We start from the raw sequence: 127,620 nt of genomic DNA on the forward strand, positions 1-127,620 counted from the left end.
TTGCCATGCCCTCCAGATCTTCCCAACCCAGGAATCAAACCAGGGTCTCCTGCATTGCAGGCGGACTCTTTACCAGCTGATCTACTAGGGAAGCTCGAACAGATATGTGACACTGTACAGAAGTAGCTAAATAAGTGGCAGAGACATTAAGTGCCAGGAGTTCCAAGGACAAATGTGGACCAGATCTCCTTACACTCAATAGGCACTTCAATGCAGGAGCATGGGAACGTGACTTAAGTGGACATGTACATGCGGACAAGGAACCAGAGGTTAGGAAAGGGGGAGACACAAGGGCCCAAAAGGCCTTTCGTGAAGCAGAGTGGGGACCAGTGATGCAGACCAGACACTGCCCATCAGGTTCTCTGAAGCGATAAAATTAACAACTGAAAAGTCCCCCAGGAGCTTCAGTTCCTTTTTATAAATTAGGGATGCCGTTATGGGGCCAATCAATAAAGATGAGAGAATAAGTTGCTGGATCAAAGATGCAAAATAAGAACTGATTTGACAGAAATACAAGTAGAAGAAAGACATAAATGTAATCAAAGATAAAGCAGTGTAAAAATACTTAAAAGGTTGGCATTTACAGTTAACTTATATATGGCTATTTTTAGATATTCTGTCTTTATTGTGTTTATTAACTTACTTTTGGGCAATTTCTTTTGCCAGATGGTGTGGAACCCTGTACCAATGTCACAGGATAAAAATCTCTGGAATTGACCAACCTCCATAGCATAGCAACTTTTGCCATGTGCCTCTGGGATCTAAACCAGCCAGTTCCCTGATCCCATATTAGGCAAACTATCCACCCTACTATCCACCCTATAGCATCCTCACCAATCACCTAATGCCACCATTTCAGTAGGAATTTTCTGTCTTGAGGCTATAAAAACTGGATGCAAGGCTGTGAAAGGGCTCCGTTCTCCCCTGAGTTAGCCAACTATTCTAAGAGCATCTCCCACTCTAATAAACTTTATTCTCCTCTTGTTCTGCCTCACATCTGGAAATTCATTTCCAATCTGTAAGGACCACAACAGATCATTCTTTGTTGGGAACTCTAGTAAGACAACTCTGTAAATGCAAAATATATACTAGTTCAAACACTTAGTACAAAAAATAGTAAAATTTCTTAATAACATTTAAAATAACTACACATTTAAAGGCCCTGGTTGCCTTACAAGGACCAGGTGGCTTGGGTCTGCAGGGCCAGCACCCCTGAGGACATAACTCTCCCACTGGGTCTGCCTGCTCTTGAGTCCTGTGTTAAGAGAAAAAGCACACAGAGTCAACAGTGGGTTTTCGTTTCTGAAATCACAAACAGAGCTTAAAAGTTGGAAGAGTCTGTGCTCTGCCTCTTAAATAGTTCGAGGAGACTCACTGATCTCATGGCAGGTCCCTCGCCCACAAGCCGACAGGGTAAGAGCAGAAGTAAGGGCAGAACACCTCCTTGGTTGAGCATGTTCACATGGACAGAGGAGGGTAATGTGGCTGGAGCTCATCATCAGATGTTGCGTGGTGCTGTCCTGGGATGAGGACGCAGCATGGAACTAAGTAGTGTCCTGTAACGGGGAAGGACAAAATCTGACTCTGTGCTGGGTCTGCTTCTTTTACTTTAGCCTTTGCTTTCCATTGCTTTTGTCACCATAATCACTGGAAGAATGCTGTGTATTCTCTATGTATGCTATAAGCATACATAGTGGCCTGCCTTGTGGAATCCTATCCCTCTGCCTGAATGTTGAAGTACCTTTGTTCAGCTCACAGGGAAACACGCTGACCCTGCCCACCTGTGAATGGCTGCAGAAAAGAAGAAACTAACAAGCCCTCTCCACAGGCTGACCAAACCAGGAGATATTTTGCAAGACTTTCGGTGGTTTTATTTTACTTCCTCCTCTCCTTCCCTCTCTCTCTTCTATAAAAGAAACTGGTATCCAGATCATGATAAAATGCTACTCTAAGACTCTAGTCTGTCACCTTCTCTGACACCTGGCTTTCTGAATAAAGTCATTATTCCCTGCCTCAATACTGTGTCTCTCAATTATTGGTCTGTGGTGCAGAGAGCAGACTGACTATGGATTTGGTAACAATCCCTGTCCTTGTGTGGTGACATCTAATAGGGTATAGTAGACTATAAACAAATACAGAATGGAAAAAATAAAGTGGGTAAATGAGAGAGAAGGTAACAGTTTGGGGATCTATTTTAGGTGGGGAAGTGAGGAAAATCCCTCTGAAGAGTTGATGTTGACAGTGACCTAAGTCAAGAGTACGAGCAGACCTTGTGGAGAAAGGGGAAGAAGACAATTCAGGCAGAGAGGACAAGCACAGCAGGGTGCCTGTGTGTTCAAGAAACAGTCCTGGTGAGGCGTGCACTCAATTTACTCTCAATAATTTTTTTAATGACAGATAGGGTGGTTAGCAGAGTCTATGGCTACTGAGCCCTTAACATGACTGAATTGAGATATGTTGTAAACGCAGAATGTATACTAGATTTCAAACACTATTTAAAAAAAGAGTAAAGTGTCTTAATAACTCTTAAAATAACTGCACATTTAAATGAAAATGTATTAAATATATTGGTTAAGTAGAATATGTTGTTAAACTAATCTCACCTATTTTCTGTACTTTTAAAACACTTTTTATTGAAGTATACTTGATTTGCAATGTTGTGTTTAACTTCTGCTGCACAGCAAAGTCACTCAGCTATGCATATATATGTATATATTCTTTTTAATATTCTCTTCCATTATGCTTTATCTCAGAATATTGAGTATAGTTCCCTGTGTCTTTGTACTTTTTTAATGTGGCTACTTAGAAAATTTACAATTACATATGTGGTTCACATTTTATTTCTATCAGACACCATTGATCTAGAGATCTGGGCTCTGTCAACAACTCTTCTTAAGCAGTGTGTCTGGACTTCTGGTTTCTACTCTGTGAGTAGTGTTTGGAAGTCATCTTTCCTATCCTCACAACAAGAAGAAACTGAATGAACTAAAAGTCAACAGAGAATTGAGAAGACAAACTGCCAACCCCAAAACTGGAGAGATGGGTAAACACAGAATAAAGATCATCCTACCTGAAGGAGAAGCTGCTGGAACTAAGTGATAGGAGCACTGAGCAGGTAATTTGGGCAAATTTCCAGAGGCTGAGTCTACACTAGTTTGAGAGAGAGATACCCCTGAGGGCCCAGAGTAAGGTGAGATGGTTCCTACAGTTTTGTGGGGTCTGTCTCCAGGAGCCTTCTCAGATACATAGTGAGTACCTTAGAAAAATCCGTTCATGTTTGGCCTGGTGGAAGGGAAATGCAATGATTTTGAAACAAGTCCAGAGAATTCTCCAGAACAAGGCCTTACCCAGTGAGGAGAAAGCCATTACCACAGCTTTCTGACCAGGAGGGAAGGAAATCCCTGAAGTCCAGCCCCCTCTGGATATCCTGTCTCATACAATGTGAAAAGCGCTTGTGGAGGTCACAGCCCTGGGAGACAGGCCTACAGAAACTAAGAGCTAGTCATAGAATTGCCCAGTTTTCCCTCCCATCAACCTTACCACCGCGTCAACAGGACTCTTGTAATAATGTGGGGTACAGCTGAAAGGACCAACAATGCCCAGGCTTTACTTAAGAAGTTGTTTCTAGGGAAACCCAAATATAAGAAAGGAAACAAAAACAAGAGGACAACAGAGGAATTTAGGTCTCTGATATAGACAGCTTCAGGAGCAGTAAACACAGCTTAACTCCTAGACAGAAAAATATAAAGGCTCATACCAAGGTCTATTTACCTCAATTCCTCTTACCTAGTACATCATGTCTGGGTTTCAAGCAAAAATTACAGGCATCCTTAAAGTCAACAAAAAATATAGCCTGACAAGATAAAGCATCAGATCAGGCTCTGATATGGAGAGATTTTGGAATTATCAGACTAGAATTTGAGTAGCTTTGTGTAACACGCTAAAGGCTTAAGTGAAAAATGTGGGCAACATGCAAGAATTTCTCTTTGTGTCCTCAGATGACAAAAAGGCAAGGGAGCCTCTGAAGTCTTTTTTATAAGGGAACTAACCCCATACATGAGGGTTCCATCCTCATGATCTAGCCCCTTCCAAAGACCCTGTCTACAAATATTACCACGTAAGGTTTCAACATATGAATTTAGGTGGTGGTGGTGGTTTGGTCGCTAAGTCATGTCTGGCTCTTGTGACCCCATAAACTGTAGCTTGCCAGGTTCCATAGGATTTTCCAGGCAACGATACTGGAGTGGGTTGCCAGTTCTTTCTCCAGGGGATCTTCCCAACCCAGGAATCGAACCCGAATCTCCTGCATTGCAGGCAGATTCTTTACGAACTGAGCTACGAGAATTTAGGAGTGTGACACAAACACTCGGTTATAGTTCAGTTCAGTCGCTCAGTCATGTCTGACTCTTTGTGACCCCAGGGACTGCAGCATGCCAAGACTCCGTGTCCATCACCAACTCCCAGAGTTTACTCAAACTCATGTCCATTGAGTTGGTGATGCCATCCAATCATCTCATTTTCTGTCATCCCCTTCTGCTCCTGCCTTCAGTCTTTTGCTGCATCAGTCTTTTCAAATAAGTCAGTTCATCCCATCAGGTGGCAAAAGTATTGGAGTTTCAGCTTCAGCATCAGTTCTTCCAATGAATATTCAGTACTGATTTCTTTTAGGATAGACTGGTTGGATCTCCTTGCAGTCCAAGGGACTCTCAAGAGTCTTCTCCAATACCACAGTTCAAAAGTATCAATACTTCAGCACTCAGCTTTCTTTACAGTCCGACTCTCACATCCATACATGACTACTGGAAAAACCATAGCCTTAACTAGGCGGACTTCTTTTGGCAAATTAATGTCTCTGCTTTTTAATAAGCTGTCTAGGTTGGTCATAACTTTTCTTCCAAGGAGCAAGCATCTTTTAATTTCATGGCTGCAGTCACCATCTGCAGTGATTTGGGAGCCCTCCAAAATAAAGTCTGTCATTGTTTCCAATGTTTCCCCATCTATTTGCCATGAAGTGATGGGACCAGATGCCATGATCTTAGTTTTCTGAATGTTGAGCTTTAAGCCAACTTTTTCACTCTCCTCTTTCACTTTCATCAAGAGGCTCTTTAGTTCTTTGCTTTCTGCCATAAGGGTGGTGTCATCTGCATATCTGAGGTTATTGTTATTTCTCCTGGCAATCTTGATTCCAGCTTGTGCTTCACCCAGTCCTGCATTCCTCATTATGTACACTGCATATAAGTTAAATCAGTAGGGTGACAATATACAGCCTTGACACACTCCATCCCGATTTAGAACCAGTCTGTTGTTCCATGTCCAGTTCTAACTGTTGCTTCTTGACTGGCATACAGATTTCTCAGGAGGCAGGTCAGGTGGTCTGGTATTCCCATCTCTTGAAGAATTTTCCACAGTTTACTGTGATCCACACAGTGGATCAAAGGCTTTGGTGTAATCGATGAAGCAGAAGTAGATGCTTTTCTGGAACTCTTTTGCTTTCTCCATGATCCAACGGATGTTGGCAATTTGATCGCTGGTTCTTTTGCCTTTCCTGAATCCAGCTTGAACATCTGGAAGTTCACAGTTCACATACTGTTAAAGCCTGGCTTGGAGAATCTTGAGTATTGCTTTACTAGCGTGTGAGATGAGTGCAACTGTGTGGTAGTTTGAACATTCTTCATTGCCTTTCTTTGGGATTGGAATAAAAATTGACCTTTTCCAGTCCTGTGGCCACTGCTGAGTTTTCCAAATTTGCTGGCATATTGAGTGCAGCACTTTCACAGCATCATCTTTTATGATTTGAAAGAGCTCAACTGGAATTTCATCACCTCCCCTAGCTTTGTTCGTTGTGATGCTTCCTAAGGCCCGCTTGACTTTGCATTCCAGGATGTCTGGCTCTAGGTGAGTGATCACACCATTGTGATTATCTGGGTCGTGAAGATCTTTTTTGTATAATTCTTCTGTGTATTCCCATCACCTCTTCTTAATCTCGTCTGCTTCTGTTAGGTCCATACTATTTCTGTCCTTTATTGTGCCCATCTTTGCATGAAATGTTCCCTTGGTCTCTCTAATTTTCTTGAAGAGATCTCTAGTCTTCCTTGTTCTATTGTTTTCCTCTATTTCTTTGCATTGGTCACTGAGAAAGGCTTTGTTTTCTCATCTTGCTATTCTTTGGAACTCTGCATTCAAATGGGTATCTCTTTCCTCTTCTCCTTTGCTTTTCACTTCTCTTCTTTTCTCAGCTATTTTTTAGGACTTCTCAGACAATTATTTTGTCTTTTTGCATTTCTTTTTCTTGAGGTTGGTCTTGATCACTGATTCCTGTACAATGTCACAAACCTCCATCCACAGTTCTTCAGGCACTCTGTTTTTCAGATCTAATCCCTTGGATCTATTTGTCACTTCCACTTTATAGTCTTAAGGGATTTGAGTTAGGTCATACCTAAATGGTCTAGCGATTTTCCCTACTTTCTTCAATGTAAGTCTGAATTTGGCAATAGGAGTTCATGATTTGAGCCACAATCAGCTCCCGGTCTTGTTTTTGCTGACTGTATAGAGCTTCTCCATCTTTGGTTACAAAGAATATAAATAATCTGATTTTGGTATTGACTATCTGGTGATGTCCATGTGTAGGGTATTCTCTTGTGTTGTTGAAAGAGGGTGTTCACTATAACCAGTGCATTCTCTTGGCAAAACTCTGTTAGCCTTTGCCCTGCTTCATTCTTTACTCCAAGGCCAAATTTGCCTGTTACTCCAGGTATGTCTTGACTTCCTACTTTTGTATTCCAGTCCCCTATAATGAAAAGGACATCTTTTTTTGGTTTAAGTTCTAGAAGGTATCGTAGGTGCTCATAGAACCGTTTTACTTCAGCTTCTTCAGCATTATTGATCAGGGCATAGACTTGGATTACTGTGATATTGAATGGTTTGCGTTGGAAACAAACAGAGGTCATTCTGTCGTTTTTGAGACTGCATCCATGTACTGCATTTTGGACTCTTTTGTTGACTATGATGGCTCCTCCATTTCTTCTAAGGGATTCTTGCCCACAGTAGTAGGTATAATGGTCATCTAAGTTAAATTCACCCATTCCAGTTCATTTTAGTTTCTGACCCCTAAAATGTTGATGTTCACTTTTGCCATCTCCTGTTTGACCACTACCACTTTGGCTTGATTCATGGACCTAACATTCCAGGTTCCTATGCAATATTGCTCTTTACAGCATCATATTTTACCTCCATCAGCAGTCACATCCACAACTGGGTGTTATTTTTGCTTTGGCTCCATTTCCTCATTCTTTCTGGAGTTAGTTTTTCACTGATCTCCAGTAGCATATAGGCCACCTACTGACTTGGGGAATTCATCTTTCAGTGTCCTATCTTTTTGCCTTTTCATACTGTTCAGTTATAGTAGATGCTGATAAGACCCGTGGTTGCCAGGATTTCAGGGGAGAGGTGAAGCACAGGGGATTATTAGAGGGATGAAACTATTCTGCATGAAACTGCAATGATGATTATGTGTGCATCTGTGAAAACGTGTAAGTACAACATCAAGAGTGAACTGTGATGTAAACTATGTAGTTAGTAATAATGTATTCGTATTATTTCCACAAATAATACTAACATTATTATGGTGTTAGTACAGCATACAACAGTTAGTATAGCATACAACAGTTAGCTGTATGCTATAACTAAGTAAGTATTGGTGTTCAGTTCAGTTCAGTGTTATTCTTGCATCTGTTACTTGCATCAATAGCAGACAACCAAGTTAAAACAGAGTGAAAAACTAACTCTGTATTGTGGTTAAACAATTCATTTTTAATGAAATTATCACTTGAAGTGACTTTAAAAGGCATACAAAATACACAATGGAAAACTGCTAACACAAAGTCTCTCTGAAGAAATAAATCTTGAAACAATCATTTCCATTCCTTAATTTTTTTTGAACTTCTTTTAGTCTAGGAAGGAACAGAAATCCCAACAGTCAGCTACAGTTCTTAAGTACAGTACAGACATACAGGTATCAGATTAAGGCAAGTGTTTTTTACTACTTGTTCTGCCACTCTCAAGGGAAGGACCGTTTGTGCCATATAACCACAAGTCAGTTAATATTTTACACTTTTTATTTAGGTACTTACAAAAATATGTTTGGCTTTTTAGCTCACTTTATTAAAGTTAAAATATATCCCCCAAAGACTTACTTATTTCTGGGTGGCTAAAATGACCTGCCCAGTGTCATAATTCTAAAAGTATTTTACACAGTAATTTATATTAGCCAAAAAGTAATTCAAAGGACAAAGTAACCCTTGCAGATTAAGCTGCCACTGCCCATACAAAATAAGCAAAAACGTCTCATGAAATTAAAAAAAACAAAACAAAACTATTTTCTCTGCTCCCTGGAACGGAAGCTATCCAAGATAGTCTGAGATAAAGTCTAAGAAACTCAGAAACATTAAGTCGTTTGGTCCTTTACGGTGCAACAGTGCTTTTAACGGACGAGTTTAAGGAAGTAGGTTCTATCCAGTCTCTTCATGTCGTAAAGCTTTTGTATCTCAGTTGTCCCCTTACATGTTCACAAACCTCAAAGAACAACGCCTCCCCAACCAAACTGAACCTCCGGTAGCAAGGAGATAGGCGGAACCTCTTCGGAAGATGGCAGTAGCGTGGCGCTCTGGGCGGCCGCGGCCACGACTCTGTAGCCGGAAGTCCTCCGGCGCTAGCCAGTAGGAAGCGGAAGTAAAGGGCGGTCGGCAGCTGGTCTCTCCTTTGCGAGGCCGGCTTGTGAGCAGAGCCGCGGGAAAGGCGCGTGTCGGCCGCTCACTGGCGCAGCTGCTGCCGCCTGCGCCGCTGCCCTGCCCCGCCCCGGCGTTGTCGCAGGTGCCGTGGCGGACAGAGCGCGGCCCCTGGCATGGGCTGGAAAGGGGATGAGAGCGGCGCGTGTGCTGCAGCTGCAAGACCAGTGACAGGTACCCCTGGGGTTGGAGTGGGGAGGTCTCGCCGGCGGAGAGAGGGTCTGGGGAGCGAGGCCACCGTGTGTCTCGGTCACCTTGATCTTCCGATTCTTTTCTGACTCAGTTTTCCCTCCTGTGTCTCAGCCCTTCCTCTCTGTTCGAGTCCCTCTAGAAGTCCTTCAGTGTTTTCTGGGCAAATCCGGTTTCTGCGAGGGTGGCCGCGGACTCTCTTCATCGGTTTTGCGCCCTCATTGGAGAGCTTTGAAACCCGTGTGCCCAAGTGCAGACAGAGGTGGGGGACGTGTCCTAACACGAATTCAGACCAAGCTAGACCCCAAGAAGGTTGAGAGCCAGCGGTTTGCAGGACTCCGGTGGGAAAAGGATGGATCTTTGTATAGATTTATGTTTTCCCTACAGTGAATTCGGGTGGTGAATTTTGTTTACCGTTTTCGTTTGTTTCAAGGATCTGTTGACTGGAAATTGGATGATCCGGTTTCACTTTTAGTGTGGGACCTGCCAGAAGAATAAGATCGCGTACATCGCCACTGAGTTACGGGCGCGAGCTCTTCAGCGTTCCTTGGCCAGAATCTCTAGATTGTTTAGCATTTTTTGCCAGATTTGAAAACTAGCATAGTTTGTTCATTTGAAGTCTTGGGGTCTTATGCCTTACTGTGTGCTAACTATTTTGAAAATATTCATCATGCACTTGGCCAGCCAATTTTAGTGTGATATTTGAAGACGTTTTAAATAGCTATATGATAGCAACATAAAAGTTGGGTTGATTGTAGCCTTTCCGTTTGACTTGCTTTTGATAAACTTAGCTGAAACTCATTTTTAATAAGGGAAATAAACATTGCTTTCTACAGTAGTATAACTCCTTCACAGTGTGTGTTTAACTTGAGGGGACTAGATTGAACTATGGAGAAAATTCTAGGTATAAATGTATATTAATTTAATTATTTCAGAAGTAAATTTATTTCTCAAGAAGGGTACTTCCTAATATTTTTCCTTGCTATTGTCATATATGTTGAAACTCATCTATTAACCTGAACCCTTCAAGTGTTTTTTTGAGTTCAGCAGCTATTTTCTTCAGTTTAAAAATGGAAAAAGTTGGTGATGACTTAGAACTTTATGCCTCTTCTATTTTTCAAAAGTGATAAACACTTGCATAATATAACTTTGATGAATATTTTAAATAAATGAGCAAGAGTGTCTTTAATTTACACTAAAGAAACCAGGCCACACGCTAGATCTTATAGATGAATCATTTGGGCCTGGAACTTACTAAAGACTTTTTAATTTATGCATCATGCCTTAAGCATGATGCCTATAATCACGCAGTGCCACACTGAAGATTCTGCCAACTGTTAGTTTGCAGACTATTCCTCTTAATAAGCAACCTTGAAGGACTACTAGCGTCAGAGTGATATGGGATCTCGGCGAATGAAGGTATCCTCAAACAAAAGACCACTCAGAAAGGTTCTTATTTTGACTTCTGTGAACAGTCTTTTCCTCTGGTGTTACCTGTGGTATCAAGGATGTGGGGTTTGGGTGTGGGAAAGCTGTTGATTAATGTATGGCTTTCCTCCCTTTCCCGTCTCTAATGATGCTCTGCTGCACCCCAAGAACTCTCTCTATGTCTTTAAAACAGGTCTCGGGGATCTCTGGGTGAGTCATGATGCGTAGTTTTCATTTTCACCCTTCTTAAGTCCTAGGCTTTCTGAGCGCCTTTGCTTTTGGCGCCACATCCCTTTTTTTCCCAGTTCTTTTCATTCACCTGTTAATGAACAGAGTCTGTGTTTGTTTATGTTGAGGGCCTCCTGTGTCCCAGGCATTATGCTAGGCATGTGACTGTGACATAACTCCCTGCTCTTGAGGTGCTCACATTCTATCCCCAAAGTCAGCCCCAGTATGGATCTGTCAGGCTGGTTGCTTGATTGCACCCTTGGTTCCTTGGTTTCAAGGTGAAACCATACCTCTTGGCCATTTGGGACCCAAAGCCTCTGCCCCTAGAAATCCTTGAACTTGCCTTGGGTCTCATACTAAACCCGTATGGTCAGTCTAGGTCTGGACATTAAGAACCCCTTCTTGAAGCCAGGGCAGAGAGCATGGTATTGTAGAACTTTTAAAAACAGGCAGGTGTAGGTTCCAAGAATTGCTGTTTATTAGGCAAGTTACTTAGCCTCTCTGAATTCCCATTTTCTTAAAGTGGGGGTAATGGTGTTTCACCCGTCATGCAGGTATTTATGGACTGTCTGCCGTTTGCCAGCACTGCTGTTTACTGAGGTGAGCAGAGTGGAGCAGGCCTTGTGTGGACAGGCTGGGGAGCGTGCTCTTTGCAGAGCTCTTGGCAGTGGCGCGGTCCAGAGTGATTCTGCCTCTAGTAATTGCTCAGTAAATGTGAGTGTCTGCTCGGGTAGAGTGGAGAGGAGCCTCCTCCTCACGCTATGCATGCAGTCTATCTGGGAGTACTGTTCAGTGGCATCCAGTTTCTCATCTGGAATCATCACTGTTGGGGGTAACATATCTAGGTCCCTGCAGGAAAAATTGTGAACACAGCTGTAGCATTATTATTGCTTGAACACAGTTCGTGTGCGCTGCCTCTGGTTTAGAAACTTACTGATTTTGGGGTAGGATTTAAAAAAAAACTTTTGTTGGCGCAGTGGTAAAGAATCTGCTTGCCAATGCAAGAGACGCGAGTTCAGTCCCCGGGTTGGGAAGATCCCCTTGAGGAGGAAGTGGCAACCTGCTCCAGTGTTCTTGCCTGGAAAATTCCATGGACAGAGGAGCCTGGCGGGCTACAGTCCATGGGGTCACAGAGCTGGAAACAACTGAGCAGGCAGGCACTATAGCTGATTTACAATGTTGTGTTAGTCTTTGCTGTACAGCAAAGTGTTTTTTTCCCCCTCTAGCCACAGAGGATACATTTCCAAGGAATGTTTTTGGGGCCTTGTAATAGTGATGAGCTGTTATTCTATAGTTTAGAAGATAGTTTCTAGCTTCTTTTCCTTATGACATATTTTGCTAGAGAGTTTTTGTGTAGTACTTGGCACATTGCAAAGTGACTTTCGCTACAAAGTGACTTTTGTTACAAAGTGATTTCATGTTGCCTTCTCATCCTGGCAGATACTGTTATTCTTACTTTAGAGAGTGGGAGACTAACATTAAGGGCAGAGGAGTTATTAGGTAACGTGCTTGGGGTTAAACTGTTGGTAACTAGCAAACTCAGGAGTTGATCATAGGTCTCTATTACTAACCCATGTTTATTCTATCAGGAGGAGCAGGTTTCTGAGGCTGCAGTCCATGAACCTCGCGGGGAGGGTGTCTGAGAGAGTTCTTGAGTGGTCTGAAATTGTATGTAACAGTTTGGGTCCTTGCTTGCCCCTCTGCAGGAAATGTCAGTAACTTCTGCTACTGCGGGAGAAGAGCCTACATCATTTCCAGTTTCCTCTCCGTGCCCCCCACCTCCCCAACCCCGGCACCCTCCCAAGTCAGGACTTACCTGCTAGCAGGTTTCATTGTCAGAGGTCTGGTTTGGTTAGTCCTAGTCTTTATTAATGTTGATTTTTAAAAAAATATCTGTTTATAAATGGGGCTTCCCTGGTGGCTGAGGGTAAAGAATCCACCTACGATGCAGAAGACAGGGGTTCGATCCCTGAGTCAGGAAGATTATCTGGAGAAGGAAATAGCAACCCACTTCAGTATTCTTGCTGGGAAATACTATGGATGGAGAGCCTGGCAGACTCCGCAGGGTCGCAAGAGACAGACACAACTTAGCACCTGAACAACTACACGTTTATAAATGGGACGTTCCTATTAATTTTTTTGTTTCCCAAGAAGCCAACAGTGCCTGAACTTCAGACTCTTTTAAAAGCAGCTTTTTGGGCTTTCCTCGTTGCTCAGTGGTGAAGAATTCGCCTGCCAGTGTAGGAGACATGGGTTTGATCCCTGGTCTGGAGGATCCCACATGCCATGCGGCAACTTAGCTGGTGCACCACAGCTGTTGAGTCTGTGCTCTAGAGCCCGGGAACCACAACCACCGGCCCCGACGCTGCAGCTGCTGAAGCCCACACGCCCTCGAGCCCTTGCTCCACAGCAAGAGAAGCCTGCTAAACGAGAGGCTAACATCTCTGATTGGTATAGGCACCCGGGCATGAAGTGCAGCCTTTGTCGCGAAGGGTGTAATGAACTACACACCTTTAGTTGTGTGTCAGTAATCAGCTAACATCTATTGACTATAGATAGTGTGTGCTGTTACATTTTGGAAACATTTTTATTTCTGTCACAACCACGTTATTTTGTGTCTCTAAGTATTAAGATTCAGGTTGAAACATTGCCTTGTAGAAAAACCTTTTTTTTTCCCTTTCTAGGACTTTGCTGTAAAATGGGCCTTCTGACTATGCTTATTGGACTATGGCTGTTTTCCTCAGTTAAGGCAGATTCAAAAGCCATTACGACCTCTCTTACAACAAAATGGTTTTCCACTCCATTGTTATTAGAAGCCAGGTAAGAAGACATGTTTTTTCCTTTCACATGTTTAAGTGAAAATGTGGGCTCTGCCAGTGAATATTTGGGAGCTTTTAGGGAGTGGGATTCTCATTATGCACTTAGTAAGAGCCCCATTCAGCGTGCACCGTGCTGTGTACCCGCCACAGGCTGAGAGAACACAGAATCTGCCGGCAGGCTAGGACTGCACTGATGACAGAGATCCTTAGGGACTTCTTTAGACAGATATACTGAATTGGTTAAGTTATTATGGTGTCTTCCAGGAAGAGTGTAAATATGCTAATAAGGGAAGAGAGTGTCGTACTTAAAGGAAAATTTTTGTTTATTTGAACAGGGTGCTAAGGGGTGTTTAATACAAGAAAGAGAAGAAAGCTTGTTCAGGTGCAGGTGGAGGATATACCCCTCCTGAGAACTTGGAAGGAGACAGACCCCAGAGTGCAGGAGGGAGCTGAGAAAGTGGCCACATCTAATCTGATGTTAGCTTCTCCAAAATTAGGATGCAGTTAATCAAGTTGTTATGTTATAATTAAAATTGGTAGCATCTTTCACTCTTAGCATTTTCTAAAACAATGATATGTCTTAAAATTGACAGTTGTCTTTGGGCAGCATTTCCTGAAACATGCTGGACCCTAGTCTCCTACCCCATCTACCTCAGTACCATCTGGGGCTTCAAGAAACTCTGGAAGACTGGTTCTTGCCTGTTTGCCTTCTGCCGCATGCAGCCATTTCTACTTCTGCTGTGTTCCAGGGTCTTGGTGCAGAAAATGAGTTTCAAAGACCTAGGCTTTGAAGGGATTTGGAGTGTAGGGAATATGCAGTAAGTCACACCAAGTTTCCCACCATTTCTTCTCAAACTAGAAGAGATTCTCTGGTCTGGGGAGTATGGAAAAAAATGAAAGTTGAAGGAAACTTGACAACCCTTCAGTGAACCACAAGAAGGAGTTAGTAGACAGATTGTAGAAACCATACGTATGATTTTAGGGGAAAAAAGAAAACATGCATCTCAATTTCTCAGTAAAGAAGATTGCCCAAACTTTGGGGGGGGTGGGGAAGAAAATGTCTTCAAATTGATAAAGTAAAATATAGTCAATAATTTCTTGGAAGGTTTTATAAACCAAATATACTTTTTAGTAAATGGTTGTTATATAAGTATAATCAGATACCTGTCTTTTAGTCAGTTTTTTTGTTTATAGAGGGAAGCTTATTTTTATTGTATCTCAAATAACATATAGCTAGGACCTATAGAGAATCTTTCTAAAGCATACATTTAGGTAGGTGAAAGATAAACATTTAGTAATTTCAGAATTTGATAGAGCTGGAAATTTAAACTGTTCATCAGTTAACTTTGTGGTCTATCTTTGTGACCTTCAACTTAGAATTTTATCTTTTCACGTCTTTCCTTCGTCCCTAGAAAGGTGTGAACGAAGTGTTTGTTGTATTGATAGTGTACCTCCTAAGGAAGAGCCTCCTTTGTATTGAGGAGAGGCCGGTAGGAACATGGGACGGGCAGGAGCTGGTCTTGACTTGCTGAGGAGCCTTCCAACTTTCTGCTGAGCAGACTTTCTGCCTTCACTTCTCCATGCCTCCCTCTCCTCAGCAATTAAAGGGCAGCAGAAACAAACCCCAGGCCCTAACAACCCCCATGCCCACTCCACCCCACTGCTTATATGTCATATTGATGTTACAATAACTAGATAGATAAATAGGCCGAGCCCCTTGTTAGATCTTGGATGTTTGTAGCAGTGAAGTGTGAAGGCGTGTGAGGTCCGCGACTGCCTGGACTAGGACTCTTATAACTAACTGAATTTTTTTCTCCCTTTCTGCTCATCTTATTTTCGATGATTTGTCTGGTGTCAGTCTAAGTCACTGAGATTTACTACTACTTTACAAATAAGTTTGTGTAGCTATCTGTAATAGATGTTTTAAGATATTCTGCTTAATATTCATAACTGGGTTACGTCCCATTGCTCTCACTTATACTAACAAACTTACTGGTGTTTGTATATTTTCTTAAAAGAGTCTTATGGCATATACTTATGGACTTTTGAGAAAGTATTCTTAAGTTGTCAGCCTTAATTGATCAGTTCTTTTCAGTTCTTTGATCTCAGTGAAGTGAGTATTATAAACTATTTCCTTCACCCCAGTTTACCCATAACAAACAGAGCCCCTTTTCATGATATCCTGGCCATTTGCCATTTGGGTTCACTATTTTAATTTTCCTTTGTGGCTATTTACAGTTAGTTTGCTAGGGTAATGGGATGAGTAGACAACTCAAAACCATGCCGTGCTTGTTTGGAACCACTCCATATTCACCTCCAGAGCTGGCTGAGGCCACCATCCTTCCCTCCCACATCCCACATCTACCATCCTTCCCTCCCAGACATTGATGGTGGGTCACAGCACGTCCATGGTGGGAGGCTGAAGGGTCAGATATTTCTCCATACATCGAGGCATACAGTTAACACAGACATTTTGCTTTCCTTGCTTCTGGCCCTTAGGGACTGAAAATATTCTCGTGTGTATTTTTAGATTGGACCTGATGCTGATGAAGGGTTTGTAGCTTCTGACTGTCCATCAATATCTAATTGAAGTAGAGCCCTGAATATGTTTTGGGCAGCTATAGTTACTAACAGAAACATTGTATAAATAAAGTTCTGTTATTAAAATTGAAGCAATCATTTATTGAATGCATAAATATTATAATGGCCTGAGAATGCAGCTTGAAAGATTTGAGTGATTGAGACTGGAATGTAAATTCCAGATTTTCTTTTACTACCTCTATGCCCTTAAGAAAGTTAATATATTTATAAATGGAGAAAATGTTATATATGATGTGTTCTCTCTCTACCTGTCACCTAGTTTTAGCGATTGTCAACTCAAGTCCAATAACCATCACTATCACCACCCTCCCACCTGCTCCCACTAAGACATTATAAAGCAAATCCCAGACATCGTAGAATTTCATCTGTAAAACTTGATTTTTTACTCAGTGGAATAGATATCAGAAGCTAAAAAACAGTTTAGAGCAAAAAGCAAACAAATTGAAGCATACTGTAAGCAAATGGCAGCATTCCTTTTAATAGTATCTTATACTGTTCTTATTTTCCATGGGTTAGTTCAGTGGATCTGGTAATTAATTTTCTTAAGACTGTTTGACACTTAGACATTGTAAGACTTATTTATGCATTGGGGTGAGAAAGAATGGATGTTTATGTTTTCCTGTAATTATATGAAAGTATAATTTATACTTTATGTGCATATGGCCTTTGTAGGAGGGTCTTAGCTTAAGTGAACCCTTGTCTCACAGCTAATGAGTATATTACTTCTCCTCCTTCTGCTCACTTATCTTGTGAATGCTGCTTTAATTCATGAATTTAGCATTTAATTATACATCATAATCTGTCGCAAAGAGTCGGACACGACTGAGCGACTGAACTGAACTGAACTGAACCTGTCTTAATACCTGTAAGACTTTAATAGACTGTAAGCTATTATAAGATGTGTGTGATGTCTGTGTCAGTTACTCGAAAGCCTAGAAAAATGCCACATTCAAGGAGGCACTAATTTAATACATTATTATAATGGGTATTTTCGGAAACCTATTTTTAGAGAAGCTGTGCATTACCAGGAAATGTTTCTTATTTTTCCCATATTTCTGTGTCTAGCTGTGGAGTAGAGTGAGAGTTGTACATCCCAGTGTTGACAAGTAATGGGAAAGTCTTCCTTTGGCTAGGTAAGCTGAGATCCAGATCTGTAGTTTGCTCTAAGACAGGGAAAGACCACCACTACATTGGTGTGGTTTGGAGGAGAAGATAACCGATTTACATGAATCATTCAATGAGTACCTGCTTTTTCTTCTCGGGATTTTAAAGGCCCTGAATGAAGGGAAGTGTAGAATAGCCATTATTTTATTTTAGGTCGGTACACTAAAGTCAAGGAAAAAATTAAGATGGCATTAAGTTCTGAGACCTGATTTTATTAAATCAGTGCTAACTTTAAAATTTGATGGCCTTTAAAGTTTAGATTTATGGATGTAAAAAGATTGCAGCATGCTGCCTTCAGTCTCCTAGAGGTGTTTCTAGGATTCATGTTTTCCTCAGGAGAACCTTAGGCGAAACATATTGTTTTGTTCTTTGTAAGTCTTTCAGAAAATGAGTGAGCAGAACTAGTACTAGAATTATAAATTCCTAATTCTGCTTCCACTACTGACAGCATTTTCACAAATGAGATTTCATAACCTTTCTTTATATTGGGACTTCCCTGTTGTTACAACATTTCTATTATTCTAGGATTCTTAAGGAATACTTATGAAGCCATTAAGTGAATAAACTATGAAGCTAATTATTAATAGCTAATAAGCTAGTAAGATTTGCCTAAAATTAGAAAATATTTTATTGAAATATATTACATATATTCATATATAATATATATTATCAAAACCAAGCTTTGGACATTTGGAAACTTAAAAGCTTATTTTTACTCTCCTTAGTAATATAACTTATATTGGAAGATTTTTATTAAGTTGTTTTATTTCTGATATTTCCCCCTTTTCTCTCAGTGAGTTTTTAGCAGAAGACAGTCAAGAGAAATTTTGGGATTTTGTAGAAGCCAGTCAAAATATCGGATCATCAGATCATCACGGTAAAATAGAAGCAGATGCTTCTTTGACTTTGGTGTCTGGGAATATATTAAAAATTTGGTCTCTTTCAGAGTATGGTGGCATGGCAATTAATGAAAAACATTTTTATCTTTAGTGAGTAGAATTGTCATGGCAGCCAGCAGAGCCAACACAAACTAGTAATTGTTTTTGAAAAAGTTTACAACTTTGGCAATAAGAATTGCCTTTGATTCCCCCCCACCTTGTGTTTTGTTCTTTTGTGTTCTTTTATTGAAAGTGCTATGTGAATATTTTGCAGAAGTCAAATTTATTTAGAATCATCTAGCATCTACATAATAACCATCAGATTTGATTCACTTTCTTTTGTTCTGAACTAATTACTCAACTGATCTGTTACCTGTTAAGTTTCTTCTCATTGAGTGCCATCCAAAATGTTTTCCATTACGCATGCCAGCCACTCACAACTAGAGTGTCAAGGTGTCAAATGAATGTAAACTGTATACTTGTTTAGTTTTTGATGAGCTTTCACAAATGTTTTCTAATTCAATGTTAACTATGTAGAATATGGACATTAATACTCAAAGATGCTGGTACAGGAGTAGTTAAAACCTTGAATATTGCATTGACAGGCATAAGTCCTTGCTGAAGTGAAAGTGTGTAAAAATTATAAATTTGTGACTGCTGTTAATGTTTGAATTGATTTTTAACTTTGTGATTTAAAAAATTAGAGCATGTTTAAAAAGTGAAGTCTAAATCTTTTTTGCAGTTTAAATATGTAAAAGTTTTGCACAAGCATCTGTAAGCTTTAGTTAAATAATTTAGAGTCAACTGAAATTGTTCAAGTAACCAAAAAAAATTTTTTTAGTTTATAATTTTGTAAAACAAATTTATGAAAGTGGGTTTTATAGTGAAATTTGAACTGTGACATTTAAAATGAAAGTTCTTCAGTATAAATGCTAGTGTGTTTTTGGTTGAAGTTAGGAGAGTATGAATTCTTGGAAGTGACCATAAAAGTATATTAAACAGTTTATTTGAAATATTATTCATAGTCCTACCACCCAAAGATAGTCACTTTTAACACTCTGGCAACATTCCCTTGTGGCTCAGAAGATAAAGCATCTGCCTACAATGCAGAAGACCTGGGTTCAGTCCCTGGGTTGGGAAGATCTCCTGGAGAGGGAAATGGCAATCCACTCCAGTATTCTTGCTTGGAAAATCCCACGGACGGAGGAGCCTGGTAGGCTACAGTCCATGGGGTCGCAAAGAGTTGGACACAACTGAGTGACTTCACAAAACATTTTAAGACATTTTTTTCTGATCTCTTTTTCTACTTTGAAGGTGCTAATGTCACAGAGAACCTTTTACATTTTGCTTTTTAAAATGTTAAATATTTCTCTTAACATTTTCAAAAATATATAATAGTAGTTTAAAAGTCAAAGCTTCACATACCTGAAACTATCATAATATTGTTAATCAACTACACTTCATTATAAAGTAAAATTTTAGAAGAAAACCCAAAGCTATATAAAAGGCTATACACAGAAAAATCTTGTTCCTTCTGTTTCTCTTGGCTTTTTATAACCACTTAAAATTAATTTGTTTAGCCTTCAGTATTTTTTCGTTCCTCTTTTTTTTTTTTTTACAACTATTGAGTTGACCGAAAATTTCTTCAGGTTTTTGCATATTATTTTACAGGAAAACCTGAATAACCTTTTTGGCCAATCCAATACATAAGTATGTATTCTTATTTCTTATTCTTTCTAACAGTAAGAAAAAATAGTGTACTAAATATATTGTTTTGTACCTTATGATTTTCATTTAATATATCCTGGGGATTTTTTTTTTATACTGCTACATGTATTTTTCCCCCAGACAATTTGTTTCAATTGTTTGTTTTAATGCCTCTCCCCAAACCATAGTTTCATTAGCATCCTTTAATATCTTGTACTTCCTCATTACATTGCTCAGTCTTGTCAGGTTGTTTGAATAGATAACATGTGCCAGGAGACACAAAGACACATCATAGTTTCTGTGTGCAGGGGCTCACAGACTATCGCGGGGGTAGTTAGTGATTAAGTGAACGAGTGAACAGTATGCTAAGTGAGAGAGGTAAGCAAAGAAATATGGGAGCAAAGAAGAGATGAACATGATTGATTGAAGTCGGGGGGTAGGGGCTGGGAATGCCTCTGTGGGATAGGTGCTCTCATAAACTGAGTTCTTCCTGAGGAAGAAGGTGGAGTTAGTCATCCAGGTAAGTGGGAAAATCTCAGTCCAGGGAGAGGGAATAGGGAAAAAAGGGTTGAAGAGAGGAAGAGTCCAATTGCACAGTATACTCTTAAGTAATTCTAAGCATTTGACAACAGCTCAAGACAGTATGCTTTGCTTCTCTGGTGGCTCAGGAGGTTCAAGAGTTCTCCTGCAATGTAGTAGAGCTGAGTTTGATCCCTGGGTCGGAAAGATTCCCTGGAGAAGGGAATGGTTACCCACTCCAGTATTCCTGCCGGGAGAATTCCATGGATAGAGGAATCTCAAGGACTGTGGTCCATGGGGTTGCAAAAGAGTCAGACAGGACTGAGCAACTAACACTTTCACTTTACAAGACAGTATAGTGGTAACATTTTGCAATCATATGCTTTTGTAACACATAGCTTTATACTTTATTACCTTACTTGGATACCTATAGTCATATAGAACTATTTTGGTTGGTATTCTTCCTGACAGGTACTGATTACTCCTATTATCATGCAATATTGGAAGCTGCATTTCAGTTTCTGTCACCACTACAGCAGAATTTGTTGAAATTCTGTCTGTCTCTCCGCTCCTACTCAGCTACAATACAAGCCTTCCAGCAGGTGAGTTCAGTGCTTCCATGTGACAGTATTTTTGGGGGGTTGTATCACATGATTGGACATATTGCAGTTGTCCTGTCATTGTGTTACAGCACTGTACCTTTTCTACCTGAAATGTTCTAGGATTTATGATTTGTTTGTAAATAATGAGCAAAACTGATGATGTGAAATCTTCAAATAACATATAAAAAGGGTCCGTCTAGTCAAGGCTATGGTTTTTCCAGTGGTCATGTATGGATGTGAGAGTTGGACTATAAAGAAAGCTGAGTGCTGAGGAATTGATGCTTTTGAACTGTGGTGTTGGAGAAGACTCTTGAGAGTTCCTTGGACAGCACGGAGATCCAACCAGTCCATCATAAAGGAGATCAGTCCTGGGTGTTCATTGGAAGGACTGATGCTGAAGCTGAAACTCCAATACTTTGGACACCTGATGTAAAGAGTTGACTCATTGGAAAAGACCCTGATGCTGGGAAAGATTGAGGGCAGGAGGAGAAGGGGACCACAGAGGATGAGATGGCTGGATGGCGTCACCGACTCGATGGACATGAGTTTGGGTGGATTCCGGGAGTTGTTGATGGACAGGGAGGCCTGGTGTGCTGCGGTTCATGGGTTCGCAAAGAGTTGGACACAGCTGAGTGACTGAACTGAACTGATTTTGCACTTATTGTTATTTAAGGAAAAAAATGCCTATGCAAAAACCTGAAACTACAGACTTCATTTATATAGCACAGCCGAAGAGAGAGATGCAGTTTTGCTAAAGAAATTAACCCTGAGGGTGATCACAGTCTGTAGATCACAGGAGAACAGCAGATAGGAAATGTGAAGAAATATTACAGGGTTATAGTCCGGAAAAGCTAGAATGTGAAAGACTTTATGGCAAAATGATCTGATTTTATCAACAAATACATTAAAAAGAGAAGAAAAGAGGGAAGGAGGAACTTCAAGAGAAACTTAAAAATGTGTCACCTTAATGTAATGTGTGGATCTTACTGGATTTTGAGTTGAACAAACTTGTAAAAAAAATAGAGAGCAAGAGAATCGAAGCTGTTTGTACACTGGTTGTATGTTTGATATAAAAGAAATGCTAATTTTAAAACCATTTTTAAATTCTGAAATGAAACTGGTATAGACAGCAACTCATAAGAAATGTATAGTGTGATGCATTATGATGAAGGGAACACGATTGTGATTTTCACCCAGGTCAAGAAATTGAACTTGGCTCGGCACCATGGAAGCCCTGCACGTGCTGTGTCCCCACCACAGCTGACTTTTGCCCTGCAAAAGGAGTCACTTTCTTCTTTTGGAATCATCTGCTGTTTTCTTTTAAACAATCATTTCATTGCCCAAGAGTGCCTCTTCATACAGTAGAGTTTAGTTTTCTCAGTTTTTTAAAATAAATTTATTAATTTTGGGGGGGAGTGTGTTCTCTTAATTTATAGGTTCTCCCGCTGTCCCTCTTTTCTGCTGAGTAACCTACCTGGTTTGCCCTATACATTTTCTTTTGGCCACACCAGGTGGCTTACAGGGGATCTTTGTTCCCCAGGATTGTACCTGGGCCCTAGCAGTGAAAGTGTTGACTCCTAACCACTGGACTCCCGTGGAATTCCCAGTATATCGCTCTCACTGCAGAATTTTTCTTGTAAGGCTAAGAGTGTTATTCTGTTCTTTCCCCTCCTCTTTTCTTACAGTATGGCATTTGACACTGAGACTTTCTCTGCTCAGTTTGATGTGAAATTTGTTTTCTTTAACTTCCCTGGTTCCCTATCCTGTTGATTCTATGTTTTGTTAAAATATGGTGACTTTAAAAAAAGGTAGCTTGCGTTTTGAAATTTCCTGACTCTGTTCCCTTCTTCAGCTTTTATTTGGACTTTTTCTTTTATTGTCTCTTACTTCTGTCCTACTCAAGTATTATTCTACCCTCAAAAGTTTCTCCTTTGGTGGGGCCCTTCCCTGGAAGGGAGTCCTAGCTTGTGAGTTCCACGTTCACAGAGCTCAGACTGCCATGTGCTTACCTAATGTTAGGCCGAACAAAACCAGTTGGTCCATCATTCTTGGCCAGTGAAAACCTGTTAGCTGTTTCAGGGTTTTCTTATTCTCAGAATCATTAGAATCTCTGCAGTTTCCCTCTGCTTCCATGACCTCTGATAACTGCAGGTCTTTTTGCATTTTACATCATGGAGGTTTCTTTCCCCCTGGTTTTGTCATAGATGTGGTGCGTTGGTTTCTGTTTTCATTTTTGCTCTAATGAGGGCACTTGGGAAGACTGAAAACCTATGCTGCCAATGGCCATCAGTATGGAACTGTATGACTTTTTTTTTTTTAGTTGTTTATTTTAAAGCTTGAGATTTTGTTTATTTATTTTTATTTTTTGGCTGTGGTGGGTCTTCCTTGCTGCATGAGGGCTTTCTTTCTTTTTTTTTTTTTTTTTTTGAGGGCTTTCTCTAGTTGTGGTGAGCAGGGGCTGCTGTTAGTTGCGGTGCAAGGGCTTCTCACTACAGTGGCCTCTTTTGTGGAGCATGGCCTCTAGGGTGCGTGGGCTAAGGTAGTTGCGGCTCACGGGCTCTAGAACGGTGGGTGAGTAGTTGTGGTGCCTGGGCTTAGTTGCTCCGTGGCATGTGGGATTGTCCTGGACCAGGGATTGAACTGGTGTCCTTTGCATTGCAAAGCAGATTCTTAACCACTGGACCACCAGAGAAATTACTTGTTAAAAGTGATAATGGTGGTATGTTTTTAAAAGAAATCTCTGTTTTGGGAGTTCCTTGATGGTCTAGAGGTTATGTCTTTGGGCTTTCACTGCCATGGCCCAGGTTTAATATGTGTTAAGTGAACTGAGATTCTGCAAGCCACGTGGTGTGGCCAAGAAAACTAAATGAATAATTTTTGTGTTTTATTGAGAGATACTGAAACATGCATGAAATGTTATTTGGAGTGCATATCAAAATGATCCAATAAAGTGTGGTAGGAAAGTGGAGGAAATAAGATTTGGCCATAAGTTGATAATTACTGAAATACTCATTGTGGGTACATGGGAGTTTATTATACTATTCTTTCTTTTTACAAATAGAAGTTTGGAAGTTTTGTAATAACTTAAAAAAAAGACAAAGAATGTAATGAAAAGTTTTAATGTTAGTTTTTCATAGCAAGCTTTCCATTTCTTCCCCTGTTTTCTTAACTATATGTATTCCAGCCATAGAAAAGAACATTCACTAAGAATCTGTTACATAAATGGCATCAGTGCAAACAGCAGTGCTTGTCATCACGTCCTCTCTTTCTCCCGTTTCTCTACACTCGTGCATTTCAGGGTGCCTCTTCCTCTTATTAAGGTTGTGGGTGGACTTGCGTTGTTGTGCCTGGGCGTTAGTACATTTTCCTCTGAACATACCCCATAACTCATTCAACCTTTCTTTTAACTATCTTACTGTGCTCCTTGGGGGATTTTTGCCTTTCCATATATACTCTTCTTTTCGGTCTTGTTGGTTTCTTAGATGCGGTGTCTTTCTTCCTGTTTCAGGGAGGGGCTTTGCATTAATCTGCATATTAGACTGAAGACTGCACTGTTACACTTTGACACCTACAGCTGACATTTGTAAGCTTAGTTTTCTGCAAGGTACATATTCTATTCCCTGGATAGCTTTTGATGTCTTCTAAGATAGATTTTTAAAGTTCTGTGTTCAGAATAACAATAACACCTACTTCGTGGAGTGATATTGGGAGGAGCTAGGTGAACTAGTATAATAAGGAAAGTAGTGAAGCATAGAGCTCTTACTCCTGTCACATAATAAATGTTCAATAGATGTTGCCTTTGTTTCCACTGATGTCTTATTATCATTTTATTACCTATTTAGAGTATTTATTTTTTATCTTGTCTTTGGTTAGAAATTATTTTTAAAAATGTCTTGTATCTTAAATGACAGATAGCAGCTGATGAACCGCCACCAGAAGGATGTAATTCATTTTTTTCAGTGCATGGAAAGAAGACTTGTGATTTTGATACCCTTGAGACTCTTCTCCTAACAGCTTCTGAAAGGTACATTTGTGTTTATTTAAGTGTCATGCATTCATCGTGCTTTCTTCTGATTTTTCTTCTGGGTTTTGTAGTTCGTAAATATAGTGGTTTAGAATATGGATTCGGGAACCAGACTGACTAGATTGAAATCCCAACTCTGGCACTTAAAATAGTTTTGCCTTCTTAAGCAAATTATATAACCTTTTTTTCCTCATCTTGTTTCAAAATAGAGATAATAAGAGTACTTACTGATGTTTGCTGCTGCTGCTAAGTCATTTCAGTCGTGTCCGACTCTGTGCGACCCCATAGACGGCAGCCCACCGGGCTTCCCCGTCCCTGGGATTCTGCAGGCAAGAATACTGGAGTGGGTTGCCATTTCCTTCTCCAATGCATGAAAGTGAAAAGTGAAAGTGAAGTCGCTCAGTCGTGTCTGACTCTTAGCGACCCCATGGACTGCAGCCCACCAGGCTCCTCCATCCATGGGACTCTTCAGGCAAGAGTACTGGAGTGGGGTGCCATTGTAATGACTATATCAGAGAGGTTACATAGGCTGTTTCATCAGCTTAGTAAAGAATATTCTGTGTATTAAAAGCAGTGCCTGGAGTAATGATAATGGTAATGAACTTTAAGGATAGTATTACTTTCAGACAAAGGAGATTATTTAAGATAATTGCAAGCTTAATTTGAATATTAAGTTGGTAATGGCTGACTTTTTTACTTGAAGGTAGGTTTCCTGTGATGGACAAATAAAAGGTCCTTCTTGCTCTCTGGCTAGGGCAGTAACCCCTCTGTATATCCTCTCATACTTTTGTAAATAGGATAATAGCAACCTCTCTCTTTGAGGTTGCTCTGTGCCAGAAGTGCCAAGGGTGTTTTAGGTGAGGAAATACTTCTTTAGTGAGATTACCTACTCAGCATATGTCCTGTACCCACCAAATGATAGGAGTGCTTTTTCCTCAGGGTGATAACCAGAAATGCGGTGAGGAGCATTCAGCCATGTCAGTGGGTAGGTGTGGACTTTTGAAATTGGCTGCATGGCAAAGTGCTGTTCACTGGGGAAAACAAGTTGACTGACTTGAAAAATTCTTTGTTTCATTTGTTACAATGATGCAGACCTTTATAAAGAAAAGAGTGATAATGTTTCCTCTTCTGAGGTGTGGTAACTTTTTAATGCATTGGCATATATCCTCTTATACTTTTTCTGTGCTTATATATTTATGCAGGTAGGTGGGTTTATTTTTATAAGAGGCATCTTCCACTTAGTACATGTAGGTATACTTCCTTGAGAGGGGTTGGTAGGTCATAACATCTGTACATTATGATCTGTTAATACCTGATGCCATTCTTAAAGGAGTTTTCTTGAGGGGGAGAGTTTCAAAATTTATGACGAAAACCTAAATAAATATCAGATCCAGTAGTAGGATGATCATAATGGTAAAAACAATAGAGAAGGGAGATGCTGTGATTGGGCCATTATATGCTTAAAATCATTCCCACTGTTTTGTATTACTCACACTTAGGTTTTCAGATAAAAAGATAATTATATTCTATTTATATAGTAGAATAATTTACTAAAGTTTTAGTACTATGAGGTCTGGATATGTATTTGTTTCCAGGCTCCCCCACTTCTTTAGGAATTGATAACAATTTCTAGTCAAAGTCTACATTTTATAATTTATATAATTTACATTTGTTATTTTTAATTATGGACCAATAAGACTTATATCTGACAGTATTCTTACTAACTAAAAGCTATTTAAGATTGTGATACTCAATTTTCTATTAAGATGCTTATAATCTGAAATTATCATTGCTGTAGCTTCATTTTGTACTGTTTTTCACATTTAAAACTTTTTTAAAGTTAACAGTCTTAAGCTTTTAATATTTATTTTCAGACCAAAACCTTTACTGTTCAAAGGAGATCACAGATACCCCTCATCTAATCCTGAAAGCTCAGTGGTTATTTTCTACTCTGAGATTGGCTCCGAGGAGTTTTATAATTTCCACCGACAACTTATTTCAAAAAGCAATGCAGGCAAAATAAATTACATATTCAGACATTATGTATCAGTAAGTATTGACTTGTTTTATACTGTTTTAAATGTTAATTTGCCCATGATAACCTTAGCCCTTAAGCTAATAATTTCCCCCTTTATAAAATGACTTGAACTACTTCTTTGGAAACCGTGGTACTTTCATCAAATCTGTTATTTACACTTTGCTTGCCTTAGTGAAGAAATGTAAATAATTATGCTTTAAAAATGACTATATAAAGTTATGCTTTAAAATTTTTAAATAAAATTATGCTTTAAAAATAGCTTCCCAGGTGGCTCAGTGGTGAAGAATCTGTTTGCCAAGTTGGAGATGCAGGTTTGATCCCTGGATCAGGAAGATCCCCTGGAGAAGGAAATGGCAACCCACTCCAGTATTCTTGCCTGGGAAATCCTATGGGCAGAGAAGCCTGGTGGGCTACAGTCCACGGAGTCACAAAGAGTCAGACACAGTTTAGCAATTAACACCAGTATAAAAGTTACCTTCTATTTCAAAATGGACCATGTAAATTATATTTAATTTCATCCACGTTTAATATGGGCATCATACTATGAAACTGATTCTTGAATTCAGTACCTTTCTAAACCCTTTTTTCCCCTTCCTTTTTGGAATTTTTCATTTGATAGAAGGAGGAGAATGTCTAAAGAGATAAAATCTAGCAGAATTGGTTTGAAATTAAGGTTTTCAAACTTTGTGTAGCATTTAAAATATTTATATGTAAGGATCGTTAGCCTTTAAAGTCTCTTTGTCATATTGAGCTCAGTAAATACTGTTAAGTCCATGCGGAATAAAAAAATTAAAGCTTACATGAGCGAAGCCGATTTGTCAGTATCCAGTTTTTGACCCTGTCCCACTATGCTCTGTTGCTGGCCATCCTCATTCAGGATGATGGTAAGCCTGTGACATTTGGTCAGCCCAAACCCTACCTGAAGACATGTAAATTCAGTAAAAAAATGTACACACACAAACACACATGGTCTCAACAAAGCACTTCAAGGTTTGAAACCTTACCAGTTTTCAACCCTGTGTAGGTCCAGAACTTCTTTTTATTTTCTCCATTTCTTCATATGGGTTTGGTGACCATTACGCTTTCCACTATGCCTTCATCCAGTTTAGTTTCTTCCTTGGAGTTTCGGTTCTCACACTTGTGGCAGGATCCACAATCTAAGGATTTCCACAGAAGTTCAAGCGTATCATGAGTGCCTAATCCTAGGAGATGACTGCATGACATTACTGTGGTTGTGCTCTGTATGCCATGGTGCATTAAGGCCTAGGTGGTCATGATGGCGTGGGAGCTCGGTGGTGATGGGACGCCTGCTCTGTCTGCAGAACCCCAGGAAGGAGCCTGTGTACCTCTCTGGCTATGGTGTGGAGTTGGCCATTAAGAGCACCGAGTACAAGGCCAAGGATGATACTCAGGTGAAAGGTGAATTTGTAAATTAAGACCAACGCGTTTTCTTTAGATATGACAAGTTAAAGGGGAATTTTTTTCTTTAATGAAAAAGAATAGATTTAGGAGAATGATGAAGCTGTGTTTAAATCTTGGTTCCGTTACATTTGAGTTGGGTGACAAATTCTGTAGGTCCTAATTTTTTACTCTGTAGAACGTGGTTAATGATATATGCCTCTTAAAGTATTTGTGAGGAGAAAATAAGATGTGTAGGTAAAAAAATTTTACAAAGGTTTTTGTACAATGAAGTTCAGTAAGTAGTAGATACTGTTATTGATAATAAGTAGCTCACAAATAGTAATTAACTTGTGATCCAGTATGAAATCTTAAACTATTATGTAATTAACAAAGAGTTTAATTTTTTTGTTGTTGTTGTCATTTTCTGACTTGGAACAGTTTATTATGGATACTTGTTGTAACATGCTAGGGTTTTGAATTTCAACAAGGTTTATTTATGTGTACTCTTTTTATGTCTTTTGCTTTATTTTAAAGGTAAAAATGATTGATTTTGGTATGTGGAAGGTAGCCTAGTACTTCATCATTTTGTTTTCAATAATTATATCTAGGATTAAGTTGCCTAGTTACAAATTCCTCAGAATTTTGATATTGAAATACCTGTTATTCTTAATTTTGAAGTATTTAAATGTAAAAATTTCCAAAGTTCAAGAAAAAATACATTCTTACTTTATCCAGGAACACAGGATATGTCAAAAACACATTTATAAATGCTATTATAGTTTCAGGTATTTTAAAATGTTTCCTTATATTTTTCGAATTTTATGAAGTTAATATTTTTATATTCTGAATGATTAGACATGTAATTGCTGTGCTTTTGTAGGAACTGAAGTTAACACCACAGTGATTGGTGAAAGTGATCCTATTGATGAAGTTCAAGGATTTCTCTTTGGAAAGTTAAGGTATGTATATTCTTTTGGGAGAGGGTTTTACTCTCTTTAACTGTTTAGGCTTCTTAGCATTGTAAGGATCTCTTTCTCATTACTATATCTCCTATTTCTCAAGAGTACTTTACATATGTAATTGATATGAGAAGATGACCATTTAGTTTCTAGTATGTTTATGATTTTTAGTAATTCTGAAGCACATTATTCTTACATGACACTATGACTGCCTGCTTATGGCTTAAGTTGATTTCCCTTTTTGGACCTTGTAGTTGATGGCATTAAAGTTACATTCCACTTTTTGATTCACATAGTAGGAGAAATTTAATAATTTTATGTAATCTTTTCCTGAGAAAATCAAGTGTATTTTAACTTAAAAAGGTTTTAGCTATTTTTTTTTTGCTTGTTTTTTGTCTCTTTAAAAAAAAGTATAGTTGATTTACAATGTTTTTTATAGCTATTTACTTATGCTCACATAGCTTGAAAAATTGCAAAAGAGTTATAATAGGTATGGAGGATTTTATATGCTCAGTTGAAATACATTTTATTGCAATTTGCTTTATATGAAATAAGATAGAAAATGGCTTTTTGAAGAAAATTTCATTAACTGTTTTATGAAAGCATCTTGGAATTTTTTACCTGAAAAATCTTCTTAGCTCTTATTTTAAATGTTGCAGCTATTTCTGATATGTCTTCTCATTGTTCTGAGCCCTGAGTTCTGCTCAGGGCTCAGGGAAATCTTAATTAGGACATCTATGGTGTGCTTTTTAAAAAAATAGAAATAGTATTTGTAGGTGTAGTTTCATATACTTTAGCTTTAACATTTGGTGTAGCTAAAGTTTAGCAGAGATGATTTTGTGTTGAGTGACTGCACATACTGAGTTCATCCTGTGCATATGTACGTTTCTTTGTGTTGAACACCAATTACGGCCTCATTAGTATGCAGTCAGGTTCCATTCTTATTGCATCTAGATTTCCATAATTCCTTTTCATATTCTCGTTTTATGTTTGTTTTTTGGATAGCATTATGATTTCATGTATTTACAGCACAAAAGTATTGTGTAGAATATTGAAGACATTTTCCTTTATGGACATTCAGAATAGTCATTTAGCTATTTAAAGTAATTGACCCATTTTAAGACACTTTTGGAGAAGGAAATGGCAACCCACTCCAGTGTTCTTGCCTGGAGAATCCCAGAGACGGGGGAGCCTGGTGGGCTGCCGTCTCTGGGGTCGCACAGAATCAGACACGACTGAAGTGACTTAGCAGCAGCAGCAGCAAGACACTTTTATCATGAAGAAAGGTTTGTAATAACTCGAATGTATTGGTTGGATGGTGAGTGATCTGAGTAAATGTTTTACTTTTGGCATGTTGTATTTAAGAAATTTTGAGTTATAATATTTTAAAACAGTCTATTGCATCTGTGTTTCTGATCTAAATGATGTATCTCTGCCTCTAAAAATTTGTTTTACTAACTTTAAATAGAATGCACTATATTTTGAGATAAAACTAAGCAAAATCCAGTTATTTTGGATAGCTTGAATTATATTCATGTGAGTAAAGGATTTATGGGCAGGTATTGAAAGAAATTCATTTTGGGACTGGCAGCAAGATATTTCCAATTTTATTTTGAGAAATTAAAAAGATTCAGGAAAAGAGAATAATATACCCACATACCACTCAAAATTGATTGTTGCTAGCATACTTGCTTTTCTGTATGAAAAAACTGTGAATTGAGTTTTTTCCCCTTCAACCCAATGCCTTCTTTTCCTTAAAGAAAGAAAAGAAGAAATGAGTAAAACACAGTGAATAGAGTTGAGGTCCTCTCTGTTCCATACTCTCAGTCCCACTCCTCTCCATCCCCTCAAAGAGAGAATCACTATGTAGTGATGCATTTTTACAATCTGTGTTAGTTTTTAAATGAACTTATTAATTTTTTTTAAAGAAAAGTAGTTATACTTTAATATTTTTCCTGTATTGTAGGATTTTTTCTATTATGTAGAGGGAAAAGTCCTGAAGATAAATTTGAGGTCAACTTTTAAATGCTTTGGGAAAGAAAAGACACATGAAAGGAATTGATTTTGTGTTTCTTTCAGAGACCTGCACCCTGACCTGAAGGGACAGTTGAAGGAACTCAGAAAGCATCTCGTTGAGAGCACCAATGAAATGGCACCTTTAAAAGTCTGGCAGTTGCAAGGTAATAAAAATGTAGAAGAATCGTTCTAAATTTTACGGTGTTAAAAAAGTTAGAATTTGTATTTGTTTGTATTTATTCACAGATTTGAAGGGTCATGTGATTTATTGTGATTTATCAGAAATGGAAGGAAGTCCTTTTGTAGACAGGTAACACTTAGTAGAATAGTATATATTTATAGAAGAGTACTAGATCTTTCTCTCTTTGACCAGATGTGTTAATTTGTAAAACTAGAAACAAGCTTGTCAGAATCTTTGTGTTTCTATATGTACACATTTATTAAACAGTTGGATGCTAAAGGCATCTCAGTATGGCAGGATGTGCTCTTCTGGTCCAAAGAACTATATATCAAAGTTTTTTTCCCAAGATAATTTACTAAAATCTTTTGCTATACTTTGTGATATATTGTAAATTCAGAAGAAGGAAAGGATTTGGGATGGATTAATCCTGTGCTAAATGTGTTGGTATGTACCCTAGTGTTTATGCAGGCAGATTGAGAAACAGCTACAGTAAGCACTTTAGGGGCCTACGAATTGAGTAAAACCTGGACATGCTCTGAAATGGTTGCATCCTAAGGTATTCTTAATTACCAAGAAAATAATGGGAAATAAATGTTTTTTCTTATTTCTCATTTCTCATTGTGTTGGATTAATACACTTCAACTTCTGTTTGACGTTGTTGCAGATCTAAGTTTTCAGACTGCTGCACGGATCTTGGCTGCACCTATTGAGTTAGCTCTCGTGATTATGAAGGATCTCAGTCAAAACTTTCCCACCAAAGCCAGGTAACACCGAGTAATACAGTTTTGAGACAGTCTTCTTTTTAACATGTGTCTAATTATGTCCATGCTTACGCCATGTTGAAGCCACTAAAATATGAAAATGCTTAGAAAGTTAAAGTTCTATTGCTGTCAGTGCTGTACTACTAATGGTACCATCTTTTCAAGAAGGCACCCTTGCATTGTGTGGTTGAAGAGAGTAACTTTGCAAATAATCACATTTCTCAGCAATAAAACAGAAATAACAGTACCTGCCTTTCAGGATTAGATGAGTTAACAAAATATAATGTATGCAGACATAACTAATCTAGGGTCTAGGTGTGGACTCTAGTGCTTTTCTTCCTAAACAATTTCATATATATCGTCTTAATCAATCTTGATGAAGGAAATGAATTATAGAGGCTGACTTGTTCATAGTGACTGATTAAGGTTTTGAATGCAGCTTTTCTGCATTGCTTTCAGTTGTATAACGGTCCTCTACTTCTCATAAATATGAGGCAAACTTGTTTTAAAAGCCACATTTTCAAAAACTTAAATGATTGTCAGTCCTTTACTTGAGTAATTGAATGAGGTGTTGTAACTGAGATGCTTTTGTAAATAAATTTGTTTACTTGGTTAGTCTTGGAAAACACTTAGACAGGACTTAAAAATCATGTAGTACATCCTTATTTAGTCATATTGTTGATATGTGTGTGCGAAGTCGCTTCAGTTGTGTCTGATTCTTTGTGACCTGTGGACTATAGCCCACCAGGCTTCTCTGTCCATGGGGATTCTCCAGGCAAGAATACTGGAGTGGGTTGCCATGCCCTCCTCCAAGGGATCAAACGCTATCTCTTATGTATCCTGTATTAGCAGGTGGTTCTTTACTACTAGCAGCATCTGGGAAGCCCTGTTGAAGACATAGATATGCTTAAAAAGGTTGAGCAGTCTATAGCCTTAACTTATTTAACATTATCCTTTTATTCTATGAGCTGTGGAGATGATGTATAGGAATAGAGTTGCATATATTTAACTAAGTTCCTGGAAATAACTGCACTTCCATTAAAATCAGCTGTTACTTTTATTTTTCCTTGGTTTTATATCTTATGATAATGAACAAATATACACATCTGAGAGGAGAAATTTATTTTATCAATTGTAAAAGTTTAGAGTTTTTTCCATTTAGTTTTTTTTTTTGTAATTTATTGAACAGTGTGTTGTTTCATATAGGGAAATTGAAGTCATGTATATCAAATACTAAACCAATCACTGATAATATTTTTCTTTCCTTAGGGCAATAACAAAAACAGCTGTGAGTTCAGAACTTAGAGCTGAAGTGGAAGAGAATCAGAAGGTACTAACGAATGGAAAATAGTAGCCTTTCTATTTTGTATTGTATCTTTAAAGATGCACAAATGTGAGTTAAATCAGTGACATTGAATGGTTTTACTCTTCTTTTATTAAAGATGATGGCATTTTAATTCATTTCTGAAATCTTTTTTATACTTTCCATTTTTAATCACAGTTGAATATGAATATAACTCAGTGTCATCAGTTTCTTTAGAAAAATAACATCCCCTATCATGTCCCACTCTCTGTGTATCCCCCTTCCCAGAAGCATCTGGTTTCAGCTCCTGATTTCTTTTGATATTTATCTCTGGATTCTAGCAAGCTTAAATTGGTACTTTCTCATTTTCCAGTCTCATATATTGGCTTCTGTTACAACGGTGAGGTTTAACTTTCTTTCACTGTGCTCCCTCTCCTCCCACTGTCTACCAATACTTCAGATTGGCACTGTCCCTGTCTCTCTACTATCCCTTTAGTTTTGTCATGATTATATCAATTTTGATCTGCTTTACTGTGGACTGGTTGTTCTCTGTGTCTAGTGTTGTGCTATGCTTAGTCGCTCAGTAATGCTTGACTCTTTGCGACCCCATTGATTCTAGCCCACCAGGCTCCTCTCTCCATGGGGATTCTTCAAGCAAGAATACTGGAGTGGGTTGCCATGCTCTCCTCTCTTTATGTCTAGTACATATCAGTTATTCTGGGACCTTCCTTTAACCTCTTTCGTTGAATCTCCTATCTCTTGGATTCCATGTCTTCTTTGATTTTGGTTTACTCCCTTATTTTGGTGCAGCAAATCATTCTTCATGAGAAGGGCTGTGTGTGAGGTAAATTCTAGGAAATCAGTTTTCCTTTTTTTTTTTTTTTGACCGTGCTGTGTTGCATGGATCTCAGTACCCTGACAAGGAATCAAACTCGCACCTCCTGCAATGAAAAGGCAGAGTCTTAACCACTGGACTGTCAGGGAAGTCCCTTCTGTTTCTGTTTTTATCAGTAGCTTGGCTGGGTATAGAATTCTAGGTTGGAAGTTATTTAGAAGTTTGAAGGCGTTGCTCTTTGGAATTTTGGTTTCCATTATGGCTTTTGAGAAGTCTGAAGCCTTTATATGCTGTTGGTTTTTTTTTTTTTTAAACATAGGATCTTCTCTTTGACCCTAGTAATCTGAAATTTCACAGTGATAATGCCAAGAAGGGCAATGCCAAAGAATGTTTAAACTATTGTCAAATTGCACTCATTTCACATTCTAGCAAGGTTATGATCAAAATCCTTCAAGCTAGGCTTCAGCAGTACGTGAATTGATAACTTTCAGATGTACACACTGGGTTTAGAAAAGGCAGAGGAACAAGAGATCAATTTGCTAACATTGTTTGATCATGGAGAAAGCAGGGGAATTCCAGAAAAACATCTGCTTCACTGGCTGCATTAAAGCCTTTGAATGTGTAGGTCACAAAAAAACTGTGGAAAGTTCTTAGAGGGATGAGAATACCAGATCACCTTACCTGTCTCCTGAGAAACCTGTATGCAGGTCAAGAAGCAACAGAACCAGATGTGCAACAACTGACTGGTTCAAAATTGGGAAAGGAGTACATATTGTCACCCTGTTTATTTAAGTTGTATGCAGAGTACATCATGGGAAATGCTGGGCTGGATGAATCCCAAGCTGGGAATTAAGATTACTGGGAGAAATATCAACATCCTCAGATAGGCAGATGGTGTCAGTCTGATGGAAGAAAGTGAAGAGAAACTAAAGAGCCCATGAAAAGGGTGAAAGAGGAGAGTGAAAAAGCTGGCTTGAAACTCAACATTCAAAAATCTAAGGTCATGGCATCAAGTCCCATCACTTCATGGCAAATAGAAGGGGGAAAACTGGAACAGTGACAGATTTTATTTTCTTGGACTCCAAAGTCACTGCAGATGGTGATTGCAGGCATGAAATTAAAAGATGCTTATTCCTTGGAAGGAAAGCTATAAAAAACATAGAAAGCGTATTAAAAAGCAGAGACATCACTTTGCCAACAAGGATCCGTATAGTTCGTATGGTTTTTCCAGTAGTCCAGATGTGAGAGTTGGACCATAAAGAAGGCTGAGTGCTGAAAAATTGATGCTTTGGAACTGTGGTGCTGGAGAAGCCTCTTGAGAGTCCCTTGGACAGAAAGGAGATCAAACCAGTCCATCCTAAAGGAAATTAACCTTGAATATTCATTGGAAGGACTGATGGTAAAGTCGAAGCTCCAGTACTTTGGCCCCCTAATGTGAAGAACATTGGAAAAGACCCTGATGCTGGGAAAGATTGAAGGCTAAAGGAGAAGAGGGTGGCAGAAGATGAGATGGTTAGATGACATCACTGACTCAATGAACATTATTCTGAGCAAACTCTGTGAAGTAGTAGAGGATGGAGGAGCCTAATGTGCTGCAGTCCATGGAGGTGCAGAGTTGGACACAGATTAGCAACTGAACGACAACAACAATGCCTTTTAAAAAAGTCTTTGTACTTTTTAGTGGTTGGTGGACCCTTTACATCTGGAAAATCATTTCCTTTAGTTTTGGGAAATTTTCTGGACTTATTTCTTTGCATTTGGTCTTTTTGGTTTCTCTTTTCTGTTTTTCTAGAACTCCTCTTTACTCTTTAAGAAGTTATACCTTCTTGATTTGTTTGACCTAATTAAAAATCTTTTATTTCTTGTTTTCTAGTTCTTTTGTCTTTTATTTTTAAACTTTCTGGGATGGATTTTCAGACCGTTCGTTGAGATTCTTTTCTTTAGTCGTCAAATTTTTAATTTATAAGGGTTATTGTTACTGGGTCCTTCTTTTTATGGTGTTTTCTGAAGATGTCAGTGGTTTATGTGTGTGTTTTCTTCTCTTTTCATAGTCTGTTTGCTTTTAAGTTGCCTTTCTTTTTGTCTTGGCCTCTTGTCTTAAATGTTGGAGGCTTTCCTGAGATACCTGGTGATCTCTCACTAAATACTTGTATTGGAGAGCAAGACAATAAAAAACTGATTGAAAGCCCTAAGGATGCCCCTCTGTGACTGTAGGCTAAGGTGATATGGCCATTTCTTAGGGCACTCCAATGACAGATCTTTAAACTTTTCGTCTTAAGCTGTGTAGTCTCCAGAAAAGGATCTTCTCATCTTCTGCCTGGCAGGGTTGTTGAAGCCCAGTAGAACAGAGCATTTGATAACTTCCACTCCGTCACCTGTTTTCCGCATGGGATCCCCGCCTTCAGTTGTGTTTCATTTCTCATAGATCCCAGTCAGTAGGGTGCTGTGTTCACAGCCTTGGAGTGAGCAGATGTGGAGTTTTTCTTTCCCATGTAAAAATTTCTGATTCTCATTAATACAGTTTTCTATTATCTACCCTTCTCTTGCTTATCATTTATCTTCTCAGGGCAAAGAAGCAAAAGCTGTGGCTTTGGCATTGTTTTGTTTTATGTTTTTCCCACACAGTGCTAGATAGATCTTAGAGTTCATTTCTCTTGGTCCACTGACTGGGGTCATGAAGGGAACTCAGCGGTCCCTGCTGCTCACTCCCAGCCCTGGGAGAGCTTAGGGATCTAAGTTCTGTCCCTAGCATCTGATTTGTTTCTTTCCTTCTCTATTGTGTGGTGTCTAATATATGATTAACAGTGCCGGTTTCCTTGGAGAGGAAGAATTGAGTGGAAAGGATAGAAGTCAATAGAAGCTATGATATGGCATCAAAGCAGTGTTTCCCGGGGGTTAGGCAGTTCTGAAGGCTGCAAGGGCTGTGCAGTCGTGTGTGTTCCACCATGACTGTGAGCATCAGTTGGAGGGCCCCCTAAAGGCCAGGCCTTAGAGAGCTTGGGTGCATATAGGTGCCGCCCTTAGCTCAGCGACTCAGTTTCTTGGTATGCCTTAGTTTGGAGGTTTAAGGGAGGTATAGGGTTTTGAAACCCTTTTGGATCAGATCCCTGAACTTCATCCAGAAGGCCAGCTGTTAGTGACTGCTGGCTCAACCTTGACTAGCATCACAGACAGGCAAGGGTAGCAGAAAAGTAAATCTCAGCACTTGGCTTATTGAATACCCTCCCTACCCCAACATTGTAGGAAACAGTGTAATGATCGTTGTCAATATTTGTACATAAAGCCAGAAACGTGAATTTTTTTGTTAAACATTCTCTTCCTACTCCTTAATCAATTTTTAATATTTCAGTATTTCAAGGGAACTTTAGGGTTACAGCCTGGAGATTCAGCACTATTCATCAATGGACTTCATATTGATTTAGAGACACAAGATATATTCAGGTATGGATAAATATTTTTTACTCTGAAAAGTTTTAATAATGTATGGCTCCTTGGGATATGTCCAGACTGTTGTTCCTCCTTGATGTGACATGCTGCAAAACCTGATGACTTACCAGCCCAGTGAGTGCATTTAGGTAGTCCATATTATACTGGCTGGGATGGGCAGAATGATACTTCACCATTTTTTATCATAACATACATCTGATACCTTGGACATTTAAGGTCCAAGGGTCCATCATTTGAATAGCTATCTTTTTGTTAAAATGTGGTTTAGGATTAAATTTCTCTAAATTGTCCCCATGAATTTTGGGGTGGGTGGGTATGGAAGACAAGTGGAATTCTGATTTTATCTTTGAAATTAAAAGTGACATAGTTGACACTAAGGCTTTATAATAGTGAAAACAAAAGCTGTGGTTGGTTAATGCTTCAGAAGAAGCAGCTTCCACAGTAAGATACTTTTCACATTAATTTAATTAAGCTTTTATGTCCACATACTGCTTTCAGACCTAGTAAAAAAATTGGTAAAGAACACATTAAAAGACTGCTCTTGTTTTTATTTTATATTAAAAAAACCTTTAATTTCCCATACTATTACAAACTGTGTACTAGCTTTTTGTAAACACTTTTCAATAATGCAGAGATAAAGGAACTAAACAGTAAAGTCTTCATTTCGTTTCATCTTATTTAATCTTCCTTACCCTGCATACCTTTTAAGTTGGGTGTGAATTCCTCCAGACCTTTTTCTGTGATCATATGTATGTGGGCCTTGTGGGAATTGATACTGATATTGAAACACATATTATTTAGTGTATTTTTTGGTGTTACTAAATTATTTTTAGATAGTTGTAGATTCATGTGCAGTTATAAGAAATATCACAGGGAGATTACTTTAGTGTTTTTAAAAACATACGGTGTAAAATCCAGATTTAGGATTATTTCATCCTCAAATTGTGTGTGTGTGTAGTTAATCTCTACACAATGTATACATTGGTAAGTATAAATAAATATCAACCAAGAAGCAAGTCTTACCCACTCTGTTCTGCATATGTGGACAAAATGAAGCAAGGGAAGAACCTCCTCTTTTGACTTCTCATCTACTGTGATGGGGCATTGAGTTTGAACTGATGAATTTTTTCATGGTGAGAAATTTTTTTTAGGGCTCTTTTTCGTAAATACTGTTTTCTTCCCCCAGTCTGTTTGATATATTGAGGAATGAAGCTCGGGTGATGGAGGGTCTACATAGACTGGGAATAGAAGGCGTTTCTCTGCATAATGTCTTGAAGCTGAATATACAGCCCTCTGAGGCCGACTATGCTGTAGACATCAGGAGCCCTGCTATTTCGGTAGGTATTCCGTGAGTGTCCAGGGGGTGATCTGGCCAGTTATTTTATTATGGATTTCACATTTGTCTTCTATGAAAGATAAGTTATCCCTTCATCTCTTTCATTGGCATCGAAGATTTGCAACAACTGCTTATATGGCATATGTGTATATAATAAAGTAGGCTCTTAAATGCTCCAGAAAGTTGAGTCATTTGGTTTAATGTGGTGAAGACAGTGATTTTTCGAATTTTATATCTCCTTAGGAATCAGCTGAGCACCTCTTGGGAAAGTGTTGTTTTTTTAGTGGCATGCTAGTCTTGTGTGATTTTGTTTAAAAATGTTATTTTAGCTACCAAGCCTCTTTAAGAAAAGACTTTGACATTTTATACTGAATGATTTATAAAGATTAATATCTGCTGTGTGATGTCTCTGGGCCTTTGTCTCGTCAGATATGAGACTAGAGGGATTAGAGCTGCCTGGGGTAGTTGTGGTGAAAGTGATACAAGCGGTAGAGATGTACCCGCGCCTTTAGCTCTCCAGGCCCTTTTTCTTGCTGTCTGTCCTGCACTTATTTTAGGGAAGTTTTTTGGAAAGGGGAGTAATACAGAATGTAGGTGTTTCCTACTTGAATTCTCACTTGGTGTTATAACTGTTAGGTTGATGAGTACTGTTATGTGATTCGTTTTTCTGTAGAATTTTTTTCATTACAGAGTAAAGATATTGACATAATTAACAATCATAGGACCCATTGCCATACTTACTAAATGTTAGTTTAATAATTTCATGTTTTCTTGGAAGAAAAGATGTTTCAGTCAAAGCCCTCTTTATATCTCTTCCTAGTTCCACCCCTCTCCTCCCTGCAGGTAATTCATCTTTTGAAGTGGGCATGTATCCCTCCTGTCACTTATTTGATCATTTTCTTCCCTGTCATATGTTTTTAAAAATTTGAAAACTGCCATATCTCAGTATCCTTCATCAAATTTTTAAAAAATGAGTTACTCAACAATTTTTTCAAGACTTATCTGCTTGATACATAAAGGTCTAGTTTATCATGTCATGTTTTACATTTTTCTTATTTTTTAAAAATATCTTTTATAAATTAACAATGTGGAATTTAAGACATACAAAAGAGTGTGTATTGAAAAAACTCTTCACTGAGCTGTCCAGTTTTTCTTCCTAGAAGCAATAGGCTTTATCAGTTCATTGTATATCCTTCCAGAAATACTCTTTATATACATGAACAAAGTATTATACACATACTTTCCCACCCTGCTCTTTTGTATAAATATTATGTACCATTTAATTCATTTACTTTTTATGAATATTTTAGTCAGTTCAGTCACTCAGTTGTGTCCGACTCTTTGTGACCCCATGAATTGCAGGACGCCAGGCCTCCCTGTCCATCACCAACTCCCAAAGTTCACCCAAACTCTTGTCCATCGAGTTGGTGATGCCATCCAGCCATTTCATCCTCTGTCATCCCCTTCTCCTGCCCCCAATCCCTCCCAGCATCAGAGTCTTTTCCAGTGAGTGAACTCTTCACATGAGGTGGCCAGTATTGGAGTTTTAGCTTTAGCATCATTCCTTCCAAAGAACACCCAGGACTAATCTCCTTCAGAATGGACTGGTTGGATCTCCTTGTAGTCCAAGACACTCTCAAGAGTCTTCTCCAACACCATAGTTCAAAAGCACCAATTCTTCGGTGCTCAGCTTTCTTCACAGTCCAACTCTCACATCCATACATAACCACTGGAAAAACCATAGCCTTGACTAGACAGACCTTTGTTGGCAAAGTAATGTCTCTGCTTTTGAATATGCTATCTAGGTTGGTCATAACTTTCCTTCCAAGGAGTAAGCATCTTTTAATTTCATGGCTGCAGTCACCATCTGCAGTGATTTGGGAGCCCAAAAAATAAAGTCTGACACTGTTTCCACTGTTTCCCCATCTATTTCCCATGAAGTGATGGGACCAGATGCCATGATCTTCGTTTTCTGAATGTTGAGCTTTAAGCCAACTTTTTCACTCTCCTCTTTCACTTTCATCAAGAGGCTTTTTAGTTCCTCTTCACTTTCTGCCATAAGGGTGGTGTCATCTGCATATCTGAGGTTATTGATATTTCTCTCAGCAGTCTTGATTCCAGCTTGTGCTTCTTCCAGCCTAGCGTTTCTCATGATGTACTTTGCATATAAGTTAAATGAGCAGGGTGACAATATACAGCCTTGACATACTCCTTTTCCTATTTGGAACCAGTCTGTTGTTCCATGTCCAGTTCTAACTGTTGCTTCCTGACCTGCATACAGATTTCTCAAGAGGCAGGTCAGGTGGTCTAGTATTCCCATCTCTTTCAGAATTTTCCACAGTTTATTGTGATCCACACAGTCAAAGGCTTTGGCATAGTCAATTGAGCAGAAATAGAGGTTTTTCTGGAACTCTCTTGCTTTTTTGATGATCCAGCGGATGTTGGCAATTTGATCTCTGGTTCCTCTGCCTTTTCTAAAACCAGCTTGAACATCAGGAAGTTCACGGTTCATGTATTGCTGAAGCCTGGCTTGGAGAATTTTGAGCATTACTTTACTAGTGTGTGAGATGAGTGCAATTGTGTGGTAGTTTGAGCATTCTTTGACATTGCCTTTCTTTTGGATTGGAATGAAAACTGACCTTTTCCAGTCCTGTGGCCACTGCTGAATTAATTTTTTACTGTTTTGAGCATTATTGTTATGGCCCTTTTATACCTCTCTCTTTGTACATTTGAGAATTTAATATTTGGGATAGATACCTAGAGGTGCAGTACTTAGTGGTAGGATAGTAGCAAAAGTTTCATCTTTGAAGTGAAGTGAGGTGAAAGTAGTTCAGTCATGTCCCACTTCTTGTGACCCCATGGACTCTCTCCAAGCCAGAATACCGGAGTGGGTGGCCTTGTGGGGTAGATACTGGAGCTGCAGTACTTTGTGGTAGGATAGTAACAAAAGTTTCTTCTTTAGTAGGTCATTTTCTCCAAAGTGACTGTTCCAGACTTCAGAATTGGATGAAAATGCCCATTGTTCTATATTTTTGCCTATTCTTGGATATTGAGAATATGAATGAAATTACATTCATAGTTTATATTAGTTTATATTTCTCGGACTACTAGTGAAGCTGTGTATCTTTCCTTGTTTTAATTGCCCATTTAAAATTCCTCTATAAATTCCTTATTCATATTTTTGACTCATTTCTATTTCTCATATGTTCCTTGACTTTTTAAATTGATATGTTAGATTTCTGTAGATATTCTTGACACTAGTCCTTTATCAATTTTGTAAGTTGCAAATACTTCCTTATATTCTGTGGCTTGTGTTTTAGTCACTTTTTAAATAAAGTTATTTGTTGATTTATTTTTGGCTGTGCTGAGTCTCCCGTGCTTCACCTGGTCTTTCTGTCGAGAGCAGGGGCTGCATCCTAGTTACCGTGTGTGGGCGTCTCCTTGCAGTGGCTTCCCTTGTTGTGGGGCACAGGCAGTGGGCTTGTGGGCTTCGGCAGTTGTGGCTCATAGGCTTAGTTGGCTCACAGCATGTGGCATCTTCCTGGACCAGAGATCGAACCTGTGCTCTCTGCACTGGGGACATTACCACTGGCCCAGAGGGAAGTACTGGTCACTCATTTTTCTACTTGATCTATTTTTGAAAATGGTCTTTTCCTGTGTGATTATTCTTGAAATAAAGTCTTACTGTTATTTTTGCAAATTTCACTGGTGGTAACTAAAGTATGTATACCATGTTGTGTTCTTTTTTTTTTGTAGTGGATCAACAACCTGGAAGTTGATAGCAGATACAATTCATGGCCTTCTAGTCTACAAGAATTGCTTCGCCCCACCTTTCCTGGTGTAATCCGACAGATCAGGAAGAACTTGCACAACATGGTAAGTGAAGCTCCTTGTTGCTGGACCATGATCTCTCTTTCTCCCTTGCCTTCTTCCTTTTCTCTCATCTCGTGATCACTTCTCTCCTTTACTAGTTGCTTCTCTGCCTTGCTCCTGCCCCCTACTACCACCACTAAATATGTTCTTTTTCTAGCTCTATGTTCAAACTGAAAGGGTTTGGAAATGTATTCATTGTAGGGCTATGAAATGTCCGTGTATAAGGGATGCTCCTCATCTTTAACCTGAAGGTTTAGATTGTCTTGAGTTTTAAGATAGTTTTCCTTTTTCGCTCAGAAGATAAATTATATACCGTTTTTCCAAATAGCTTAATCCCTAAAATTTGATAGTTCAGTTTATTCTCTTAAATAAGTCTTTCCAGCTCCTACTTTTTATCCTTATTCCACTGCTTCAGAGAGATAGAGGTTCTTAGTTGGCCGTCTTTCCCCTCCTCCCTCATGTAGCTCCTGAAGAGGCGGGGCCGGTGCGGGCTGAGGCTGGCTTCCTGAGAACTCTTCAGGGAAACGATCTTCTGTACTTCCGTCACTCTTTTGAAACCCCCTTTTTCCCCTTCCTAGTCAAAATTTCAGTCTTTTTTTCTCTTGGCATATGAAATAATTTATTAAATGAGAACTTCATTTGATTCAATGAGATGGCTATTATTTTTTAAAGCATATCATGAGAGCTTAATACATGATACCTATTATTGTGGTCTAAAAATTGGGTTCTGTCCTTTGAAATGAATACCCAAGAAGCTAATCTCTGTTTTCTAAAGTGGGAGAATTAATACAATATGTATTGTTAAGTAGTGAAGGATAGGAATAAGGTATCTGGATGTAGTTTTCATGTTAGCATGAGATCATGAGAAAATCATCTAGTCTTTCAGTACCGTGTTCTTTGAATACAGAAGGAGGGTAACTGCTGTTTGTATAATTTCTTTTTTATAAGGTTCAAAAGTAGCTGGAGGAAAATGGCCAACCCAGTAAAAAGACTTAAGGCATTTTTCCTGACCCAGTGACATTTGAATAAATGGCATTTCATGTTTTCCTTTCCCTCTTCCTATAGGTTTTCATAGTTGATCCTGCTCATGAGAGCACTGCAGAGTTGATTAACACAGCTGAGATGTTCCTCAGTAATCATATACCACTAAGGTAACATAACTGTTGATTTGATAATATAACATTTAGTTGAGGTTTTGTTTGTCATTCTTAAATGCAAATCTGGTACTATTGAACTTTAGGATAATTAATTGTGGGGATCATTAATAACAGTTTTATCTTTAGCTCAGTATGAAGCCAATGTATTTTGGGGTAGAGAACTTGATTCTTAATGAATAGAATCTTACTGTCATTGAGTTATTAGTAAACAGCCCATGTAAAAATAGGGTGTGATCTCAGTTTATTTTCCAATGGAAGGGAATTTTCCTACGTAAGTGTCCACATCACAAAGCCTACCTCCACTTTTGGCAGAGATGAGAAGCTTTGCCAAGAACTTTTGTTAGAGCTAAATGTATACATAGCTTTTTACAGATGCAAACAGACACATTTATTTCACTAAATAGATTTTACCAAATCTACCAACAGGGTATTTAAATGGCTGAGTTTCCACTGTGCCTTTTAAGAACAATGTTTTAAGGTTTTACATATAAAGGTTAAGGTATTTTCACTCATATTCTAAATAATATCTGATAATTTTATGAGTTGATAAAATTTTAATTCTTAGAAAACATGAAAATAAAGAAGAAAAGAGCTCTTTAGTTAACAAATGTTATTGTATGTTCCATACTTAGCACTGAGCTAAGTGCTATGAGTGGTATATAAGGCACATTTCTACCCTCTTGGAAAAAGTACAGCACCTACTTCCTGTAAGATACTTGGTTAAGAGCTGAGTGATATCCTTACTAGTTATAAGTTCTTTGGAATTTCAGGGAAACAAAAGACTATATTTTTTGGGAAGAACATTTGGGATATTTGGGAAGGACAAAGGTTTCATGGCAAAGTTGAATTTAAGTAGACTTTGAAGAAAAAGGTGGGTTTTCATTGATGGAAAAGCAGAGGTTTTGCGTTCGATGAAATTTTTAATGTAAACATGAATACTACCTGGCTCAGTGGTGGATTACAGCCAGAGGTATGTTTGATTTAAAGGGAAATATAAGAGTAGTCATGTATGGATGTGAGAGTTGGACTATAAAGAAAGCTGAGCACCGAAGAACTGATGCTTTTAAACTGTGGTGTTGGAGAAGACTCTTGAGAGTCCCTTGGACAGCAAGGAGATCCAATCAGTCCATCCTAAAGGAAATCAATCCTGAATATTCATTGGAAGGACTGATGCGGAAGCTGAAACTCCAATCCTTTGGCCACCTGATGTGAAGAACTGACTCATTAAAGGCCCGATGCTGGGAAAGATTGAAGATGGGAGGAGAAGGGGACGTCAGAGGATGAGATGGTTGGATGGCATCACTGACTCGATGGACATGAGTTTGAGTAAAGTCCGGGAGTTGGTGATGGACAGGGAGGCCTGATGTGCTGCAGTCATGGGGTTGCAGAGTTGGACACGGCTGAGTGACGGAACTCACTGCTAAGAGCAAGAGGACGTTGGCTCATGGCACACAGTAGGCACTAGTTAAAAATTGACTGAATTGGACTGAGAGACAGGAACAAGGAGTGTGGTCTTTGGATTGCAAGGGTGGATAAGAAGGAGGCACTAGCCTGACAGGCACGTTGTTAACAATCAGGGGAAAGGCAGACCCGCAGTTGCTGCCCTTTGTTGCGTTTATGTGGTGGCTGGCTTGTTGGCAGTTCAGTGAGGTAAGGAGAGGAGAGGACGAATCTGAGAGCCTTCTTGCTGGTCCTTGATGAGGGATCGGGCCTGGAAGAACCCGAAGTCTGAATTTTGGAACTTAGTTAACAGAACGACTCTGATGCCCTTTTTAGAAACTGAATAACTGGGAAAGGGAAGTATTGACACTTTGTGAGGAGATAATTAGGTTCTCTCCCTTATTTTTATTTTCATAAAAATAATATTTAGGTCATTCCTGCCTCATGTGATTTCTGTCATAAGAGAGATTAAAAAAAAAAAAAAAAGACAATTTTTAATCTAAAAACAAACCCTCTCAACCACCTTATCTTTGGATACACAAACTTTCTACATACATTCTGAGAGCATGATGTTTGAAATATGTTTATATTTTCTTCTATTTAAGCTGTACTTTAAAAAAATGAGTAGACTTTGTAATTTCTAGAGCAGTGTTGATTAACGAACTGACGTTGCTGCATTGTTATTAATGAAAGTCCATAGTTTACATCCGGGTTCACTGTTTGTGTTGTACATGTTGGGGATTTTGACAAATGTATAATGACATTTTCCGCCATTATTTTGCAGCAGTATCATAGATTAGTTTCACTGCCCTAAAAATCTCTTGGGTGTCACCTATTTGGTTCCTCCCTACCTCTCTCCCAGCCTCTGCCCACAAATGACCTTGTTACTGTCTCTGTAGTTTTGTCTTTTCCCGAATCATAATGTATATAACATTTTCAGATTAGCTTCTTTCACTCAGCAGTACAGTTTGCTTTTAAGTTTTGTCCATGCCTTTTTGTGACTTGAGACCTCACTTCTTTTTATCACTGAGTAGTATTCCATTATGTGGATGTCTTATAGTTTTTCAATCCATCTGCATGTTAACATCTTTGTTGTTTCCAGGTTAGGGCAGTTAGGAGTAAAACTGCTACAAGTATTTGTGTGCAGGTTTTTGTGTGGATATAAGTTTTCATTGCACTTGAGTAAATACTAAGTGTGATTGCTTTATCTTATGGTAAAAGTATGCTTAGTGTTTTGAGAAACTGCCACATTATGTTTGAAGTGGTTGTATCATTTCACATTCTCACCAGCAACAAACGAATGTTCCTATGGCTCCACATCCTTTCCAGAGTTTTGTGTTTTGGGTTGTACCCTTTCTCCTAGGTGTGTGGTGGTATTTCATTATGGTTTTAATGTGAAATTCCCTAATGACAGTGATTTTGAGCATCCTTTTTTTAAAAAAACAATTCTTAAAAAAACCTTTTTTTAAAATTAATTTATTTTTGCCCACACTGGGTCCTTGTTGCTGCACCCTGTCTTTCTTTGGTTGTGGCAAGTGGGGGCTGCTTTCTGGTTGTGGTACGTGGGTTTCTCAGTGCGGTGGGCTGTCTTGCTGTGGAACATTGGCTCATGGGCTTAGTAGCTGTGGTGCAGGGGCTTAGTTGTCCTGTGGCACGTGGGATCTTCCCTGACCACGGATCAAACCTGTGTCCCCTGCATTGACAGGTGAATTCTTAACTGCTGGGCCACCACAGAAGTCCTTGAATGTCTTGTAATATGCTTTTTTGCTGACTGTATGTCTTGTTTGGTGAGGTGCTTGTTCAGATCTTTTGCCCAGTTTAACTTTTTAAAAATTATTAGTTTTAAGAGCTCTTAGCATATTCTGCATATCAGTCCTTTATCAGATATGTGTTCTGCACAGATTTTCAGCTAGTCTGTGGCTTGTCTTCAGTCTCTTAGCAGTTTCTTTAGCAAAACAGAAATTTTTAATTTAAATGGAGTCTAGCATACCCAGTTCTTTTTGTTGTGGGTCATGCTTTTGGGGTTAGACCCAAGAAGTTATTGCCAAACCCAGGATCACCTCATTTTATCCTGTGTTATTTTCTGTGAGTTTTACAACTTTTTGTGTTTTACATTTATGTCTGTGATCCATTTTAGTTAAAGACTGGCCATTCTTCATTGCTTTTGCTCTGAGATGGAGTCTAGTGGCCTACCTATTGCCAGTGCAAATTTTTTTGGCCAGTCTGTAAATGTGTGATGGTGTCTCTTTGTGGTTTGTTCCTTTAAGTTTTAAAATGTAATTAACTTTGGATATAGCTTTTTACTTAAGGACAGTAGTAAAAATTTTAATGATTTTCATTTGCCTATGATGCTCATATTGCTGGGGTGAAATCTCAAAATCCACCACACCCATGTATGTTTTCATATTCTGAGAATTTTCACTTCTCCTAATTTTGATTTAAAAACAGAACAAAATCTCCATCTAAAACTATAGCAATACCTTATATGTCAGTGCTGGTCTCATTTCATGATCTTGAAACAACTTGCTTCAATAGTTATAGTCTAAGCCACCTTTGGGAACTTGCTTTTTTTATTCTTAAGTGATGAATAGCTTTGCCAACCACGTTAGAGAACGACGTGAACTGTGTTTTGTAAGACGATGCCTTTCCCTTTTTTGACTGGTTGCATTCTTTGAGATGTTTCCTTTGCTTCTTTTTCTCACCCCTTTCTCCCCCCAGACTTGGTTTAATCTTTGTGGTTAACGACTCTGAAGACGTTGATGGGATGCAAGATGCTGGAGTGGCTATTCTGAGAGCGTATAACTATGTTGCACAAGAAGTGGATGATTATCATGCCTTCCAAATTCTGACACATGTATGTTTTTGTTCAAAATGGTGAATAATTTCTAAAAATCTAACTTACTCTCAGAAACAGTATGTGGTAAGGGGATTCTATATTTCTGGAAAGAGAACAAGGTAAAGTATTCACAAACTTTCTGCATTTTATATGTTAGGAGTGGCCTTTATTGATACACTAATGTTAATAATAGATTGTTGAAATTTCAGCTAAGATTCCTTAGATACTAATTCCTTAGATACTAAATACATTAATATATGTTAGTCTTCTGCCTTTTGACAATTTGAAATCCCTGGTTAACGCCTTTTGGTAACTGTGATGTTCTCTACTTGTTTAAAAAACTTTACCCTTTTTCAAGACCATCATGATATTTTCATTAGGGATCCATTTAATATTCAAGTCATAAAATTCTTATCTGTTTTCTCTATTTTTAACTGGAAACTCTGAAATGTTCTGAATTATATATATGTATTTTGAGATACTTGCTCAAGTTCAAACAGAGAACTCTCCTTGGTTTTTTTTTTTTTTTCCTTCTATTTTTGAGTAGTAAAAGTTTATAAGTAGTAGCTGTTTTGTTTACAAATTAGTGTTAATTATTTAAAAGCTACTTTAAAGCAGTTGATTTTTACTACTTCTGTTTTACCTGTAATCATGGTGGCAGCCTGCTGTTTATTATGCTTGTTTTGTTTATTGTTTAGAGATTCAGTCAGAGGCTTTTTTTTTTTTAATTAATTGAGTGTTCCTTTATTTATTTGGCCAGCCTTTATTAAAGATGCACCCTTTACAAAGAAGTGTAAGCTTTCCTCCATCCTCCAACACCTTACGATCTATTGGGGGACGCCTCCACAGAGATGATGTGGTTCTGTGTGGCACCACTGGCTACAGCAGCGTGAGGACCTCACTCCCCACGGAGTGAGGGTGTTCTTGTGGAGGGCAAAGTTGTCTCAGCTCTGTGTAGGTGAACAGACAGGAGTCAGTGAGCAGGGACTGCAGGTCAGAGGTAGCGGCTCCAGGCTGTTAGTGTGACTTGAACAGAATATTGTGAGCACAGAGTGGAGCAGGGAACCTGGTCACTGAGCCCACTGGGCTGCGTAACAGGCATCCAGGTCTAGAGATAAACTCCAGTCCAACTGAGAAACCGCATTGTGATGCGTGTATGGAGGTGGATCTGATGAAGGGTGGAGAAAGAGGCACGAATGCTAGTTGATGAGCTGATGCTGTGACCTCTGTAAGAAGTAAGGGTGGACCCACGATTAGCAGTAGGCTGTGGAGAATGAAATAGGTTCATGTGAAGTTACTGAGGAGAAGAGGTTTAAAGTCTGCTCTTTAAAGTTTTTTCCCCTCATAGCTATGTGTATGAGGGAAAGGATAGTGAGTTTTCTTTTTAGTCACAAAAGGAAAAAAATTATGTTTGTTATTAAAATTTTTTAAAAACAGTATTGAAGTGTCAGTTAAAAATCTCTTCTCCCCTCTCCTTAGTTCTACTCCCTAAAGGCAGCCACTGTTAAAAGCTTGCTTAGTATATCCTTCCTATGCTTAACTGTGTATGCACAGACACAGTTTTGTTGTTTGTTTAGTGTCTGCCTTTTACAAACAGGGATTATGCCATACATATTTTGAAACTCTTTTCCCCTTAAACATCATGGACATGAATGCTTATTTCAAGGATTACTTATAAGTATTCAGATTTTAAAAAAATTAACAGATTTTTGTGTTTTGGACTTTTAATGTGTGGGAATGAACTGACTGAGTTATTTTACGAATATATAGTTTCTAACATAAGAAGGCATAAGGAAGTAATACAGAAAAGGGAGAATTGCTAATATGTCCCATTTGCCCTTTAAGAGAAATAGCTATTTTTTTTCTTTTTCCTCTGCATTCTGAAATCTTTCTTAATAAGTACTCTGAAATTTTGGATTTGAAAGTGTAGTTGGTTACTTGGTTTTTCTTTCTTTAGATGTATAACAAAGTAAGGACTGGAGAAAGAGTGAAAGTTGAACATGTGGTCACTGTCCTGGAGAAGAAATATCCATATGTGGAAGTGAATAGCATTTTGGGAATTGACTCTGCATATGATCAGAATCGAAAGGTAAACATTCTCTGGTGTTTCTCATCTGACTGCAACACTATGCTTTCCTTACCTCCCCTTATTAATGAAAATGAAAGTCACTCAGTCTGACTTTGTGACCCCATGGACTGTAGTATACAGTCCATGGAATTTTCCAGGCCAGAATACTGGAGTGGGTAGCCTTTCCCTTCTCCAGGGTGTCTTCCCTACCCAGGGATCGAACCCAGGTCTCCTGCATTGCAGGTGGATTCTTCACCAGCTGAGCCACCAGGGAAGCCCAAGAATACTGGAGTGGGTAGCCTATCCCTTCTCCAGCGGATCTTCCCCACTCAGGAATCGAACTGGGGTCTCCTGCATTGCAGGTGGATTATTTACCAATTGAGGTATTAGGGTTTCTGTTAATATAGGTGGTGGTGGTGAAATATTTAGATAGTTAGCATTTAAAAAATTTAGAAACCAGATCACTTTTTTATCTTTGCAAATATAGTTTATTTTTCAATTTTGTAAAGGTATCTTTAGCTGGTCTATTAGCTATTAAATTGAAAAATAATTTCTCTTTATTATGCAGTGGTAGTACTTATGTGATGTATGTTCCAGATAAAAGCTGTTGGAAGTATATGATGTATGCTTGTTAGGGTATGATGTATAGCCTAATGTGTGTCATGTATTTAATTGTTTAGACTAAAGGTGGAAATGTAGTAAGAAATGTAATAAACAGAATGGCAAAGTCTTATAATAAAGATGTAGGGAAATATTTTAAAATCTTTGTTTAAAGATAATAATGAGACAGGTAAATACAGTGAAGGACCTTTATTGCAACCAGTAACATGGTGGTTAGTTTACTGAAAATAAGTGTTAAGGCAAGGAATCGAAATACATTTATGAAACAATTTAAAACAGTAAGAGTATATTTATTTACCAACTTTTTTCATTTCTTTGAATGAAAGACAAGACATTTGATTCATCTGCTTGGAGATCTGAGCTATCATTTCATTAGAAACCGTACTGATAATGAATGCATTTTTTATAATTGGTCTTTTGTCTCAGTGCAGAATCCTAGATTCTATAATTTCCATCTCAAGTCTTATGTACACTGAATTCAGTACCAGTTGTTTTTAGCCCTTTGCTTTTTTGTTTTTCTTATCATTCAGTTTATTTTCATTTCCTCCCTTCCTCTCATTTAATTTAACTTAATATAATTTTATTAAGGTAACATTGCAGAGTTGACTCATTGGAAAATCTGATGCTGGGAGGGATTGGGGGCAGGAGGAGAAGGGGACAACCGAGGATGAGATGGCTGGATGGCACCCCGGACTCGATGGACGTGAGTCTGAGTCAACTCCGGGAGATGGTGATGAACAGGGAGGCCTGGCGTGATGAGATTCATGGGGTCGCAAAGAGTCGGACACGACTGAGCGACTGACCTGAACTGAACGTTGATTTATAACAGTATAAGTTTCTTGTGTCCAACATTTTATTTCTACTTCTATATCCCCTACAACTTGCTCACCAAAACTTAGTTTCTGTCCATCACTATACAGTTAGTTGATCCTATTTACTCATTTCTTCCTCTCCAGTGTCCACTACTTTGTTACATGTTTGTTTTTGTTTGGTTTGTTCATTTATTTTGTTTTGCTTGTTAATTAGATTTTTATGTGAAATCCTGTGGTATTTGTCCTTTTCCATCTGGCTTTATTTCACTTAGCTTATTAACTTCAAGGTCCATCCATGTTGTCATAGATGGCAAGATTTCATCTTCTTTTTATGGTTGAGTAGCAGACTGAGCGACTTCACTTTCACTTTTCACTTTCACGCATTGGAGAAGGAAGTGGCAACCCGCTCCAGTGTTCTTGCCTGGAGAATCCCAGGGACGTGGGAGCCTGGTGGCTGCCGTCTATGGGGTCACACAGATTCGGACACGACTGAAGCGACTTAGCAGCAGCAGCAGTAGCAGTCTATATGTGTGTGTGTATCTCATATCTTTATCCATTGATCTATTGATGGACATTTGGGTTGTTTCTGTATCTTGGCTGTTGTAAATAGTGTCATGATGAACATAGAAGTGCATATATTTGTTTTACATTAGTATTTTCATTTTCTTTGGATAAATTATCAGAAGTGGAATTATTGAATCTTATGGTAGTTCTATTCTTAACTTTTCTGAGGAATCTCCATACTGTTTTTCATAGTGGCTGCACCAATTTACATTCCGATAGTGCAAGAGGATTCCTTTTACTCCACATCAGTTCAGTTCAGTTCAGTCGCTCAGTCGTGTCTGACTCTTTGCCACCCCATGGACTATAGCACGCCAGGCATCCCTGTCCATCACCAACTCCTGGAGTTTACCCAAACTCATCTCCATTGAGTCAGTGATGCCATCCAACCATCTCACATACTTAGCATTTTTTGTTGTCTGTCTTTTTTACAGTAGTCATTTTGGCAAATGTGAGGTGATAGCTCACTGTGGTTTTGATTTGTATTCCATGATGATTAGTGATATTGAACATGTTTTCATGTGCCTGTTGGCCATCTGTATGTCTTTGGAAAAATGTCTATTCAGGTCTCTGCTCATTTTTTAATCAGGTTGTTTTTGTTGATGGTGGTGGTGTTTTGAGTTGTTTGAGATCTTTATATATATATTGCATATTAATCTCTTATTGGATATTATTTGCAAATATCTCTCATTTTGTAGGTTGTTTTTTCATTTTAGTGATTTTTTTTTTTTTTTTGCTGTGCGGAAGGTTTTTTCATTTTATATAATTCCATTTGTCTATTTTTACTTCTGTTTTCCTTGCCTCAGTAGGCATATCTAGAAAAATATTGCTAAGACCAATGTTAATGAGCATATTGCTTTTCTTTTTTCTTGGAGCTTTGTGGTTTCAGGTTTTACATTAAAGTTTTTGATTCATTTGAGTTAATTTTTGTATATGGTGTGAGACAGTGGTCTAGTTTCTTTCTTTCTTTTTTTTTTGCATGTGGCTGTCCATTTTTCCCAACACCACTTGTTGAAGAAACTATCATTGCTCCATTGTATGTTCTTTGCCCCTTTGCCATAAATTGTCCCTATATATTTGGTTTTGTTTTGGGGCTGTTATTTCTTGTTCCATTGATCTATGTATCTGTTTTCCTGCCAGTGCCATGCTGTTTGGATTACTATGGCTTTGTAATATAATTGGAAGTCAGGAAGTATGATCCCTCCAGCTTTGATGTTTTTCTCAGGATTGTTTTGGCTATTTGGGGTCTTTTATATTTCTGTATAAATTCAGAATTTTTGTTCTGTTTCTATGAAAAATGTTCTTGAGATTTCAATAGGGACTGCATTGCACCTGTAATATAAATTGCCTTGGGTAATACAAATGTTTTAACAGTGTTAATTTTTCCAGTCTGTGAGCATGAAATATTTTTCCATTTATTTGTGTGTTCAGTTTTTTCAACAGTCTTACAGTTTTCAGTGTGTTACAGGTCTTTCACCCACCTGGTTAAATTTGTTCCTAGGTGTTTTATTGTTTTTGTTGTGGTTATGAACGTTAATTTCTCTTTGTGCTTAGCATATAGAAATGCAACATATTTTATGTTGATTTTGTATCTTATAGTTTTACTGCATTTGTTTATTATTTCTAATAATTTTTTAGTGTAATCTTTACAGTTGTTTTACACATAAAATCATGTCATTTGCAAATAGTAATGGTTATTGGGCTGGCCAGGGTGTTCCTTTGGTTTTTAAGTAAAAATAAAAACCATGTTTTCATTTTCACCTAGAACTTTATTGAACAGCATATTCACCATTTTGTTCCACTACCTTCTGCCATTTTCGAGGTAACTTCATAATTCCATCTTCCCAAAACTTTTTATTGTTTTGAGCAAAGAACTGTTCCAGGTGGCTTTTATAGCCTTTCAGGAAGTGGAAACTTTTTTCATTAAGAGAATTTTGTAAAGACTGAAATAAATGGAAATCCAAAGGTGCGATGTCTGGAGAATACAGCAGATGAACCAGAACTTCCCAGTCAAACTATAATAGTTTTTGCCTGGTCATTAAAGAAACTTGTGGCCTTGTATTATCCTAGTGGAAGATTATGCATTTTCTCTTGACTTATTTTGGATGCTTTTTGTTGAGTGCTACTTTCAGTTGGTCTAGTTGAAAATAGTACTTGTTGGAATTAATCGTTTGGTTTGGTGGAAGGAGCTCATAATACAGGGCTCCCTTCTAATCCCACCGTATATACAATATCACCTTTTCTGGATGAAGACTGGCCTTTGGTGTGGTTGGTGGTGGTTCCATGATCTGTTCCATTCCACATTATTGTACAATATCCATTTTTCATCATCTGTCACAATTTGTTTTAAAAGCAGAATGTTCTCATTACAAGTAGAGAATCACATGCAGAAATATAGTCAAGAAGGTCTTATTCACTTGTGTGGAACCCAAACATCAAAGCAATTAATGTAACCAGGCTGGTGCAAAATGACTTTCAATGCTTGATTTGGGTATTTTTAGTATGTCTTTTATTTCCCTTTCTCAATTCATGTCTTGATTTGATTGCTGTCAGCTTCAACTGGTCTACCAACTCTGGAGAATTGTCTGGTGAGAAATCTCCAGCACAGAATTTTGCAAACCACTTTTGACAGTCGTAGCACAATCCACATTCCCCATACGCTGCGTAAATCTTCTTTTGAGTTTCAGTTGTGTTTTTACCTTTCTGAATAAAGCATAATTATGTCAGAAAGGTTGCTTTTTCCCTCCCATCTTCAGTATTAAAGTGGCTATGCAAAAACTCACCAATATTAATGTTTTTTAAAAAAATCCTTGCTGATGGGACAGCTGTCACAATATGGTCTATTAAAATTGTTTCAAAGAAAGTTAAGACAACTGAACACTACTATAGCTACCTCTGCTTTCTTCTGGTTTCCACTTGAATAGTGTATCTTTTTTATCCTTTCTTTCACTTTTGAGTCTTTTTGTGTTCTTAAAGCAGCAGTGAATTGTAGGCTTATATAGTTGGGTCTTATTTTTTAATCTATCCAGCCATTGTATACCTTTTGATTGGAGAATTTAATACATAACAGAGTGATTATTGATAGGTAAGGGACATATAATAACCATTTCATTAGTTATTTGAGGCTGATTTGTATTTCCTGTTTTTTCTTCCTCTCTTTCTGCCTCCCTTTGTGAACTGATGGTTTTCCATAATGGTATGCTTTGGTTACTTTCTCTTTATCATTTGTGAACCTACTGTAGATTTTTGTTTTGTGGTTACTATGAGTCTTACATAAAATATTTTGTAGATATTAACAGTCTCTTTATGTTGATGCTTTAACTTTGATCACTTATAAAAACTACTCTTTTATTCCCTCCTCCTTTTTATTTTGGACATCACAATTTAATTCTATATTGTATGTGCTGTGCTCTGCTGTGCTTAGTCGTTCAGTCGTATTTGACTCTTTGTGACTCTGTGGACTGTAGCCCGCCAGGCTCCTCTGTCCATGGGCGTTCTCCAGGCAAGAATCCTGGAGTGGGTTGCCCTGCCCTCCTCCAGGGGATCTTCCCAACCCAGGGATTGAACCCAGGTCTGCTGCATTGCAGGCAGATTCTTTACCATATGTATTTAATAGCAAATTATTATAGCCTTAGTTACTTGTAAAACTCTTGTGTGTGTCTGGGTTTTGTTTTTTTTTTTTTGCTTTTCATTAGTGTATTCTTTATATTGAAAAACAGAAAGATGGAGTTTCATGCATCATCTTTAGAGGGGAATCCGAGCGACTCTGTGTTCTCTTTGAGTGTGGAGGTCATTGCTACAAAATTTGTGGTTGAAGGCTCTCTCATGCTTCATCTGAATACTCTTGTCATTTGTAGAGTTAACTTTCTTTAATTTCTTTTTTCTTTGATGCCCTCTGACTGGATAATTGCAAAGTTTCTGTCTTTTAACTTGTAGATTTTTTTCTTTGACTTGATTTCACTCCGATGTTAATGTTATATTGTTTTTTATTTCATTCATTCTATTCTTCAGCTCCATAATTTCTGTTTGGTTCTTTTTTATGCTCTCTCTCTTTGTCAAAATTCTAATTTTGTTTGTGTATTGTTTTCTTAATTTTGCTGAATTGTCTTTCTGTGTCTCGTAGCTCATTGACTTTCCCTATAACAGCTATTTTGAATTCCTTATTGTGTAAATTGCAGATTTCCATGTCTTTAGGATTGGTTACCAGAAGATTACTGTGATCCTTAGGTAATGTTATAGTTTCTTGAATTTTTTGCATATTCGTTGCATCTTTATGTTGTTACCAGAAATGACTGGTAGCAGTCACGTCTCCCAGTCTTTGCTCTCTGCTTTGGGAGAAAAATACCTTTCATTCCAGCCTTGTTAGGAATTCTGAGGCTTTCTCAGAACATCCGTGGGTACACCTACTCCATGCTGTTGTTCCCTCTTGTGCAGATTTCTGAAGCTTGTTTAACTCCTCTTGATTCTACAGTGCCCCAGGCTGGGTGCTGACAGGCCCGTTTTTTGTTTTTCCCAAAGTGGCACTACAGCTCAAATTTTGTCTCTTTCCGGCCCATGGATGTGGACTGGCTTTCTGTATGTCCTCATTAGCCATTGGCGAAGTTCACTCTTGCTGCCGTTATCAGGATTGCACACTGGGAGCCAGCCACTGTGTGCAGGCTTATGTGGGTAAAGGTGTGTAGAGCACTGTAAGGGGATCTGGGGGGGTCTGTGAATGAGATGTCCTGGGTGGCTCTTAGGTGGGCTTCTTGATGCAGTAAGTAGGATCTGCCTTCCTTGAATGCCCGAAGAGCACTGGCTGCTGCTCTCCCGGCCTCTTCCCACTTGGTGAAGCTGCTTGCAGTTCTGTATTCTGGATGGGGCAGAACAGAAATGGGGCTCTTTGCCAGCATCTGACATAGCTGGGGGAGCTGGGTGCTTAGTCCCTTGCTCTTACTTCCCCTGTAGAAGAGACTGTAGACTCAGAAGATCTCTTGTGTCTCTAAGCTGTGCTGACTTGGGAGGAGAGTGATATGAATAAAGTCAGACTGTTTCTCTCAGTCTCGCCAATGTGTCCAGTGGACAAAGTTGTGGAACTTCTCTGCTGGAAACCTAGACCTTCTTTGGCATCGTATCTGTGGGTGATTGCTTAAGATGGTTGTTCCCAGGAGTTCCCTGGAGCCAGCTCAAAGGCCAGTGCAGAGGCCACAGCCATTGTCAAAGTCCGTCTGCCTGTTTCCTGCTGCATGGGTGGGCAACAGTTCTCCTGGGCCACTTGGCGTTTGGTTTTGGATTCCAGAACTCCCACAAAGACACTTTTGCCTGTGGATGGATGCCAAATCATTGCTTTTCTGTGGGGGAGGCACTAATGAGGGGTGTCTTTTTCAGCCATGAAACTGATATCACTCCTTTGCGTGCGTGCTTAGTCACTTGCTTGTGTCCAACTCTTTGCCACCCCGTGGACTGTAGCCCGCCAGGCTCCTTTGTCCATGGGGTTATCCTGGCAAGAATACTGGAGTGGGTTTTCATTTCCTCCTCCAGGGGATCTTCCTGACCTAGGGATCGAGCCCACATCTCCTTCCTCTCCTGCATCGGCAGGTGGATTCTTTACAGCTGAGCCACCTGGGAAGCCCCCAAATCATTCCCGCCTCAGTGTTAAATCTCCTTGTTTTCAGGAATATCCAGTTGGGTTTGAAGTTGAAGCTGGTCATGAGGTCTACTCAGTTTAGAGTGAACATGTTTCCATTATTTTATTGCAACCTTTTGTTCAGTCACTTTCCTTTTATATTTTTAATAAAATAATATTGATATGGGCACGTGCTGGTGATTTTTTTCACAACCAACATGAGTAGTACTCTGTAGACAAAGAAAAAGTGAAATAAAAGGAAAGAAGGGCCACTTGAGAATATTTGAGGAAATTAATGGAATTTCCTCATATTTCACATTTGGAAAATGTTTAACTTTGATGTTCTATCATTCTGTTGAAGAAAAAGTATGTGTTGCCTTTTTTATTGTGAGTGATTGCTGTATCAAAAGGAATTGCTTGAAAACATTGAATACAGTGGACAAATTGGAGGACAGCTTGTTTTTTTAATATTTATATTTTATTAATAACATATTCTTTGATGATACATATGCAGAGTTGGATGTATTAGAGATGAAGGACATATTCTATAATATTAATGGTTTTAAAGCATAATAATGTGAGAAGGAGTATTAAGCTTCTAGGGCATGGATTACTAGTATCTTAATACCTGTCCTGTATGGTAAAGCCGCCCAACTTGCCTTTTTAAACTTGAAAAGGATACGTTAATAGACTGCTAAAACAATGCTGGAAACATAATTGTTACGTTAAAAGAAATGATAACATTCTAAAATTTACCTCTTATGATCAATTTATTCTGTGCAATAATCAGTTATTACATCTTCTTGAATTTTCATTTATATTCAAATGAATAATTCACTCTTGAAATACAGGCTTTCAGCGATAGCTAATATAAATACATAGATATAAAAATGATAAGAAAATAGCATACTATTTTGCTGTCATGTTTCTTCCATATAGTGTATAATTAGCAAGCACTGTTAAAGAAATACCTACTTCTGAAGAAAAATATATTAAATCTAAAGTTCTGATTTCATTTAGCAGATTATACACTGATTGAAAAATGAAGAAACTCTCTCACAACCAATATTGGGTTTGTGTATATGTGTGAAAAATGTTTCAAGAAGCAGTCTCCACTGCAATAAATTTGAGGTGATCATTCTTTTACACCTGTTGATATAGAAATCGATCAGTGAAAGAGATAGATATCATTAAGAATTTAACATTTAGCTCTTTACATTTATAAAACAGTTTCATCTAAATAAGTTGTATAATCTGTATCTGCATGTGTGTGTGCTAAGTTGTTTCAGTTGTGTCCAGCTCTTTTTGGATTATAGCCTGCCAGGCTCCTCTGTCCATAGGATTCTCCAGACAAGAATACTGGAGTGGATAGCCATTCCCTTCTCCAGGGATTCTTCCTGACCCAGGGATCGAACCTAGGTTTCGTGCATTACAGCAGATTCTTTACTGTCTGAGCCACGAGGGAAGCACAATCTGTATCTAACTTTCCCTAAATAAGGTTCACAGAAAGTGGTATTTTGACATGTTGCCTTTTATGCACTGAAATCTTGATTTTGCTGAAGAATCAAGTGAGAGTATCACAGACCCAGCTCCTCAGTCGTTTCTCCCATTTGGCCATTTGCCTCATCTGTACTGGTTAATGGGCCTTCTCATATAAACAGGTCATAATTTCCTAGCTAAGTAATCACATACTTTCAAGAGAAGGTTATTGTGAGATTCCCAGAAGTCCTAAGAATCTAATGATCAATAAGATTTTTTAACTTTTTAAGATTTTTGTAGGACACAGACCCTTCATATGAAAAAGCCCAAGGAAAATAGATTTTTTTGAAAAGAAGAAATAAGTACACGTTTTTTAAAGGAGAAATGAGTACAATTGGCAAATGTTATCATACTTACAAATATCTGAGTCTTTTGTTATAAATCTGAAGCATTGTTATCTTCTGTGTTTGATATCTGAAAGAAGTAATTGTTTCTAAAACTAGGGAGTACAATTAAACTAGATCTTTTGAACTGAAGAGCATATAGTCTGATAGGTGCATATTTGTATCTTTTAAAGCCAAAGTAAGAAAAGTTCTAAATTATTCATGCCAACATTTTACCACTGGCATATTAACTCTGAGTCTTTATTAATCTCAGTTATTTTTTATGAATGACTCATTTGTGACTTTGTAATCAGTGTTTCAAAATTGTGTATAATTAGCATTTTTAGTGATCAGTTTCTAGAAATTCTCACATAAAAGTTTTAAGTGTGACTTGGATTATTGGCCTGCATTCTGTTGTTTAGTCTGATAATCTTTTTGCAGGTTGCGAAAATGGAAAGTCAAAACATCTCCCTCCAACTCTTGACTTTTACTCAATTACCACTTTCAGAGAAAGCCAATGTTACTTACTTCCTATTGTTACTGAGAGTTATAATGTGGGTTTTGTTTTGTTTTCTTGGGGAATCCATCAGTAAATTTTCAGAGCTCAAAGGATATTAAAATTGGGTGTCTAGGAACTTCTTTGAAATAGGTGAGATGTCAAAGAACAGAATTAATGTAAGTTTTGGCGGTGTACTTTTGAAAAGTTTTAACAATGGCATAGAGAAATGGCAGAGATCAACCTAGATGGTATAGAGAAATGGTGAGATCACAGTCTTTCTCACTATGCCCTATTATAGTCCATCACAGAAGTCTGTAGTATCATTTACCACTGTGGCTAGATCTGAAACTAAGCTTATGACTGGTATTAGTTACCACATTTTGCTGTTCATGCTATCTAAAAGAGGTTATATACTTTAAATTTCTGCTATTTTCAGAAAATATCAGTTATAAGGTGTTTAACAAGGATGTCTTATAAACTTTTTATGTCTTGGGTAATAACATAGTTTTTACTCTAAAAACTTAGTCTTGAGTCTGTGGTTGGTATCTGGAGGAATGTACCTATATTGATTGTTGGAAAAGTGTTAGATATATTACTTCACCTGGTATTTCCCTGCCAAGGAATTTCTTCTGTCCTTGAGAAGAAAAAAAAGATTGAGCTCAGTACATTATAGAGTGATTTTTTGAGCACTGTCTTTTCACCAGCCTTGTTTTGGCTTCTGTAGGTGTAATTTCTTTTTTAGTGACATGGACCCTTTTAAATTTAGAATTGGATGTGAATATTTCATCTCAGGTTATCTGCCCAGGAGCACTAATGATTTATGACAGTCTGTAGTAGTGCTGCCCATTATGGCAGCCTCTGGTCACATGGGCTTTTAAAATGGAAATTAACCAGTTTCCTGTGCTCAGTAACTGCATGTGGCTAGTGGCTACTGCATTGAGCAGTGAAGATAGAATATCTCCATTATTGCAGAAAGGTCTGTTGTGTAGTTTGGGCTGTAGTATGTATAATTCAGATCTGTTAGCCTGGGTTGCTTAAAATTACTCTCATCCCCACCTTGACCTACTTCTTGATTTATAAGGTTTTGTGGTTTTATTAAACCTCAGTAATTTAAACTCAAATTTACCTAGTAGGCTATTAACTATGATGTTCTTTATATATATATTTAAATTAATTTTTATTGGAGTATAGGTGATTTACAATGTTGTTAGTTTTTTATATATTTTAAAAATAATTTTTGTAGTTATCTCTTGGATTATATATTTCTGTTGATTTTTTTTTCTTGTTAGAACATGTATGTGTGAAAAATATGCTTTGTTCAATTTTTCTCAGGAATGACAAAAATATACTATTTGTGGTCCCATGTGTTTCAGGAAGCAAGAAGTTACTATGAGCAGACTGGAGTTGGTCCACTGCCTGTTGTCCTATTCAATGGAGTGCCCTTGGAAAAGGAGCAGCTAGACCCTGATGAATTAGAAACCATTACAATGCACAAAATCCTAGAGACCACAACTTTCTTTCAAAGAGCAGTGTACTTGGTAAGTAGTGTTTCAGGTAGATTTTGAAAGAGAATGGTTTGCTTGCATTTTGTAGTCTCTGTATTAGGCAGTAAAATTCCTTAAGTATCACTGTTTTCTGTACCACTCTCAACTGATCTGTAGACTCCCAGCAAATTCTGGGAGTGAAAATATTCATGAGATTTCTGTACATTGTTTTTGAAATAACTAATTTTATTGGCTTTAAGATTAAATTTTATACTAAAAATTCTTAAGAACTTAGCCATTCTTAGAAACATTTATTCCATTTCTAAGGAATTTTGACATAGAGAAATTCAAATATGCCATATTGTGTGTGTGTGTAGTTACTGTTGACATATAACGTATGTGCCAGAAAAGTCAACCTTTTAAGGTGGACATGCGGTAGGTTTTAGTATATACACAGAATTATGCAGCTGTCACCTTTGTCTAATTTCAGAGCATTATTACCCCTAGAATAAACCTGACACCCAGTAGCAATTGCTTCCCATTGTCCCCTACCCTACCCCCTGGCAACCATCAATCTGTTTTCAGTCTGTGTGGATTTGCCTGTTTGGATAGTTTATATAAAGGGATTCATGTAGTATCTGGTCTTCTGTGATCGATTTCTTTTACCTAGCATAATGTTTTCAAGATTTATGCTTGTTGGAGCATATGTCAATACTTGATTCCTTTTTATCACCAAATGATAGTTCCTCCAGTGGACAGACCACATTTTGTTCGTGCGTCATCAGTTGATGCATGTTTAGGTTATTGCCACTTTGAGCTACTGTGAATAATGCTGCTGCTGTAAGCTATCAGTAAAAGTTTTACTGTAGACATGTTCTCAGTTGTCTTGGGTATATACCTAGGAGTGGAATTGTGTGCCCATTTAGTTCTATTTTTAACAGTAATTCTCTTTTTAAGAGAGCTGCCAGACTGTTTTCCAAAGCAGTTGCACATTTAAACATGTATACAGGTTCCATTTTCTATAATTGGTATTATCTGTCTCTTTGGTTATAGGCTGGTGGGTGTGAAGTGATATCTCATGGTGGTTTTGATCTGCATTGTTCAAACATGAATGATGTTGAGCGTTCTTTCCTGTGCTTATTCACCACTTATTTCCTCTTTGGAGAAATGTCTATTCAGATTATTTGCCTGTTTTTAATTGGGTTATTTATTTTATTAATGTTGATTTATAAGAGTTATTTATGTATTCTGGATATGAATTACTTATTATTATATGTATATGATTGTCAAATATTTTCTCTCATTTTCTGGTTTGTCTTTTTACTTTCTTGGTAGTGTCAGTTTACTTTTTTTGTTGTTGCTTATACTATTTGTATCATATGTAAGAAACCTTTATTTAATCCTAGGTAATGAAGATTTCTATGTTTTCTTCTGAGTATTTCATAGTTATTTCTCTTAATGTTTAGTTCTTTGATCCATCCTCAGTTAATTTTTATATGTGGAGTGAGGTAGGAGTCTATCTCATTTTCCATGTCCAATTTGAGACATGCAGCTGGATATCTTTTTAACTATTCAGTTAGCTGCCCCAGTATCATTTTTGAAAAGAATTGCCTTTCACCCTTGTCAAAAATAAATTGCTCACTAATGTATAGGTCTATTTTTAGACCATCTGTTGTTTCAATTAACCTACTTTTCCTATGTAAGTACCTCACAGTCTTGATTATTGTCATAAGTTTGAGTTTTCCAACTTAGTGTTTTTCTGTTTTAAGAATGTTTGGCTCTTTTGTGAATATTAAATGTATAAACATATGAATGTGAAATATATAAATGTATACTGAAGCAGTCACTATGATAGCAAAGAATGAGAAATAATTTAAATATCCAACAATATGTTGGAACACAGTGCAGCCATTAAAAAGACGTTAACTAAGACCATCTAAAGACATGTCTACAACATGTTGCCGTGGACCAGCAAATGGATTATATTAGGTAGTGTGGCTAGGCTGATCTTATTACTGTGTATATGTGAATGTGTCTGAATAAGTGACATAAGTATATGTGTGTGTGTGTGTATGTTAGGCTGGAAATGTGCTTAGTCACTCAGTCATGTCCAACTCTGTGTCACCCTTTGGACTGTAGCCTGCCAGGTTCCTCTGTCCATGGGGATTCTGCAGGCAAGAATACTGGAGTGGCTCTCCTCCAGGGGATCTTCCCAACCCAGGGACTGAACCCAGGTCTCCAGCATTGCAGGCAGATTCTTTACCTTCTGAGCCACCAGGGAAGCCCAGGCTGGAAATAAATAACTCAGATGAGCAGCTTTTTCATGGATAGCATGGCGAGATCATGGATGATTGTTTTTCTTTGAACTCTTCTGTATTTATCATATTGTCATCAATGAATATGTACTATGGTGCCAATTTGAAGTAAATAAGTTTTTTAAAAAGCCTTAGCCTGTTGACCACCTGACAGGAAAACTGCTCAAGCACAGAGAAAAACAATTGCTTTACAGTTTTAAGATTAAAATTATATTTTAAAAAATCAGATTTGAGTTCAAAGTGAGCTTCAGACAAGATAATTATGTGCCCACTTCCCTGGTGGCTCAGACCGTAAAAGTGTCTCCGTACAATGCAGGAGACCTGGGTTCGATCCCTGTGTCAGGAAGATGCCCTGGAGAAAGAAATGGCAACCCACTCTAGTACTCTTGCCTGGAAAATCCCATGGACAGAGGAGCCCGGTAGGCTACAGTCGATGGGGTCACAAAGAGTTGGACATGACTGAGCGGCTTCACTACACTTGTGGTTTTAAAACTCATTGTGTAGTTTTGAATAAACATTACAAATTTCAACTCACTATTTTTTAAAATGAATATTTTTAGAAAGGAACTTTTCCAAATCACGTTGGTTTACATGAACACCTTTGGTTTTCAAACTACTCTTTTCACTGGGCTCTTCTCTGTGGTCAGATATGCCCCATCTGCTGTTTTGCATCAGGCCAGCTTACAAGACAGTTGTCTATAAAATTTGTAAAATCCCTAGTGAAATTTGATTAATAAAACCTTAATCAATCAGTCATGTAGGTCTTTATTTTTTAGGAGAAAGATCAAAGAAAGGGGAAATAAAATATTAGAGACCTAAAGCTGACAAAAAGCCTCTAAAACTGAGCTTTACACGTATGCTTTGTGCTATCCATGTTCAGGTGAATCATAAAATTCCAAACACAAAGAAACTCGAAAAAGCAGTTGAAAGAAAGTTAACATAGCCCCAAATCTCTGATTTAGGCACCATGTTACCAGTCTTTAATGCATACACAAAACACATGTGTGCACATGTGTGTATACTCACGTATCTGGGAGGAAGATGATGGCTGGGGTGGTCCCTTCCTCCTGGAAGTTTGTACCTGGAATATTAATATTTGAAATGTACTGACAGTTTTAAGTTTCTGGAGAGAGAGGCACCATTTCTCCTTTGTAGTAGACTTCTAATGTTTCTAGGAAAAGTCCCAGTCTGGGCTGTTTAGTTCCCAAATATAAAGGACTTAGCTCATATACTGAGAGAAAATGTCAAGGTCACCATAAAGATGACTGTTGTTGTATAGTGTGACGTGGCTGCTAATGGAAACAAGGCTATTCTTTAGCCTGACTGTGCCCTTAATGCATCGTGGAAATGATTCTTATATAAATAAAACTTTGGATTGGACTGTTAGTATTACTTAAAAAAAAAAAGAAGAAGGTTTGGCTCTTCTGTGTCTCTTTCAATTCCCTATGACTCTTAAAATAAGCTTGTCAGTTTCTACCAAAGAGAGGCCATTGGAATTTTAATAGTAATTGTGTTGAATCTATAGATCAATTTGGGGACTATTGACATCTTAACATTAGTGACTCTTCCAACCCATGAACGTAGGACGTATTTCCATTTACTGTCTTTTAATGATGTTTCATAGTTTTTAGTGAAGAAGTCTTAGACTTTTGTTAAACTTATTCCTTAGTATTTTATATTTTATTCTTTTTGATGCTGTTGTAAATGCAATTGTTTCTTTAATTTTGGGGTAGTTTATTTGTAGTGAATAGAAATGCAGTTGATTTTTGTTTGTTGATCTTATATGCTATAACCACGTTGAACTTGTTTATTAGCTCTGTTAGTCTTTTGTGCAGGTGTGTGTAGATTTCTTAACATTTTCTGTATAGAAAGCATTGTCATCTTTCAAATGACAACAGCATGTCTAGAGTGGAACTCTTGAGTTTTTCCTACTTATATGTTACATTTTGTTTTGTTTTTTTTACAACAGATTACAGTATTTCTACTCTCTTAGTTCTCTGCTTTTCAAGACATCAAAATATGACTTACTGTATAGATATTTCAGGACCCCAAAGCAATGTATAGACAGAAAAAAATCTCAGTATACTTAAGGATTCTCAGTAGCTTGAGAGGGAAATCAAGGTCTGGCATTCTTATAAATAATGATTATTAAGACTGATCAAATGGAAAGACTCAAATGATTTGTTAGTTTTGAACTGTGTATTTATTTAAAAATTCCCCTGGTTATTGTCATAAAAGTAAAAAAAAGTCTCCCTCTGTATATAGCCATCCATCTACCCACCTTCCAATAATAGGTAATTGCTGTTTTAAGTTTCTTCTGAATTTTTCCAAAACATTTTTGTATCTATATGCTAACAATGAAAATTTACTCTTTCCTAACCTTTATTCAAAGTGGTAACAAATTATTAGTACATAACTATACTATATCTTGGTTTTTTTTCACTTAACAAAATACAAATTATAAGTCTTTCTAATTTGGTGTATAGCGTATTCTGTTTCTTTTAATATAGCCATGTAGTGTTTTATTAGTTGGTCTCAGTAAGCAATTTTGCCCCACTTGGCAGCACATTTGGCAATATATGGAGATATTTTTGTTGTCGTAGTTTGGGGAGGAAAGAGGTGCTACTGGCTTCTAGTGGGAATGAATCAGGCATGCTGCTAAATCTCTTGCAATGCTCAGGATGTCCCTTCCCTTCCAAAACAGCAGGATATCACCTCCTTTCCAAAGAGTTATCTAGTCCAAAATGTCAATAGTGCTGAGATTGAAAAACCATTTTGTGGATATACCCTCACTGCGTTTCTCAGATATGTAAATTAACATTTTCCGTCAAATCTGGGAACTTTTTACCCTTTATTTCTTCTATTAGTCTTTTGGTTTGTGGTGACTTCTGACACCACACAGCCCAGAGTTAGGAAATAGTCCTAATAGATTAAGGACATAGTTCTTCACAAGATTGTTTTTATTTTAGACACTAGACACAAGTTCAGAGATCCTCAGGCCACCCTTACTTATGATCAAATAGCTACAAATGCAGGTATCCCCTCAGTTATGATAATTTGCTGGAATGGCTTACAGACCCAGTATAGTGTGGTTTTTACAGTTAGTAATATTAAAGTAATTTAATATGTATCAGAACCAGCCGAAGGCTGAGGTGCACACAGCAAAGCTTTGGAAGATTCCAAATGTAAATATTCTATGTCTTTTCCCTATGACACCAGGTTATATTATCCTTCTAGCTCTTTGATGTGGGATACAATTGTTGTGCAGTGTATGGGTCGTCTGCTTGGTGGCTCTACGGTGGGGTTAATGGGGACCTCCTCCAAGAGGGCTTATGCCACAGGCTGTGTGACCCAGATCTGCCGCACGCAGAGCCCCTGCCTCTGCGACAGGCCCCTGCTGACCTGCACCTTCACAGGAGACACTCAAACACAGGTCTGGCTCAGTCTCTGTGGGGTCTCTGGGTCCTGGTATGCACAAGGTTTTGTTTGAGCCCTCCAAGCATCTCTGGTGGGTATAGAGTTTGATTCTAAATGTGATTTCACCCATCCTACTGCCTTGCTGGGGCTTCTCATTTGCCCCTGGATGCGGGCTATCTTTTTTTGCTGGGATCCAACATTTCTCCTGTCAATAGTGGTTTAGCAGTGAGCTGTAAAAAGAAAAACAAATGCAAAAGGCAAAATGGTTATTGGAGGAGGCCTTACAAATAGCTGAGAAAAGAAGAGAAGCTAAAGGCAAAGGAGAAAAGGAAAGATATACCCATTTGAATACAGAGTTCCAAAGAATAGCAAGGAGAGATAAGAAAGCCTTCCTCAGTGATTAATGCAAAGAAATAGAGGAAAACAATAGAAAGGGAAAGACTAGAGATCTCTTCAAGAAAATTAGAGATATCAAAGGAACTTTTCATGCAAAGATGGGCACAATAAAGGACAGAAATGGTATGGACCTAACAACAGCAGAAGAGATTAAGAAGAGGTGGCAAGAATACACAGAAAAACTGTACAAAAATGATCTTCACAACCCTGATAATCACGATGGTATGATCACTCACCTAGAGCCAGACATCCTGGAATGTGAAGTCAAGTGGGCCTTAGGAATCATCACTACGAACAAAGCTAGTGGAGATGATGGAATTCCAGCTGAGCTATTTCATATCCTAAAAGATGATGTCGTGAAAGTGCTACACTCAATATGCCAGCAAATTTGGAAGACTCAGCAGTGGCCACAGGACTGGAAAAGCTCAGTTTTCATTCCAATCCCAAAGAAAGGCAATGCTAAAGAATGTTCAAACTGCTGCACAATTGCACTCATTTCACATGCTAGCAAAGTAATGCTTAACATTCTCCAAGCCAGGCTTCAGCAGTATGTGAACTGTGAATTTCCAGATGTTCAAGCTGGTTTTAGAGAAGGCAAAGGAACCAGAGATCAAATTGCCAACATCTATTGGATCATCAAAAAAGCAAGGGAGTTCCAGAAAAACATCTACTTCTGCTTTATTGACTATGCCAAAGCCTTTGGTTGTGTAGATCACAATAAACTATGGAAAATTCTGAAAGAGATGGAAATACCAGACCACCTGACCTGCCTTCTGAGAAGTCTGTATGGAGGTTAAGAAGTAACAGTTAGAACTGGACATGGAAAAACAGACTGGTTCCAGAATGGGAAGGGAGTACATCAGGACTGTATATTGTCACCCTGCTTATTTAACTTATATACAGAATACATCATGTGAAATGCTGGGCTGGATGAAGCACAAGCTGGAATCAAGATTGCTGGGAGAAATATCAGTGATCTCAGAAACACAGATGACACCACTGTTATGGCAGAAAGTGAAGAACTAAAGTGCCTCTTGATGAAAGTGAAAGAGGAGAGTTAAAAAGCTGGCTTAAAACTGAAAATTCAAAAAATGAAGGTCATGGCTTCCAGTCCCATCACTTCATCACAAGTAGATGTGGAAACAAGGAAACAAGTGGCAGACTATTTTGGGGGGCTCCAAAATCACTGCAGATGGTGACTGCAGCCATAAAATTAAAAGACACTTGCTCCTTGGAAGAAAAGTTATGACTAACCTAGACAGCATATTCAAAAGCAGAGACATTACTTTGCCAACAAAGGTCTATCTAGTCAAAGTTACGGTTTTTCCAGTAGTCATGTATGGATGTGAGATTTGGACTATAAAGAAAGCTGAGTGCTGAAGAATTGATCCTTTTGAACTGTGGTGTTGGAGAAGACTCTTGAGAGTTCCTTGGACTGCAAGAAGATCCAACCAGTCAACCCTAAAGGAAATCAATCCTGAATATTCATTGGAATGACTGATACTGAAGCTGAAGCCCCAATACTTTGACTACCTGATGCAAAGAACTGACTCCTTGGAAAAGACCCTGATACTGGGAAAGACTGAAGGCAGGAGGGGAAGGGGATGACAGAGGATGAGATGATTGGATGGCATCACCGACTCAATGAACATGAGTTTGGGTAAACTCTGGGAGTTGGTGATGGACAGGTAAGCCTGGTGTGCTGCAGTCCAAACGGTTGCAAAGAGTAGGGCACTGAGCAACTGAACTGACTGAACATGTGGGGTATTGCCATCCAGGGAAGTTCAGTCAAGTTTTGGCATCCACATTTTTTACTGGGGCTTTCTTATGTAGCTGCTGATAGAAAGCTTTTAGGTTTAATTAGGTCACCGTTGTTTTTTGTTTTTATTTTAATTATTTTAGGGTCAAAAAAGATCTTGCTGTCATTTATGTCAAAGAGTCTTTTTCATGTGTTTTCCTTTAAGAGTTTTATAGTGTCTGGTCTATACATTTAGGTCTTTAATCCAGTTTGAGTTTATTTTTGTGTATGGTGTTAGGTAGCATTCTAGTTTCATTCTTTTACATATTGCTGTCCAGATTTCCCAGCACCACTGATTGAAGAGTCTGTCTTTTCTGAACTGTCTATTCCTGCCCCTTTTGTCATAGACTAGGTAACATAGGCTTGTGGGTTTATCTTTGCACTTTCTATTCTGTACCACTGGTCTATAGTTCTGTTTTTGTGACAGTGCCATATTGTTCTGATTACTGTAACTTTGTAGTATCATTTGAAGTCAAGGAATCTGATTCTTCCTCCTCCATTTTTCTTTCTTAAGATTACTTTGGCTATCCAGAATCTTTTGTGTTTCCATACAATTTATAGAAGTCTTTGTTGTAACTCTGTGATGAATACCATTGGTAATTTGATAGGAATTGCATTGAATTTGGGTAGTATGTTCATTTCCACTACACTGAGTCTTCCAATCCAAGAACATCATATATTTTTCATTCTGTTTGTGTCCTCTTTTGATTTACTTCATCAGTGTTTTATAGTTCTCTGAGTTCAGGTCTTTCGCTTCCTTGGGTAGATTTATTTCTTAGTATTTTATTCTTTTTATTGCGATGGTAAATGGGATTGTTTCCTTAATCTCTGTCTATTCTTTTATTGTTAGGAATGCAAGTAATTTCTGTGCACTAATTTTGTACCTTGCAATTTTACTTCTGTTTCATTGACTATGCTAAAGCCTTTGACTGTGTGGATCACAACAAACTGGAAAATTCTTAAAGAGATGGGAATGCCAGACCACCTTACTGGCCTCCTAAGAAACCCGTATGCAGGTCAAGAAGCAACAGTTAGAACTGGATATGGAACAGACTGATTCCAAATTGGGAAAGGAGTACATCAAGTCTGTATATTGTTACTCTGCTTATTTAACTTACATACAGAGTACATCATGTGAAATACTGGGCTGGATGAATCACAAGCTGGAATCAAGATTGCCAGGTGAAATATCAACAACCTTAGATATGCCACACTAATGACAGAAAGTGAAGAGGAACTTAAGAGCCTCTTGATGAGGGTGAAAGAGGAGAGTGAAAAAGCTGGCTTAAAACTTAACATTCTAAAAATGAAGATCATGGCATTCAGTCCCATTGCTTCATGGCAAATAGATAGTGAAACAATGGAAATAGTGACAGACTTAATTTTCTTGCGCTGCAAAATCACTGCAGATGGTGACTGAAGCCATGAAATTAAAAGATACCTGCTTCTAGGAAGAAAAACTATGACAAACCTAGACAGCATGTTAGAAAGCAGAGGTATCACTTTGCTGACACAAGATCCATCTAGTCAAAGCTATGGTTTTTCTAGTAGTCATGTATGGGTGTGAGAATTGGACCATAAAGAAGGCTGAGTGCTGAAGAATTGATGCTTTTGAACTGTGGTACTGGGGATGACTTCCTGAGAGTCCCTTGGACACAAGGAGATCAAACCAGTCAATCCTCAAGAAAATCAGTCCTGAATATTCATTGGAAGGACTGATGCTAAAGCTGAAGCTCCAGTACTTTGGCCACTTGATGCGAAGAGCTGTCTCATTGGAAAATACCCTCATGGTGGGAAAGATTGAAGGCAAAAGGAGAAAGGGGCGACAGAGGATGAGATGGTTGGATAGCATCACTGACTCAATGGACATGAGTTTGAGCAAACTCTGGGAGATAGTGAAGGACAGGGAAGCCTGGTGTGCTGCAGTGCATGAAGCTGCAGTCCCGAGTCGGATATCACTCAGCGACTGAACAACAACAGCAGCCTCACCGTATTCACCGATTAGTTCCAGTAGTTTTCTGGTGGAATCTTAAAGGATTTTCTGTGTATAGTACTGCAAACAGTGACAGTTTTACTTCTTTTCCAATTTGTCGTCCTTTTATTTCTTTTTCTTCTTTGGTTGCCATGACGAGGACTTCCAAAACTATGTTGTGTAAGAGTAGCGAGAGTGGCCATTGTTGTCTTGTTCCTGATCTTAGGGGAAATGCTTTCAGCTTTTCACCATTGAGAATGATGTTTGCTGTGGGTTTGTCATATCTGGTCTTCATTATGTTGAGGTAGGTTCTCTCTATGCTCATTTTCTGGAGAGGTTTTTTTTTTTTTAATAAATGGGTGTTGAACTTTGTCAAAAGCTTTTTCTATACCTTTGAGATGATCATATGATTTTTACTCTGTTAATATGATATATCACATTGCTTGATTTGCATATATTGAAGAATCTGCATTCTGGGATATGCAGATGTGTGAGATTCAAAGTGTGTATAGAGATATAAATGAAGCAAAATTGTCACTTAAACATTCCTGTTCCTCACTGTTCATTTTTCTTTCTGCAAACAATCACTCTGTGTGTATGTGTGTGTGTGTGTGTGTGTGTTTGTAGGTGAGCTCCATTTAAAGGTATGTATAATTTTGATAGATGTTGCCAAATTTTCCTCTTTCAGTTAGGCTTTTATCATAGAGACCAAAGTTATATACATGGGCTTGCATCTATACTGAGTCATTGAGTACCTTTGTAAGTCTTTTGAATTGTGTAGTTGGTTTGCTGCTGCTGCTGCTAAGTCGCTTCAGTTGTGTCTGACTCTGTGTGACCCCATAGACGGAAGCCAACCAGGCTCCCCCATCCCTGGGATTCTCCAGGCAAGAACACTGGAGTGGGCTGCCATTTCCTTCTTCAATGCATGAAAGTGAAAAGTGAAAGTGAAGTCGCTCAGCCGTGTCCGACTCTTAGTGACCTCATGGACTGCAGCCCACCAGGCTCCTCCATCCATGGGATTTTCCAGGCAAGAGTACTGGAGTGGGGTGCCATTGCCTTCTCCAGTAGTTGGTTTGTATGCTCATTATTGGCTTATAGTTTGAGATTTTGTATGTGAGTTATTGCTCTTGAGATAAGTGGCCACAGAAGATGCCTGAATGGATTTTTTAAAGACTTGACTGTGTATATTTGGTTCACATCTGTTTCCCCTGAAAATCATGTTGAAGTACGGTTTTGTGTGAAATATTTTCAGTGTGAAAGTTTATAAGTTTCCACAGCCACATATACTAGATCACCTTCATGAAGTACAAGTATTTCTATAATATGAGAAGCATGAAAGGGAAGAGTTAATGATAAATGATTTCTTCTTCCCCACTGTAATCGTGACCCTAGAAATACAGGATTATTTGGATGTCTGAGATTGAAAAAGGCTTGAGGTAATTTTTTTTTTCAGAGAATATTAACTGCTTTAGTGAAGTCATTTGGCTTTGTTCTTTAGAGAGAAGCTTACTGTGAGTAGATCTCAAGATGGGTTTTTGCTTGTGTTGACTCCAGTTTCTCAAGCTTGCTTGTTTCTGTGGCAGGATCGAATAAACATGGGTTTGCATTTCATATGCACGTCTCATTAGCTTTGTGGCTTTGAGTAAGTTATTTAACCTTTCTGTACCACATCTGGCTCACATTGTTGAACAGACTAGAAATACTATACATAAAGAGCCTTGCTTGGCAACGACAGGAACCTATAATGGGGTAACTTCTATTTTTAGCTGTTACTAGTATGTCAGAAGATCATATAAAGTTAATGATGTTTTAGTTCCTAATAAATCGCTGTTGATCAGTGGCTCAGTGGGTAAAGAATCCGCCTGCAATGCAGGAGATGGAGGAGGCACAGGTTTGATCACTAGGTGGGGAAGATCCTCTGGAGAAGGAAATGGCAACCCATGCCAGTATTCTTGCCTGGAAAGTTCCTTGGACAGAGGAGCCTGGTAGGCTACCGTCCATGGGGCCACAAAGAGTCTGACAACGACTGAGTGGCTGAGCACTACTCATACTTGTTTAATGTGCATCTTGTTGGCTTCCTGTCTCTTTTTTTCCTGTAGGGTGAGCTGTCCCATGATCAAGATGTGGTGGAGTATATCATGAATCAGCCAAATGTTGTTCCCCGAATCAACTCTAGGATTTTGACAGCTGAGCGAGAATACCTGGATCTAACAGCAACCAGTAAGTAGCATTTCAGGAACACTTTAGGCTTTTTTGATTTGTCTTTCAAAATCCTGTATTTATTGGATTGTAATGTTCAGAAGATAATCCAAGATTGTGACACAATTTTGTTTAAACTCTTTGTACCTTGATTTCATTATGAAGTGAAGCGAAGTTGCTCAGTCATGTCCGACTCTTTGCAACCCCATGGACTGTAGCCTACCGGGCTCCTCTGTCCATGGGATTTTCCAGGCAAGAATACTGGAGTGGGTTGCCATTTACTTCTCCAGGGGAACTTCCCGACCCAGGGATCGAACCTAGGTCTCCCGCACTGTAGGCAGATGCTTTACCATCTGAGCCACAAGGGAAGCCCCCTGATTTCATTATATGAGCCTCTAAATTTACAAGAGTTTCCTCCAGAGGAGAGGAATTCTTCCTGGATAAATCTTTGTAAACTCTGAAAGTTATTCAGTGTCTTTTAAATGCCAGCTCAACATAGGCACTAGATGGTAGGAATGGTCCTGGATTATTGACCTTCTTACAGTCCTGAAGCTCTTAAGCAGCTGTTTTCTTCCTAGTTCTGGTGTCAATTTTAGCAGTAATGTTGACAAATATCTCAGAGAGCTTTACTCTGTGGACTTAAGAATGCCTTTTTAACAAATAAAGCTTCATTGAGAAATATCGTTTTGCCATAAAAGTCAACCTTTCAAAGTGTACAGTTATAATGTGTACTGTTTTTAGCATATTCTCAAAGTTGTGTGATCATCACACTGTCTATAAGTTTAGACTCCTCCAAAAGAAATGATGTACCCCATTAGTAGTCCCTCTCCGTTTCCCACTTCTCCTGTCCTTTAGCAACTGCCTAATTTAGTTTCTCTTTCTCTGGATTTTTCTGTTCTGGATATTTTATATAATTGGAAGCTTCTTGTGACTGGCTTCTTTGACTAAGCATAAAGGTTTTTAAGGTTCATCCACGTTGTAGCCTGTCTCAGAACTTCCTTTTTATGACTGATTCCTTTCCCATTGTATAGACAGGCCATACTTTGCTTATCTGTTCCTCAGCTGATTAATGTTTAGGTTGTTTCCACAAGAATACCTTTTTGTCGCTTATGAAACTGAATACCGGAAAAACAACCCAGTCAAAAAGTGGGCAAAACACATAAACAGATATTTCTTCAGAGAAGACATGCAAATGGCTAATAAACACATGAAAAGATGCTTAACATCACTCAGTATTAGAGAAACGCAAATCAAAACTACAATGAGATATTACCTCATACCAGTCAGAGTGGTCATCATCAAAAATCCACAAACAATAAATGCTGGAAAGCGTGTGGAGAAAAGGCATCCCTTTTGCACTGTTGGTGGGAATGTAAATTGATACAGCCACTGCAGAAGACCGTATGGAGATTCCTCAAAACACTGGGAGTAGAACTACCATATGACCCAACCATTCCAGTACTTGGTATATACCCTGAGGAAACCCAAACTGAAAAAGGCACATGTACCCCAGTGTTCACTGCAGCACTATTTACAATAGCTACAACATGGAAGCAACCTAGATGTCCATCGAGAGATGAATGGATAAAGAAACTGTAGTACATATATACAATGGAATATTACTCAGCCATATAAAGGGACACATTTGAGTCAGTTCTCATGAGGTGGATGCACCTAGAGCCTATTATACAGAGTGAAGTAAGTCAGAAAGAGAAACACAAATGTTACATATTAACGCACATATACGGAATCTAGAAAGATGGTGCTGATGAATCTGTCTGAGGGCACCAGTGGAGACGCAGAGAACAGATGTGGGGACATGGATGAGCAGAAGGAGAGGGTGAGATGAACGGATAGAGGCATGGGGGCACACACTACCACATATAAAGTAGACAGGCAGTGGAGATTTGCCCTGTGACTCAGGCTTAGACGGGGCTCTGTAACAACCTGGAAGGGCGGGAAGAGGGGGGAGGTTAGAGATCAAGGGGACACGTGCACACCCATGGCTGACTCGTGTTGATGTATGGCAGAGGCAAGCTCAATATTGTGAAGCAGTTTTCTTTCAGTTAAAATTAGATAAGTTTGGAAAATGAAAAAAACAAAGCAAAACAATGCTTTGTTAAGAAGTTAACCCCAGGTGCAGTTTGTTCTTTTGCCTTTGCTGGGGACTATGGAGGCCACTTTAACAAACTGCAGGATATAAAATAGAGATATCATTATTTGCTCAGGAAATCTCAGTGGGGAACAAAGGATATGTGTAATGGTGAACTCAAAACCAAGTGTATTTGTTGTGGTAGTTGAGTACAATAAATATATATATCTGTTTGTGATTGGTACTTTATTGCGGCTATCTCTGTTCTACTTGAAACTGAATTCCTTTTCTTTCAAGCAGAAGAAAATGGTTAAATATAGGCAGAGGAAAAACTCATATGTATGCTTATATTTGAAAAAAAAAAAGTAGTTAAGAAAATACTTTTTACCAGAAGAATTAGTAGTGCAAGTCAGGCGGTATTATGAATCTTCATCCTGTTTGTTGTTTCCATCATTTTAAATTAAGCTGTAAAGAGTTATCTTTGGAGTGCTGATGAATAAGGAACATAAGAACAGTTCTGTGTTTTGGGATATCTTTCCCCACTGAGTGTTAACAGCCTCAGCTGTGACATGATGCTAGTCCACAGTGGCAAGGACATAGTTTACTTGGTGAGCATTTTGAAGCTGTCGGTGAAGGAGTAACTGGCATCCTCCTAACCCAGTGGTTATAGCTCCATCATCTACACTGCTCTTGGCCTTTGCTGTCCCGCAACTAAGTTTTAAGGCCATGGTGCTTCCTCCCCTCCCCTGCATGTAGCCAACAGTATGAATGGACTATATCTGTCATAAATTGCTTACCATTTCTAGAACATTGATTGAGCAGATTGTAGGCCCTCAGTGTGCTTTGTTGAATGAAAAGATAGATGGATGAGTGGGTGTACACACCAAAAATGGGAGGGTGGGCAAGCAAGCTGTGCTTGGAGGACAGGGCAGAAAGCAGGGCGTTTGTATTGGGGTGTGAGTAACGCAAAGACCTGGGATGATTGCTGGAGATACAGGGTTTATGATACCAGCCTGGAGACCACTTTGTAGATAGGAAGAAATTCTGAAGTATTTAGAGCAAGAGAGTGACTTGATGAAGCTGGAATTTGGGTAGGAGTAATCTGAGGGGAAATGATTAATAAGAACAATTGCCCATAGGCACTAATAGGAAAAATATATATCTAAAAATGACCTCTTATTTCAAGGTTAAAAATGTTATTATGATAGACATGAAATAACTAAAATATATGTTTTCTTATATTTTCTCTCCCATTTATCCCCTCTTATCCCAAAATAGAATAGGGAAGAGTTTACTGCAGGGATGGACTATGGAAAGGAGAGATGAAGTTGAAGTCTCTTTAAAAGATCATCCTCTAGGTATAAAGTGAAAAAGTAGGAATAAAATTAATTTAAATCATCAAACTAACACATATATGAGACTTATGTGTCAGATGGGTACGTTTTCTCTTTGTGTCTTAAAATATGATTAATGAGGTAGGGGTCATGTTGTTAACTTGTTCAATGAACTCAGAACAATATATTTTGCTCATGCGTTTTGTTAAAACAAATATTATGGTCAAATCAGATTATCAATTGAATGTTAACATTAGATTGAATTCAGGCATATTAATTATAAATCTACTTTAATTTTTTTTTTCAGATAACTTTTTTGTGGATGATTATGCTAGATTTACCGTCTTGGATTCCCAAGGCAAGACTGCTGCTATAGCCAACAGTATGAATTATCTGACTAAGAAAGGTAATACATTTTAGGCTTACCTTGGATTCAACTTTTTTTTTTTTTTTAATATCTACAAAAATTTAGTGTCTGTTGAGAAAGAGATTCCATAATTTCTTTTATTTTTTTGTATAATAATTTGAGTCTAGAAATTACCTATTTAAATTTAATTTTTATATGTATTTGAAAATTCAGATGTTATCTTTATAAATTTTATGTGCTGTGTGTGCTGTGCTTAGTCGCTCAGTCGTGTCCAACTCTGTGTGACCCCATGGACTGCAGTCCATCAGGCTCCTCTGTTCATGGGATTCTCTGGGCAAGAATACTAGAGTGGGTTGCCATGCCCTTCTCCAGGGGATCTTCCCGACCCAGGAACTGAACCCTGGGTGCATTGCAGGCAGATTCTTTGCCAGTTGAGCTACCATAATAGACATAAAAGGCAAAAAGAAACATTTTTTCATGGTTCAGAATGGAAAAAGAATTATGTTAAAATGGTTTAATGGATTGCAGATTGGTTTGACTCACCTCTTCAATGATAACATTGGATTAAATTTTTAGGATTTATAAGATAAGTGAAGTGAAAGTCGCTCAGTTGTGTCCGACTCTTTGTGACCCCATGGACTATGCAGTCCATGGACTTCTCTAGGCCATAATACTGGAGTGGGAGCCCTTTCCCTTTTCCAGGGGATCTTCCCAACCAGGGATCATCACCCACATTGCAGGTGGATTCTTTACTAGCTGAGCCGCAAGGGAGACTTGGTTCAAGAAATCCTTGTGAACATTTTTAAGCTGATTTTGATACAGAGTTCTTTATGCAGATCAAAATTATGTAAAATGATACCCTTTTAATGGAAGACAGATGTTTTTCCTCCCTGGTCACATTTATTACCCTTTCAAAGCACCAACTGTCATTTAAGGTAGCTATTTTTATTACCATTGTAGTTTTCTCCCAGAGAGAAATTCTGGCTTTTCAAATGTATATTTAAATACAGGCAATTGCTCCATTTGGTTCCTCAAAGAAATTGATTCTGAGGAGTCCTTGTATAGTTCTGTAACACAAATGGGCCTAAGAACCAGAAAAAAAGCATAGAGGATGTTGGGCATTATTTAAAATTTGTCTCTTAAGTTGGCATTAATTAGAGAAATGATATTTTCTTTTTCTCTACTCTTTTTCCTTTACTTTTGTCCAGGAATGTCCTCCAAGGAAATCTATGGTAACTTTAAACTTCAGAATGTTCTATTCCTTTTATTTATTTTTATTAATTATCTTATATGGTTCAGGCACTGTTGTAATTCAGAATTTATCACTACTTTATTGGAATGTTTCTGGAACCTGTGGGTAATTTATCAATGTAGATGAATTCTGTGTGTTTGTAAAGAGTTATATTTTAGAAAGTTACAAATGAATATGAGTAGAGACTATCATGTGTTACCCACACTCTCAAAGACTCTTTTTCATTTTACATGCTAACAGATGCCCAAACCAAAATAGAATTAATAAATGCATGATTCTAGTTTCTAATTAAGCCGCATGGAAGGCTATCATGCTTACATTCTGGTATCAGAGTTTCGCTGCTTTTGCCTTGTATCTTAATTTTTTGCATGGCTTGCAGAAATTATTTGACTTAATAGCAGTACTGAAACATAGGATGTGCTTTCTCCCCTCCTCCCACTCAGTACATTGTGTTTGTTTTTCTACAGATGATTCTTTTATTAGGCCAGTAACTTTTTGGATTGTTGGGGATTTTGATAGCCCTTCTGGAAGGCAATTGTTGTATGATGCTATTAAACATCAGGCAAGTATCTACTCCTTCAGTCTGTATCTTTGTTTGAGGCTGCAGTATCTTCATGAGCATCAGTGTGCTGATAATATTCTGGTGGGGAGGCTGAATCCTGCATTTTTAGTGCTTGGGGAAAAGAAGCATTGTTTTCTTAGAGGTCTGGCAACTGTTGAGAAAGCCGAGAAGACTGCAACATTCTGACTTTTGTTCTTGAAAAGCTTTGTTTATTTATGGCTGTGTTGGGCCTTTCTCTAGCCGTGTGGAATGGGGCCTCCTCTTCGCTGCAGTGCACAGGCTTCTCATTGTAGTGGCTTCTCTTGTTGCAGATCATGGGCTCTAGGCTGCAGCTCAGTAGTTTTGGCAAACAGGCTTAGTTGCTCCACAGCAATGTGGGATCTTCCTGGAGCAGGAATCGAACCCATGTCCCCTGCATTGACAGGCAGAGTCTTAACCACCGGACCATCAGGGAAGTCTGGGAATAGATTCTTTTAGAGGAGAAAATAATGAGTTCTTCATCACAGATAAGTTTTTAATTGCACAACTGTTCATGCCCTTGCTGAAGAGATGCTGCAAAGTTCATTTTGTATATTGTGTAGAAGAGACAGAGTCCTTACCTAGACAGAGGTCCAGATATAGGAAAAATAGTACACAGGCACATCAGCGCCTATGTAATAGAAGTTGGTGTAGGCATGCAGAGGGATGCACATACAGGTGGCCTGAACACTAGGCAGGGTATCACCTGTAGAAGTGGAGTGAATAGCAGTGGTGAACAGTTGAAAAAATATCACCTCTTCTAGAGAGCCTCATTGTCAGAGAGAGAGATTTCCTGAGTGGTTTCAGATTGGATCTTCATCCAGGTTTTGCATCACCCCCCGACCTGTGTCCCCTTACCACCCTGTGTCCCAAGGAGGCTCACTGAAATACTGATGTCCTGAGTGCCTTTATTGTCCAAAGGAACAGACTAGATGGTGTGGTCAGTTCAGAGTTGTATTTGTGAGCAGTCCTGGAAGGATGCTATATGTATAATGCATTCTTAACTCAAATTGATAAAGCTTGTGTGGTGGTAAAGTGGGAGAACAGGGAGGGAATAATTGAGGTGATACATAGGTTCAGAAGACAAGCACAAATTAATAGGATGTACATTGTCACCATGTGACCACCACCCAGGTACAGAAATAGTTACCTGAAAGTATGGCCCTGCCTGTGGCCTCGCCACTATCCCTCTCCTGTCCTCCTCACAACCTAGGTTTACCTGTTATTTACTTTGTTTAAATAGACTCTTATAATATTAATATGTGTTTGTTTGCGTTTGATTTCTTTGCTCAACATTTTTGAGATTTGTTCATGGCTTTACAAGTGGTGGTAATTAGTTCTTTTTCATTGTGCATTGGCTGTACCACAGAGTTTTGTTTGTTTAGTCTGTTTGATGGACAGTTGGTTTGTTTCTAGTTTGGGGCTAGAAGAATGCTGCGGTGAATACTCATGTACGTGTTTTTAGATACACATCAGTGTGAATGATACACATCAGTGTGAATGATACACATCAGTGTGAATGATACACATCAGTGTGAATGATACACATCAGTGTGAATTTCTGTTGCTGTGGCCCTGTTTTGGTTTTTTGGGTCCTAGATATCTTCTTCCACATGAATTTTGACTTTTTACCCAAGGAGAGATTAATTTTTGTTAGAAATCTGTAAAGGCCATGTGACTGAAGGATTTGTGCAGAGCCCTTCAAGAGGGTTGTGACTTGTGGTAGTAAAGATGGGTGTAGTTGGGATTCACATGCCCAAGTGAGGCATAACATGCATAAGAAGAATGCAAAGTGTGTTGGGGAAATACAGGACTCTGACAATCTGTAATGTATACCGTATTTACAGAGATGGCAAGAAATAAATTGGAAAAGTAGGTTGGGGGCCAATTCATATAAGGGTTTGAATGCCTACTTACAGCATTTTAATTTTATTTGGTATGCAGAGGAGAATGGCCTAAGACTTAAGTGTTATTTGCTACTTATGGAATATGACTGATGTTAATGCTGCTTTTTAAGTTCAAGACATCTACCATATAACTCTTATTTCCCATTTTGTAAATAGAAATCCAGTAACAATGTTAGAGTAAGCATGATCAATAATCCTAGTGAAGATATAAGTTACGAGAAAACTCAGATCTCCAGAGCAATCTGGGCTGCTCTCCAAACCCAGACCTCCAACTCTGCTAAGAACTTCATCACCAAAATGGCCAAGGAGGAGACTGCAGAGGCCCTGGCTGCAGGAACTGACATCAGGGAGTTCTCTGTTGGGGTAAGTCTGTGTATTGCATGAGGATTTGTGATTGTAGTTCTGAGCTCAGAGAATATTTTTTAAGGTGGAAGAGCCTTTCCAATAAATAACAATTCTGCGATTTTCCCTTTACTTCACTTTAAACTTACTAGGTTTCATGATGTGTATACATGAGTTTATGTATGCTTTTAAGCACAAAGCCATTGGTTTTGTAAGTTTTTAAAAGGTAGATAGTGTTTGACTTGTTTGTAAAGCAAAGACAAATATTTGTTTCTAGAGATTTAAGCTACTTAATGAGTTAGAGGCTTATGTGTTCTTGATATATTTATAAGTCCAAATTAATTAATTTATATACTACATACTTTTGATTGTTGTGTAATTTTAAAATTTTTTATAAAATGATGAATGTATTTGATGTTTCAGTTAGAAAAAAGGTTCTCTCTTGAAATTAACAAGATGTAAAATGCATGATAAAGATACCGTGAATTATAGTTTGCCAATTGAACTATCACATAAAGGACTGGAAAAAGGAAATAAGCAATTACTTGTTAAGTGAGAGGTGGGAAAAAATGGGAGGAAATGTGGAAAATGGAGACATCATAATGTTAATTATTAAAATTAGTCATAACTTTCCTCTAGAGCATTTTATGATTTATTCATGTGATTATTAATTTTTGTGGTTTTCCTAATAACAATTACTTTTCCTTAATAACATTTACTTTCCTAGGGCATGGATTTCAGTCTTTTTAAAGAGGTCTTTGAGTCTTCCAAAATGGATTTCATTTTGTCTCATGCCGTGTACTGCAGGGATGTTCTAAAGCTGAAGAAAGGACAGAGGGCAGTGATCAGCAATGGAAGGGTGAGGATTTTGTCCTGAGACAAGGTTGCCTTCAAATTAGATTAGTGAACAGTCTTGGCAGCATTATTCTCTGAAGCTAGTAAACTCTTCAACAGAGCCACTTTTTCCAAAGGTGATTAGGGCTTATGCAGTGCTGATGATCATTACTGCCCCCTTGTTTCAAAGGAAGTTTGCTCATTTGGACACAAATGTCCTTTTGTGAAACCTTCCTCCTGTTTAGTTTTGCCCTGCGATAGTGTAAGATGGTGAGACTGTGGTTGCTCTCAGAACATAAATTCCTCAGACCTTTGATACATAAAGTGTTTGTCCTATGTGAGGATTAAGTTTATGGTTTGTGCAGTTTATATGAACTTAATTGGTTTATGCTTAGAATACTTCATAAATATCTGCAGACGTGAAAATGAGACTAGACAGATATACTAAACTTGAAACTCTTAGCACTTAGGGTGAAATCTCTGGTATCTACCACTGCATTTCTATTTTGGCTTTTTTTAATTCAGTGAGAATTAATGAAAATGATATTGCTGTTTTATTTCAGAGTTTGCTTACTATAAAAATAGTGTAAAATATTCAAGTCTACACTCTGTTGAGTGTGGAGGAATTGATAAAGGGATAGCCATATGAGTTGATTTGGCTTTTATTTTCACTTTTTTCATTGATTTAACTTAGACATAAACATGTTTTGGGTCTGTAAAGTGATTTGGTTTGTAAGGTGGCCTGAGGACAACCAAGGGCTTCTCTGCAGCCCGCTGATCCCAGCACTGAATACCCTGCTCTCTTTCGCAGATCATTGGGCCACTGGAGGACAGTGAATTCTTTAATCAAGACGATTTCCACCTCCTGGAAAATATCATCTTAAAAACTTCAGGACAGAAAATCAAATCTCATATTCAGCAGCTTCGGGTAGAAGAAGATGTGTAAGTTTTGCCATAGAAGTTAATCAGTTCAAGTCATAGGGGCTATGTTAATTGGACCTTCCTCATGCTTTAAAGAAAGAAAAGTTAAACATTTATTCCGAGATGTTTTATCTCTAGCTTTAAAATATAATAATTGTCTTCATTTCAGGTTTACTTATTTTTGCTTCCATTGAAATGAGTTAATTTTGTAGCAAGCTGTTTAAAGAACTGAATTCTCTCCATTTTGATTTTTTAAAAGTTTTTGATTGTGGAAAATTTCAAACATATGCAAAAGTAGAGGGGTGATTTTATTTCTTTGGAATACTTATGGAAAGACATACTTTTCCTCATTATCTCTATAATTACCCTTCAGTTTTATTTTCAGGAAAAAAAGGCAAATTGTTTCTTTTTCTTTATTTACTAATTATTGAATAATGAGTTTTTTATTATGTAGTCCAAAGGTGATGATGATGAGTTGATTATTATTGGTTCTTTATTGTTATTTTAATCCTTTTCAGTGTTATTACTAGCTTATGTATTTTAATAAGTTATTTCTCAAAGGAAAAAAAGTAATTATTTGACTGGTCTATGTACCTGCTGTGTAACTGAAGCTCATATTCATATTCACATGGTTTTTGGCATTAAATATCAAATGGATGTGTAATTGGAGGATGTATGTTTATGTTTAATGTTGATGAACCATGATACCTTTTTCCACAGAGGCTATACCATTTTACTTTCCCATCAGTAATGCATAAGGCTTCTGGTTTCTTCATGTCCTCATCAACGTTTGTTATTTTTAATTTTTTTTATAACACCCATTCTAAATGGGTGTGGTATCTCCTTGTGGTTTGTCATACTCCCCTAACAATTAGTGATCTTGAACATCTTTTCATGTACTTAATAGACCCTTTGTCTATCTGGGAAAAATCTGTCCAAGTCCTTTGCTCATTTTTAATTATTTATTTTGTTAATGAGTTGTAGGAATTCGTTTATATTCTGGATATCAATCCTGTATAGCTGTGTGATATGCGGATGTTTTTTCCCCACTCCATGGATTGACTTTTCACACTCTTAATAGTGTTCTTTGATGCATAGTTTGAGGATATAGAATTTTAAAGTTTTTCTGTTTTTTCTTTTCTTCATCTATTTCACCACAGCATGATGTTGCAGAGTTCAAGATGCATGTCTTAGTGTTGACTTTGATAGCTACCAAAGTAGCCTCTTTGCCAAGTTTTATGTGATATGAGAAGGAATCTTTTTCATCTCAGCCAAACTGGGGTCACAGATAAAGAGGGTTTGTTCTACCTCATTTGGTGCTCCTTGTTTTAGCCTATGAAACACCTCCTGGATACAGGCCAGGAGCTAACCTATGACTTGAAGCCACTGTGTACAGGCATAGGCTTGATGTGTTCCTTGGACCATTCCCTCTCTGTCTCTGGAGCCTGTGGAGGAGCCCCTTGGAGTCCCTGTGGACTGTATAATTGCCAGACTGTGCACAAAAGGCTTGTCTTTAAGCAACCAGAGATGTACCGGGTTGGTACTTGGTGGATATAGACAAATAAGGTAGCTTTGGGCTTCCTTGGTAGCTCAGTTGGTAAAGAATCTGCTTGCAATACAGGAGACCCCTGGTTCCATTCCTGGGTCGGAAGATCCGCTGGAGAAGGGATAGGCTACCCGTTCCAATATTCTTGGACTTTCCTTATGGCTCAGCTGGTAAAGAATCCGCCTGCGATGTGGGAAACCTGGGTTCGATCCTGGATTGGGAAGATCACTTTGAGAAGGGAAAGGGTACCCACTCCAGTATTCTTGTTTAGAGAATTCCATGGACTGTATAGTCCATGGGTTGATGAAGAGTTGGAGACAACCGAGCAACTTTCTCTTTCTCTTTCACTTTCAGGGTAGTTATGGGGGTGCCAAAAGATTGATACTAAAACTTTTAGGGTTTTCAGAGTGACCTTGCTTGCCTAAGGTTTTCCTTAGTGCCAAAACTGCTCCACCTTGGAGTGGCCCCTTGTGACAGCCACAGCTTTCATGCCTGACCCAGACTTGCAGCTAAGAGGCCATCCTCAGCTCCCTAAACCTCAGTTGTGACCTCTTTGATCAGGGAGCTCATCCTCAGGCTATGTTAGTGTCTGTTGACATATTTTGTGACAATGTTGACACATCACAGGAAACAGATGACCTGTTTTATTTTGTTTTCAGAGTTAGTATTGAGAAGTACCAGGGGATATAATTTGATATAGTTGTTTGGTTCAGTGAGAGAATGGATGGGCTTGATTCTAGTTCAAATATATTCACAAATATATTCAAATATATTTTAACATTCTTAGAATTCAATCCTTGGTTCAGCAGACTAGAGCATTTTTTTTCAGTCTCATGATTTAGTACAAAATCTTGGTTAGAGATCAAGTTAGGAGGGGTGGGGAACGCGGAAATGCTTTTCTAAGTTGTTTACTGTAATGTTGATTGTGATAGTGTAATAGATAATGATGTATTCATAAATATAATACTATTCAGTTATTGAAAATATTGATGTACCCCAACAAAATAATGTTTGTATTGTATTATTAAATGAAAAATCAGGTTACCAAATAATTTAGTACCACTTTTGTGTGTGTGTGTGTGTATATATATATATATATATATTTTTTTTTTTTTTACAATATAGAAGAATTATGAACTGAAATGTTTTCAACACTTATTTCTTAAATATGCTATTATTGTGTGTATCTCCATTTTCTCCTTATATATTTTTTTCCTGAATTTTTTTTGGTAAGTGGTGACTCTAATGATCATAAAAAGTAATAAAGCGATTAGAAGAGGGGGAGGGAGACACAAATGACTCTGGCAGCCTGCTCTGGGCCAGGCTCTGAGCTAGGTGCCTTATTTTGTATGTTTAGCCAGTGCTGGTTTTACAAGAGCCACTCCAAGTAGGTGTTACCTTCATTTCACATATGGAAAGATCAACACTTACTGCCGGGCTATAAAACTAATCAGTGACACAGATCTGTAGGTTTTTTTCTCTTGCCTATTGGTACAAAGTTTATTTCTTCAAACCATGTCATTGGCAGTCAGTACTTAGGTTGATTGTAACAGCTGGAAAACCTTCAGTCAGAGAGATGCTAAATTTTCACCAACCACATCTTTCAGGGCCAGTGACTTGGTAATGAAGGTGGACGCTCTCCTGTCAGCTCAACCAAAAGGAGATGCAAGAATCGAATACCAGTTTTTCGAAGACAGACACAGGTATACAATCAGTGTTGAATGTATGCATAGTTTTGTTTTCCTCAGCTCCTTTATTCTTTCATTTAAAGTGTGTGTGTAAGTGTGATATGTGACTTTCATATATGTTTATACTCATATATAGACCTCATAACAGAGCTCAGTTGCATAAAAGTTGACATTTATTTCTGAATCAATTTAGTTCTGAATACACCCTTTGAGAAAACAGAGCATTTAATAAAGCAGATCAGCTTAATTTTATGATATTAAAGAACAAACAGTTGTTAGACCACTTGTCTCTTCATCATTTTTTGAAACCTGTCTTGTTTTCAATAAAATAAAAATAAGTGTAGCATTATAAGGAAGTCTTTTGTCATTTGTCTCTCTTATTTTCCAGTTTTTTATTTTGAAAAGTTTCAAACTTGGAGAATAGTTGAAAGACTATTACATTGAACACCCAAATATCTTTAACCTAGATTCACCAATTATTGACATTGTGCCACATTTATCCATATGTGTGTGTATGTATAGTATATATTTGCATACAAACGTAACGTGCATTCACATTTTTGGCAACCGTTTGAAAGTATGTTGTTCAATTCAGTCACTCAGTCGTGTCCGACTCTTGTGACCCCATGGACAGCAGCACACCAGGCCTCCCTGTCCATCACCAACTCCCGGAGTTCACCCAAACTCATGTCCATTGAGTTGGTGATGCCATCCAACCGTCCTCTGTCATCCCCTTTTCCTCCCGCCTTCAATCTTTCCCAGCATCAGGGTCTTTTCAAACGAATCAGCTCTTTGCATCAGGTGGCCAAAATATTGGAGTTTCAGCTTCAACATCAGGCCTTCCAATGATCACTCAGGACTGATCTCCTTTAGGATGGACTGGTTGGATCTCCTTGCAGTCCAAGGGACTCTCAAGAGTCTTCTCCAACACCACAGTTCAAAAGCATCAGTTCTTTAGTGTTCCGCTTTCTTTATAGTCCAACTTTCAACATCCATGAGAGTCTCACATACATGACTACTGGAAAAACCATAGCTTTGACTAGACGGACCTTTGTTGGCAAAGTAATGTCTTTGCTTTTTAATATGCTGTCTAGGTTGATCATAACTTTTCTTCCAAGGAGTAAGCATCTTTTAATTTCATGGCTGCAGTCACCATCTGCAGTGATTTTGGAGCCCCCCAAAATAAAGTCTGACACTGTTTCCACTGTTTTCCCATCTATTTGCTATGAAATGATGGGACCGGATGCCATGATCTTCATTTTCTGAATGTTGAGCTTTAAGCCAACTTTTTCACTCTCTTCTTTCACTTTCATCAAGAGGCTCTTTAGTTTTTCTTCACTTTCCGCAATAAGGGTGGTGTCATCTGCATGTCTGAGGTTATTGATATTTCTCCCAGCAATCTTGATTCCAGCTTGTGCTTGTAGACATTGTTATATATCATTTATAAATTCTTTGGCATCTGTCTCCTGAGTTCTAGCAGTATCTCCAGCAATTTAAATCGCTGGCATACCTCAGCAATTTAACCTTGATAAAGCAATGTTATGTAATATCAGTCCATTTTCTGATTTCTCTGAAGCCCAGTAATGACCTTTTACAACTGTTTGTTGTTTTGGTCCAGCTCACACATTGCAGTCAGTTATTGTGTCTCTGTAGTCTCTTCTAAGGTAGAACAGTTTGAGGGTTTTTTGTTTATTTGTTTTTGTCACTCTTTTATGACATTGACTCTGAGGAGTCCAGGCCAGTTGTCTTGTGGAATGTCCCACAGTCTGGGTTGTTTTCTCATGATTAGATTTAAGGTTAAATTGTCTTTAGGAAGAACTCCTACAGTTGATGTATGCAGCACTTACTTTACCAGTCAAGTGTGTATCTTTTTTGCACATCAGAATCACCACAGAGGCTTTAGGTGCAGAAGCCTGCATGCTGCTCTTCTATGATTTTGATTTAATTAGTTTAGAGTAGATTGGACTTTGGTTTAATTGACCTGTGCTTTCTCACAGTCAGTCCTTGTGGGGATAAAATTTGAACAGACTATTTGCCATAAAAATATTTGTTTAATTATGACTCTCATGTCTAGGAGTTCATTAATTCTCAAGAAATTTCCAACTGTGATACAGACTGATTGTGAGAATTTCTTTATAGCTTGAAAGCCATCTAAAAGTCTAGCAATAAGGAATAGCTTAAGTAAACTACAGCAGGTTCACTTGGCAAATTGAAGATTATTTCTTTTTCAGGATATTAATGTATAACAACATGGAAAAATCTTTATAATAATTACAATTTCTGGGGGAAGGAATGAAGTCGTTATAAGGTGGCTGATATCTTGTAGGTGCATCTGATCTTTATATAGGCATATAAGGAGGACTGTATAGAAATATGTCATACAGTGGTTGAGTTGGGATGGTGAGATTTTATGATTATTTCCTGTTTCTCCCTTTTGCAAATTTCTTGTAATATTCTTATATTTCTTTTACTATTTAAAAACATCAGTTTCTTCTCTCCTTACAACCTTCTTGCCAAGAAATAAAAATTGGCATAATGTTCCTTAACTGTTAAAAACAAGCATCAGAAACTTTTAGAGGGTTTTGCAAACTTTGAGGTATAAACATAATCACATAGTTGACCACCATGTAACCTTATTGTTTGAGATCTAAAGTTTTTTGGAAAATGCTAAGAGAATTGATCAGTTGTATTGGATGTGCTGTCTTCCTGCCCCCACCCCTCCAGATTAATGTTTTATCTTGTTGATCTCTGTAGTGCAATTAAACTGAAACCCAAGGAAGGGGAGACGTACTTTGATGTTGTGGCTATCATTGACCCTGTCACCAGAGAAGCACAGAGACTTGCCCCATTGCTTTTGGTAGGTACAGCTGCAGAGGCAATGCCCGTGTTTTGTCCCCATGATAGTTAAGTGTGATTTTGATTGTGCACTAGAGCTGTGATTTCTAGGGATTTACCCAGTGCAGAATTTATAGGATTTATTATCTTTGTGTTTTTTCTTGAGATACACATTTCTGAAGAGAAAATGTAAACGTTTTGTCTCGAGTATTAGTCCCTTTGTAGGAAACATTTTTGTTTTGTCATCTGATTTCCTCTTTTAGGTTTTGACTCAGCTGATCAACATGAATCTAAGAGTATTCATGAACTGCCAATCTAAACTTTCCGACATGCCGTTAAAAAGGTAAAACCAACTGGCTAAGAAATCAACCCTTGGAAAAAATTGCACTCAGTCTGAAAGCTAAAAATTGAATGTAAAAGATCAAAGGGATTTATATATGGACATCATGTTTAGAAAAAAATCACTTACTGAAGTTTTGCTAAATTTCTAAGAACTAATCAAGAGTTTGAAGAACTTAGTATGAGTGCGGAAGCTAGGGCACCCTTCCCCGCAAAATGCAGGAAGGAATGACCTCCCCCGCAACCCCACCTCCCCTGCTCTCCTTGCATCTTCAACAACCATAGGACATATAGTTAGGGCAAGAGATGGTTTTGGAAACACTTTCTTACTGTGGAAGGAAGGTCTTCCAAATCTAGTTTGTCTTAAGTCACTTGTTTACCTGTGTATATGTGTATAAGCTCAAAGGTTGTGGTTGCATTAAAAAAAAAGTTTAACATCTTTTCTTTTCCATTTCAGCTTTTATCGTTATGTCTTGGAACCAGAGATTTCTTTTACTTCAGACAGTAGTTTTACTAAGGGGCCAATAGCAAAATTTTTGGATATGCCACAGTCTCCTCTGTTCACTCTGAACTTGAACACACCTGAGAGTTGGATGGTAGAGTCTGTCAGAACACCATATGACCTTGATAATATTTATTTAGAAGAGGTAAGAGTATCATTGCTTCCCAGTATTTAATCCCACATAACCCTGTTGAAGATGTTGTTATGGTAGTCTCTGATAATCTCCCTACAGTCTAGGGGTGCTTCTGAAACAGTAGTGTTCAAGTAACAGCCTCGTTGAGATCAATGTCACATACCATAAAATTCACCCTTTTAAAGTATACAGCTCAGTAATTTTAGTATATTCACAGAGTTGTGCAGCCATTGCCACTGTCTAACTTCAGAAAATTTTCAGCACCCCTAAAACTACGTTCAGTTCAGTTCAGTTCAGTTCAGTTGCTCAGTCGTGTCCAACTCGGCAACCCCATGGACAGCAGCACGCCAGGCCTCCCGGAGTTCACTCAAACTCATGTCCATTGAGTCAGTGATGCCATCCAACCATCTCATCCTCTGACGTCCCCTTTTCCTCCCGCCTTCAATCTTTCCTAGCACCAGGGCCTGTAATGAGTCAGTTCTTCACATCAGGTGGCCAAAGTATTGGAGTTTCAGCTTCAGCATCAGTCCTTCCAATGAATATTCAGGACTGATTTCCTTCAGAATGGACTGGTTGGATCTCCTCGCAGTCCAAGGGACTCTTAAGAGTCTTCTCCAACACCACAGTTCAAAAGCATCAGTTCTTCAGCGCTCAGCCTTCTTCACAGTCCAACTCTCACATCTATACATGACCACTGGAAAAACCATAACCTTGACTAGACTAACTCCATACCCATGAGTAATCACCCCCAATTCCCCTTGCCCTCTGACAACCACTGATCTATTTTCTGTCACTTTTTTGTGACTGGCTTCTGTCACTTAAATTACTTTCAAGGTTCATTCATATTTTGGCATTTATTAGTACTCTATTCATTTTTACTGCCAGATAGTATTCCATTGTATGGATAGTCTATGTTTTATTTATTATTTATTATATCCACTGTGTGGCTGTATCACTTATAGACATTTGGGTTGTTTCTGCTTTTAGACCATTATGAATAATGCTGCTATGAGCATTGTACATAAGTTTTTATAGATATGCTTTTCTTTCTCTTGAATATATACATAGGAGTGGGATTGCCGGATCAGATGGTAATTTTATGTTTAACTTTTCAAGGGATTGCCAAACTGCTTTCCAGAGTGATTTGCCCTAACAACAAATGACATTGAGCATTTTTTCATGTGTTTATTGGCCATTTGTGTATCTCCTTTGGAGAAATGTTTATTCAAATCCTTTAAAAATTGACTCATCTTCTAATTGTTGAATTGTAAGAGTTCTTTTTATATTCTGGATACAAGTCCCTTATCACACATATGCCTCACATATGTTTTCTCCCATTTTATATGTTGTCTTTTCACTTTTTTGATGGTGTCCTTTGAAGCATATAAGTTTCTAATCTTCATAAAGTCTAATTTTCCTATTTTTTCTTTTGTCACTTAGGCTTCTGGAGTTACATCTAAGAAACCATTGTTTAGTCCCATATCACAAGGGTTTATGCCACTGTTTTCTTTTAGAACTTTCACAATTTAAAACTCTTACATTTTTGAGACCTCTTTATTTCCTTGATACATTTGGAGTTAATTCTTTGCATATGGTGCCAGGTAGCGTTCTAGCTTTATTCTTTGTATGTGGCTATACAGTTGTCCAAGCACTATTTGTTTTAAAAACCTATTCTTTCCACATTAAATGGTCTTTGTGCCTTTGTCAGAAATCAGTTAACCCTAATGTGAAGGTTTAATTTGGGGCTGTCAGTTCTAGTCCATTGATCTACGTGTCTGTCCTTAGGCTAGGACCACATTGTCTTGTTTACCGAAGCTTTGTAGTAAGTTTTCGAATTAGGAAGTGTGAATTTTCCAGTTGTGTTTTTTTTTTTCAACGTAGTTAATGGCTATTGTGGGTTCTTTGCATTTTGAAATCAGCTTATTAATATCTTCAGAAAAAGCTGCTGTGATTTTAATAAGAATTTCATTAAATCACTAAGTTAGTTTAGAGAGTATTGCCTTCTTAACAGTATTAAGTGTTCTGAACCATGAACATGGGATCTCTTTCCGATTATATAGGTCTTTAATTTCTTTCAACAATGTTTTGTAGTTCTTAGTATACAAGCCTATATAAGACCATGTCATCTGCAAATAGAGTTTTACTTCTTTCTTTCCAATGTGATGCCTTTTATATAATTTTCTTAATGCATTTGAAAAATTTTAAATTACTGATTCGGTCTCTTGCTGTAGTTCTGTTTAGATTTTCTGTTTTGTCTTGAGTCAGTTTTCAAAGTTTGTGTCTCTTAGGAGTGTATCCATTCTATCTAGGTTATCTAATTTGTTGGCATACAGTTTTTCATAGAATTTTCTAAAATTAAAATTTACTTAATTTCAGTAAGTTGGCTCTTCTCTTTTTCTCTTGGTCAGTCTAGCTAAAAGTTTGGCCATTTGTTGATATTTACGAAAAATAAGCCTTTGGTTTCATTGCCTTTTTTTTCTTTTCTTTCTGTATAACTGTATTTGGAGTCCCTAAGGTAAGTGGTCCTTTTCCCCTAACCCATTTTCAAAGATGGTTCAATTTCATTTCACTTATTTCTCTTACCAGCCCTCACTCTATACCTAGTTTAGAGTATGTTAACAAAGGAACTGAAAGGCATGGTCTTTACCTCCAGGGACCGTATAGTGCCTCAGAGCCTCCTTCCTTTTTAAAACATTTGTCATCGTGTCTGCCCTTAATATCTCCTATCACGGTTTAACCCTATTTTCTGGTTCTGGCTTCTTAGGAATTAGGAGACTGAAAACTTGAGCAGAGTTACCAAAGGACTTTGCAGACTTCTTTTCGTGAGGTTGAATAACTAGTTTCTTGATGAAGAATGTCTGTGCTCACTTCAGCAGCACATACACTAAAACCGGAAGAAGAATCCTTTAGGTACTAAGCTGATTGAAGCAGAAAGAGAATATGTGTGTGTGTGTGTACACATAGGTACACACTTGCCCTTTCCCAATCCTATCCACCATATTTTTAACAAATAAAGAATACAGTTTTTGCCCTTGAGGAACGAACTTTTGTTGAAGAAATTATAGAATGGCCATAAAAAAGCACTAAGGAACATTGTGCAGAAGTATAGAATCAAATGCAAAGCAGGTTTCTTCCATTTTCCCCAGAGTTTTTGCTGCTCTTTTTTAGGCTTCCTCCAGTTTCTCTGCATTCCATTGAAAATACAGAGCCTGAGACTTCTGAGCATGTGAGGGTTTCCCTCTTACCTCTTAATATTATACTTTTGGAATTTAGTATTGCAGTAACATGTTAAGCTCCAAATAGTTCCGTTATTAGCATTAGATAAGGCTATAAAACCAAGCCTGAACTAGCCTGGGATAGAAACTCTTTAATTATTAGTTTGGTGCAAGCATAATTATGATTTTGGGCCATGAATTTTAAATCATTATAACAAGGCTCAAACACATCTTTATTAATCAGAATAAGAACATTACAATTAACATGCTTTTGCCAATGAGAAATAAGTTTGTTTAATCTTGTAGCATAAAAATTCATGATTTGAGATTTGATGAACTCATGGAAAGCATTTTCTGCCTCCTGTTTGTTGTGGAAGCGTTTTCCATGCATAAAGTTGTCAATATGTTTGTAGAAGTGGTAGTCAGTTGGCAAGAGATCTATTGAATTTGCTAGATGAGGCAAAACCTTATAACCCAATTCATTCAACTTTTGAAACATTCTTGGGTGTTGTGAAGAAGAATTAGGCCCTTTCTGTTGACCAGTGCTGGCTGCAGACATTGTAGTTTTCAGTGTTCAGTTCAGTGCAGTTCAGTTGCTAAGTTGTGTCTGACTCTTTGCGACCCCATGAACCGCAGCACGCCTCCTTGTCCATCACCAACTGCCGGAGTTTACCCAAACTCATGTCCAATGAGTCTGTGATGCCATCCAATGATATCATCCTCTGTCGTCCCCTTCTCCTCCCTCCCTCAATCTTTTCCAGCATTAGGGTCTTTTCAAATGAGGCAGCTCTTTGCATCAGGTGGCCAAAGTATTGGAGTTTCAGCTTCAAAATCAGTCCTTCCAATGAACAGCCAGGACTGATCTCCTTTTGGATAGAATGGTTGGATCTCCTTGCAGTCCAAGGGACTCTCAAGAGTCTTCTCTAACACCACAGTTCAAAGCATCAATTCTTTGGCCCTCAGCTTTCTTTATGGTCCAACTCTCACATCCATACATGACTATTGGAGAAACTATAGCCTTGACTAGATGGAACTTTGTTGGCAAAGTAGTGTCTCTGCTTTTTAATATGCTGTCTAGGTTGATCATAAGTTTCCTTCTAAGAAGTAGGCATCTTTTAATTTCATGGCTGCAGTCACAATCTGCAGTGATTTTGGAGCCAAAAAAAATAAAGTCAGCCACGGTTTTCACTGTTTCCCCATCTGTTTGCCATGAAGAGATGGGACCAGATGCCATGATCTTAGTTTTTGGAATGTTGAGCTTTAAGCCAACTTCTTCACTCTCCTCTTTCACTTTCATCAAGAGGCTCTTTAGCTTTTCTTCACTTTCTGCTATAAGGGTGGTGTCATCTGCATATCTGAGGTTATTGATATTTCTCCCAGCAATCTTGATTCCAGCTTGTGCTTCTTCCAGCCGAGAATTTCTCATGATGTACTGTGCATATAAGTTAAATGAGCAGGGTGACAATATACAGCCTTGACGTACTCCTTTTCCTATTTGGAACCAGTCTGTTGCTGCATGTCCAGTTCTAACTGTTGCTTCCTGACCTGCATACAGGTTTTTCAAGAGGCAGGTTAGGTGGTCTGGTATTCCCATCTCTTTCAGAATTTTCCGCAGTTTATTGTGATCCACACAGTCAAAGGCTTTGGCATAGTCAATAAAGCAAAAATAGATGTTTTTCTGGAACTCTCTTGCTTTTTCAGTGATCCAGTGGATGATGGCAATTTGATCTCTGGTTCCTCTGCCTTTCCTAAAACCAGCTTGAACATCTGTAATTTCACGGTTCACATATTGCTGAAGCCTGGCTTGGAAAGTTTTGAGCGTTACTTTTACTAGCGTGTGAGATGAGTGCAATTGTGCAGTAGTTTGAACATTCTTTGATATTGCCTTTCTTTGGGATTGGAATGAAAACTGACCTTTTCCAGTCCTGTGGCCACTGCTGAGTTTCCCAAATTTGCTGACATATTGAGTGCAGCACTTTCACAGCATCATCTTTTAGGATTTGAAATAGCTCAACTGGAATTCCATCACCTCCACTAGCTTTGTTCGTAGTTATGCTTCCTAAGGCCCACTTGACTTCAAATTCCAGAATGTCTAGCTCTAGGTCAGTGATCACACCATCATGATTATTTGGGTCTTGAAGATCTTTTTTGTACAGTTCTCCTGTGCATTCTTGCCACCTCTTTTTAATCTCTTCTGCTTCTGTTAGGTCCCTACCATTTCTGTCCTTTATTGAGCCCATCTTTGCATGAAATGTTCCCTTGGTGTCTCTAATTTTCTTGAAGAGATCTCCAGTTTTCCCATTCTATTGTTTTCCTCTATTTCTTTGCATTGATCACTGAGGAAGGCTTTCTTATCTCTTCTTGCTATTCTTTGGAACTCTGCATTCAAATAGGTATATCTTTCCTTTTCTCCTTTGTTTTTCACTTCTCTTCTTTTCTCAGCTATTTGTAAGGCCTCCCCAGACAGCCATTTTGCTTTTTTCCATTTCTTTTTCTTGAGGATGGTCTTGATTCCTGTCTCCTGTACAGTGTGACAAACCTTTGTCAATAGTTCATCAGGCACTCTCTTAAATCTAGTCCCTTAAATCTATTTCTCACTTCCACCATATAAAGGAATTTGATTTAGGTCATACCTGAATGGTCTAGTGGTTTTCCCCACTGTTTTCAGTTTAAGTCTGAATTTGGCAATAAGGAGTTCATGATCTGAGCCACAGTCAGCTCCTCGTCTTGTTTTTGCTGACTGTATAGAGCTTCTCCATCTTTGGCTGCAAAGAATATAATCAGTCTGATTTCGATGTTGACCATCTGGTGATGTCCATGTGTAGAATCTTCTCTTGTGTTGTTGGAAGAAGGTGTTTGCTATGACCAGTGCGTTCTCTTGGCAAAAGTCTATTAGCCTTTTTCCTGCTTCATTCTTTACTCCAGGGCCAAGTTTGCCTCTTACTCCAGGTGTTTCTTGACTTCCTACTTTTGCATTCCAGTCCCCTATAATGAAAAGGACATCTTTTTTGGGTGTTAGTTGTAAAAAGTCTTGTAGGTCTTCATAGAACTGTTCAACTTCAGCTTTTTCAGTGTTACTGGTTGGGGCATAGACTTGGATTACCGTGATATTGAATGGTTTGGCTTGGAAACGAACAGAGATCATTCTGTCATTTTTGAGATTGTATGCATTTGGACTCTTTTGTTGACCATGATGGCTACTCTATTTCCTCTAAGGGATTCCTGCCCACAATAGTAGATATAATGGTCATCTGAGTTAAATTCACCCATTCCAGTCCATTTTAGTTCGGTGATTCCTAGAATGGTGATGTTCACCCTTGCCATCTTTTGTTTGACCACTTCCAATTTGCCTTGATTCATGGACCTAACATTCCAGGTTCCTATGCAATATTGCTCTTTACAGCATCAGACCTTGCTTCTGTCACCAGTCACATCCACACCAGTTTTCAGTGTATCATTGATTTGCTGTACATACATCTCAGATATATTGTTTTTGCCATGATTTAGGGAGCTGTAGTGGGTCAGCCCGGTAGCAGACCACCAACAGTAATCATGACCTTTTCTGGTGCAAGTTTGGCTTTGAGAAGTACTTTGGCGCTTCTTCTCGGTCCAGTCACTGAGCTAGTCATCGCCAGTTGTCATATACAATCCACTTTTTGTTGCATGCCACAATCCGATTGATAAATGGTTTGTTGTTGTGTAGAGTGAGAGAAGATGACACTTCAAAACGACGTTTTTTGATTTGCAGTCATGAGGTACCCACTTACTAAGTTTTTTCATCTTTCCAATTCTCTTCAAATGCCGAGTGACTGCAGATAGTTGATGCTGAGCTCTGTGACACTTCTCGTTGTCTGTAAGAGGACCAGCTTCTGTGATGGCCCTCAGTTGGTTGCTGCCAACTTCTAGTGGCTGGCCACTAGGCTCCTCATCTTCAAGTCTCTGTCTCCTTCGTAAACTCCTTGAACCACCACTGACTGTACGCACTTTAGCGGTTTGATGTTGTGAGTTGTCTCCACTGCTTTACAACCCATTTTGAACTCAAATAAGAAAGTCGCTTGAATTTGCTTTTTGTCTAGCATCATTTCCCTAATCTAAAATAAATATAAACAGGAAGTAATAAGTCATTACCAAAAAAATAAGGTGAGAAATATGCATTAAAATAATATAACCACATTTATTTAGAATATATTCTAATATCAAGCAACAGTGCAAAATTGCAATTACTTTTGTGCCAACCTAACAGCTAAAGCCAAGCTGCCCTAAGATTTTGTAATTATACCAGATTTTCTGCAAGGAATTAGCAATGATTTAGGCAGTTAGTTTTATACCACTATGGAACCATTAAATATATCTGCAGTATTTGCATTTAGAACATCAGTATTTTCAGCTGTCTTCTAAGGGCCAAGATGAATTTGCCTTTTTGTCAGATGTTTTTCTGATGTTTCACTGTGTTTCTTTTTCTTATATAAATTACCTATCTTCTCCATTATTTGCTTTTAAATATATTCATTCTTTCAGAAATTTTATGTGATTTTTTTTCCCAATACTACCTTCCTAGATTAACATCTTATCCTCTCCTCTCTACTTTTGGAATAACCTCCTTACTGTTTTTCTGTGTCCTTTTTCCTGCCTCTCCTTCCAACCCACCTGAGTTTCTAAAATGTATGCTTGTTAACTACCAGCACAATCAACATACCAGAGCATTTCCATCTCTCCAAAAAATTCTCTCATGCCCCTTTGCAGGTAATCCCCTCCTTCCCCCCGGCCCAGACCACAGGCAGCAGCTGATCTTCTTTTCGTCACTATAGTTTTACCTTTTCTTGAATTTTTTTATGAATATGATTATATGATATATAGCCCTTTATGTCTCATTGCGTTCACTTTGCGTAGTGCATTTGAGATTCATCTGGTTGTTGTATGTATCACTAGATCGTTTCTTTTTATTGCTGAGTAGTCTTCAGGTGGTGATTTAATTTTGATATTGCAGGTGGACAGCATCGTGGCTGCTGAGTATGAGCTGGAGTACCTGTTACTAGAAGGTCACTGCTATGACATCACCACTGGCCAGCCCCCCCGGGGACTGCAGTTTACATTAGGAACTTCAACCAAGCCAGTCATTGTGGACACCATTGTTATGGCTAACCTGGTAAATAACAGTACATCAGGTGGTGATACTGAGTCACATTAATTTGGGCCCTGCAGTTTATGATGGAGCAGTGAGCCTCCTGAGCATGAGATTAAAGGTCATGATGGACTGAATTTGGTCAGTTTAAAAATCATCAGTTTAGGTAACCTTGTAGATTGGAATCACATGGCATCTTAAAAGAAAACATGAGAGAATATTTTGCTCTAACCAGGTTGGCTCCTGAAAATGTGTTGCTTATGAGCCAATAGCCTTTTTCTTTTTTTAATTTTTTTTGAAGTTTGAAGTATATTCATAGATTACATACTGCTTCTTCACTGAAGTATAGCTGAAGGACAGGCTTCTTGGCTTGACAGACCTGTATTTTGCTAGTGTTTCTAATATGTGGGTTTTAAGAATTGCATTGGTTTAAGTATCTTATTTAAAATAAAGTTGACTGACATTTCAAAAAAGAAAGAGCGGTCCCTCAGAAATGGCATTTTGATGTTTCCAAGAGAACTAAAATTTGTCTTGTCTTCTGGTCCTAGGGCTATTTTCAGTTAAAAGCCAACCCAGGAGCTTGGATTCTCAGACTAAGAAAGGGACGTTCTGAAGATATTTACAGAATCTACAGGTAGGATTAAATGATACAGGTGCATTTTTTCAGAACATTCTGCAGTATGAATCAGCTTGAATTGAATAGTACACTGGCAGTTAGGCAATTAGAATTTACTTTGTAATTGTGTGTGCTTTTCCAGAAAATGAAATGTGGAGGAATTGTTGGTGTATAATTGAACAGTAAGCAGTATAACTACTAACAATATATGTAATCAAGTCTGGCTTCAGTCATTCTTTTGTGCTAACTGTCCCAGCACCAAATCATTCTGTTAGCTGTGATGAAAACCATAGGCAGATGAGAAAGTGAGTCATTTTTAGGAAGGAGAAAAGAAATGAAGAACAGTTCAGACTTTTCAACCCAGGGTAGTATATTTCTGTACCCTGAGTGGGTTGCAGATTGACCAGACATATGTAGGCTTTGGTCTTAGAACCTTGGTGCGAGTACTTGTCTTTCTAGGTCTGAGAAAGTTTGGAAGTACTCCCAGCATGTTTTGTCAATAGCCTGCTTTTTTGCTTTAAGGTTTGCTACAAGTGACTGTTAGTTTATACTGCCTTCTAAAAAGGTATGGTCTAAATTCCCGTTCACACAATCCAAATTAGTCTTAAGCTATGTGAGAAGACTTCATGCCAGTTCATTTTGGGAATGATTTCCATTAGTTATTTGAAAACAGCATCATGTTGTGTCCTCATCCTAGCTTTATAGAATCTTATCTGACACACATGAAAGCAATGTGAATTTCTGCATATTTCTTACCAAGAAAAATAGAAGATTTTTGTATCATAATTATATCTTCATTGTACATAGTAGGGTTTTCTCCAATAAATGTTTTCCCCAAATATGGTTTTAAGGAATTTTAGTACTGTCATTAAGAGCTTATCTGTTGTCTTTGTAAAGCCTGTCCCATCTGTATGCCCTTTTCCTAGCCACTCTTTCCTCTAGGGTGTGTGGGCCTCTTCTCCACCTAGCAGTTGAGGGCTCTCTTCGTTCTGTGCTTCCTGGGCTCTGGAATGTTCCATGCACCCTATCAGAATCTCACCTTTGCCCATGAACTCTGCTTTCTGTTGGATGACAATGAATTCAGTGAATTCACATTTTATCAAGGCTTTATATAATTAGCATCTTAAAAATTGGTGACTGGAAATTTTAGACATTATTGTTGATTAGGAAGGAAATACTCTCTTTAAATTTTCTTCTCTGCTCTGTCTGCTTGCAAACAGAGATTGTTTTAGTTCTTCCTCCAGAGTATGGATGCTAGATTGAGTACATAGCCTGGACTTGGCTGTGCCTCCAAGAAGGACAGAGTCGCAGCCTTTACAAAACTCTGAAGTAGAGCTATGTCTCGCCAGGCGTAAAGTAATGCGTGCCTGCGTACTCAGTCATGGCCGACTCTTTGCGACCCAGTGGACTGTAGCCTGCCAGGCCCCTGCGTCCATGGAGTTTCCTAGGCAAGAATATTGGAGTGGGTTGCCATCATACTCTTGCCAGCACTGGGAGCCTCTCAGTGTATGGAAGGCCATTCAGTGAAGGGCTCCAGAAGGAAATTTGGGCTGTGACCAGTTGGCATGTTCAACATGTAAGGGTAGAGATTTTGACAAGTGCCTCTGTGTTGCTTGAAGGGATTTTCTGCAGGTTGTGAGAAAATAATTTGTTCAGAAAAAGTCCTTTATGATGAAAGATGGTGGAAAAATATAGCAGGTTGATGTAAGTCCATTTACTGCAATTTGAGAATTATGATTTGTGATATCTGCCTTCCTTTCTTCTTTTCTAAGTCACGACGGTACAGATTCTCCACCCGATGCTGATGAAGTTGTTGTTGTCCTCAACAACTTCAAGAGCAAAATTATTAAAGTGAAGGTGAGTTTGGCATATTGAGGCAGCCACTCTATTATAGTTGATAAAAGCAGCAGTAACTTGGTCTTTAGTAGCTGTTATATAAAAATACGTATCTTTAAACCAGCCCCAAACTATATGAGGTGATGGGATGTGTTAACTCCAGAAAAAGTGCTGTTATTGTGGTGAAAAAGTTAGTTGCACAGTTGTGTCCTACCCTTTGTGATTCCACGGACTGCAGCCTGTCTCACTCCTCTGTCCATGGACTTCTCCAGGCGACAGTACTGTAGTGGGTTGCCATTTCCTCCAAGGGATCTTCCCGACCCAGGGATTGAACCCGAGTCTCCAGCATTGCAGGCAGCTTTTTACCAACTGAGCCAGTAGGGAAACCCGATAATTTCACAGTATAGGTCTGTACCAGGCCATCATGTCCTGCACTTTAAATTTACGCAGTGTTACTTGTCAGTTATATCTCAGTAAAGCTGAAGAGAAAGGAAAGAAACCCACGTAAGACTAATTCACCTTTGGGATTTTACTGTAGCCTTATAGCAATGCGGCTTGAAATGCAAAGTATATTTTGTAAATACAAGTTTGTGGCTTTCTTCAGCTGAGAGGTTGCGCCGTTTGGGTTATCTCATTGAGCAGTGCAAGTCTCATTTTACATGAAATGTTTTCATAGATACTGCTTTGTTTGTACAATCACAGTTCACATTATTTTTTAAAAACTGGGAAGAATGCCAATGAGAATTTCAGCAACAATAATAAATGGTGGTAGCCTTATTTAATTTCTTCTCACTTTTACTTTCTGTTCTTAGAACTTTGAAATTCCTAGTGCATTATATTCAAATAAAAGCTATTATGAGATAGTCATTATACTCTAAAATCTAAAGCAGGTCACACATGGTTAAGCAGAAAAATGATCCCTATGCTCTTGAGAAGTTTTAAGCTCTCTTTGTACTAGTCAGTCCTAAAACAAGGCAGTCGCGTGAGATGACTCCTTCTTGGCAGCTGGAGCGTGTGCACACTGTACTCTTTGCCTAGAACTAGAGTTAGCTTGGTGAATGCATTTCTGTTTTTACTTAAACTGTAAGGTTCTCTGCCCATTTTTCAAACTAGAGACAGTTATTATCTAGTTACAAGAGGTTGGTATCTCTTCATTAAGATTTTAATGCGGTATGATGAGCATAGTTCTGTTGAATGTGTCTGGACTCATTCAGCAGAATTCAGCATTCATGTTCTGTTGAATGTGTCTGGACTCAGAGTAGGTCATATCTGCTCGCAGGAGAATTCACTCTCTAGTGTGGTCAGTATTCAGGGAGCATCCCGTGAAGGTCAGTTCAGTGCCTCCTCAACCCAGTAGGGAGAGTGAGATTCATCACATGTGACTGATTGCAGGTTCAGAAGAAGGCAGACATGGTGAACGAGGACTTGCTGAGCGATGGGACTAATGAGAATGAATCTGGATTTTGGGACTCCTTCAAATGGTAAATTGGCATCAGAAAGAAGTGCTGTTTTTAAGGAAAAACGGAGATATAAATGCCATCCCTCCCTTCTTTTGAATATAGTAATCCTGTCTGGGCTTTTCAGATTCTGCTCTTTGCATCCACTTGTGTGTGGAGTAGATGAGTGTTCCCCACTGGGCTACTGAAAGAGCTTAGTGTCCCCTCATAGTGGAGTTCCTTCTGTGCCTGACTTCCTAACTCCTGTTGGACTTTTCCTGCTCTTTGGAGAGTTGAGTGGTAATTGCTCAGTTAACTTTCCATTGTTTGTTTTGCATTCTAGTGGACTAGCCCAATCTTCTCCTGAAGCTCCACAAGGCCCTCTGGGCAGCCTCCCTCTCTTTGTCCTGGTGGGAAGCACCATCTCCTTCCCCTCCCCTTAAAGGGCAACATGTCTGTACCAGCATTTCAAGTATTCTTGTTTTTACCTTCTTTATTATAGGGGCTTTACAGGAGGACAGAAGACCGAGGAAGTGAAACAAGACAAAGATGACATCATTAATATTTTCTCCGTTGCATCTGGTCATCTCTACGAAAGATTTCTTCGGTTAGTCGTGTTTGGTTATTTCAGTATATATGCATGAATTTGTCGTGTTGTTCTTTAGGGAGTACACGTTTTATGGGATTCCGCTCATTATACTTCTTTGTATTTGAGGCACTCTGAGGATTGTGTATAGATGATTATATATACTTAACCTTTGTTTCGATTTGGCCAACCTCATGAAATGGACTATATAATATGTAGTAAATGAATCTGTATAGCTCTTATAAGGTTATAAACCTTTAAAACTACTATGTGCACATTATAAAGAGTGGCTTTTCATTGTCCACCAAGGATTGCCTGAGGATAGAGAATAGAGGTGGAATAGGGCCATGGACCTGCCTTCTGATGACTTGTAGGATTTTAGAGCCAAGAGGGATCTTAGTTGTGTTTTATAGACAGGCTGAGACTTGGAGGGTCGCAGGACTCGGCTGAGGTCACATAGCCAGAGTCGAGAGGAGGCACACGCTTGGCTGGTGAATGCAGCAGTCACCAGGGGGAAAGCCCTCAGGCACGCCTTGTAGTCAGTGGTCAGGAGGGCTTGGCTATGAATATGCACCTTTGCCTGACAGTGACTTTCCTAATGCCAAGGTTCTTTTTTACTTTTAATTTTCCACTACAAATCTAGTATAGTAAATAATCAAGATGTCATTTTACTCATGTTTAGCTGTCATATTCCCAAGAAATAATATCTGACCTAGATTTGTAATGTCAGATGTTAACAACCACTGAATTTAAATTCCTTGACTCAAAATTTGTTTCTGTTTGTTTTCCAAGTAGGGAATCCTGAAGCTCTGATCATTTGCCATCCCCTTCCCTCTGCCTACTCTCCACGCTGGCTGGGCTCCCCGATGTAGGCTGGGAGAGGCAGTGCTATTACACAGAGCTCCTGAGACTTCACTGACTTTCTTTTTAGAGTGATGTAGTCATTAAACACAACCTCCGTGATTCATTTGTACCATAATTAACGTGTCAGTTCATAAAGGAGTTTATTTTAAGGTGTAACGTAATTAGAACACATGCCTTTATCAGTCTGGTATATTTTTATAGGTAATAAGTACTTCTTCTTTCTCATCCAGTGATGACTATAAAATGAATAAGTGCAAGTTTCCATTTTCTACTTTTCAGGGTCTCTCTTTGCCTAATTGAGCCATTAGTTAGCTCTGCCATAAAGAAAATTGAGTCTAGTGATTGACTTTACTTGATTTTGTTGAGATTAAAAAGATTTGAATGATTGTTATTATTGTTTGCTTTTGTTTGACAGCATAATGATGCTATCAGTACTGAAGAATACCAAGACTCCTGTGAAATTCTGGTTCTTGAAGAATTATTTGTCCCCCACGTTTAAGGTTTGTTCCTTAGGCTTTGAAAAGGAAAACATTTTTATTAAGGAGATATATACAGTGCAATATACTGTTTACTACTTCTACTTTATCTGTATATTTAAAAAGTTTTTCCTTTTATTAGGTTACTGTAATTCACCTGCATAATTATATGTTGATTATTCTTTCTCCTGTCTGTTTTGGGGGGAATAGTTGTTATAAAACTGAACACAGAATTCTGACTTGGTTGAAGCTTAGATAACATAAGAGGAGAGTCTGTTTCTTCTGTTTTGATGAAGTAACATTTCTCAAGCATGAATGTCCTCATTTAATGAGAAAGCACATTACTGGTTCCAGTGAGAAGGATGGTTTGTTCTGTTTTGAACAACTGTACCCAGTGATCTGTGGAAGTAATGTATCATCTCTGCAAATCAAAAACACACTTGGAAAGTTTAGAAAGTTTTCTGCTCTGTTTTTATCAGTATTTGTCATCCAAATAGATTTATTTGCATCTTTTTCTTTGTTGTTCTGTAGACTTTATTAAGCAACTTTTAATATATTCAGTAGTATCTCTCCTAGATAAATAATTCACTTCTGGTCCCTTAGGGTACTTATATTTAGAATCTGAAAGACTTGATGGCAGCAAACTTGTTCAGAGTATTTGGGTTTGCCATGTCATTCCCTGGATTAGACCTGGTGGTGAGAAAGCCTTAAAATCAAGCTCAAAAAAATGTTTTATTGAAATCAAGTTTAGACAAGGTCCATTTCCCTTAAACACACACACATAAATCAGTTATATAAAAGCCTTCACTTAAAGATTTCTGGTCATCTCATGTGTGATTAGAAATCATAAAAAATGGAGATTTGACAAAATCTTATATGCATTCTTTACGTAGTCACAAGTTAGTCAGGGTCACGTTTCTTCATTAGACTGCTGATATAGGAAATGTGTTTTACTTGTGCCATAATTGTGGTTTGTTGACTGACTTGTTTTTCTTAATCAAAGTAAAGGCTTGTTGTTCCCTGTATCTGCAAATAGGAGTTTATACCTTACATGGCGGACAAATACAATTTCCAGTATGAGCTTGTTCAGTACAAGTGGCCCCGGTGGCTTCACCAGCAGACTGAGAAGCAGCGCATCATCTGGGGCTACAAGATCCTCTTCCTGGACGTGCTGTTCCCACTGGTTGTTGACAAGTTCCTGTTTGTGGATGCGGATCAGGTGAGCTCTGCAAAGGCTGGGTTTCAGCAGTGCAAATTAAAGGCATTAGACTTCCTTTTCCTTTTTAAATGATTTTATCTTTCCAATGGTGGAAAAATACACACTTATTTTACATTATTTAGAATATATGGATCTATTTGCAGAACAGCAGTGGCGGCACAGACATTGAGAACAGACTTATGGACGTAGCTGGGCCGGGGGGAAGAAGAGGGTGGGAGGTATTGGGGAGAGTAACATGGAAACATACGTGACCATATGCAAAATAGACAGCCCGTGGGAATTTGCTGTATGACTCAGGCACTCATGCTGGGCTCGATAATAACCTAGAGGGTTGGGATGGGGAGGGAGGTGGGAGGGATGCTCAGGTAGGGGGGGACATGGGTAAACCTATGGCTGATTTATGTTGATGTTTGGTAGAAACCAATGCAGTACTGTGAAGCAATTATCCTTCAATTAAAAAGAAAAAAAAAAGAATATATGGAAAGGTATCACCAGATGTGATCACTTTTAAAATCTGCGTTCAGTGTATCTCCTTTCATCTTTTCTCCTGTGCCTCTCTTATGTAGTTGTGATCACATCATTTATGTAGTTTTGTATCTTAAATTTAACTCATTTAATATATAAACTAAAATTGAAAAATTTACAGGTTTAACATAACACTGCTTGCTGTCATCTCCAGTCATTTGCCCCACAGCTAGGAGTTATTGATGTGGGTAAGAGAGGGGGTTGGTGCCTGGCCTTGACCATATGGAACTCTTCAGCTGACAGCTGACTTAATTAAAAGGAACACACAAATTTTAGAGCATACACACTCAAAAAGTGTAAATATACTTCTGTCCTACAGCCTTTACCCTTATCCTGAACTATCTAAAACTTGAGTTCCTCATCTGAGTGGAAGTGATGTAATGTGTGCAGAAGTCATTTGGACAAAAATCATCCAACTGTTGGGAATTCTGCCCCACCTGGCTCATTTATATCACAAGAGGCTCAACATGAAGCCTGCTTTCCTAGTTCTACGATCACATTTCATCCTTGATGAGCACTTACTCTGTGCCAGGCATCATTCTCCCTCTGTCATACACGAGTTCATGTGATCCTCCCAGCAAGCCTGTGAGATGTCCATTTTAGACCCAGAAACTGAGTCACAGAGGGGCAACACGGTGTGAATCTGTTTCACTCCTGCTTTTTTTTGAATACTTAGAGTACTGTGTCCCAAGCACTAGGCTAATCGTCTTACACGCTAGTGAGGACAGTCAGCCTAATCAAGAAGAAGCCAGGCTTGAACTGGGTTTGCTGCCTGTGTGCCATTGATCAGTCCCTGAGCTGCCCTCAGGAATTTTAGGAAACTGCTGTCTGCATGGGTGTTAAACAAGTGACTGTGATCCTTTCTTCTTCAGATTGTACGAACAGATTTGAAAGAGTTAAGAGATTTCAATTTGGATGGTGCTCCTTATGGTTACACTCCTTTCTGTGACAGCCGCAGAGAGATGGATGGCTACAGGTTCTGGAAGTCAGGGTACTGGGCCAGTCACTTAGCTGGGCGAAAGTACCATATCAGGTACTGAGAATGTTATGGTTTGATTTTCATTTCCTTAAAATTAATTTCACATATTTAAAACTGTGAGTAGGTAATATGTTAATGTGGTTCAAAAATAAGAACTATAAAAAATATATAGTGAAAAGCTGCCCCATTCTGTGTACTTTCTGTGTCTCCTTCTAGAGTTTTTTAATTCTTAGGTAAAAAACTATGACTTCTTTTTTACACAAAATATATCCTAACCTTATTTACAGTTTTGTGCTTTGCTTTTTTTAACTTGATGTTTCTAGTATACCTTACATCAACATGTAGAGAGAGACCTTTTTCCTTTTTGTATCAACATATTATTCCAGTATATGTATCATTGTGGTCTTGGTACAACATACAACGTTATTTGTTGTTGTTTAGTCACTGAGTTGTGTCTGACTCTTAAGACCCCATGGACTGTAGCCTGCTCCTCTATCCGTGGGAGTTCCCAGGCAAGAATACTGGAGTGGGTTGCCATTTCCTTCTCTGATGGATCTTCCTAGTCCAGGGATCGAACGCTCATCTCCTGCATTGGCAGGCGGGTTCGTTACCACTGAGCCACCAGTTAAACACACAATTTCGTATATTTCAAATATACCTATAGAATAGATTCCTAAAACTCCTAGGTTAAACAGTGTGTGTATTTGTTGTACCTCTGTTGTTTCTGTATATTATCTTCTCTGGGAAAAGTGTGATTTGGAGAGTAGGGAAACCTGTGGGAAGCAACATGTATAGAGATAAATATTGGGATGTTGGTGATTTAAGTATTGTACTGTATGCCCTTGGTCTGAAGGAACTATAACACTTGCTTGGTTTTTTCCTCTGTAACGTTTAAGATATCATCAGGATATCTTTGACTAATGATTATCAATTACTATAGTTTTTATTATCAAACCTGCTGACATTTGCTGGAAACCTTCTTTTGTCAGAGATTATTTCCTTTGAAACAGTGACAAAATAAGCTTGTGGTACCAGAATATGGGTTTTGTAATCACTTCCTTAGCCATCTTTGAAGTGGTACGTAGTGACTGTGAGCTCTACTGTAAAGCCCCAGCTTACCTTTTCCACGAGAAACCAGAATGTTAGCCTAGTGATCTGTTCCATTAGTCAGTGGGGTTACTTTTTCTGCCATAACCCATGGTTATAACAAGTGGATTTTCTCTATCCAGTGCACTGTATGTCGTGGATCTGAAGAAGTTTAGGAAAATAGCAGCTGGTGACAGACTCAGGGGACAGTACCAAGGTCTGAGTCAGGATCCTAACAGCCTTTCAAATCTCGATCAAGTAAGTGGCCACTTTTTTTGGTTAACAGTTTTGGTGATGGATGTACAATGGTGTCAGAAAATGAAGTAGTATTTGCTTCTCATTTCTCTCTGTTGAGATAGTGTTTTGTTTTTTTTGTGAAAAGGAATTTGTGCTTATTGTGTGTGTGTTTCATTTTTATTTGCCCTTAAGGGAGGACATAATGGTAAAAAATATGATAGGCCTGATGGTTTGGGGAGGGAGATGAAAGGAGGGCGCTGTCATATCTTCTCATTTTGTGCCCAGCTAAGCTGATAAATTTGTTTCTCTGCCTGCTAGGGTCAGTTTGTTTCTCTTCTTTCGGAACCAACTATCACAGCACAGGATATAGTATTGTTATTTCTCTTTTTTCTTTATCAAAAACCATGTTGTTTTTTTTAAGAAGTTTAGCTGAATCACTATTTATTAATTCTAAACATTTTTTAGAGGTGAGATTGTAGTTTATGCTTTAGGTACATAGTTTCACATACTTTGTTTTGCTTAAGTTTGCTTTAAACATTTTAAAACCTTTATTGTGATATTTAGCACCCGTAAATAAGAGTGTACAAAACAAAATATATAAATACATATTCATATGCATCAATGAAGTACCACACAGCACACACCCATGTACTGCCACCCAGTTTAGGAAATTCAACATTCTTAGCAACCCAGAAGCCACCCTCTTCTGCAACAGCATCCTAACTTTTGTGGTAATCATTCCATGGCTTTTCTGTGTTGAGTAACTACTTACACATGTATTCTTAAACACTATAGTTTTGTCTATTTTTCCCCCTGCCTGTCTCAGTGAGAATACACAAGGTGTACTCTTTTGAGTCTAACTTCTTTTGCTTAGCATTAATGTTAATGAAATTCATCCATGTTGCTGTATGAAATGGTACTGTGTTTTGTTTATTATAAATTTGAATTGTTTTCCATTGTTGTCTTCCATGGATAATGCTGCTGTGATCAGTTATACATGTCTTGGTTGATGCAAGACATTTGATGTACATGCAAATACATGTATACGTATTTCAGTTGTGTATACAACTACAACTGAAATACAACTACAAGTTGAATTGCTGAACCAGCAGATTGGTGGATCTTTATCTTTATTAGATAACTCCACACAGTTTCCAAAGTCTGATTTATACTCCCATCAGCAGTGCAAGGATTCCTGATGCTCTGTTTTGAGTAATGCTTATTATTAACCGAATTGATTAGATGTGAGCTGGCATCCCATTGGAGAATTTAATCGTGAGGTGAGATTTACATCTGCCAATTTCTTACTTGTTTTCTATATATCTTTTGTGTTTCTCAGTTCCTATATTACTGCCTTCATTAATAGATGTTTTAATTCCTCTCTTGTTTCTTTCACTGTATACATGGATATTTTCTGTTTTTGTTTGTTTGTTTGTTTGTTTGTTCTAGCCCAGTTGCTCTAGTCTGAGAACATATTCTGTATGATTTTAGGCATTTAAAATTTGTTGAGCTTTGCTTTTTGATCCAGATATGGTCAGTTTTGGTAGACATTTCATCTGGTTTTATACCCTGCGGATGTTAGATGTGATGCTTTTCCTTGTATGTCCATTAGGTGAGGTTTAGTGATAATGTTGTTACTGTTACTGAGTCCAAGCGCAGTCTGCTTGCTGCATGACGAGGCAATAAATCTAGAGACGAGGTGTTGAATCAAGGAATAGCAACTTTATTTGGAAAGCTGGGTGTCCAAGAAGATGGTGGACAGGAGTCCTAGAGAACTAGGGGTCTGGATGCTAGTTTCTTTTATAAAACAGAGAGAGGCAGGAGTTGAGAAAGTAAAGTGAAGAGGCTGGAAGTCTTGCAAAATATCTCCTGGTTTGGCCAGCCTCTGGGAGGGGATGTGTTGATTTCTTCTTTCCTGCAGCCATTCACAGGTGGACAAGGTCAACATGTAGCTCTCTAAGCTGAACAAAACCCCTTGAGTTTAACTTTCAGGCAGAGGGACCGGGTTCCCCAAGGCAGGCCATTATGTATGCTTATTACCTAGAAAGCATCCTTTTAGTGGTTTAGAAAGCATCCTCTAGTGATAACAAAAGCAACAGGAAGCATACGGTAAAGAAACAGATCCAACACAGAGTCAGATTTTGTTCTTTCCTGTTACATTATGTGTGTTTTGTCTGTTCTTCTATTAGTTACTGAGACAATTATGTTAAAATCTCTTTCCGTAATGTGAAATCTTGTCTTTAGATTTGTCAAATTTTACTTGATGTACTTAGAGACTATTTCGTTCATTGCCTAAAAACTTAGAAGTCATATATATTTCTGACAAATTTAACTTTTTATTATTTCTATTGATGCATTTTGGGCAGGGGCTTGAAGAGTGCTTCATCTAATATTAGTATAGCTACACTGGTTTTCCTTTTAGTTAGTGTTTCATGGTATATTTTTTTATCCTTCTGTTTTCAATAGTTCTTAATCCTATGTTTTAGTTCTGTTTCCTATTAAGAGCTTATATTGGTTTGTTTTTTCATTTGGTGTGACCATCATTTAATTTGAACATTAGTCTGCTGATAGTAAAGGTAATCACCAATAAGTTTGGCTTTTCCACAGCCCCCTTGCTAATGCCACATGTCCTCTGTTTCTTTTTTTTCCTTAGTCAGTTTCTTTCCAAATGATTGAGAGTTTTTTAATAATTGTTTCCCTCTATTAAACTATACAGTTTTAAATAATTTTTTAATGATTAGCCTAGAGGTAACAGCATGCATTTCTGACTTTGCAAAGGCTAATATTAAATAGTGTTTTACCCAGCTACTGGACAGGGCAAAGACATTAGAACAGTTTTTCTCAAATTTTAGCATAATAAAAAAAATCATCTGAAGAACTTATAAAAGCATTAATCTTTGGGCCCCCATCCTCCACTGGCTGATTCAGTAGGTATTTGGTTAGACCTAAGAATCTGCATTCTGAGCAAACTCTGTGCTCCAAGTCCACATACTACATTTTCAGTAGCATTGTCTTAGAACTCATTAACTCCATTTATCCATTGTTAAGATCAAGTAATATTTCATTGTATGTATATACTACATTTTGTTTGGCTCTTCATCTGCTGGTGGACATTTGGCTTATTTTCATCTTTTGACTGTTGTCAATAATGCCTCTGTGAACATTGGTGTGCAAGTATCTGTTTGAGTCCCTGCTTTCAATTCTTATGTATATATACCCAGAAGTGAAATTATTGGATCATATTGGTTGTTTGTGTCTTTGGACAATAGAACATTTTATTATTAATGTGTCAAACTCAAAAGTTTTGCTAAGAAAAAAGCTTCAAAGCATAGAGTACAGTTGGCTAGAAAACACATGGGCTTCATCTACTTGGGATCAAGCCTTAGTTGACAAGGTGAATTTAGAGCTTCCTTTAAGCAAAACTTTGACATACAAGAGCCACATTCATTGCTTAATTGGCTTTTAGAAGGCAGTGCTCTTTTTCTTAGAAATGCCCTCAGGAAGGGAAGCCTGTTGTTGTTTAGTTGCTAGGTCATGTCCAACTCTCCGTGACCCTGTCAACTGCAGCATGCCAGGTTTCCCTGGCCTTCACCATCTCCTGTAGTTTGCTCAAACTCATGTCCATTGGTGCTATCTAATCATCTCATCTGCTACCAGCCACTTCTCCTTTTGCCTTTAAATCTTTCCCAGAATCAGGGTCTTTTCTAATGAGTTGGCTCTTTGCATCAGGTGGCCAAAGTATTGAAGCTTCAGCTTCAGCATCAGTCCTTCCAATGAATAATCCGGGTTGACTTCCTTTAAGATTGACTGGTTTGATCTCCTTGCTGTCCAGGGGACTCTCAGGAGTCTTTTACAGTACCACAATTTGAAAGGATCAATTCTTCAACGCTCAGCCTTATGGTCCAACTCTCACATCCATACATGACTACTGGAAAAACCATAGCTTTAACTATATATATAGTTCTTTGTCAGCAAAGCAATGTCTCTGCTTTTTAATTCACTGTCTGGGTTTTTCATAGCCTTCCTTCCAAGGAGGAAGCAGACTGTTTGTGAGTTTTAGCCCAAAGTTTTTCAGGCGCTTCTTATGGATAGGTGTTTTATGGATCATCTAAACTTTGGTTTTTAAAAACACTGTAAATAAATACTGTAGGTACTTTACAGTTTTTGCTAAGGACTCTGTTTTAAAGTTTTGTGATTGGCATGTGATGTGTAATGAGCAGCGAATTTGCTGTTCATTTATTTAAATTTCCCATAGCACTTTATTTATAAATATTCTGTTTTGTATTTTATTGAAGCATAGTTGATTTACAGTGTTGTGTTAATTTCTGCTATACAGCAAAGTGATTCAGATATATGTTCTTCTTCACGGTTTTCCATTATGTTTTATAATAGGATATTGAATATAGTTCCCTGTGCTCTATAGTAGGACCTTGTTGTTTATTTCCCTAGAACTTCAGACTGTTGTGTTTTATCTTCTCTACTGAATAGGATTTGCCCAATAACATGATCCATCAGGTGCCAATTAAATCACTCCCTCAAGAATGGCTTTGGTGTGAAACGTGGTGTGATGATGCCTCTAAGAAAAGGGCAAAAACAATTGATTTGGTAAGTTGTCTGTGGCTCTTTTCTGCATTCAGTCCAGTCTGATGTATAGCTAGATAATTTGGTCTTTCTCTGTAATTGTGTAGTTCAGGGGTTGCAGGACTTCTTACAGTAACCTCAGCAGGAAGGCAAATCCTCTGCTGTCTAATGGGGCTGTCTTCACTATTTAGAATCCATGAAGTTACCATTTGTCTTCCAGATCACTCTATGCTTTGTTGTTTTTCCAAACGGACTTTCTTTTTCTGCCTTCCACTAGCGCTCCACGACTTCTTTGCAGAAGCTTTGTACAGCCCCTACCACATTGCTTCTCATATCATTGTTCTTTTTGTCCAGTTAGGACCTATAACCCAAGAATAGAAACACCTCTGAATGCTATGTAGCATACCCTTCCTTTAACTCGGCTGAAGTACGTTGTTTTGATTTTCACAGTGTAATAATCCAATGACCAAAGAGCCCAAGCTGGAGGCCGCTGTTCGGATTGTCCCCGAGTGGCAGGACTATGATCAGGAGATCAAACAGCTGCAGCACCGCTTCCAGGAGGAGAAGGAGATGGGAGCACTGTATAGAGACAAGACAGCAAAGGAGGCAAGCCGAGAAGGTATGTACGGTCTTGGGCTTTAGGTAGGTACTTCTTGGCCTGTCTGGTTTCTGTTGCAGAAACAATCTTGTAAGAACAAGAAGAATCAGTTATTCAGTCTTCCATCGTGACATCTGGTAGTCTGTATTTTTCACTTTGCTTATTCAGTTGGGCTTCTAGACAGTATTTATTAATGTAATTGCTGCCTTTTTTTCTTTCTCTTTCCCCATCTTTCTTCCTCTCTTCCTCCCATCTTTCTTCCTCTCTTCCTCCCTCCCTCCCTTCCTTCTTTTGTTTTCTTTCTTTTTTTGAAGAAAGAGTGCTTTGTGATTATTATTGTTTAGATTTATGAGTTTTGTGATACATGACATACACTGGTTTCTCTACTATGTGTACATTTTTGAGTGGTAGCCAGTCTAAAAATTTGTTAGAATACAAAAAGTGGCTTTATATAAACCTTTAATAAGATTCACTCTGGATTTTAATTTATTCAGCTCAAAACTAATTCTAAAAAAGCAATTATAGAAATGGATCTTGAATGATTCACCTAAACATCCTGAAGACTATGCCATTATATTAAAATCACAGATGAAATGTTGGACATTCACCATAAAAATAATTAAATTCATCAGTAAAACCTAAGAATTTTCATGAATAAATGGGTGAAGAATGTAGACATACTGTTTAAATAAGATAGAAACACAAATAATAAATGAATTTGAAGAAACAGTAATCAAATTAAAGGACTCTAGCATTACTGTTACTACATAGAAAAGAGTGGACATGTTGGTAATGCCAGGTTTCACTGGTGGCTCAAATGGTAAAAAACCTACCTGCAATGTAGGAGACCCAGGTTTGATCCCTGGGTCAGGAAGATAATCTGGAGAAGGGAATGGCTACCCACTCCACCGTTCTTGTCTGGAGAATTCCAGGGACTGAGGAACCTGGCAGGGTGCAGACCATAGGGTCATAAAGAGCTGGACATGACTGAGCAACTAACACTTCACCTTTTGGTGACTGTGCCATTTGTTGGGGAAAATGGTGGTGAAACTCTTCTGGATGAATCTTGTTGAAGCTGTGTGCATTAGAAAAATCCTTGTTAAAAGGCAGTAAATCAATCATCAGGATTCATTAAAATTTTGTATCCTCAATAATTCCTCTCTTGAGAATTTACCTTGGAAGAAATAATTCAATACAATAAAGAAGTTATATACGTGGAGAAATTTATTTTACTATCATTTTTTTTAAGGCATTGGAAAACAGTTTAAACACCCAAGACTAGAAAATGGTGAATTACACTGCTACAGAAGAAAATGTATACGCTATTAAGTGAAAAAAGAAGAATCCTGACTAAACATATGTGCATTTTTGCTAGAAGTAAATATTGTACTTGTGAAAACAATTTAGAGGGAGTAGGGGTATACAGTTAATTTCAGTGTTCTTGAAAATGAAAATGTATTTTTTGTTTTTGCTTTCAAAATATGACACAAACACACTAAACCAAAACTCCTAAAAATTTAAAAAGAGAGATACAGTGGAGGTGGGGCACAAATAATAGGTTTCAATAGCAGAAAATGCCTAGTCTGTACTTTATAACATGGTAGTGATCCATTTTCTCTCCACTTGCTCTCCTTTTCCATAGGACCTCAGACACATGAGGAATTATGATCTCCAGAGGAGGATAGGAAATTACACCATTTGAAAAACACTTTTTATATTAAATGCTAGTTTTTTCCAATTTGTCTATACAACTGCTGATGAACCTGACTGGGCGTGCCGCCCTGTTCATCCTGACTCCCGCACGCCGGCGGCTCTGGATCTCTGAAGTTAAGGCTTTCTACTAGATTTGAACCTCACAGGAAGACAAGGAACTGAGTTTTGGGGGACTCTATGAAGAGCAGGCCTCTCACCAGAAGAGAAGATGGCAAAAGCAACTGGAAGAAAAACAAGCCCACATGTGCTGCAGTGTCTTAAGAGGCCACTAGCGGGAGCCGCCGGGTCCTCCTTACCTCAGTCCACGGGGAGGGGCGGCGGAGCTCCCGTCTGCAGCCGGGGCCACCCTTCTGGGCACATAGTGGATGGGGCGGCGCCTATGTGGGCATCTCCGGGCTTGCGCCAGTGGGCCCCTGTGCCCTTCCCCAGCATCAGGTTCATTGTTAAATTGAAACCCAACGAACAATCATGTGTCTTCAGGCTAAGCACGGGGCAAATTAATTTGGGGAGAGGACGGCGAGGGGAGGTGGGGTGGGTTGGGGTGAGGGTAGGGAAAATATCAGCAGTAGGAGGGCTCTGGAATGTTGGGGGAGGGGTCATGAGGAAAACCAGAAATTGGCCTTTCTCTTTTATAAACCGTCAGAACCATTGTGACTAATATGAAATGACATTATTATTCTGCACCCAGCCCCAGTGAACTTTTTAAATAATTGTTTTGTAAGCAATTTTTGTATTTACAAAAGTCTTTGCTTTCTCTTCCCACTTTCTTAAAAGAAGTCTGTTATTTCCTTACTGGATACAGCCATAGTAAGCCCCTCTTGTGATCCACCTTGAGGGGTTCAGAACTCCCTCAGGAAGGTCATCACATCATTTACCTGCTGTTTCTCTGCGGAATTTTTGTCTCTCAGACCCAGGGGAAGTTGGCTTTGTCTTTTCTCTACAAAAGACTCCCAGATCTGAGACCAGGAGAGATTTTGATTGTGTAATTCATGTTTTTCTATACACTGTTCTGTAGTTCTTTTAGTTTAAGCCAGCAGACGTTGCCAGTGTTCCCCTCGTTCTGAGTCTACAGAGTTGCTTCTTGAAGCAAGTTGGACTCGTGAGTCATGGCTTTTTGTGTCTTTAGCAGCCCAGAACAGCCCTTGTGCAGCAGCCTTTCCTGCTGGGTGGGCAATGCTGGGAGGCGCCCAGAGGAGTCTTCCGGTTGTGTGAGACTGCAGGTCCTGCTCCCCGTCTGCCCAGGCTGTAGGCTTCAGCAGCAGAGCACTCCATGGACTCCTTCCAGTATCTTAGGACAAATATCAAGTAATTATTTTTTTTCCATATTCACATGCAAGCATTAGTTCAGGAGTCTGTAAGTCTGAAGGAGCTTTTGAGTTTGCTTTTGTAAAAACTGGGGAGGAGGGACTTGTAGATAAGTTGATCCAAGACTAAAAAGGTCCCTTAGAATTGTTGCTGTTGACAAAGGTGGTAGTGTGATCTATCCTCCCACCCTGCATCCCCCAACTCTGCTCCTCTACTGGTCGGAGCAGCTAAAGGGACGGAATCAATGAGGATGAAAGACATTTGCTCAGCTTTATCTGAGGTTTAATTAAGCCTTCAGAGAAGCTGTTGCCGCCACCACTTGTGTCTATAAACCATGGACACATTTGTGCTTTTTTCCAGTTTATTTTCTGGGATATTGAGCAGGAAATAACTATAAAGTCACTGGGATATGCTTTCTAAATGCTGGTTCCTTTGGGTCATGGAACAGGGCACCTTTCCACCTCTTTCTGCCTGGTCTCTCATGCATATTCTGTGTGAGGAAGGTGCAGTGTGAAATCTATTCTCTGTGCAGTGTGTATTCTCATTGCCCCTTACCACCCTATATTTAAGTCTCTAAATATGCAAGACCCAGCCTGCTTCTGAGATGGCCTCAGACCCTCCTCCTCATGCCAGGAATTCTTGGTTCAAGTGGCATAAGATCTTCCAGAACAAATCTTGAGCTCCCTAGGAATTGATGCTGCCACTAAAATTTGGTCTTGGTCAGCTTTGTCTGCTGTTTCTACTACATGAAAGCAAATTGTGACTGAAAAGATTGGTATATTTTTTTTTCTAGGAAACATGAATTGATTTCACTGAAAAGTTGAAGCTTCTGGAAACTGTTCATAGTGTGTTGTTTCTAACCATCTTGTATATGTAATGAATTTTTTTCTTTCATCATGCCATAATAGAAAACTTGTCTTAATCAGTGCCAGAGTGATATGAAATAATGTGACATGTCAGAATGAAATGCAACAGTGTGACTTTATGTTCTGTGAACAGTGATATTTGATTGAAGTCAAAATGCGTGTAACAATCTGCTGTTGGGGCTGTGGGGACATGCCTGTGTTTTGTTTTAAAATTGTCCTCTGTATGGAGCACATTGAGGATGATGGTGTGTTAGTTTTCCATACAACTGATAAAGCGTTGAATCTCTCACAATGGCATTTCAGATTGCACATGTATCTGGTAAACCCATGTATTTTGTGAACTTAGCTCTCTGGAGAGAGCAAAGGTTTTATAAACATGAAGAAGTAGTTCCAAGAATGGAGCTTAATTTCCTCTGCTGTCCTCATGACTTCCTATTGCGAACCTTCTTAAGATTCTGATGGAGTAAGCAACGATTATCTGGTTGCAGAGTCCCTGATGGCTAGGGACAGCAGTGCAGTTTCCAGAAGAGACTGGGAGGAAGGAAAATCCACTCCCTTTGGCTGGGAGTCACACCATACTGACCCTGCGACCTGGAGCTGGCCAGACAGCACCCTCAAAACAAGTACGGTTCCCCTTCCCCCACACCTGCTTTGTGAGTAAATTTAGGTACTTGAAAGCAGTTTTTTGCCCCCCTACAATTGTCATGAATGGGTAAAAGAAAGGATTCAACGCAAGAGTTCCAAGGGAACATCTGGTGTGTTTTTCTGAATAAAATGATGTTAGTACTGTAGTATCAAATTTCATGGAAATATTAAAGTTTTGGTAAAGCTGTGTAATGGAAAATTTCTGTTGGTAACAACAAATGGAGGGTGCATTGTGTGCGAAGTTATTTAAATATATATTCCATTGTGTAATTTTAATAGTTTTTAAAATATTTTGTTTCATGGGGACATTTTTATGGGTTAATCAACTTGAATATTGCTGTTAAGTGTCTAGTCTGGTGGGATAAACTTTTTAATTTAAATTCCTGTTTTCTCAGTCTTGATATAACCTGACAGAGTTCACCAAATGTAGACATCATTAACTCAGGTTGCCGTTGCCATTTCAGAGCATCTGGAGGATGCCAGTTCCTTTTTCATTATTTGGTCTCTGGTCTCTCAGTCTAATGCAGAAGTGACCCTACTCTTCTGGGTGGCGATGAGTCAGTGCACTGACTGGAGGATCTCTCCCTGTCAGGGTTCATGAGTGCTGACAGTTTTAAAAAAAACAAATCAGGAAATCAGCTTCAGAGGTAGTCCAGAAGTGAGGCCATCTCCTGAGCCCTTTCCAATTACCTCACAGCACAAGAGGCCAAATGTGGCAGATTTAAGTAGGACATGAGTTAGGGTATGAACCAGGGCCTTCATCCCACCTGTAATTTATGCATCGCCTTACTTGTCACCTTTTAGATTTCCTCAGAGAAATGGGGATAATTCCTCTTTAAAATGAAAATAGCAAAATACAGTAACCTAAGGTCAACAATTTGAGACAAAAATATCAAGTACCATGTTTTCCAGTCACTTGTTTTTGGTGATAATAAGGTAAACATGGAAAAACAAAGTAAAATATTAGAATTTTTAAAGAAACTATGTACTTAAAAAAAAGTTTGTAACTCTTCTATTTTATTGTAATCATGTTCTGTGAAATGCACCATAGGTTTGAGTGCTCCCCTTGCTTTGGAGCAAGCACTGGGGCGCTCAATGTCTGCAGAGCCCTTTGCGCCTGAAATGAACTGAGAATGAATTTCTGGTACTGTAATGAAAGTAAGGTCAACACAATAAACTTTTCCTTCTCTTCTTTAAACCCCCCTGGTCTGTCATTCAGTTCTTCAGTCTAAGAAGAGTAGATGGTTAGAGCTTGAAGTTATATGCCTTCATCTGACACAAGCAGCAGGCCTGGACAGGAGGAAGAACTTTACCTGAACGTCTTGTCTAGTGAGGAGCTGGGTCCAGGTGCAGCCTATTTTTCTGGTTTTCAGGAGAGCATTTAGGCCTTTTCTAGGTCCCCAACTCCGGGGAACTGCCTCAGGCAGGATCTGGTAGGTAAGCTGCCCAGAAGCACTAACCATACCAGGAAGGATGTCAGGGCCTTTGTTCATTTTGGAAATTCTCCGAACTACTCGGGCTGGATTTAAGGTTGAAGATACAGTTCCCGCTTTTCAGGTGCTCACTGGGCACTGCAGGCTGGTGTAATGAGAGCTGTTGCAGAGGTGGAGGCTGGGGAGGGGGCCCTTGTGACTGTGAGAACACAGCAAAGAACACCTGAGGTGGAGGAGGGGTTCGGTGGCCAGGAAAAGCCTCTGCAAGGAGATGGTGCTTAAACTGAAGCTTGAGGATCAGTAGCGTTATCCATGTAGAATCAGGGAGATGGGGATACAGGGAGGAGTGAGAGCTGGTGTCTCATTTAGGGAGTCACGTGTGAACCTCCGTGGCTGGTGTCATGGTCAGGAGAGAGGTGCTGGAGAGGCGATCGGAGTTGGTCTGGGGCCATCAGAAATCCTCTGGGTGCCGACATGAAATCACATTTTTCTTGTAAAAAAATTTACTGCTGATGTATATAGCATGTGAAGGTACAAGCACACAAACATACACCTTGGTAGATTTTCAAAGGGGGAAAATCCCAGAAAGGAGGAAGCCACAGATTTGAATTTGTCTTACAGGTGTCTGGTACTGGGGGGAAAACACTTGCATTTGTGTCCCTCCAGGTGAAAGAGCCTGACGTTGGGAAAGGTGATGGTTGCATGGCATCACCGACTCAATGGACGTGAATTTCAGCAAACTCTGGGAAATAGTAAAGGACAGGGAAGCCTGGTGTGCTGCAGTCCATGGAATCACAAATCCTAATAGACGAGGCTGTGAAAGTGCTGCATTCAATATGCCAGCAAATTTGGAAAACTCAGCAGTGGTCACAGGACTGGAAAAGGTCAGTTTTCATCCCAATCCCAAAGAAGGGCAATGCCAAAGAATGTTCAAACTACCCCACAATTGCACTCATTTCACATACTAGCAAGGTAATGCTCAAAATTCTTCAAGCTAGGCTTCAACAGTATGTGAACTGAGACCTTCCAGATGGACAAGCTAGATTTAGAAAAGGCAGTAAGCAGAGATCAGATTGCAAACATCTGTTGGATCATAGAAAAAACAAGAGAATTCCAGAAAGACATCTGCTTCATTTACTACACTAAAGGCTTTGTGTGTATCACAACAAATTATGGAAAATAAAGAGATGGGAATACCAGACCACCTTACCTGCCTCCTGAGAAACCTGTATGCAAGTCAAAGCAACAGTCAAAACCAGGTATGGAACAATAGACTTGTTCCAAATTGGGAAAGGAGTCACCTTGCTTATGTAACTTCTGTGCAGAGTACATCATGCGAAATGCCAGGCTGGATGAAGCAGAAGCTGGAATCAAGATTGCCAGGAGAAATATTAATAACCTCAGACATGCAGCTGACACCACCCTAATAGCAGAAAGTGAAGAGAAATTAAAGAGCCTCTTGATGAAAGTGAAAGAGGAGAGTGAAAAGCCTGGCTTAAAATGCAACATTCAAAAAATGAAGATCATGGCATCCAGTTCCATCACTTCATGGCAAATAGATAGGGAAACAATGGAAACAGTAACAGACTTTATTTTCTTGGGCTCCAAAATCATTGTGGCCTGTGACTGCAGCCATGAAATTAAAAAACGTTTGCTCCTTGGAAGAAAAGTTATGACAAACCTGGATAGCATATTAAAAAGCAGAGACATTACTTTGCCTACAAAGGTCCATATGGTCAAAGCTATGGTTTTTCCAGTAGTCATGTATGGATGTGAGAGCTGGAAAATAATAAAGGCTGAGAGCCGAAGAATTGATGCCTTTGAACTGTGGTGTTGGAGAAGACTCTTGAGAGTCCCTTGGACAGCAAGGAGATCAAACCAGACAATCCTAAAGGAAATCAGTCCTGAATATTCATTGAAATGATTGATGCTAGAGCTGAAACTCCAATACTTTGGCCACCTGATGCAAAGGGCTGACTCATGGGAAAAGACCTGTATGCTGGGGAAGATTGAAGGCAGGAGGAGAAAGGGACGACAGAGGATGAGATGGTTGGATGGCATCACTGACTCAATGGACATGAGTTTAAGCAAACTTTGGGAAATAGTGAAGGACTGGTAAGCCTGGCGTGCTGCAGTCGATGGGGTTGCAAAGAGTCAAACACAACTGAACTACTGAATGAGAGCAACTGTGTTAGAGACGCCAGTAAATATTTGGGGCTTTCCTTTGGCCACCTCATGCGAAGAGTTGACTCATTGGAAAAGACTTTGATGCTGGGAGGGATTGGGGGCAGGAGAAGAAGAGGACGACAGAGGATGAGATGGCTGGATGGCATCACTGACTCGGATGCGAGTCTGAGGGAGCTCCGGGAGTTGGTGATGGACAGGGAGGCCTGGCATGCTGCGATTCATGGGGTCACAAAGAGTCAGACACGACTGAGCGACTGAACTGAACTGAACTGAATGAATCCAGGTCCTGGCCCCAGGATGAAAGGCTAATCTAAAATAGACTCACTCTGTTGTTTTAGTTGCTAAACTGTGTCTGACTCTTTGCAATCTCATGGACTATAGCCTGCCAGGCTCCTCTGTCCATGAGACTTCCCAGGCAAGAATACTGGAGTGGGTTGCCATGTCCTTCTCCAAGGGATCTTCCTGACTCTGGGATCGAATCTACATGTACTGCATTGCAGGTGGATTCCTTACCACTGAGCCACCAGGGAAGCTCAGACCTACTCTAATAAAGTCTAAAATAAAAATGATCCACTAGTAACTTCACTCCCTACTAAAACAAAATGAATAGTTTTCATGTGAAAATTAATGAATCCAGAGTCTCTACATCATTCAGAATGTCCAGTATACAATATGTATCTTATGTCTGATTTATGATATATAAATCAGACATAAGAATTAGGAGTACATGACATATAAATGAAGCAAAAAAAAAAAAAAATCAAGAGACAAATAGGCAACCAAGATACTGAAAGTATTGAATAAGAATTTAAAATAACTATTCAAAATTGGGAAAGGAGTATGTCAAGGCTGTATTGCCGGCAGCCAGCACGGGAGATCCCACCCATGACAAAGTCATGTGGAAGAGACCTGATAAGCAAGGCTTCAGGCCTCGAGGGACAGGCCCCCCCGGACCTGCTCGAGCATCTACCCCAAAACCAGAATCTGTCTGTCTTACTATTTTGTGCCTTTCACCAACTCTCCTGACATTAACAGGGGGCTATCCCCGACCACCTTTCTCTGGAGAAAATCAACTTAGGGCTCTAGCTAATAAGTCTCCTGGACATGAGAGGAATATTTTGATTCAAACCCCCCTGTTAGCATTCTAGCTTGCTTGGCAGGTTTATCCAGACTCTTGCAGCTACGCATATAATTGTTCACAGCCTCCCAACTGTGAGAGGCACGGGAACCCTAAAACATAGAGCCTTTCAAAGAGTTAAAAGCCATTAGAGTAGTGCTGGTGTAGGATTTCATTATTGGGCCAATGCTTGCTGCCAAGTTCCCATATCTCTTATCCACTGTGCACCTGGGAGTGCATTAGTCAACATAGTTGGAATGTAAGAAAAACAAGAAATAGCCTTGAAATTAACCACATCAGACCTTTGAGCTAATTGGTTCTTTCTTGTAACTCACTGCACCTTTGATCCCTGAGAAATGTAACTCTGTTTAGCATTTTCTGAGGCTGACATAGATTAGAAATATAAAGAAAAAACACTTTGAGGGAAAATAAGTTTTCTGGTTGAGCAGCCAAAAAGAGGGTACACCCTCAAAATAGGGTGATAAAATGTCCACAGGCCTCCAAGGCCAGAAGATAATGTACACAACATCATTTGTGGGAAAGGTATGCAGAAAAAATCCTGGCTTTGATAAGGGCAAAACTGCTGGAGTGTTTGGGCTGATTCTGTATGACCTTGCATCTTTCATTTCCCTCTATGTACAAGTCAAGGTATAAAAGTCCCTTTTGAAAATAAAGTTATGGGCCTCGCTCACCAAAGCTTGGTCACCCCGTGTCCTTTTTTTTCTTTCTTTCTCTCTCTTACTCTCTTTTTCAGGCTGATCCCTTGGAGCATAGAGGTGCTTTGCGTTCACTTATCTGCCTGGGTTTCTAAGACCTGAATGGGAAGGCATTCTGCGTCTTCACTCCCTCGGGAGACCAGGAGGGCACCTGCGGCCTCCGTGAACAGAGCAAGCTCCTTGTCTCGGGGCTTTATTGGCTTTCTGTGTAAACCAAGGAATATCAGCCTCTTTCTCTCCTCTATTCCTCTCTCATTCATTCATTCATTCATTCATTTGCCAATGCTGTTTCTCCTTCGGGTTCCCCTGGATCCTGCGGGGCGGGGGCTGATCCCCGGCACTGTATATTGTCACCCTGCTTATTTAACTTACATGCAGAGTACATTATGCAAAATGCCAGGCTGGAAGAAACACAAGCTGGAATCTAGATTGCCAGGAGAAATATCTGCAATCTCAGATATGCAGATAACACCCCTCTTATGGCAGAAAGCAAAGAGGAACTAAGGAGCCTCTTGATGAAGGTGAAAGAGGAGATTGAAAAAGCTGGTTTAAAACTCAACATCAAAAAGACAAAGATCATGGCATCTGGTCCCATCACTTCATAGATCAGGAAACAATGGAAACAGTGACAAACTTTACTTTCTTGGGCTCCAAAATCAATGCAGGTGGTGAGTGAAGCCGTGAAATTAAAAGACACTTGCTCCTTGGAAGAAAAGCTATGACCAAACTAGACAGCATATTAAAAAACAGAGACATTACTTTACTGACAAAGGTCCGTCTAGTCAAAGCTATGGTTTTTCCAGTAGTCATGTGTGGATGTGACAGTTGGACCATAAGGAAGGCTGAGTGCTGAATAAATGATGGTTTTGAACCGTGGTCTTGGAGAAGGCTCTTCAGAGTCCCTTGGACTGCGAGGAGATCCAACCAGTCCATCGTAAAGGAAATCAATCCTGAATAGTCATTGGAAGGACTGATGCTGAAGCTGAAACTCCAGTACTTCAGCCATGTGATGCAAAGAACCAACTCGTTGGAAAAGACGCTGATGCTGGGCAAGATTGAAGGCAGAAGAAGGGGAGGACAGAGGACGAGGTGGTTGAATGGCATCAACGACTCGATGGACTTGAGTTTGAGCAAGCTCTGGGAGATGGTGAAGGACAGGATAGGCTTGTGTGCTGCAGTCCATGGGATCGCAAAGAGTTGGACATGACTGAGTGACTGAACGATACAATAACTATGTTACAGAAATAGGAATAGGTATATACAAAGGATAAAAATATGGGGAATTTTAGGAGAGATAAAATTTTAAAAATTTCATGAGTGGGCTTAAGTGAAGATTAAACACAGCAGAAAGAAAGGATCAGAAAACTTGAAGACAAGTGAATAGAAATTATCCACTTGAAGATCAAAGAGAGAAAAATGGCTGAGAAAAAAAGAATATATGAATAAACTGCAAGGCAGCATCAAGCAGCTTAACAACTATGTTAAGTGGAGTTTAGGAGAAGAAAAAATATTTGGAGAAATATTGGCTAAATTTTTTCAAAGTGTGATTAAAAACATCAACTTATGAATTCAAGAGCATTAGTGATTCATGAAATGTAGTTTCTCAAAAATATTGTCCTGACCCAATTTTAGCCCTGGCTAAAGGTCAGTCACTTATCTTGAGCAGTCAGTCTAGTCCATACCCCCAACAACTTCACCAAAGATAAAGAAAATTTTTTAAAAGTAGTCAGGAAGAGAACAAGATGGTGGACTTGTAACTCTCTCCACAGATACCTCAGGAATACACCTTCAGACACAGAAATGCATGCAGAACACCAGCTGAGAGTGGACAGGAGTACCCAGCCAGCGGAAAAGAATATATGGAACCATGCAAAACTCGGGAGGATGAAGGAACTAGGGGGGAAACAGGAGTGTTAGTAGGAGTGAACCTGCCCTCGGCAGGTGGGGGAACTGGAGCAGGGGTCCAATCCCCACATCAGGGCAATTGTCCAAGTTAGAGGAGAAACATTTAAGGCATGGAGTGAAACAGTTGCTCTGTGGCAGCCTAAATGGAATGAGAATCAGACAGTCCTTGCCCCAGCCATACATAACCCGGGCAGGAACACTGGTCCCCTGGAAGGTGCAGCAGCTGGGAGCTGGAGTTTAGGGATTGTGGAGCAATCCCAGGGTGAGGGCTGATGTTGACTGCGGAGAGACGGATTGAGGGGATGTTAGGGAGGAGACTGTGGTGGGAAATGCCTGTGGAGGAAAGCCAGGCAGCCATGGAAGCTCGGTGATACTGCTGAGTCATGCATAGGGGATGGAGCCATCTCCAGAGCCTCTCTCCCCCTACAAGCCAGCATCGGCAGCTGAACAATAGAGAGGCTGGCCCATCAAACACCTGAGGCACTGAACTACAGAGTAGGACCCCACCCAGGGTGTCCCTTTATGTGACTGACTTGCTGATCTACAGAGTAGGACCCCAACTGGGGGGGCCCCCCTGTGTGCCTGACACACAGAACAACAGAGAAGGACCCCAGGCAAGGGAGCCCTCCAACTGTCTGAATGGGCGGAGCTACAGAGAAAGACTGGCCAAAGAGGCCTTTTGATCTCCAGCTACAAGAGGCTCCAAAAAAGACTCTAATAGGACCATAACTCCTGCAGTGGAGGCAGTCTGTGTCCCTGCACACTTGATGCTGCCAGGGTCCCTGCAAGCCAAGCAGCTGAGCCACCTTCCACTCAACTCTCACTCGGGCAGAGCTACCACGGGGAAAAAATGTCTTGCATCTATGCACGCAGAGTTGCTTCAGTCGTGTCCAACTCTGCAACCCTGTAGACTGTGGCCTGCCAGGCTTCTGTTAGGATGGGGTGGGGGTTCCCCAGGCAAGAACACTGGAGCGTTTTGGCCAATACTGGTTGCCATACTCTTATAGAGCACTTTATTTCCTGCTGTCCTAGCTGCCAACCTCCTTGAGTACCTGGTGCTGCCAGAACCCCTGTGACCCAAGCGGCTGCCCCACCTCCACACCTGGCCCTCACTGGGGCAGACCCAAGCCCTCCAGGGCAGCCTCAAGAGCAAACCCCAGTGGATGACCCACATGTAAAGGTGAAAATAAACCCACAGTTGAAACCCAGGGGCAGTGTGGCTAAGGAAGAAGACCCAAAACCTTCCCACCAGCTGTACAAGCTGCAGATTAAATCCACACGATCAACTAGGCAGACTTTGTGTCTATGGAATATATAAAAGGCCATTGAGAGCCCCCACAAAAGAAAACGCACTAGTTCTAATAGCTGTGACATTGGAGGCAAGAACACACAGGAGTAGGACCAGATTAGAGTCTGAGCTGGCCCCACAGCAGGTTCAAAGCTGGCAGCAGTGACTCAAGAAAAACATTTATTATTCTTAAGTTTTGACTTGTTCTGTAGATTTTTTGGATTTTTTTTTTTCTCCTTCCCCCCCCCCCCCGCCCCTGTTGT

General features: G+C 38.9%; 1 protein-coding gene across 2 annotated transcripts; it reads left to right on the plus strand.

Moving 5' to 3' along the window:
• Window positions 1-8,712: 8,712 nt before the first annotated feature.
• On the plus strand, window positions 8,713-119,909 carry UGGT1 (UDP-glucose glycoprotein glucosyltransferase 1). 2 transcript variants are annotated; one of them, XM_040227871.1, is made up of 41 exons: window positions 8,713-8,957; window positions 13,313-13,448; window positions 18,007-18,089; window positions 20,788-20,918; window positions 24,830-24,942; window positions 26,817-26,991; window positions 28,303-28,399; window positions 29,262-29,340; window positions 31,420-31,520; window positions 32,202-32,301; window positions 33,568-33,628; window positions 37,786-37,877; window positions 39,070-39,220; window positions 42,976-43,095; window positions 44,158-44,243; window positions 48,408-48,543; window positions 50,483-50,614; window positions 61,927-62,091; window positions 74,035-74,155; window positions 77,868-77,966; window positions 79,136-79,159; window positions 79,647-79,741; window positions 81,823-82,029; window positions 82,736-82,867; window positions 83,654-83,784; window positions 86,917-87,012; window positions 89,752-89,854; window positions 90,096-90,175; window positions 90,629-90,818; window positions 99,009-99,167; window positions 99,692-99,777; window positions 101,532-101,616; window positions 102,988-103,076; window positions 103,534-103,638; window positions 104,897-104,981; window positions 105,994-106,176; window positions 107,574-107,734; window positions 108,910-109,024; window positions 113,492-113,608; window positions 114,035-114,203; window positions 115,825-119,909. In XM_040227871.1, the coding sequence occupies exons 1-41, from the start codon at window positions 8,900-8,902 to the stop codon at window positions 115,848-115,850; spliced, it is 4,674 nt and encodes a 1,557-aa protein (XP_040083805.1). In that variant the 5' UTR covers window positions 8,713-8,899; the 3' UTR covers window positions 115,851-119,909. The 2 variants fall into 2 exon arrangements, with proteins under 2 accessions (XP_040083805.1, XP_040083806.1); XM_040227872.1 differs by lacking the exon at window positions 79,136-79,159.
• Window positions 119,910-127,620: the final 7,711 nt, after the last annotated feature.

The sequence above is a fragment of the Oryx dammah genome, unplaced genomic scaffold, assembly GCF_014754425.2.
Source record: "Oryx dammah isolate SB20612 unplaced genomic scaffold, SCBI_Odam_1.1 HiC_scaffold_27, whole genome shotgun sequence".
Lineage (NCBI taxonomy): Eukaryota > Metazoa > Chordata > Mammalia > Artiodactyla > Bovidae > Oryx > Oryx dammah.

Coding starts and splice junctions, on each gene's coding strand:
- UGGT1 (XM_040227871.1), top strand. CDS start 8,900: ATGGGCTGGAAAGGGGATGAGAGCGGCGCGTGTGCTGCAGCTGCAAGA. Junction 79,742..81,822: donor ATGATGCTATTAAACATCAG/GCAAGTATCTAC, acceptor TTTTGTAAATAG/AAATCCAGTAACAATGTTAG. Junction 82,868..83,653: donor CAGTGATCAGCAATGGAAGG/GTGAGGATTTTG, acceptor TCTCTTTCGCAG/ATCATTGGGCCACTGGAGGA.